The 107,211-nt window shown below is 45.0% G+C and overlaps 3 protein-coding genes across 12 annotated transcripts; 1 reads left to right on the top strand and 2 right to left on the bottom strand.

The window, feature by feature from the left end:
* The first annotated feature begins 26,927 nt into the window (after positions 1-26,927).
* h1m (linker histone H1M) lies at positions 26,928-29,175 on the top strand. The gene is made up of 5 exons (XM_014167508.3): positions 26,928-27,222; positions 27,322-27,587; positions 27,835-27,949; positions 28,625-28,668; positions 28,825-29,175. The coding sequence occupies exons 1-5, from the start codon at positions 27,129-27,131 to the stop codon at positions 29,158-29,160; spliced, it is 855 nt and encodes a 284-aa protein (XP_014022983.2). The 5' UTR covers positions 26,928-27,128; the 3' UTR covers positions 29,161-29,175.
* A 1,219-nt stretch (positions 29,176-30,394) lies between these two features.
* On the bottom strand, positions 30,395-60,246 carry LOC106583454 (transmembrane and coiled-coil domains protein 1). Of its 10 annotated transcripts, none has more exons than XM_014167641.3 (8): positions 60,145-60,246; positions 52,099-52,261; positions 39,981-40,063; positions 38,174-38,940; positions 33,895-34,320; positions 32,212-32,660; positions 31,777-31,912; positions 30,395-31,436 (listed from the first exon to the last, which is right to left on the bottom strand). In XM_014167641.3, the coding sequence occupies exons 4-8, from the start codon at positions 38,753-38,755 to the stop codon at positions 31,122-31,124; spliced, it is 1,908 nt and encodes a 635-aa protein (XP_014023116.1). In that variant the 5' UTR covers positions 38,756-38,940; positions 39,981-40,063; positions 52,099-52,261; positions 60,145-60,246; the 3' UTR covers positions 30,395-31,121. The 10 variants fall into 10 exon arrangements, with proteins under 10 accessions (XP_014023116.1, XP_014023118.1, XP_014023119.1 ...); XM_014167643.3 differs by having other exon boundaries at positions 39,981-40,027; XM_014167644.3 differs by having other exon boundaries at positions 39,981-40,024.
* Positions 60,247-80,207: 19,961 nt separating this feature from the next.
* On the bottom strand, positions 80,208-84,905 carry LOC106583456 (uncharacterized). Its single transcript, XM_014167654.3, has 7 exons — positions 84,537-84,905; positions 83,468-83,584; positions 83,259-83,380; positions 82,945-83,095; positions 82,643-82,761; positions 80,363-82,558; positions 80,208-80,266 (listed from the first exon to the last, which is right to left on the bottom strand). Exons 1-6 carry the CDS (start codon positions 84,850-84,852, stop codon positions 80,384-80,386), a joined length of 3,000 nt encoding a protein of 999 aa, XP_014023129.3. The 5' UTR covers positions 84,853-84,905; the 3' UTR covers positions 80,208-80,266; positions 80,363-80,383.
* Between the last annotated feature and the right edge of the window lie 22,306 nt (positions 84,906-107,211).

Raw genomic sequence — 107,211 nt, 5'->3', positions numbered from 1 at the left:
CATACTGTAAAATATACAAAACAAGGGGAATACTTACCTCTGAGAATTGTTTTTCTCTGAAAAACAAATCAGGCTTAATTCCTTATATTGAATATAGCCTGATCTATACAATATGACCAAAAGGAGTTGATAGATTACCTATGTCAAATGCACTTACGTTAATGTGAGGAAGGTAAATGTGTTAATTATTTGTTATTTAGAATCAGAAGTACTTACTGGTGCTCCTGCAGAGACAGAAAGCGGTCAATCCCACCAGGAACACGCCCACTCCAGAAACCACACCCACTGCTGCCTGCCAAACCTGCCCCACTGTTTGGGAACAGTAGGAGAGGTCATTAGCCAGGGTCAGTACATCAAGACTAGGTTTTAAAGACCACGTCATTATTTGTCTGATACATTTTTTGGTTTTCAAATGTATTTCAAAAGAAAGGTAGTCAGCTAGAGAAGGATACATATGCAGAATACTTTCTGTGGAGCCTTTTCCTGTGCACATGCAAGAGAGAGAGAGCATTCAAATACGTGATTTTCCTGGGTTGTATATACATATACAGTATTTCCACACTGAGGTTGGAATAATACTATGAAATTGTGAAAAATGTGGATAATGCACTTTTAGTGTAGGAGCTGTTTGAAAAGACTGCCTCAAATTTCAGCTTGTTTAGCTAGGTGGGTTTTTGTGTAAATTTAATAGATTAATAAAAAGGAGTTTGCCCTCTCCCTGCCAATAAGAGCTCCCCTCTCAGACCACTCCCAGACAGTCCTAGCAAAATTCTTACTTGGGAAATTTTGCTATGAAGCTATTTTGGTTTATTTTTGACAATTTTAATATAAAAAAATTCAGCAAGGTACATAATTGTTACCCAGAAATTATTTGAGATTGAGATAAAAAAACTAAAAAAAACTGCTGAATTGGACCTTAAATGCTTAACACTCAACACAATTCAGTATAGAGTCTTAATGTGACAAATTTTTGGAGAAAAGTTAAACCACTAAACAAAAATATAGTGGCCATACTCACATTCAGTTGGACTCAGTGGGGTATCAGTAGTCAAAGTTGAATGAACAGTCGAACCTGGCGCAATGCAAAGTCAATGGATCTGATTATACAAGAATAAAGGTAGCTAACAGGGATGATTTAATCAATCAAATCAATCTCTTTTTGTAATGAGGCAAATTTGTGATGGAAAAAAAGCTAGTCTATTTGTTTCAGTTCTATCTACTACCTGGATAAAGATGTCCAACACACCTGATGTAGGATTCACTGCTGTGCTGGGGGTCAAAGGAGAGGTCAAACCTGGGGAGAAGAGAGAAGTCATATTACACAAGCAGCTATTAATATATTTATTACTCTAGTAAACCAGATGGAGTTTTATTGAAATAATGTGTACAAAAGTATTGTAATTGAAAACTAAGCTAAACTTAGGGCCTCCTTACTGGTAGTTGGACTCACTGTGATGTCAGGGGTCAAAGTAGAAGCAACAGTTGAACATGCTGGGAAGCAATATGATTACACAATGATAAAGGTATTGTAACATCTTGTCTGTGGTGTGGCGGAAAGAAGCGCAGGAAGCAGCGAACACTGTGTGGTAATTTTAATTAAGAACCACCCGTACAAAATAAGAGGTCTCCCAACAACAGGGAAAAATACAATGGACAAGCACAGTCAACAAACGCAGTTGACATACAGAAAAACAATCCCGCACAATAGGGTGCGGGCCAGCTGAACTAAATAGCCCTCTTAATTACCTAACTCAGGGCAGGTGAGAAAACATAAAAAAAGGGAAAAAACAAAAAGGGAATCGGTGGTAGCTAATAGGCCGGTGACGACGACCGCCGAGCGCCACCCGAGCAGGAGGGGGCGCCACCGTCGGTAGGAATCGTGACAGTACCCCCCTCCTGACGCGCGGCCCCTGCAGCGCGCCGACACCGGCCTCGAGGCCGACCCGGAGGACGAGGCGCAGGGCGATCCGGACGGAGGCGGTGGAACTCCTTCAACATGGATGGGTCCAAGACGTCCTCCGCCGGCACCCAGCACCTCTCCTCCGGACCGTACCCCTCCCAGTCCACAAGGTACTGCAGGCCCCCCGCCCGGCGTCTCGAGTCCAGAATGGCCCTTACGCTGTACGCCGGGGACCCCCCGGGACCTCCGGCACCTCATCTTCTTGTAGGGGACCAGCCACCACCGGCCTGAGGAGAGACACATGAAACGAGGGGTTAATACGGTAATAGGAAGGGAGTTGCAACCGATAACACACCTCGTTTATCCTCCTCAGGACTTTGAAGGGCCCCACACACTGCGGCCCCAGCTTCCGGCAGGGCACGCGGAGAGACAGGTTCCGGGTCGAGAGCCAGACCCTGTCACCCGGTGCGAACACCGGCGCCTCACTGCGGTGGCGGTCAGCACTCCTTTTCTGCCTAGCACTGGCCTCCTTCAGTGAGTCCTGTACTGCTTTCCAGGTCTCCTTGGAGTGCTGAACCCAGTCCTCCACCGCAGGAGCCTCGGTCTGGCTCTGGTGCCATGGGGCCAGGACCGGCTGGTACCCTAGCACACACTGGAAGGGTGACATGTTAGTAGAGGAGTGGCGAAGTGAGTTCTGGGCTAACTCTGCCCAAGGAATATACCTCGCCCACTCCCCTGGCCGGCAATACGACCTCAGGAACCTGCCCACCTCCTGGTTCACCCTCTCCGCCTGCCCATTGCTCTCGGGGTGATAACCGGAGGTTAAACTGACCGAGACCCCCAGCCGCTCCATAAACGCCTTCCAGACCCTGGATGTGAACTGGGAACCCCGATCAGAGACAATATCCTCCGGCACCCCGTTGTGCCGGAAGACGTGGGTAAATAGGGCCTCCGCAGTCTGCAGGGCCGTAGGGAGACCGGGCAAGGGGAGGAGACGGCAGGACTTAGAAAACCGATCCACAACCACCAGAATCGCAGTGTTCCCCTGAGAGGGGGTAAGATCTGTCAGGAAGTCGATAGACAGGTGCGACCATGGCCGTTGCGGAACGGGGAACCCGGTCTATATGAGATGGTAAACCTAAACCGGGCGAAGAACATGGCCCACCTTGCCTGACGTGGATTCAGTCTCCTCGCTGCCCGGATGTACTCCAGGTTTCGGTGGTCGGTCCAGATGAGAAAGGGGTGCTTAGCCCCCTCAAGCCAGTGTCGCCACACCCTCAAGGCTTTGACTACCGCTAGCAACTCCCTGTCCCCCACATCGTAGTTACGCTCCGCCGAACTGAGCTTCCCTGAGAAGAAAGCGCAGGGGCGGAGTTTCGGTGGCGCACCCGAGCGCTGTGATAGCACGGCACCCACCCCAGCCTCGGATGCGTCCACCTCTACTACGAACGCTAAAGATGGGTCCGGGTGCGCCAACACGGGCGCGTCGGTGAACAGGGTCTTCAACTTCTTGAAGGCTCCGTCCGCCTCCGTCGACCATCTCAAACGCGCCGGCCCCCCCTTCAGCAGTGAGGTAATGGGAGCCGCTACCTGGCCAAACCCCCGGATAAACCTCCGGTAGTAGTTGGCAAAGCCCAAGAACCGCTGCACTTCCTTCACCGTGGTTGGAGTCGGCCAATTACGCACGGCCTTAACGCGGTCACACTCCATCACCACCCCCGTGGTGGAAATGCGATAACCCAGAAAGGAGATGGCTCGTTTGAAAAACTCACACTTCTCAGCCTTAACGTATAGGTCATGCTCCAGCAGTCTACCAAGCACCCTGCGCACCAGGGACACATGCGCGGAGCGGGTGGCGGAATATATCAGAATGTCATCGATATAGACAATCACGCCCTGCCCGTGCAGGTCCCTGAGAATCTCGTCAACAAAGGATTGAAAGACGGCTGGAGCATTTTTCAACCCATACGGCATGACGAGGTACTCATAATGGCCTGATGTGGTACTAAAGGCGGTTTTCCACTCGTCTCCCTTCTTGATACGCACCAGATTATACGCGCTCCTGAGATCCAATTTTGTGAAGAACTGTGCTCCGTGAAATGATTCCACCGCCGTAGCGATAAGAGGTAGTGGGTAACTAAACCCCACCGTGATCGCGTTTAGACCTCTATAATCAATGCACGGACGCAGACCTCCCTCCTTTTTCTTCACAAAAAAGAAACTCGAGGAAGCGGGTGAGATGGAGGGCCGAATGTACCCCTGTCCCAAGGATTCCGTGACGTATGTCTCCATAGCCGCCGTCTCCTCTTGTGACAAGGGGTACACGTGACTCCTGGGAAGCGCAGCGTTAACCTGGAGATCTATCGCACAATCCCCTTGTCGATGAGGTGGTAATTTAGTCACTCTCTTTTTACAAAAAGCGATCGCCAAATCGGCGTATTCAGGGGGAATTTGCACGGTGGACACCTGGTCTGGACTCTCCACCGACGTGGCACCTATGGAAACTCCTAGACATTTCCCTGAACACTCCTCCGACCACCCCTGGAGAACCCCCTGTTTCCATGAAATGAGGGGATTGTGACCAGCCAGCCAGGGGACCCCCAGCACCACTGGAAACGCAGGTGAATCAATAAGGAAAAAGTTAATGCTTTCCCTATGATTCCCCAGCGTTACCATGTCCAGCGGCACCGTAGACTCCCTGACTAGCCCTGACCCTAATGGTCGGCTATCTAAGGAGTGCACGGGGAAGGGGGAATCTATCGGCACCCGTGGAATGCCCAGCTTAATGGCAAGTCCACGGTCCATAAAGTTCCCAGCTGCGCCTGAATCGACTAGCGCCCTATGCTGGGAAGAGGGAAAAAATTTAGAAAATGAAACAGGCAAAAACACATGACCAACAGGGGGTTCTGGGCGAATCTGGTGCTGACTCACCTGAGGTGACCGAGAAGTGTTCTGCCTGCCTTCTCGACTCCCAGACTGGCTCCTCCAGCACCGGTCGGCCGTGTGTCCTCTCCGACCACAGCTGGTGCAGGAGGAGCCACCTCCTCCGGTGCCCCTTGGCACGGCCCCCCCTACCTCCATAGGGGTAGGGGCGGGGGTGCACGGGGGTGGAACGGGCAGGACCCTCTCCGAACGCCCGCGGGCAGCCAGCAAATTGTCCAACCGTATGGACATGTCAATGAGTTCGTCCAGGGATAGATTGGTGTCCCTACAGGCCAGCTCCCTGGCCGCACAATAGGGTGCGGGCCAGCACAATAGGGTGCGGGCCAGCTGAACTAAATAGCCCTCTTAATTACCTAACTCAGGGCAGGTGAGAAAACATAAAAAAAGGGAAAAAACAAAAAGGGAATCGGTGGTAGCTAATAGGCCGGTGACGACGACCGCCGAGCGCCACCCGAGCAGGAGGGGGCGCCACCGTCGGTAGGAATCGTGACAGGTATTCATGATTTATTTTAATAAACAACAAAACTCAGTCAGTAGAGAGAAACCGTGGATAGATGGCAGCATTCACGCAAAACTGAAAGCACGAACCACCGCATTTAACCATGGCAAGGTGACTGGGAATACGGCAGAATACAAACAGTGTGGTTATGCCCTCCGCAAGGCAATCAAACAGGCAAAACGTCAGTATAGAGACAAAGTGGAGTCGCAATTCAACAGCTCAGACACGGGGCGATGGGGCAGGGTCTACAGACAATCAAGGACTACAAAAGGAAAACCAGCCACGTCTTGCTTCCAGACAAGCTAAACATCTTCTTCGCCTGCTTTGAGGAGAACACAGTACCACCGATGTGGCCCGCTACCAAGGACTGTGGGTTCTCCTTCTCCGTGGCCGACGTGAGTAAGATGTTTAAGCGTGTTAACCCTCGCAAGGCTGCCGGCCCAGACGTCCTCAGAGCATGCGCAGACCAGCTGGCTGGTGTGTTTAAGGACATATTAAATCTCTCCCTATCCCAGTCTGCTGTCCCCACATGCTTCAAGATGGCCACCATTGTTCCTGTACCCAAGAAAGCAAAGGTAACTGAACTAAATGACTATCGCCCCATAGCACTCACTTCTGTTAAAATGACGTGCTTTGAGAGACTAGTCAAGGATCATATCACCTCTACCTTACCTAACACACTAGACCCACTACAATTTGCTTACCGCCCCAAGTAGGCTTGATTACCAACAATGATGAGAAAGCCTACAGGGAGGAGGTGAGGGCTCTGGGAGTGTGGTGACAGGAAAATAACCTTTCACTCAACGTCAAACAAACAAACAAGAACCCCCCTATCACATTCCCAGTGGGTCAGAAGTTTACATACAGTCAATTAGTATTTGGGAGCATTGCCTTTAAATTGTTTAACCTGGGTCAAACGTTTTGGGAAGCCTTCCACAAGCTTCCCACAATAAGTTGGGTGAATTTTGGCCCATTCCTGCTGACAGAGCTGGTGTAACTGAGTCAGGTTTGTAGGCCTCCTTGCTCGCACACGCTTTATAAATTCTGACCACAAATCTTCTATAGGATTGAGGTCAGGGCTTTGTGATGGCCACTCCAATACCTTGACTTTGTTGTCCTTAAGCCATTGTGCCACAACTTTGGAAGTATGCTTGAGGTCGTTGTCCATTTGGAAGACCCATTTGCAACCAAGCTTTAACTTCCTGACTGATGTCTTGAGATGTTGCTTCAAAATATCCACATCATTTTCCTCCCTCATGATGCCATCTATTTTGTGAAGTGCACCAGTCCCTCCTGCAGCAAAGTACCCCCACAACATGATGCTAACACCCCCGTGCTTCACGGTTTGGATGGTGTTGTTCGGCTTGCAAGCCTCCCCCTTTTTCCTCCAAACATAACGATTATGTTATTATGGCCAATAGTTCTATTTTTGTTTCATCAGACCAGAGGACATTTCACCAAAAAATACAATTATTGTCTCCATGTGCAGTTGAAAACCATAGTCTGGCTTTTTTATGGCGGTTTTGGAGCAGTGGCTTCTTCCTTGCTGAGCGGCCTTTCAGGTTATGTCGATATAAGACCCGTTTTACTGTGGACATAGATACTTTTGTACCTGTTTCCTCCAGCATCTTCACAAGGTCCTTTGCTGTTCTGGGATTGATTTGCACTTTTTCGCACCAAAGTACGTTCATCTCTAGGAGACAGAGCGCGTCTCCTTCCTGAGCGGTATGATGGCTGCGTGGTCCCATGGTGTTTATACTTGCGTACTATTGTTTGTACAGATGAATGTGGTACCTTCAGGCGTTTGGAAATTGCTCCCAAGGATGAACCAGATTTGTGGAGGTCTACAATTCTTTCTGAGGTCTTGGCTGATATCTTTTGATTTTCCCATGATGCCAAGCAAAGAGGCACTGAGTTTGAAGGTAGGCCTTGAAATAAATCCACAGGTACACCTCCAATTGACTCAAATGATGTCAATTAGCCTATCAGAAGCTTCTTAAGCCATGTCATAATTTTCTGGAATTTTCCAAGCTGGTTAAAGGCACAGCCAACTTAGTGTATGTAAACTTCTGACCCACTGGAATTGTGATACAGTGAATTAGAAGTGAAATAATCTATCAACAATAGTTGGAAAATTACTTGTGTCATGCACAAAGTAGATGTCCTAACCGACTTGCCAAAACTATAGTTTGTGAACAAGAAATTTGTGGAGTGGTTGAAAAACGAGTTTTAAACTTCAGACTTCAACTGTAAGTATTCAGACCCTTTACTTTGTTGAAACACATTTGGCAGTGATTACAGCATTGAGTCTTCTTGGGTATGACGCGAAAAGCTTGGCACACCTCTATTTGGGGAGTTTCTCCCCTTCTTTTCTGCAGATCATCTCAAGCTTTGTTAGGTTGGATGGGGAACATTGCTGCACATCTATTTTCAGGTCTCTCAAGAGATGTTCGATTGTGTTCAAGTCCGGGCTCTGGCTGTGCCACTCAAAGACATTCAGAGACTTGTCCCAAACCCCACTCCTGTGTTGTCTTGGCTGTGTGCTTAGGGTCGTTGTCCGGTTGGAAGGTGAACCATCGCCCCAGTCTGAGTGCTCTGGAGCAGGTTTTCATCAAGAATCTCTCTATACTTTGCTCCTTTTATCTTTGCCTCGATCCTGAATAGTATCCCAGTCCCTGTCGCTGATAAACATCCCCACAGCATGATGCTGCCATCACCATGCCTCACCTTATGGATGATGCCAGGTTTCCTTCAGACGTGAAGCATTCAGGCCAAAGAATTCAATCTTGGTTTCATCAGACCAGAGGGATCTTGTTTCTCATGGTCTGAGAGTGTTTAGGAGCCTTTTGGCAAACTCCAAGTGGGCTGTCATGTGCATTTTACTAAGGAGTGGCTTCCGTCTGGCCACTCTACCATAAAGGCCTGATTGGTGGAGTGTTGCAGAGATAGTTGTCCTTCTGAAAGGTTCTCCCATCGCTACAGAGGAACTCTGGAGCTCTGTCAGAGTGACCATCGGATTCTTGGTCACGTCCCTGACCAAGGCCCTTCTCCCCCGATTGCTCAATTTGGCCCGGCGGCCAGCTCTAGGAAGAGTCTTGGTGATTCCAAACTTCTTCCATTTAAGAATGATGGAGGTCACTGTGTTTTTGGGGACATTCAATGCTGCAGACATTTGTTGGTACCCTTCCCCAGATCTGTGCCGACACAATCCTGTCTCGGAGCTCTACGGACAATTCCTTCAACCTCAAGGCTTGGTTTTTGCTCTGACATGCACTGTCAACTGTTTTATTTCACCTTTATTTAGCCAGGTAGGCCAGTTGAGAACAAGTTCTCAGTTACAACTGCGACCTGGCCAAGATAAAGCAAAGCAGTGCGACAATAACAACAACACAGAGTTACACATAAACAAATGTACAGTCAATAACACAATAGAAAAATCTATGTACAATGTGTGAAAATGTAGAAAAGTAGGGAAGTAAGGCAATAAATAGGCCATAGAGGGAAAAATAATTACAATTTAGCATTAACACTGGAGTGACAGATGTGCAGAAGATGATGTGCAAGTACAGATACTGGGGTGCAAAAGAGCAAGAGGATAAGTAACAACATGGGGATGAGGTAGTGGGTGTGCTATTTACAGATTGGCTGTGTACAGGTGCTATGGGTGTGTGTTGCTATGGTGACCAGTGAGCTGAGATAAGGCAGGGCTTTACCTAGCATAGACTTATAGATGATCTGGAGCCAGTGGGTTTGGCAACGAATATGTAGTGAGGGCCAGCCAACGAGAGCATACAGGTCGCAGTGGTGGGTAGTATATGGGGCTTTGGTGACAAAACGGATGGCACTGTGATAGACTACATCCAATTTGCTGAGTAGAGTGTTGGAGGCTATTTTGTAAATGACATCGCCGAAGTCAAGGATCGGTAAGATGGTCAGTTTTACGAGGGTATGTTTGGCAGCATGAGTGAAGGAGGCTTTGTTGCGAAATAGGAAGCCGATTCTAGATTTAATTTTGGATTGGAGATGCTTAATGTGAGTCTGGAAGGAGAGTTTACAGTCTAACCAGACACCTAGGTATTTGTAATTGTCCACATATTCTAAGTCAGAACGATCCAGAGTAGTGATGCTAGTCGGGCGGGAGGGTGCGAGGCAGTCATTTGAGAAGCCAAGGCTATTGAGTCTGCCGATAAGAATACGCTGATTGACAGAGTCGAAAGCCTTGGCCAGGTTGATGAAGACGGCTGCACAGTACTGTCTTTTATCGATGGCACTTATGATATCATTTAGGACCTTGAGCGTGGCTGAGGTGCACCCATGACCAGCTCGGAAACCAGATTGCATAGTGGAGAAGTTATGGTGGGATTTGAAATGGTCAGTGATCTGTTTGTTAACTTGGCTTTCGAAGATTTTAGAAAGGCAGGGCAGGATGGATATAGGTCTATAATAGTTTGAGTCTAGAGTGTCTCCCCCTTTGAAGAGGGGATGACCGCGGCAGCTTTCCAATATTTGGGGATCTCAGACGATACGAAAGAGAGGTTGAATAGGCTAGTAATAGGGGTTGCAACAATTTCAGCAGATCATTTTATAAAGAGAGGGTCCAGATTGTCTAGCCCAGCTAATTTGTAGGGATCCAGATTTTGCAGCTCTTTCAAAACATCAGCTGTCTGGATTTGGGTGAAGGAGAAGCATGGGGGGCTTGGGCAAGTTGCTGCAGTGGGTGCTGAGATGTTAGCCGGGGTAGGGGTAGCCAGGTGGAAAGCATGGCCAGCCGTAGAAAAAAGCTTATTGAAATGATTGATTATCGTAGATTTATTGGTGGTGATAATGTTTCCTATCCTCAGTGCAGTGGGCAGCTGGGAGGAGGTGCTCTTATTCTCCATGGACTTTACAGTGGCCCAAACATTTTTGGAGTTAGTGCTACAGGATGCAAATTTCTGTTTGAAAAAGCTAGCCTTAGTGCCACGTCCTGACCAGTAAAGGGGTCATTTGTCATTGTAGTATGGTCAGGGCGTGGCAGGGGGTGTTGTTTTTGTGTGTTTTGGGGTTGGTTTATTTAGAGGGGATTTGTTCTAGTTTTCATTTTCCATATTCGTTTTCTATGTGTGGCCGAGTATGGTTTCCAATCAGAGGCAGGTGTCTTTTGTTGTCTCTGATTGGAAACCATACTTAGGCAGCCCTTTTTTCCTTTGGGTTTGTGGGTGGTTGTTTTCTGTATAGCCTGTGTACCTTACGGAACTGTTTCGTCGTTTGTTTATTTTGTTTGAGTGTTCTCTCTAAATAAAGAAGGAAGTTGAGCACTATACCCTCTGCGCCTTGGTCTGTCCCTTACGACGCCTATGACAGAACCACCCACCAAAGAAGGACCAAGCAGCGGAAGAAGGAGCAGCAGGAGGAATGGACATGGGAGCAGATATTGGACGGCAAGGGATCCTGGACATGGGAGGAGATCCAGAAGGGATGGAATTGCCGTCCATGGGAAGAAGTGGAGGCAGCAAGAGCAGAGCGGCGACGAGAGGAGGCTCTAAATGCACCTAAAGGCAAGACGGAGAGGCAGCTCCCCCCCAAAAAATTGGGGGGGGCACAAGTGGAGTTGGGCAGGGTCAGGATGGAGTCCTGAGACAACTTCCCGGGCTTACTATGAGGAGCAAGTAATGGAGCAGACACCGTATTTTGCGGTGACGCGCACTGTGTCGTCAGGGCGCATACAAAGGCCGGTGCGAACTGTGCCCGCACCCCGCAGTGATCGAGCGGAGTTGAGTATCCAGCCAGGGCGGGTTGTGCAGGCCGTGCGCTCCAGACCTCCAGTGTACCTCCAAGACCCAGTGGACCCTGTGCCTGCTCTGCACACTCTACCTCCAGTGCGCCACCAGAGCCCAGTACGCCCTGTTCCTGCTCCCCGCACTGGCCCGAAGGTATGTGGTACTAGCCTGGCGCCTCCTATGCCAGTCCCACGTAGCAGACCTCCAGTGCATCACCAGAGCCCAGTTCGTCCTGTTCCTGCTCCCTGCACTAGCCTGAAGGTGTGTGTGACTAGCGTGGCGCCTCCTATGCCAGCCCGGAGCCTCCAGCGACGCTCCTCAGCCCGGAGCCTCCAGTGACGCTCCCCAGCCCGGAGCCTCCAGCAACGCTCCTCAGCCCGGAGCCTCCAGCGACGCTCCTCAGCCCGGAGTCTCCAGCGACGCTCCCCAGTCAGGAGCCTCCAGCAACGCTCCTCAGCCTGGAGCCTCCAGTGACGCTCCTCAGCCCGTAGAGCCTCCAGCAACGCTCCTCAGCCCAGAGCCTTCAGCGACGCTCCCCAGTCAGGAGCCTCCCGCGATGCTTCTCAGCCCGGAGCCTCCAGCGACGCTCCTCAGCCCGGAGCCTCCCGCGACGCTCCTCAGCACGGAGCCTCCAGCAACGCCTCTCAGCCCGGGCCTCCAGCGACACCCCTCAGCCCGGGGCCTCCAGCGACACCTCTCAGTCCGGGGCCTCCAGCGACGGTCTGCAGCCAAGAGCCTTCAGCAGGGGTCTGCAGCCAAGAGCCTTCAGCGGTGGTCTGCAGCCAAGGGCCTTCAGCGGTGGTCTGCAGCCAAGAGCCTTCAGTGGTGGTCTGCAGCCCAGAGTCTTCAGAACGGGAGCTACGCCCAGAACCAGAGCCACCTCCGTAGTGGGAGGATTGGCGAAGGGGGGGTGTAGCACAGGAACCGTTGTTGATGGTGGCCACCCTCCCTTCCCTCCCTTTAGGTTTTGGGGTTGTTTTGTGAGGTTTTTTGTTTTGAGGTGCAGTCGAGGTCTACACCTTTAGGGGGGGGGGGGGGTACTGTCACGTCCTGACCAGTAAAGGGGTCATTTGTCATTGTAGTATGGTCAGGGCGTGGCAGGGGGTGTTGTTTTTGTGTGTTTTGGGGTTGGTTTATTTAGAGGGGATTTGTTCTAGTGTTCATTTTCTATGTTCGTTTTCTATGTGTGGCCGAGTATGGTTTCCAATGAGAGGCAGGTGTCTTTTGTTGTCTCTGATTGGAAGCCATACTTAGGCAGCCCTTTTTTCCTTTGGGTTTGTGGGTGGTTGTTTTCTGTATAGCCTGTGTACCTTACGGAACTGTTTCGTCGTTTGTTTATTTTGTTTGAGTGTTCTCTCTAAATAAAGAAGGAAGATGAGCACTATACCCTCTGCGCCTTGGTCTGTCCCTTACGACGCCTATGACACTTAGATTTCCTAACTGACTGAGTATATTGGTTCCTGACTTCCCTGAAAAGTTGGATATCGCGGGGGCTATTTGATGCTAATGCAGAACGCCATAGGATGTTTTTTGTGCTGGTCAAGGGCAGTCAAGTCTGGGGTGAACCAAGGGCTATATCTGTTCTTAGTTCTACATTTTTTGAATGGGGAATGCTTATTAAAGATGGTGAGGAAAGCACTTTTAAAGAGCAACTAGGCATCCTTCACTGACGGGATAAGGTCAATATCCTTCCAGGATACCTGGGCCAGGTCGATTAGAAAGGCCTGCTCGCTGAAGTGTTTTAGGCAGCGTGTGACAGTGATGAGGGGTGGTCGTTTGACCGCGAACCCATTACGCACGCAATGAGGCAGTGATCGCTGAGATCCTGGTTGAAGACAGCAGAGGTGTATTTAGAGGGCAAGTTGGCCAGGATGATATCTAAGAGGTTGCCCATGGTTACGGATTTAGGGTTGTACCTGGTAGGTTTCTTGATAATTTGTGTGAGATTGAGGGCATCTAGCTTAGATTGTAGGACGGCCGGGGTGTTAAGCATGTCCCAGTTTAGGTCACCTAACAGCACGAACTCTGAAGATAGATGGGGGGCAATCAATTAACATATGTGTACAGGGCACAGCTGGGGGCTGAAGGGGGTCTATAACAAGCGGCAACGGTGAGAGACTTGTTTCTGGAAAGGTGGATTTTTAAAAGTAGAATCTCGAATTGTTTGGGCACAGACCTGGATAGTATGACAGAACTCTGCAGGCTATCTCTGCAGTAGATTGCAACTCCGCCACTTTTGGCAGTTCTATCTTGTCAGAAAATGTTATAGTTAGGGATGGAAATGTCAGGATTTTTGGTGGCCTTCCTAAGCCAGGATTCAGACACGGCTAGGACATCCGGGTTGGCGGAGTGTGCTAAAGCAGTGAATAAAACAAACTTAGGGAGGAGAGTTCTAATGTTAACATGCATTGAACCAAGGCTTTTACGCTTACAGAAGTCAACAAATGTGAGCGCCTGGGGAATGGGAGTGGAGCTAGGGGCTGCAGGGCCTGGGTTAACTTCTACATCACCAGAGGAACAGAGGAGGAGTAGGATAAGGGTACGGCTAAAGGCTATAAGAACTGGTCGTCTAGTGCGTTCGGAACAGAGAGTAAAAGGAGCAGATTTCTGGGCACGGAAGAATAGATTCAAGGTATAATGGGTATGGGTATGGGTATGGTAGGATGTGAATACAGTGGAGGTTAACTGGCGCTTGCTTCAGGACAGAGACGTTAGCCAGGAGTAGCCACTCGGATAGCAGCTAGCTAGCTGTGATGATCCGGTGTAAAGGTTAAGAGCTTGTGGTAGGAATCCGGAGATGTGGTAGAGAAAAAGCAGTCCGATATGCTCTGGGTTGATATCGCGCTGTGCAGACTGGCAGGAATTGACCGGGCTGAGGCTGACTGATGTCCGAGTTAACGGTGATGACTGCTAGCAGTGGCTAACTGACTACTAGCTAGTAGCTTGTTAGCTGGCATGCTTCTGATGGGGGTTCCGGTTCTAATGTGTAAAAAATAGCAGATCCGTACCACATTGGGTGAGGCGGGTTGCAGGAGAGTATGTTCAGTCCGTAGATGGAAATTGAGATTAAAAATATTTTAAAAACTGTCACGCCCTGACCATAGAGAGCCCTCGGGGTTCTCTATGGTGTAATAGGTCAGAGCATGACTAGGGGGGTTTCTAGATAGTATATTTCTATGTTGGTGTATGTGTATGGTTCCCAATTGGAGGCAGCTGATAATCGTTGCCTCTAATTGGGGATCATACTTAGTGTGTTCCTTTTCCCACCTGAGATGTGGGATATTGTTTTATTTTGTATGTGTGCTTATGTGCGCTACGTATTTCACATCGTTATATCTTTGTTGTTTTGAGAAGTTTCACTATTATTAAAATGTGGAACTCTACTCATGCTGTGCCTTGGTCCAATTATTTATATGACGATCGTGACAAAAACGGTGGGATCTTATCATCAAATCATTTCCAATCAATTGAATTTACCACATGTGGACTCCAATCAAGTTGTAGAAACATCTCAAGGATGATCAATGGAAACAGGATGCACCTGAGCTCAATTTTGAGTCTCATAGCAAAGGGTCTGAATACTTACGTAAATACTATATTTAAATGTTTTATTTATTATAAATTTACAAAAAAATCCAAAAATCTGTTTGCTTTATAATTATGGGGTATTGTGTGTAGATCACTGAGGATTTAAAAAAAAATGTAATCCATTTTAGAATACGGTTGTAACGTAAGAAAATGTGGAAAAAGTCAAGGGGACTGAATACTTACCGAAGGCACTAATGTGGCTAGCTAGCTAGCCAACCTTATCAATGGTGTGTGTGTGTGTGTGTGTGTGTGTGTGTGAGTGTGTGAGTGTGTGTGAGAGAGAGAGAGAGAAATATAATAGAAATGATGCTAGTTACTAGCCTTGATCATTTGGCCAAATATCTGTGTTTGTGTGAGAGAGTGTGTGTGTGTGTGTGTGTGTGTGTGTGTGTGTGTGTGATAAATATAAATAATGGTAGATACAGTACTACCCGTAATCATTTGGTCAGATAACTGTGTGTGTGTGTCTTACAGTAGGTGACAAGTCCATGATAGCTATCTAATAACTATAGTTATGCTAGGTGATGGTTTGGCTTATCATGTTCTTGTCTATGTAGAAGAAGACTGTAGGAGGAAGTGGAGAGGACTCAGGGACAGGTATTAGAGAGAGAAGGTTAGAGAAGTAGAGGTCTGGGTCAGCAACTTCAGGCCAGCGGCCTTGGAGCTTCTACCACATTCTTTCTTTTCTGGAACCATTCATTGTGCCTAGGGCAACGAGTGGCAATTTTACAGCCAGACCCTGTACTTCATTCACAAGTGCGGGCGCCACTGGTGCATCAAGACCCTCTACGTCATCCACAAGTGTGACCATCGCCTCCACCAGTGCATCAAGACCCTCTACGTCATCCACAAGTGTGACCATCGCCTCCACCAGTGCAGTGAGACCCTCTACGTCATCCACAAGTGTGACCATCGCCTCCACCAGTGCATCAAGACCCTCTACGTCATCCACAAGTGTGACCATCGCCTCCACCAGTGCATCAAGACCCTCTACGTCATCCACAAGTGCGACCACCACCAGCACCGGTGCAGTGAGACCCTCTGAGACGTCTATGTCATCCACAAGTATGACCACCACCGGTGCAGCCATGGAAGATGCTGAAATTGAGGAAGGTCCCCTGGATCTAGGACCCGGTGAGATTATTATGAACCTCACGGAAGTGACCACTGAGGACCTCTTTGAACAGGATGTGGCCGTGGAGACGGAGAGAAACGAAAAGGAAGAACATCCCACAAGGCGTCAGCGGAGGTACCAGCCCCCAGATCCACTCAACTCATTTCAGCAGAGGCTCCTCCAAGCCATCGAGAGGGATGCAGCCCAACCTGATGCTCACAGGAAGGAGGATGCAGAGACCATCTTTGCCATGAGCCTAGTGCCAACCCTGAAGAGGCTGCATCAGCAAAAAAAAGCAGCAGTCAAGGTTAACATTCATCATCTGCTTTTCGAAGCTGAGTTCAATGGTACGTTTTTTTTTAATCAACAACACAGGTAGTGTCATAAGTATTTCGACAGTGAAGTAAAGTGGGTCATTTTTACAGTATACTCATGTAGGCTAATTGGTATTACAGATCAAAGGATTAATATGAGGCAAATATATAGCTGTTGTTTCTGGGTTACAAAATACCCTGAAACAACAGTTTGCTGTCTAAATATTTGCCTGTCATATTCATAATTTGATCTGAAATACAAATTCCATGAGTAACTATAACTATACATTCATGTACATACTACCTCAATTGGGCCGACCAACCAGTGCTCCCGCACATTGGCTAACCGGGCTATCTGCATTGTCCCGCCACCTGCCAACCCCTCTTTTACTCTACTGCTTCTCTCTGTTCATCATATATGCATAGTCACTTTAACCATATCTACATGTACATACTACCTCAATCAGCCTGACTAACCGGTGTCTGTATGTAGCCTCACTACTTGTATAGCCTCGCTACTGTATAGCCTGTCTTTTTACTGTTGTTTTATTTCTTACCTATTGTTCACCTAATACCTTTTTTGCACTATTGGTTAGAGCCTGTAAGTAAGCGTTTCACTGTAAGGTCTACACCTGTTGTATTCAGCGCACGTGACAAATAAACGTTGATTTGATTTGAAACAGCAAGAATTAGCAACTTTACCACACTGTTCCAATATTTATGGCACTATCTACACTATATAAGTAGTATTTACAGTTGTTAACATAAATCTCACCTTCTATGGTGTTATATTATGTAATGCGTGTTGTTTTTCTCTTCCCTTCCAGAGATGGAGTCAAATTAGCCGACCAGCTCACAGGAAGGACAGGAAGAGGAGAGGAGTTGTCTGGTTGTTGTTTTGTCCTCCCTCATTGTACCTTTCCTTTCACACACGTGTCAATTTTGTTTAAATTCAGTCAATTCATAAAGTAAATTGTTACTAAGTTCTTAGGATAGCATTCATTACTAGTGTTACAAAGACTTCTGAATTGACTGAATTGAAACTCACACACTGGAGAATTCACAGATGCTCTTGTTGGTCTCTTACAAGACTAAAGGTGAATATATTTATTTCATTTAAAACCACCTGAAAACCAGGGTGTTGAAACTTTTTGTGAAGCTATGTTCCATCGACTGGTCCATGACGTCCAGGGGCCATTTACTTGTTTAGCTGTGTTATGGCTACAAATTATTTATTTTTTTCAGAGACAGAGACACAAACACACTCTGTTCTTCTCCTCGAGGCAACTCACATGTCCAGTGCCCCGCCCTTGTATCTCCCTCTGCCTGAGGAGGCTGTCGAGATGAATGGTGGTGGCTAACCATAGGGATGGAGCAGAGGCAGATAGAGGGGAGAAGGCAGGCTGGTCAGGGGGTGGTTTAATTGTCTGTATTACTCTCTCTCTCTCCATGGAAGGATCTAAACTGTATTTCCTTGACTCCTCACGTCCCCTCTCCTCGCCTCCTTCTCAAAACCCATTGAAGGAGAAGGTCAGAGAGAGAGAATATCAGGTTCCCTCACATTGACCTTCTCCAATGGGTTTTTATCGGGAGGTGAGGAGAGAGGACTCGAGGAATCAAGGAAATGCAATTGAGATTTTCCAACTGTCCTTATTCCGGTTACTATGGCCTTGTTAGTAGGCTTTTTGAGTATAAAATTCATGAAATTCATAAAGTAAAAAGTTACTCAATACTTAGGATAGCATTCATTATTAGTTGTACATAAACTCAGCAAAAAAAGAAACTTCCCTTTTTCAGGACCCTGTCTTCCACGATAATTTGTAAAAATCCAAATAACTTCACAGATCTTCATTGTAAAGGGTTTAAACACTGTTTCCCATGCTTGTTCAATGACCCATAAACAATTAATGAACATGCACCTGTGGAACTGTCGTTATGACACAGTTATGAAAACTTAGGACACTAAAAAGAGGCCTTTCTACTGAAAAACACCAAAAGAAAGATGCCCATGGTCCCTGCTCATCTGCGTGAACGTGCCTTAGGCATGCTGCAAGGAGGCTTGAGGACTGCAGATGTGGCCAGGGCAATAAATTGCAATGTCCGTACTGTGAGACGCCTAAGACAGCGCTACAGGGAGACAGGACGGACAGCTGATCGTCCTCGCAGTGGCAGACCACGTGTAACAACACCTGTACAGGATCGGTACATCCAAACATCACTCCTGCGGGACAGGTACAGGATGGCAACAACAACTGCCCGAGTTACACCAGGAACGCACAATCCCTCCATCAGTGCTCAGACTGTCCGCAATAGGCTGAGAGAGGCTGGACTGAGGGCTTGTAGGCCTGTTGTAAGGTAGGTCCTCACCAGACATCACCGGCAACAACGTAGCCTATGGGCACAAACCCACCATCGCTGGACCAGACAGGACTGGCAAAAAGTGCTCTTCTCTGGCGAGTTGCGGTTTTGTCTCACCAGGGGTGATGGTCGGATTCGTGTTTATCGTCGAAGGAATGAGCGTTACACCGATGCCTGTACTCTGGAGCGGGATCGATTTGGAGGTGGAGGGTCCATCACGGTCTGGGGCGGTGTGTCACAGCATCATTGGACTGAGCTTGTTGTCATTGCAGGCAATCTCAACGCTGTGCGTTACAGGGAATGACCCTACAGCATGACAATGCCACCAGCCATAATGCTCGTTCTGTGCGTTATTTCCTGCAAGACAGGAATGTCAGTGTTCTGCCATGGTCAGCGAAGAGCCCGGATCTCAATTCCATTGAGGACGTCTGGGACCTGTTGGATCGGAGGGTGAGGGCTAGGGCCATTCCCCCCAGAAATGTCTGGGAACTTGGTGGAAGAGTGGGGTAACATCTCACAGCAAGAACTGGCAAATCTGGTGCAGTCCATGAGGAGGAGATGCACTGCAGTACTTAATGCAGCTGGTGGCCACACCAGATACTGATTGTTACTTTTGACCCCCCCACCCCCCTTTGTTCAGGGACACATTATTCAATTTCTGTGGAACTTGTTCAGTTTATGTCTCAATTGTTGAATCTTATGTTCATACAAATATTTCCACATGTTAAGTTTGCTGTAAATAAACGCAGTTGACAGTGAGAGGACGTTTTTTATTTTGCTGAGTTTAGATTGCATGAAAAGTGATTGAATTACATTTACATTACATTTACATTACATTTAAGTCATTTAGCAGACGCTCTTATCCAGAGCGACTTACAAATTGGTGCATTCACCTTATGATATCCAGTGGAACAACCACTTTACAATAGTGCATCTAAATCTTTTAAGGGGGGGGGGGGGTTAGAAGGATTACTTTATCCTATCCTAGGTATTCCTTAAAGAGGTGGGGTTTCAGGTGTCTCCGGAAGGTGGTGATTGACTCCGCTGTCCTGGCGTCGTGAGGGAGCATGTTCCACCATTGGGGTGCCAGAGCAGCGAACAGTTTTGACTGGGCTGAGCGGGAACTGTGCTTCCTCAGAGGTAAGGGGGCCAGCAGGCCAGAGGTGGATGAACGCAGTGCCCTTGTTTGGGTGTAGGGCCTGATCAGAGCCTGAAGGTATGGAGGTGCCGTTCCCTTCACAGCTCCGTAGGCAATCACCATGGTCTTGTAGCGGATGCGAGCTTCAACTGGAAGCCAGTGGAGAGAGCGGAGGAGCGGGGTGACGTGAGAGAACTTGGGAAGGTTGAACACCAGACGGGCTGCGGCGTTCTGGATGAGTTGTAGGGGTTTAATGGCACAGGCAGGGAGCCCAGCCAACAGCGAGTTGCAGTAATCCAGACGGGAGATGACAAGTGCCTGGATTAGGACCTGCGCCGCTTCCTGTGTGAGGCAGGGTCGTACTCTGCGAATGTTGTAGAGCATGAACCTACAGGATCGGGTCACCGCCTTGATGTTAGTGGAGAACGACAGGGTGTTGTCCAGGATCACGCCAAGGTTCTTAGCACTCTGGGAGGAGGACACAAGGGAGTTGTCAACCGTGATGGCGAGATCATGAAACGGGCAGTCCTTCCCCGGGAGGAAGAGCAGCTCCGTCTTGCCGAGGTTCAGCTTGAGCTGGTGATCCGTCATCCACACTGATATGTCTGACAGACATGCAGAGATGCGATTCGCCGCCTGGTTATCAGAAAGGGGAAAGGAGAAGATTAATTGTGTGTCGTCTGCATAGCAATGATAGGAGAGACCATGTGAGGATATGACAGAGCCAAGTGACTTGGTGTATAGCGAGAATAGAAGAGGGCCTAGAACAGAGCCCTGGGGGACACCAGTGGTGAGAGCGCATGGTGCGGAGACAGATTCTCGCCACGCCACCTGGTAGGAGCGACCTGTCAGGTAGGACGCGTGGGCCGCGCCGGAGATGCCCAACTCGGAGAGGGTGGAGAGGAGGATCTGATGGTTCACAGTATCAAAGGCAGCAGATAGGTCTAGAAGGATGAGAGCAGAGGAGAGAGAGTTAGCTTTAGCAGTGCGGGAGAGCCTCCGTGACACAGAGAAGAGCAGTCTCAGTTGAAGGACCAGTCTTGAAACCTGACTGATTAGGATCAAGAAGGTCATTCTGAGAGAGATAGCAGGAGAGCTGGCCAAGGACGGCACGTTCAAGAGTTTTGGAGAGAAAAGAAAGAAGGGATACTGGTCTGTAGTTGTTGACATCGGAGGGATCGAGTGTAGGTTTTTTCAGAAGGGGTGCAACTCTCGCTCTCTTGAAGACGGAAGGGACGTAGCCAGCGGTCAAGGATGAGTTGATGAGCGAGGTGAGGAAGGGGAGAAGGTCTCCGGAAATGGTCTGGAGAAGAGAGGAGGGGATAGGGTCAAGTGGGCAGGTTGTTGGGCGGCCGGCCGTCACAAGACGCGAGATTTCATCTGGAGAGAGAGGGGAGAAAGAGGTCAAAGCACAGGGTAGGGCAGTGTGAGCAGGACCAGCGGTGTCGTTTGACTTAGCAAACGAGGATCGGATATCGTCAACCTTCTTTTCAAAATGGTTGACGAAGTCATCCGCAGAGAGGGAGGAGGGGGGGGAGGGGGAGGATTCAGGAGGGAGGAGAAGGTAGCAAAGAGCTTCCTAGGGTTAGAGGCAGATGCTTGGAATTTAGAGTGGTAGAAAGTGGCTTTAGCAGCAGAGACAGAAGAGGAGAATGTAGAGAGGAGGGAGTGAAAGGATGCCAGGTCCGCAGGGAGGCGAGTTTTCCTCCATTTCCGCTCGGCTGCCCGGAGCCCTGTTCTGTGAGCTCGTAGTGAGTCGTCGAGCCACGGAGCAGGAGGGGAGGACCGAGCCGGCCTGGAGGATAGGGGACAGAGAAAATCAAAGGATGCAGAAAGGGAGGAGAGGAGGGTTGAGGAGGCAGAATCAGGAGATAGGTTGGAGAAGGTTTGAGCAGAGGGAAGAGATGATAGGATGGAAGAGGAGAGAGTAGCGGGAGAGAGAGAGCGAAGGTTGGGACGGCGCAATACCATCCGAGTAGGGGCAGAGTGAGAAGTGTTGGATGAGAGCAAGAGGGAAAAGGATACAAGGTAGTGGTCGGAGATTTGGAGGGGAGTTGCAATGAGATTAGTGGAAGAACAGCATCTAGTAAAGATGAGGTCAAGCGTATTGCCTGCCTTGTGAGTAGGGGGGGAAGGTGAGAGGGTGAGGTCAAAAGAGGAGAGGAGTGGAAAGAAGGAGGCAGAGAGGAATGAGTCAAAGGTAGATGTGGGGAGGTTAAAGTCACCCAGAACTGTGAGAGGTGAGCCATCCTCAGGAAAGGAACTTATCAATGTGTCAAGCTCATTGATGAACTCTCCAAGGGAACCTGGAGGGCGATAAATGATAAGGATGTTAAGCTTGAAAGGGCTGGTAACTGTGACAGCATGGAATTCAAATGAGGAGATAGACAGATGGGTCAGGGGAGAAAGAGAGAATGTCCACTTGGGAGAGATGAGGATTCCAGTGCCACCACCCCGCTGGCTCGATGCTCTAGGGGTATGCGAGAACACGTGGGCAGACGAAGAGAGAGCAGTAGGAGTAGCAGTGTTATCTGTGGTAATCCATGTTTCCGTCAGCGCCAGGAAGTCTAGGGACTGGAGGGTAGCATAGGCTGAGATGAACTCAGCCTTGTTGGCTGCAGACCGGCAGTTCCAGAGGCTGCCGGAGACCTGGAACTCCACATGGGTCGTGCGCGCTGGGACCACCAGGTTAGAGTGGCAGCGGCCACGCGGTGTGAAGCGTTTGTATGGCCTGTGCAGAGAGGAGAGAACAGGGATAGACAGACACATAGTTGACAAGCTACAGAAGTGTTGTTTCTTGTATTATTGTCTCTTGTGTCTTTAGAGAACTGTTTCACTTTGATATCCTTTTTCTTCTGTCCTGATTTTCTCTTTCTTTTCTTCTGTTAACTAGATATTCTTTGTTGTTCTTCGTTAGCTAGCTAGCTTCTTCCAAGAGTCCCTAGCAACATTGAATTGAATTGAAACTCAGAATTCAGATGCTCTTGTTGTTCTTTTACAAGACTAAATGTGAAATGTGTGTGTACCTGTAATGTTGCTACACATTCACTTTTCGTTTTTTCAGACACACACACACCTCTTCACCACTCCTCTCTGTAGCTCAGATCTCCAGTGCCCTGCCCTCTTTCTCTTTATGGCCATGTCTGAAATCCCCCTACTACGTCTTTATGAGTAGACCCTGTATCTGTCTGCAGTTGTGTCAAAAAGACATGCTCTTGCTGCCCTCTTACAGATTACAGGTGATTTACACGCACATACATGCACACACACACACACACACACACACACACCTCTTTCAATTTTTTGGTAAAAATATTTATAACACTAATACTTGTCATGTTGTTTCCTGTATAATACTGATGTTAATGGGAGAGGTGTGGTCTTTACTCCTAAATTTCACTTAATTTAACTTCCAAACTAAGAGAAACAATGAGACATAAAATATACTGAGGAAAAAATGCTATTTTATGGACAACGGTGGAAGGTTCTTAAAATAACCTTTGTGTTAGGGGCCTCCTAAAAGAGCCGTTTCACTCCACGGCATGCTGCCATGGGACTTCACCTGCTAGCGATGTGAAGTAGGTGGTCAGCTTCTCCCTTACCTGGAGTGCCTATCTATGGGCATTGTTGACACCTGCCCTGGTAACATCAGGTAGGTGACCATTTGGCGTGCCCATCTCCAGCCGGAGCGGCTCCTGGGATTCCCTCCGCAGGTGGTTGTGGAGAGCACGCAGGCATCAACATTTGAAGGGCTGAGACCAAGAACTCTCTGGAACATTCTCCACCTGGCTGCCAGAATCCCAAAGACACATTCAACAACTTACCTTGCCCTGGACAGTAATTTGTTGAACATCCTTACAGGCCTTGGCAATGGCAGCTGGCATCCAGGATAGGGCCTCATGAGATTGGGCCTCAAAGGGAAGGCCTCGTCACCGACGAAGACGTGGGGAACAGGTCCCAGGTCTTCAGCCCCAGGGAGTGATGCAGGTTGTGGAATCTCCAGGGTGCCATCCTGAAGTGACTGGCCGAAGGCAGAGTCCCAGAGGGTCCTGCCATCACTTCCCTTGCCGTAAGCACCAACATCAACGACACGGAAACAGTAGTTGGCATTTACAACAGCCAAGAGTACAACTGAATATGAACCCTTGTAGTTGTAGAATTGCAAACCCGAGCACGGTGGAGCCTGGATTACTACATGTTTCCCGTCAATGGAGCCAAGACAGTTGGGGAAATCCCACCTCTCCAGGAACTCAGCAGTGATGTACCTCCAGTCTTCCTCCTTGGGGACAGGCATGTAACCCAAAAGAGTTCTACCTGGAACCAAAAAGGGTTATCCTACAGGAACAGCCGAAGAACCCTTTTGGAACCCTTTTTTCTAAGAGTGTACATGATTCCAATAAGAATGCAATGAATGACTGTAACTGTCTTGAAACACAAGTGGTCCTGGAGAAGACTAGCCTACCTTCATCAGGGCAGAAGGCACCGCAACATTCTTTTCATTTGGTAACATTTAATCATTAAAAAAATGATTTTAAACAAACTTTGGGAAAAGTAATAGGCCTAATGAACATTGTGTAAAAGTACATCTGATATCACATAGGGGCTATTAACTAGAGAGCCCTTTAGCTAGCGAGGTTGCACATAAAATACAGTGCATTCGGAAAGTATTCAGACCCCTTGACTTTTTCCACATTTTGTTACATTACAGCCTTATTCTACAATTGAGTAAATATTTTTTTCCCCTCATCAATCTACACACAATACCCCATAATACCAGCAAAAACAGATTTTTAGAAATGTTTGCGCATGAATAAAATAAACCTTATTTGCATAAGTATTTGGAGTCTTGCTATGAGACCTGAAATTGAGCTCAGGAGCATCCTGTTTCCATTGATCATCCTTGAGATGTTTCTACAACTTGATTGGAGTCCACCTGTGGTAAATTCAATTGATTGGACATGATTTGGAAAGGCACACGCCTGTCTATATAAGGCCCCACAGTTGACAGTACATGTCAGAGCAAAAACCAAGCCATAATGTCGAAAGGAATTATCGGTAGCGCTCCGGGACAGGATTGTGTCGAGGCACAGATCTGGGGATGGGTAAAAAAACAAACATTTCTGCAGCATTGAAGGTCCAAGAACACAGTGGCCTCCATCATTCTTAAATGGAATAAGTTTGGAACCACCAAGACTCTTCCTAGAGCTGGCCACTTGGCCAAACTGAGCAATCAGGTGAGAATGGACTTGGGCAGGGAGGTGACCAAGAACCCGGTGGTCGCTCTGACAGAGCTCTAGAGTTCATCTGTGGAAATGGGAGAACCTTCCAGAAGGACAACCATCTCTGCAGCACTCCACCAATCAGGCCTTTATGGTAGAGTGGCCAGACGGAAGCCACTCCTCAGTAAAAGGCACATGACAGCCCGCTTGGAGTTTGCCAAAAGGCATCTAAAGGACTCTCAGACCATGAGAAACAAGATTCTCTGAACCAAGATTGAACTCTTTGGCCTGAATGCCAAGCGTCACGTCTGGAGGAAACCTGGCATCATCCCTACGGTGAAGCATGGTGGTGACAGCATCATGCTGTGGGGATGTTTTTCAGCGGCAGGGTCTGGGAGACTAGTCAGAATTGAGGGAAAGATGAACGGGGCAAAGTACAGAGAGATCCTTGCTGAAAACCTGCTCCAGAGCGATCAGGACCTCAGACTGGGGCGACGGTTCACCTTTCAACAGGACAACGACCCTAAACACACAGCCAAGACAAAGCAGGAGTGGTTTCGGGACAAGTCTCTGAATGTCCTTGAGTGGCCCAGCCAGAGCCCGGACTTGAACCCGATTGAACATCTCTGGAGAGATCTGAAAATAGCTGAGCAGCGACGCTCCCCATCCAAACTGACAGAGCATGAGAGGATCTGCAGAGAAGAATGGGAGAAACTCCCAATATACAGGTGTGCCAAGCTTGTAGCGTCATACCCAAGAAAACTCGAGGCTGTAATCGCTGCCAAAGGTGCTTCAACAAAGTAAAGGGTCTGAATACTTATGTAAATGTGATATTGCCATTTTTTATTTTGTATAAATTTGCCAAAAATTCGAAACCTGTTTTTGTCTTTAATACATTTTAGAATAAGGCTGTAATGTAACAAAATGTGCAAAAAGTGAAGGGGTCTGAATACTTCCTGAATGCACTGTATATCTAATATCAATCAATTACGGTATCAAAGGCTTTAAAAGTCATTTTAATTTTCCTTACCGGAGACAAATTGCCAGGCGTTCAATTGGGCTGATGTACTCCCGGTAGTTGGTATCCATCCGGGCGATCCTGTCTCCAACCATCTGGAGCAGGTGATCGAACTGGCTTCGGTCCAGACAAAAGTAGCTTTGGAATTCCTCTCCAAACAGTCAAAGCTCTTGAATGAGATGGTGGAACTCCCCTGCCTGCTTTTGGGACTTCAACCATCCCTGGACCCACACAGACCAGTGCATTCGGCGGGGCTGGTCCCAGTCCAACAGCACGATCAAGATCACCTTGCACAACATTGGTCTCATTGTTGAAAGAGCCTACTCTCTACTATCTTGACTATTTATTATTGTCATTTCCTCCAACTATGCATTTTTAAGGTAAATTATATTATAGGCTGTCACAAATGTGTAGATATCATCGAATAAATAATGTTTTTTTCTTTGTAAATCATTTTTATAAAAAATTCAAAGAAATTCTGGAGTCACACTTTTTTTAAATTATGTAATCCCACAATATTTTTTACTAGATATGTGTGAAGTTCAACATTCCCAGTATGCTACTTTCTGTCAAGTCTAGGCATACAATTTGATGCATACATTCGATAAATCCAACATATGGACCACACAGAATGCATTGCAACTGCAAGGCAAACGCAGCGTTCGATTGGAAATTAATGTACTTCTGGTGTAACCAAAACGCAATGACTCAGTTCCTGTGATCTAGGTGTAGCACCTTCATCACACCTACTGCGTTATTATGCAAAATGATACGCAACATCCTCTGGAAACGTGTGCAACAAAAGTTCAACATTCACCTCCTGCTACCATTTCCTTCAAGCCATCTAAGCATACAGTTTGATGCATAGTTCGATAAATCCAACATATGCACCACACAGAACACACTGCAACTGCCTCTGCAACACAATGCTGCAAGGCAAACGCAGTATTCCATTGGAAATGAATCTACTTCTGGTGTACCAAAATGCAATAACACTGTCGGCGTGATTGAAGCCAGAGCAGTAAATGTAAGCAGCTGATCAGCGCTATAAAGGAAAGGATGCAAAGAAGGAACAGAGGCGAGGAAAGGAATCGACTTCACACTAGTGGGATGTGTCCTGAGTGGTAGCCAACCTAATAACTATGAGCACCTGTTTGATGAACCGCGTGGTTTGCGGCGGAGTTGTTTGGAGTGCATAAAATTGGAATCCAATACAGTTTTAAACGCAAGAAAATAGGCGTTCTGTTTTTAAGTTAATTTAAGATTTATCGTTAGAAAATGGCACCTAAAAAAACGGTAGCTTCCGAAGAAGGAATCGCATCTTCTGACTCACCCAACAAAGATGAGAAAGTGTCGGGAAAAGCTAAATCCGGTTTGTAACGCATGTGTTGTTTAGGCCAGTAAGGGTATCCAAATATTACTGATATTTCGTTAGTTTACGGTTATAAGTTGTTCATTTTAATTTTGTTAGAGTCCAGCAAAGCACCCGATGTGGCACAGAAAACCCCCCTTCATCCACCAACGATGATGATGGTCAAAGAAGCGCTTAAGGAATTGGATTCTCGAAAGGGGGTTTCCTCGCAGGCCATTCGTAGCTACATAAGAGAGAAATATCCATCTTTGGACCAGGTGAGGTTGAAGTACATGATGCGCAAGGCCCTGAACAAAGGAATCGAGAGCGGGGTATTAGTGAGGCCACCTAACTCCACTGCAAGCGGCGCACAGGGGAGGTTTCGGGTACGTGACCCTTACTATCTTTTTTTGGTTAGGATAACTAACTAGGACTACAGATGTAAACCAATTAAATACTTTCCTGTGTGTGGTAGCGTACCTGCCAAATGTGCCTATTGGATTTGGTACCAACTTTTGAATGCACACTTGAGGATCGGTGTTTATTATACAAGTTAACGTTACATCAAAACATTGCGTTGAACAGGGGTTTGCTGTTTATAAAATGTAGTCCGTCTTCACCCTCCCTTTCCAGCTTGCAGGCAGGGGTAATGTGAAGGAGCCCAAGCCTAAAGCCACTGAGAACACTAATCCCAATGTGGCGAAGGCTTCCAAGGCTGGAGCCAAGAAGACCAAGGAGAAGGAAGCAGGTAAACTGAATCTATTGCTCTCATCACGCCTTAGGGTTACGTCTAAACCCATCTGCCCAATTGGTTGGGATAATTGTTGTTTATTGAACAACACATTGCAATGGAGGGCATTGAACAATGTAGGGCTGGGAATAGCCAGGGACCTTGTGATGCATTATCACGATACTTAGGTGCTGATGTTCCAAACCCAGATAACAAGCACACCTTTGGCAGACTTATGAAATTGCATGGGGAATGTGTCGTTTGGAGCACGTTTGCACATTGGGACGATGTCGGTGAGACATCCGAATAGAATGTTTGACTGATGTATAAGCAATGTAGAGTTAAGAATTTAGGCATTCTAAATTAATCTGCAGGACTTTGGGCAGATGTATTTGTGCTATCTGGGAGCATATTGCTCACTAATGTCTGCTGTAGAACATGAGAAATTAGTTTTAATCAGTCATGGAAATAAATGTGCTGAGAACATTGGTTCACTAATTAAAAAGATGGAGCACAAGCAATGCACTATCTAGAGAAATCAGTTTTTTACAAGTTGCTACTTCGAGTCTAGGTATTGGTATAATATCACTAACTTTTCTTTGTCAGAACAATGCTCATTCATGACTTGTATTAGTATCTCACTTCTCCTTTTTGTGGTGTCATGATTGCATGTCGCTCCATTTACATCACTAGTTTCTGAGACAAGAACTACAGCCAAAAAGCAGAAGACTTCAGAGGCAAGTTTTTTTTCTTCTATTGGTATAGTTCAAGTGGGTAAGCAGTTTATGTACCTAGGTCATAATGGGGCTGTTCCGTTTGGGCTTTATCATGGCAAAATGTTAGCTCATCAATGTGTGATTGTATGGCAAATCTAAGTCATTTTTATGTTTAAGGATGCAAAACCCAAGAAGGCTCCTGGTGGCTCCAAGGTGGCCCCTACGAAGAAGCCCAAGGCGAAGAGGCCTGCAGTGGAAGGAGGGGCTGAGGTGGCTGCTGAGGACCAGCCCAAAGCACTGAAGACCACCAAAGCAGCCAAGAAGGGCGAGGGGGCAGCCAAGAAGGGCGAGGGGGCAGCCAAGAAGGGCGAGGGGGCAGCCAAGAAGGGCGAGGGGGCAGCCAAGAAGGGCGAGGGGGCAGCCAAGAAGGGCGAGGGGGCAGCCAAGAAGGGCGAGGGGGCTCCTGCCGCTAGAACCACAGGGAAACGAGGCAAGAAGGGAGCAGCTGAGTAACTGTTCTCCTTTCATCCAAATGTGGGTTTTAAAGATTAACTTTCTATATTTTTGAATAAAGCTTATTTCTTTGAAGTTGTTGTGGTATCCTTTAGTCTAGACCTGCATACTAAACTCAGCAAAAAAGAAACATCCTCTCACTGTCAACAGGCTTTATTTTCAGGAAACTTAACATGTGTATGAACATAAGATTCAACAACTGAACAAGTTCCACAGAAATGGAATAATGTGTCCCTGAACAAAGGGGGGGGGTCAAAAGTAACAATGCAGCTGGTGGCCAAACCAGATACATCTCCTGATGGACTGCACCAGATTTGCCAGTTCTTTCTGTGAGATGTTACCCCACTATTCCACCAAGGTACCTGCAAGTTCCTGGGGGGAATGGCCCTACCCTCCGATCCAACAGGTCCCAGATGTGCGCAATTAGATTGAGCCGGGCTCTTCGCTGGCCATGGCAGCACACTGACATTCCTGTCTTGCAGGAAATCACAAGGCGACGGTGTGCTTTAGGACCATATGACCACCTCCGAGCGGCAGGGTAGGCTGGAGTGTTTGTTGCACCCACCTGGTGTCCCAGGTCTAAATCTGTCCTTAGAGGGCATGGAACTAGCTTTGAGGCCCCTTTCCTTTTTGTAAAAACAATGCAAGTTTGACTCTTTAAATGCTTGTGGCAGTTGAAACAACTCTTGGGGGGCTGGAGAAATTAACTATGGTAAAGCAAGCTTTCGGGTAGGCCATTGTAAATAGTCTTACCGGACTTAAATTGGTGTACAGGCAATTTCATGAGTCAAATTGGTATAGCCATTTAGACCTCTTCTGCCAGGTGAATTGCATTACTAGTACACCTGGGTTCACCACTGCACTATGTATAGTTATACAAGGTTGGTGTTCACTCTAGTCAGGACTAACCATCTACTGGATACATTTGCCATTAGATGTATGGGTCAAACATGAAAACGCACCTCAGCTTGTCCACAAGGACACATTGATCATACCAAATGTTCTGTAGTGTACTCCAACCAGAGCCTTACCCATTGAGCACACCAGCTCAATCATTTCCAATAGAATGCTGTGTTTGCATTGCAATAAATGGTAGGTGAATGTTGCTGTGTACCATTTTGGGCAGTGACACTGGTTCTTCCCTGGAAGTTTGATCAAATTCTCAAGTCAGCCAGGAGATCTATAAAACAGTGCTGTGGACCTGGATGTGAGAAAGGAAACAAACATCACCCAGTCATGGTTGTTTGGCTCAAGGACCAGTCCATCTTTATTAATAAAAAGTACTATTTTTATTCTCACTAATAGTACGGAAGCACAGTCTGAGCATTTTTACAGCTCTTCAAGTATGTTCATTGTCTCTGCAGGGGGCAGGACCAATGGGCAGGGCTTCTCAAGCTGAGCATATTCCCGACTCAGCGTCCTTATCCAATCAGGCTCATCATTGCGTTCAGCTTGTCCATATAAAACACACTGCTCGAGAACCCATCAATTGCTTGATCCAGTTAGATTTTGTCCACAGCAGTGTACTGTAGTTAGTCTATCAATCCTCCCAGAAAGACAAGCAGACTGGAGTGATTGAGAAGAGAGACAGAGGAATAGAAAAAGGGAGAGATTTTAGGGTTAGAAAGAGAAAAGGAATAGCGAAAGGGGAGGACACTAGCCATGTGGATCAGCAAAATGCCAGCTGTTCATTATCCATACCAGCCACGAGAGAGAGCCCTCAATCATCTGCATTAATGATAATGAATTCTAATGCAATAAACATCCACGTGTAAACAAATTCACTCCTCCTTTCCACTAAGCCCCACCCACTGGGCTGGCCTGGCGCCACTACAGTTGCATCAGAGGTCGTGCATGGGTTAGTTAGTCCCCTCTCGTCCCGCCAGGCCCTGCGTCGCCATCCCTGATTGTTACGAGAGCCCCGGCACCTCTGTTGTCGTTCATTGAGGCCCCCCTGCAGGTCAACTCGGGGACAACAGGAAGCGGTCCAAGTACTGGGAGATGACCTCCCAGTTCCTCCAGAGGAAGGCGAGGAGGACAACAAGGAGCAGCGTTGAGAAGGTGCGGCTACGCGTCTTCATTAAGGGCACCACGCAGTTGGCCACAGTGGAGACGAACACCAGGAGCACGGCCATGACGGCTAGCAGCACGTTGATGAGCTTGCCCAGCAGGGTTCGGGCCGTGGCGTTCTCCAGGCCCTCTAGCTGGACCACCTGCTGCTGCTGCTGCTGCAGCTCCATCTTGGAGATCCGCGTCTGGCACGCCTCCAACGCCTCCTACAGGAGGAGGGGAGAGAGACAGGGTTATCAAGACGGCCATGGTTCACACAGCGTGGAATGTCAACAACACACTTCAGCACAAACATGGCTAGACATAACTACCGTACCACATACCGGGGGGGGGTCATTGAGAAGACCATGGATCACCGTGTGAAACACTTTCACAATTCAGCACAAACAACTAGGACACAACTACTGTACCATGTAGCATGATAATAGTACAAAAAATGGCCCAGACTAAGAATACGCCTTGGGTTCACTGGAGATGCACTGGAGCTAAAAGTAAAGTATAATCAATTCCATAATCTTTCTTTCAAGTAGTGGAGAAACAACCTACCTGAATGTCTCTGGCTCTCTCATAGGACTGATAGGTGATCTTCTCCTCCATGCTGGCCAGCTCCTGCTTCAGGTTGAGGATCTCATTCTGGTGGAGCTCTGTTAGGTCGTTGAGCTGCTCCTCCAGACGCTCACACCTGGAGACACACAGAGGTCAGGTACCGATCACACACACTTCCTTTCATAAAGGTGGAGGAGATGTTTTCTGTTGCTGAGTGAGAATAATACATTCTTTTGAACAGAAAGTGTTTAATAACAAGACAGGTTTGTATTTATGAGCGATTTGTGCAAGTGCTGAGTTCAGGGAGGAGTGGTAAATACATGCAGACTTCAGGTTATCACATAAGTATTAGTGACAGTCCGTGTCCTTTGTAAACGAGGACTCGGTAAAGTGTATGTAATACCTGCGAGGTTGTGTGTGGCAGTGACTGGTTACCTGTATCTCTCCTCCTGCAGGGCCTGTATGATCATCGTGTAGTCTCTCTGGTAGTGACTTTTCAGGCTGTTGAAGGACTCATCCAGCCGTCCCTGGTTGTCCCGGAGCTCCTGCACCTCGTGGAGCAGCGTGTCCAAGCCCAATGACTGGCCGGGGTCCAGGGTGTTAAGACCCTTAGAGCTGGGCGGGCCCCCGGGGACGCTGTTAGCCCCCGCCGAGCCCGAGCTGGCACTAGAGCAGTCGTCCTCACTGCCGTACTTTGGGCTGGAAGCCCCCCCCAGACCGTGACCATCCTCCTGGGGTTCGTCGAGGGAGTCCTTCAGGGACGAAATGTTGTCAGCGCTGCCAAACTTGTTGCGGATGAGGGAGGCGATCTCTCGGGGCTTGGACACCACGGCCCCAGCTGCAGAGTGAGTGGCGTGGGAGAAGCTGGAGAGGCCACCAGTCACCTGTAGGGAAAGACAGGTCAGTTACTAAGTGGGGTGGGACTAAGGTGTGAATTAAAGGAGATTTTGACAACAGCATTGTTGAATACTCGTTCGTGATTGGCTAGAAGGGCTCTAGAATGGACATTAAAACCAGATAACAGGACAGTTTGAAAATATAAAAATCAGGACACCTTGCAATCATGAATTTCTCTGGTCTTTAGTGTTGCAGTCATGATGCAAGTGGCGCTATGCTGTCAAATCCCCCCATGTTTCTAGTTTTACCATCTGTTTTCAGCATCAGGTGTTTTTGAATTTGGTTGTCATATTGGAAGGTTTGCTAACAACAAACTATTTAGATATCTTCTAGCCTAGTGTTTGATATGCAATGCAATCTCCTCGTAATTAACATTTCTAGCTATGCCAGGCAAAATCTAGCACCATCAGCTCATTGTTGTATCTTAATGAATGTCAATGGAAAACAGCTTAAATAAATGCAAATGCAGCTACTTTATTGTTATTCTGGCTGCAGAGGTCATGCCTGTGTTAGCCAGCGAGCATGGCAACAGAACATATAGAACCAACAACTGGGTTGCGTCCCTAGCATCTCAAAGATAAGTAAATAAACAAAACAATTGTATTTCAACCGGTAATTGTGTGCTTTAGTATTGTTTTCTTTGGAAACTGTGGTATAAGCGGGATAAACGCCTCTGTTATATACATTACCTTGGAAAAATTTACTCTGCAAAGTCATCCATTATTTCCAAGATAATCTACAGAATGTCTGTGTTAATCCCTTACTTAATGGACAGGGACATAGATATACTAGATCTGGGTTCAAACACAATTTGAAATCTTTCAAATATTTTTAGTGTTTTCTTTAGTCTGCCTGGAGTGCCAGATAGGCCAGGTATGATGTTTTGCAACTATTCTATTGGTTCCATTGCGCCAATCAAGCCCAGCTAAAGTATTATAAATTATTTCAAATAGTAATTTTGAACACAGGTCTGAGAGATAGGTATTCTACATGTGTTCTATAGGACTCTGTTAGAAGCTGTGTACTGCTAACCACTCTGCAAAGAAGTCAAGGACAGGTGGCTAAGACCAGACAAATTGTACATTTGCGGTGGTACTACTCGCAGTGGCACACTACAGTGGTAGGAATTAGTATGACAGTGGTGAAAAATAAGTGGGATGACTAACAAAACAGCTCACAGGGAAAGTAAATGTGATTAAAAATGTTCATAACAGCCCTGACCTTGGCACCCACGTCCTTGAGGCCTTGGTGCATGTCTCGGAGCACATCTTTGGGCTGACGGGGGATCCCGTTGTGCTCCACCTCTTTCAGCTTGCGCTGATAGCGCTCCAACTTCCTCTGCAGCTGCTGGATGGTCTGGGCTGATTTCTGGTTCTTCTTCTCAAACACCTGTTTAATGCGGGCACTCTGCTGCTTGTCTGCGTTGTTAGCCAGCTTCAGGTACTCTGCCACATTGTCGTCTCTGGCCCTCTGCTCAATCTTGATCTGTTCGGTGAGCTTGAGGATCTTCTGCTGCAGCTGGGCGATGGCCTGTTTTGTGCGCTGGGGGTCGGGGGTGCTGTCCACTGAGTCCAGCCCATAGCTGTCGGCGCCATAGGAAATAGCGTTGGGCGATATGGCCGGGCCGGAGCCATCCAGACGATCCAGCTGACCAAGGAAAGGGAGAGAAGATAAAAGGAAGACGGAAATAAGAGATCAGAGACTGACGTGTGAGATTGAAGGAGAGTGTAAAAATAACTAAATTGAACTGGAAGAGGAAGGCCTATTATATCAACAGGGGAAATATTGAGTTTCATCATTTCATAAACTATCATGATCATTCGGCTGCAAAACAGTCAACCACAAGCTTCCTCCAGTTGCTATGGTCACTATTTGATGTGGTTGAAGAAACTTGTCTTCATCCTACATCAGACCTTGTATGTATATGAAACTAGAGCACTAACATAATAAACCAGCCAATACCAACACCCTATAATCATAAGGTTACCTACCATTATACTCAGACTGGTTTCCCATAATGTGTAAAACAGCTGGGAAAACCTTTCATATATTAACGCAGAGGAATCCATGTGTGTAATCTGAGCAGTAATCCATCAGACAGGGATGCCATAAAAACTGTGTGCCACCTCATACATAACTCTGAAGAAGCTTAAGGCTCAACCAGGAAAATAAAATATTAGTGCCTTAAAGTATTCACACCCGGACGACTTATTCCACATTTTGTTGTGTTACAGCCTACATTCAAAATAGATTAAATAAAAACAAAATGTCTCACCTGTCAACACACAATACCCCATTATTACAATGTGAAAACATAATCAATGTTTTGTAGAAGCACCTTTGGCGGCGATTACAGCTGAGAGTCTTTAAGAGCTGGGTAAGTCTAAGAGCTTTACACACCTGGATTGTACAATATTTGCCAATTATGCTTTTTAAAATTCTTTAAGCTCTCAAATTGATTGTTGCTAGACAGCCATTTTAAAGTCTTGTTATAGATTTTCAAGATAATTTATGTCAAAACTGTAACTAGGCCACTCAGGAACATTCAATGTCGTCTTAGTAAGCAACTCCAGTGTAGATTTGGTTATTGTCCTGCTGAAAGGTGAATTGTGTCTGTTGGAAAGCAGACTGAACAAGGTTTTACTCTAGGATTGTGCCTGTGCTTATAGCTGTATTACGTTTATTTGTATCCGAAATAACTTCCTAGTTCTTACCGATGACAAGTATACCAATAACATGATGCAGCCACCACAAGGCTTGAAAATATGAAGAGTGGTACTCAGTGATGTGTTTGCCCCAGACATAACGCTTTGTACTCATGACAAAAAGTGTATTTCTTTGCCACATCTTTTGCAGTATTACTTAAGTGCCTCATTGCAAACAGGATGCTTGTTTTGTCTTCCTTCTTTTCACTCTGTCATTTAGGTTAGTATTGTGGAGTAACTACAATGTTGTTGATCCATCCTCAGTTCTCACATCACAACCATTAAAAACTGTTTTAAAATCACAATTGGCCTCATGGTGAAATCCCTGAGCAGTTCCCTTCCTCTCCGGCAACTGAGTTAGGAAGGACGCCTGTATCTTTGTAGTAACACCACCCAAAGCCTAATTAATAACTTCACCACGCTCAAAGGGATAGTCAGCATCTTTTTTTTTTTTTAACACATCTTCAGTGCCATTTTTAGTGAGGCATTGAAAAACCTGGTGTTTGTGGTTGAATCTGTGCTTGAAATTCACTAATCGATAAAGGGACCTTACAGATAATTGTATGTCTAGGGTACACCGATGCGGTTGTTATTTAAAAAAATCATGTTAACCACTTTTATTGAACATGGAATGAGTCCATGCAACTTATGTGACTTGTTAAGCACATTTTTATTCCTAAACTTATTTAGGCTTGGCATAACAAAGGGGTTGAATACTTGTTGACAAGACATTTCAACTTTACATTTTTTATTAATTTCTAAAATGTTCTACAAACAAAATTCCACTTTGCCATTATAGGTTATTGTGTGTAGATCAGTGACACATCTAAATGTAATCCTTTTTAAATTCAGGCTGTAACAACATGTGGAAAAAGTAAAGGGGTGTGAATACTTTCTGAAGGCACTATGTTCTCAAATCAATTTGCTATAAACAGATTCTGGAATGGCAGTGTTCGAGGTCAGAAGAGAATTCACTTTGTGCAGAGAGGGGTTCTGTGCTGTTCTTGGGGGTTGGGAAAGACGTAGGCCACCACAGTGGGGTTGTGAGTACATCCCCCTTTCCATCACTGTCAGCTCAGACTGCTTGTGTAAAAGACAGGACTGTTGTTGCTCTTTCTAAGAATGACAGACTGTCGACTGAGTCCCTCAACCACAGCCATGTCTCGATGCTAGTTAGACCCTAGTCCGATAGCTGCTCGTAAGGACAGTTCATTGCAGTATGCACAGACAGCTTAGCCTTATCCACCCAACAGTCAGATTCATACCCGTACTTCTCAAAAGGCTTGGGGGTGTCATCAAGCATTGTGAGATGACTGCCAGGGATATGCACTGTGCTTGATGGGTATACCTCAGACACAATGGGGCGCTAGCTTTACTAGTTGTCTAGGAGTTCAACACTCAATTTTAACAATGAAAATTATTTGATCATTTACCTGCTACAAGTCAGTATTCAGTCAGTGTACTACACATTTCAATGGATGTGAGAAATTCCAGTGAGGACCATTTTAGAGCTTGGGGGCTATAGAACAGTGTCAATGATGTAAGGCAACGATATGTTCTTCAAACTTTGAGCTTGTTTTGGCCTGCAAGGCAACCCTTCGCTGGCTGACCTGAAGTACACTTTGAGGCAATCACAGGCCACAGCTAAATATAGAAAAGCTTAGAGCACAGAGTCACACACACACTATTGCTCTCTCTGACCCGCCAGCACTGACAGCTCCTTTCACTCCTTCATCGAAGAACATCCAGAGGACGGCAAACCAGTTAGCCGAAATATGACCAATTTAATCTAACGGCACAAGAAGTCATGAATTCTGACCTTCCAATACTGTGTTTCCATTTCTTCTGTTTCTCTAGTAGCCGCTTGTTTTTTATTCACACTACCGTTCAAAAGTTTGGGGTCACTTAGAAATGTGCTTTTTTTTTTGTCCATTTAAAATATCAAATTGAGCAGAAATACAGTGTAGACATTGTTAATGTTGTAAATGACTATTGTACCTGGAAACGGCAGATTTTTTTATGGAATATCAACATAGGTGTACAGAGGCCCATTATCAGCAACCATCCCACCTGTGTTCCAACGGCACGTTGTCTTAGCTAATCCAAGTTTATCATTTTAAAAGGCTAATTGATCATTAGAAAACCCTTTTGCAATGATGTTAGCACAGCTGAAACTGTTATCATGATTAAAGAAGCTATAAAACTGACCTTCTTTAGACTAGTTGAGTATCTGAGGTATCAGCATTTGTGGGGTTTGATTACAAGCTCAAAATGGCCAGAAACAAATAACTTTCTTCTGAAACTCATCAGTCTATTCTTGTTCTGAGAAATGAAGGCTATTCCATGTGATAAATTGTCAAGAAACTGAAGATCTCGTACAATGCTGTGTGCAGCGCCAGCTGTCTCTAACCAGAATAGAAAGAGGAGTGGGAGGCCCCGGTGTACAACTGAGCAAGAGGACAAGTACTTTAGAGTGTCTAGTTTGAGAAACAGACGCCTCACAAGTCCTCAACTGGCAGCTTTATTAAATAGTACCCACAAAACAGCAATGCTGGCCTTCTAGTGATCCCAAACCTTTGAACTAGTGTAGGACAAAAAGCTTTGCAGTGGCTTGTCTGTCCCAGTGAGTAGGTCCCCTAGTTTAATCTCACACGGTCAGGCTCCTCAGTGGAGTGGTACCCGGAAGTGAGAAGCATCTCTGCCAGGGTTAGGGTTAAACTCACCCGGTCAGTCTACTCAGTGGAGTGGTACCCGGAAGTGAGAAGCATCTCTGCCGGGGTTAGGGTTAAACTCACCCGGTCAGGCTCCTCAGTGGAGTGGTACCCGGATGTGAGCAGCATGTCGGCCAGGGCGGGGCTGGTGAGCGTGTCCGTGGTGGAGGAGGAGCGCGGGCGGCCAGCCTGCAGCAGCATCACCTCCTGGGTACTCCTCCGGTGGATCTGGGGGCTGCCTTTCTGGGGGGGGTCCCCAGTCCCCCCAGTCTTGCTGCGGCGGCTCTGCAGGCTGGTCCCTCGCTTCATCATTGGGGGTGCGCTTCTGATCTGCTGCAGAACGCGGCTCAGAGCTGCAGGGGGAGCGGAGGAAGTAGCGTGGGGGTCAGAGTCCGGACCGGGGGCGGGAGAGTCCCCAACCTCTGGCCCCCCACCGTCCGAGGGCTCAGGGGTGGGCCCACCCGTAGAGAAGGAGGCGGCGGTGTCGTGCGGGGAGACGGACGAGCGGCGGCGCTGCGGCTGGAAGAGCTGCTTCAGGCCGTGGCCCAGCGCGCCCATGTTTTCCAGTGCATTGTGGGTTATTTTGGACAGGCCGTGCTCGGACTCAGACGCCCTCCGGCCCACCTCCGGCTCCTCAGGACTCTGCTCACTGCTAGCCTGATCCATCAGGGGGCGCCAGGCTGACACTCAGCCACAGGGTCACAGGGCCAACACTGGGGGTGCGAGGGTCTAGCTACGTCCCGACGCCACACCCCCTCTCAGAGGCAGCTTCAAAGCCAGGAAGCAGGGGGGATGGCACTGGGCCCTGTGCGCATGCATGCATCTGCGGATTGGCTCAAAGTCATGCTCGTCTAGCACAAGAAGGAAAATAAAATGGATTATGACATGCAGCAGTGAGGGGACGGGACAAAAAAAGTAGCAGAATTAAAACTATGATTACACAAAGGAGCAGACAGTCGAACTAGGGTCGGCTTTGAGACTTGAGTTATTAGTTGACTAAATTTTTTTTTTTTATGTCCAAATATTCTTAATGGCAATATTAGTAAATGTTCTCAGAGAAATCCATATGAGCCAAACCACAATGTCTGATATGTCTAAACCCACTTACAAAATAAATCTACTGTACAAGCCTAATCTATAGCAATGATGGGTGTCATGCTAAACATTTTGTATTTTTTTTAACTATTTCTGAAATGCTGGGGTTCATTGTACAGTTTCCATAGATACACTAAAGTGCCACAGTGACCGTATCAAATTGCAAATTCACTTTTAGAGGACGGAAGCGTGTCACAGGACCTGGGTTAACTAGCCTAATTTTTGTGGTTCCCTGGTCAGGCAGAGGCAAACAAACATTACCTTAATTATTCACTCAGACAGTAGGGCTAAGTGACACTCAGACCGTCCTTTTACATTGTCGTCTAATATAAGACACCCAGCATTTCAGAAACAATTTCTTTACCAAATGGGTGAAAGAAACCTTATATCCTTTTAGGATTTCAAATGAGTTTAAAATTATTGTAGCTAAATAACATGAAAAGGATGGTGAGTGAGCACTAAAATATTCATTAATATAGTTTTATCAGGTGGTGTTATCTGCCAGATGCACCCAGAATGGCACCATGTTCTCCCTGTAGAGAGCTTTGGTCTCAGAATCAAACATGGAGCTGTTAGCGGGGCTGTCTATGGCTAATCTACAGCGTCTGAGAGCTGAGTTCATGGAGAGCACGTTATATAAAGACTATCTTTCACTTATCAACAGCATAGAAAGATCGAAAGAGAGAGGGACAAAGGGAGGGGAGGGAGAGAGATATGGAGGATGAAAGCGAGAGGGAAAAGGAGAAACAGTTGGCAAGAAAGAGAGGAGAAATGGAGCGAGAGAAAAAGAGCTTACCATCCGTCCAGCTTCTCTTCTGACTCACAGCTCAGGGTTGGCTGCTGCTGCGGAGGAGGAGGTGGTCAACATGAGGAAAATCACTATCAAATTGGAACAAACGAAGAGATACAAATAAATTACGCTGGCATGGCGGCACACTGACTCACGCTCAATCAGCCATGTATAAACTGCACAGAATCAAAGAGACTTGTATGTGCACAAACACACACTGAGGCTCTTCAGTGACTTCTAAAATGTATTCTAGAAGGAGGAGCAGTCCTTATCTTCACTGCCCAGTGCACACTCAAAATGTGAAACTATGACATGAAGATGTGTGGAACACCTAAAAGTGATGACCCCATCCAGATTACTCAGAGAGCAGAGCAGTAGAGGTCTGATACATTGATGCATCATGAGTGGTACAGTAAATAACGTAAGTAAATGAGGGACACAAAGCTTGAGAGACACTGACTAGCAGACGATGTCAACAACCTAATGGAGTGTCTTTCATGTAGTGAGCTGAGAGCCTATTGCTTAGAGTCACTGGTAGCATCCCAAATGGCACCCTATTCCTTACAATAGTGCACTACCTTTTCCAGCATTTGGGCTCTGGTCAAAAGTGGTGCACTATATAGGAAATTAGGCTGCTGTTTGGCATGCACACACACAGTGCCCGTCAGTGACCCTCAACCCCACCAATTACAGGCCTGTGTGGCAGCATTTACCTAATCAGCACAAAACTAAGGAAGAGGAAAGGTGAAAGATTCAGTCACCACCAGTTTACTGGCACCACTGACAACCCCCTACCCACACAAGCCCCCCCTACCCACACAAGTCCCCCCTACCCCCCCAAGTCCCTCCTACCCCCCCAAGTCCCTCCTACCCCCCCAAGTCCCTCCTACCCACTCTGAAATGATGATACATCACCTGTATTTCCCTCACATTAGGAGGTTGTGCTATGCAGGAGGTTTTTCTCTGCACCCTGCAACACCCCAAACTGCATAGAGAAAACACTACTAGCATGGAGGGAAAGTATCCCAAATGGATAGGAGAGATTGCTTAATTTGAGAAAGTCCCGACCTCATAACTATAACCCTGTAACATTAACCCAACACTGGTGTACCACTAGGCTAATCTCACACAGAGAGAAACTACCCTTGCTCTAACTAACACCTGACCTAAACAAAGTGTCAACAGTCATATCAGCATCCTCCTCGCCTATCACTGAAAGTCCCCTAATGTGTTTGCCCATTCCCCTCCTCCTCATTTCACCCCATGTTCAACTTATTACAATCCAGACTGAAAGGTATGGCCATCTATAGGCTATGTGGTATGGTCATCTATAGGCTATGTGGTATGTCCATCTATAGGCTATGTGGTATGGTCATCTATAGGCTATGTGGTATGGCCATCTATAGGCTATGTGGTATGGCCATCTATAGGCTATGTGGTATGGCCATCTATAGGCTATGTGGTATGGCCATCTATAGGCTATGTGGTATGGCCATCTATAGGCTATGTGGTATGGCCATCTATAGGCTATGTGGTATGGCCATCTATAGGCTATGTGGTATGGCCATCTATAGGCTATGTGGTATGGCCATCTATAGGCTATGTGGTATGGTCATCTATAGGCTATGTGGTATGGCCATCTATAGGCTATGTGGTATGGCCATCTATAGGCTATGTGGTATGGTCATCTATAGGCTATGTGGTATGGTCATCTATAGGCTATGTGGTATGGTCATCTATAGGCTATGTGGTATGGTCATCTATAGGCTATGTGGTATGGCCATCTATAGGCTATGTGGTATGGCCATCTATAGGCTATGTGGTATGGCCATCTATAGGCTATGTGGTATGGCCATCTATAGGCTATGTGGTATGGCCATCTATAGGCTATGTGGTATGGCCATCTATAGGCTATGTGGTATGGCCATCTATAGGCTATGTGGTATGGCCATCTATAGGCTATGTGGTATGGCCATCTATAGGCTATGTGGTATGGTCATCTATAGGCTATGTGGTATGGCCATCTATAGGCTATGTGGTATGGCCATCTATAGGCTATGTGGTATGGCCATCTATAGGCTATGTGGTATGGCCATCTATAGGCTATGTGGTATGGCCATCTATAGGCTATGTGGTATGGCCATCTATAGGCTATGTGGTATGGCCATCTATAGGCTATGTGGTATGGCCATCTATAGGCTATGTGGTATGGCCATCTATAGGCTATGTGGTATGGCCATCTATAGGCTATGTGGTATGGCCATCTATAGGCTATGTGGTATGGCCATCTATAGGCTATGTGGTATGGTCATCTATAGGCTATGTGGTATGGTCATCTATAGGCTATGTGGTATGGTCATCTATAGGCTATGTGGTATGGCCATCTATAGGCTATGTGGTATGGCCATCTATAGGCTATGTGGTATGGCCATCTATAGGCTATGTGGTATGGCCATCTATAGGCTATGTGGTATGGCCATCTATAGGCTATGTGGTATGGTCATCTATAGGCTATGTGGTATGGTCATCTATAGGCTATGTGGTATGGCCATCTATAGGCTATGTGGTATGGCCATCTATAGGCTATGTGGTATGGCCATCTATAGGCTATGTGGTATGGCCATCTATAGGCTATGTGGTATGGCCATCTATAGGCTATGTGGTATGGCCATCTATAGGCTATGTGGTATGGTCATCTATAGGCTATGTGGTATGGTCATCTATAGGCTATGTGGTATGGCCATCTATAGGCTATGTGGTATGTCCATCTATAGGCTATGTGGAGGCCATCTATAGGCATTGGGTATGTCCATCTATAGGCTATGTGGTATGGCCATCTATAGGCTATGTGGTATGGTCATCTATAGGCTATGTGGTATGTCCATCTATAGGCTATGTGGTATGGTCATCTATAGGCTATGTGGTATGGTCATCTATAGGCTATGTGGTATGGTCATCTATAGGCTATGTGGTATGGCCATCTATAGGCTATGTGGTATGGCCATCTATAGGCTATGTGGAGGCCATCTATAGGCATTGGGTATGTCCATCTATAGGCTATGTGGTATGGCCATCTATAGGCTATGTGGTATGGTCATCTATAGGCTATGTGGTATGTCCATCTATAGGCTATGTGGTATGGTCATCTATAGGCTATGTGGTATGTCCATCTATAGGCTATGTGGTATGGTCATCTATAGGCTATGTGGTATGGCCATCTATAGGCTATGTGGTATGGCCATCTATAGGCTATGTGGTATGGTCATCTATAGGCTATGTGGTATGGTCATCTATAGGCTATGTGGTATGGTCATCTATAGGCTATGTGGTATGGTCATCTATAGGCTATGTGGAGGTCATCTATAGGCTATGTGGTATGGTCATCTATAGGCTATGTGGAGGTCATCTATAGGCTATGTGGTATGGTCATCTATAGGCTATGTGGTATGGCCATCTATAGGCTATGTGGTATGGTCATCTATAGGCTATGTGGTATGGCCATCTATAGGCTATGTGGTATGGCCATCTATAGGCTATGTGGTATGGCCATCTATAGGCTATGTGGTATGGTCATCTATAGGCTATGTGGTATGGTCATCTATAGGCTATGTGGTATGGCCATCTATAGGCTATGTGGTATGGTCATCTATAGGCTATGTGGTATGGTCATCTATAGGCTATGTGGTATGGCCATCTATAGGCTATGTGGTATGGCCATCTATAGGCTATGTGGTATGGCCATCTATAGGCTATGTGGTATGGCCATCTATAGGCTATGTGGTATGGTCATCTATAGGCTATGTGGTATGGTCATCTATAGGCTATGTGGTATGGCCATCTATAGGCTATGTGGTATGGCCATCTATAGGCTATGTGGTATGGTCATCTATAGGCTATGTGGTATGGTCATCTATAGGCTATGTGGTATGGCCATCTATAGGCTATGTGGTATGGCCATCTATAGGCTATGTGGTATGGCCATCTATAGGCTATGTGGTATGGCCATCTATAGGCTATGTGGTATGGCCATCTATAGGCTATGTGGTATGGTCATCTATAGGCTATGTGGTATGCTCATCTATAGGCTATGTGGTATGGCCATCTATAGGCTATGTGGTATGGTCATCTATAGGCTATGTGGTATGGTCATCTATAGGCTATGTGGTATGGCCATCTATAGGCTATGTGGTATGGCCATCTATAGGCTATGTGGTATGGCCATCTATAGGCTATGTGGTATGGTCATCTATAGGCTATGTGGTATGGTCATCTATAGGCTATGTGGTATGGTCATCTATAGGCTATGTGGTATGGCCATCTATAGGCTATGTGGTATGGCCATCTATAGGCTATGTGGTATGGCCATCTATAGGCTATGTGGTATGGCCATCTATAGGCTATGTGGTATGGCCATCTATAGGCTATGTGGTATGGCCATCTATAGGCTATGTGGTATGGTCATCTATAGGCTATGTGGTATGGTCATCTATAGGCTATGTGGTATGGTCATCTATAGGCTATGTGGAGGCCATCTATAGGCTATGTGGTATGGTCATCTATAGGCTATGTGGTATGGCCATCTATAGGCTATGTGGTATGGTCATCTATAGGCTATGTGGTATGGCCATCTATAGGCTATGTGGTATGGTCATCTATAGGCTATGTGGTATGGTCATCTATAGGCTATGTGGTATGGTCATCTATAGGCTATGTGGTATGGCCATCTATAGGCTATGTGGTATGGTCATCTATAGGCTATGTGGTATGGCCATCTATAGGCTATGTGGTATGGCCATCTATAGGCTATGTGGTATGGCCATCTATAGGCTATGTGGTATGGCCATCTATAGGCTATGTGGTATGGTCATCTATAGGCTATGTGGTATGGTCATCTATAGGCTATGTGGTATGGTCATCTATAGGCTATGTGGAGGCCATCTATAGGCTATGTGGTATGGTCATCTATAGGCTATGTGGTATGGCCATCTATAGGCTATGTGGTATGGTCATCTATAGGCTATGTGGTATGGCCATCTATAGGCTATGTGGTATGGTCATCTATAGGCTATGTGGTATGGCCATCTATAGGCTATGTGGTATGGTCATCTATAGGCTATGTGGTATGGTCCATCTATAGGCTATGTGGTATGGTCATCTATAGGCTATGTGGTATGGTCATCTATAGGCTATGTGGTATGGTCATCTATAGGCTATGTGGTATGGTCATCTATAGGCTATGTGGTATGGTCATCTATAGGCTATGTGGTATGGCCATCTATAGGCTATGTGGTATGGCCATCTATAGGCTATGTGGTATGGCCATCTATAGGCTATGTGGTATGGTCATCTATAGGCTATGTGGTATGGTCATCTATAGGCTATGTGGTATGGCCATCTATAGGCTATGTGGTATGGCCATCTATAGGCTATGTGGTATGGTCATCTATAGGCTATGTGGTATGGTCATCTATAGGCTATGTGGTATGGTCATCTATAGGCTATGTGGTATGGTCATCTATAGGCTATGTGGAGGCCATCTATAGGCTATGTGGTATGGTCATCTATAGGCTATGTGGTATGGTCATCTATAGGCTATGTGGTATGGTCATCTATAGGCTATGTGGTATGGTCATCTATAGGCTATGTGGTATGGCCATCTATAGGCTATGTGGTATGGCCATCTATAGGCTATGTGGTATGGCCATCTATAGGCTATGTGGTATGGCCATCTATAGGCTATGTGGTATGGCCATCTATAGGCTATGTGGTATGGTCATCTATAGGCTATGTGGTATGGCCATCTATAGGCTATGTGGTATGGCCATCTATAGGCTATGTGGTATGGCCATCTATAGGCTATGTGGTATGGCCATCTATAGGCTATGTGGTATGGCCATCTATAGGCTATGTGGTATGGCCATCTATAGGCTATGTGGTATGGCCATCTATAGGCTATGTGGTATGGCCATCTATAGGCTATGTGGTATGGCCATCTATAGGCTATGTGGTATGGCCATCTATAGGCTATGTGGTATGGTCATCTATAGGCTATGTGGTATGGTCATCTATAGGCTATGTGGTATGGTCATCTATAGGCTATGTGGTATGGTCATCTATAGGCTATGTGGTATGGCCATCTATAGGCTATGTGGTATGGCCATCTATAGGCTATGTGGTATGGCCATCTATAGGCTATGTGGTATGGCCATCTATAGGCTATGTGGTATGGCCATCTATAGGCTATGTGGTATGGCCATCTATAGGCTATGTGGTATGGCCATCTATAGGCTATGTGGTATGGCCATCTATAGGCTATGTGGTATGGTCCATCTATAGGCTATGTGGTATGTCCATCTATAGGCTATGTGGTATGTCCATCTATAGGCTATGTGGTATGTCCATCTATAGGCTATGTGGTATGGCCATCTATAGGCTATGTGGTATGGCCATCTATAGGCTATGTGGTATGGCCATCTATAGGCTATGTGGTATGGCCATCTATAGGCTATGTGGTATGGCCATCTATAGGCTATGTGGTATGGCCATCTATAGGCTATGTGGTATGGCCATCTATAGGCTATGTGGTATGGCCATCTATAGGCTATGTGGTATGGCCATCTATAGGCTATGTGGTATGGCCATCTATAGGCTATGTGGTATGTCCATCTATAGGCTATGTGGTATGGTCATCTATAGGCTATGTGGTATGGTCATCTATAGGCTATGTGGTATGGTCATCTATAGGCTATGTGGTATGGTCATCTATAGGCTATGTGGTATGGCCATCTATAGGCTATGTGGTATGGTCATCTATAGGCTATGTGGTATGGCCATCTATAGGCTATGTGGTATGGCCATCTATAGGCTATGTGGAGGCCCGATTCCAATGAGGCGACGCTGTGGCATCCATGTTCCACACACACAGAGACGTGGACACTTACACACACAGAGACGTCCATGTTCCACACACACAGAGACGTGAACACTTACACACACAGAGACGTGGACACTTACACACACAGAGACGTGGACACTTACACACACAGAGACGTGGACACTTACACACACAGAGACGTGGACACTTACACACACAGAGACGTGGACACTTACACACACAGAGACGTGGACACTTACACACACAGAGACGTGGACACTTACACACACAGAGACGTGGACACTTACACACACAGAGACGTGGACACTTACACACACAGTGACATCCATGTTCCACACACACAGAGACATGGACACTTACACACACAGTGACATCCATGTTCCACACACACAGAGACATGGACACTTACACACACAGTGACGTACGTGTATGTTCCATTGTGTCCTGAAGGTAATACACAGAGTGAGTCTAACGGTGTTGTTCATACATTATTAAGCAGACAAACATAGGAGTGACTCCCAAGACTCAGCACAGATATCATGTCACTGTCAACAAGCAGGCACATCTAACCCATCCAAAAACACTATAGATAAAACACCCGTGCCACAAGCAGAATGGAACACAAGGCCTAATGCTATAATATCAGACTACCTACCACCACAGATGTAGTCCAACATGCACAGCCACAGCTATGAGTACATAGATGAGCATAGTAGCAAACATTCACACAGTGACATACACACACCATGACACCATTACACACCATGACACACCATGACACCATGACACAATTACACACCATGACACACCATGACACAATTACACACCATGACACACCATGACACACCATGACACACCATGACACTATTACACACCATGACACAATTACACACCATGACACAATGACACACCATGACACCATGACACACCATGACACAATTACACACCATGACACAATTACACACCATGACACACCATGACACACCATGACACTATTACACACCATGACACAATTACACACCATGACACAATTACACACCATGACACAATGACACACCATGACACCATGACACACCATGACACAATTACACACCATGACACAATTACACACCATGACACACCATGACACACCATGACACTATTACACACCATGACACAATTACACACCATGACACAATTACACACCATGACACCATGACACACCATGACACAATTACACACCATGACACAATTACACACCATGACACCATGACACAATTACACACCATGACACCATGACACACCATGACACTATTACACACCATGACACTATGACACACCATGACACTATGACACACCATGACACTATGACACTATTACACCATGACACTATGACACTATTACACCATGACACTATGACACACCATGACACACCATGACACCATGACACTATTACACTATGACACTATTACACTATTACACTATGACACTATTACACACCATGACACAATTACACACCATGACACAATTACACACATGACACAATTACACACATGACACAATTACACACGACACAATTACACACCATGACACCATGACACACCATGACACCATGACACACCATGACACCATGACACACCATGACACAATTACACACCATGACACAATTACACACCATGACACCATGACACAATTACACACCATGACACAATTACACACCATGACACAATTACACACCATGACACAATTACACACCATGACACAATTACACACCATGACACCATGACACAATTACACACCATGACACAATTACACACCATGACACCATGACACAATTACACACCATGACACAATTACACACCATGACACACCATGACACAATTACACACCATGACACAATTACACACCATGACACCATGACACAATTACACACCATGACACCATGACACACCATGACACTATTACACACCATGACACTATTACACACCATGACACTATGACACACCATGACACTATGACACACCATGACACTATGACACTATGACACTATGACACTATTACACCATGACACTATGACACCATGACACACCATGACACCATGACACCATGACACACCATGACACACCATGACACCATGACACTATTACACACCATGACACTATTACACACCATGACACTATTACACACCATGACACTATTACACTATTACACTATGACACTATTACACTATGACACACCATGACACTATTACACACCATGACACAATGACACACCATGACACACCATGACACAATTACACACCATGACACAATTACACACCATGACACAATTACACACCATGACACCATGACACAATTACACACCATGACACAATTACACACCATGACACCATGACACAATTACACACCATGACACAATTACACACCATGACACAATTACACACCATGACAATGACACACTATGACACACCATGACACACCATGACACTATGACACTATGACACAACATGACACTATGACACACCATGACACTATGACACACCATGACACTATGACACACCATGACACACCATGACACCATTACACACCATGACACTATTACACACCATGACACCATGACACACCATGACACTATTACACACCATGACACTATGACACTATGACACTATTACACACCATGACACTATGACACACCATGACACTATGACACTATTACACACCATTACACACCATGACACCATGACACTATGACACACCATGACACTATGACACACCATGACACTATGACACACCATGACACTATGACACACCATGACACACCATGACACCATTACACACCATGACACACCATGACACTATTACACACCATGACACCATTACACACCATGACACACCATGACACACCATGACACTATTACACACCATGACACTATTACACACTATGACACTATGACACACTATGACACACCATGACACTATTACACACCATTACACACCATGACACACCATTACACACCATGACACACCATGACACTATTACACACCATGACACTATTACACACCATGACACTATTACACACCATGACACTATTACACACCATGACACTATTACACACCATGACACTATGACACACCATGACACACCATGACACCATTACACACCATGACACACCATGACACTATTACACACCATGACACCATTACACACCATGACACACCATGACACACCATGACACTATTACACACCATGACACTATTACACACTATGACACTATTACACACTATGACACTATGACACACTATGACACACCATGACACTATTACACACCATGACACTATTACACACTATGACACTATGACACACTATGACACACCATGACACTATTACACACCATTACACACCATGACACACCATTACACACCATGACACACCATGACACTATTACACACCATGACACTATTACACACCATGACACCATGACACACCATGACACTATTACACACCATGACACCATGACACACCATGACACACCATGACACTATGACACACCATGACACACCATGACACTATGACACACCATGACACTATGACACACCATGACACCATGACACACCATGACACCATGACACACCATGACACACCATGACACTATTACACACCATGACACCATTACACACCATGACACCATTACACACCATGACACCATTACACACCATGACACAATTACACACCATGACACTATTACACACCATGACACTATTACACACCATGACACTATTACACACCATGACACCATTACACACCATGACACCATTACACACCATGACACCATTACACACCATGACACACCATGACACTATTACACACCATGACACTATGACACACCATGACACTATGACACACCATGACACTATTACACACCATGACACTATGACACACCATGACACTATTACACACCATGACACACCATGACACTATGACACACCATGACACTGACACACCATGACACTGACACACCATGACACTATGACACACCATGACACTATGACACACCATGACACTATGACACACCATGACACACCATGACACTATTACACACCATGACACTATGACACACCATGACACTATTACACACCATGACACACCATGACACTATGACACACCATGACACTGACACACCATGACACTGACACACCATGACACTGACACACCATGACACTATGACACACCATGACACTATGACACACCATGACACTATGACACACCATGACACACCATGACACTATTACACACCATGACACACCATGACACTATGACACACCATGACACTATTACACACCATTACACACCATGACACTATTACACACCATGACACTATGACACACCCAGCCTCTCTTCCTCCACTAGTGCGCTACATTTTCTGACTTAAGAGGGTTGGTCAACACTCGCTTATCACTCTCCCCCACCGCCTCGAGCATTCAGCCTTCCAAGGTCACATCAGTGTGCGTATATCTACAGTCTATACTGCCTGTGCCTACATAGATAAAATGCTGCATGCAAATGTATCTACCACATCTGTACTTGTGTCCATTCACTGTAACAGGCCCAGCAAGATGAGAACGTCTTAAAGATTGAATCCGCAATAGGGGGAAAGGCGTCCCTGTCCGCCCCAGCACCTCTTATTGTTTTGTGGACCTATTGGAGGCGAGATGCTTCGAGCAACACAGTACATATTCTGCTGTTCTATCGCGTGTGCAATGACGTCAGAGAGTAAAAAACAGAGTTGGTTGTTTGCAGTAACTTCTTTGCTGTTGTAATATCCCAAAAGGACGTGGCAGTTTCACCATTAATGATTCCAGCTTTAAAGGGGAGGGGAAACACTAGGCTATACACCTGTTTAGTGTTAGTGGATTGAATACAACTTGTTGCATTGCTATATGTCCTAAAGTGTTTCCATTCCCCTTTAATGTGCTGTGTCAGCCTGCTGATCATTGATCTTCTGATCTATTTTTTTCCACTGTTCATCTACCAAAAGCTATTCTTCATTCTGATGAAAGTCAACATGGCTGAACCATTAATGCCACTTTCAACAATGTTAAGATCAACAACAACAAATCTTCTTTCCTCATCTACCATAAGGCAAAGAAATTCCCTATTTTTTGACAAAAGTTAGGCAAATTTATATGCAGTGCAATAGCCAGTTGACTCTTTCCTAAAGCAAATTGTTTGGCTAGCAACTGGGACACATACCTTACGTTCCAGTCATCAGCAGGCCTATTAGGATTTCTCTGCATAAGAAAAGGCTAAATATTCCAAGGAAGTTTTCCAAAACCACTCTTTCCAAAATAAAAGACCTGGGATGTCCTTTCCTCTTCAGTCAACGGTATCCAGTCATGTTTAGGAATATCACATGCTGCAATGGAAAGAGTGGAGAAATGTCAGGGCAGATTTTCAAAATCACCAGGGGTATAAAGATAAACATTTACCATTAAGACCATGGTTTGTCCATTGACTTTAGATGATCTGACTGGTAAATGTGAACTTTATGCTTTTGACAAACTCACCGTAGTTCAATACTGTACTTTCAGAGTCAACTCAAACACATGTGACTCGCTCATTTAAGTGTGGTTTATCAAAAGACTCAATACAGTATGCACTCCAGATTCAATAAGCTATTGCACTGCATATCATTCTGGCTAATCTAGTGAGCTGTCATGAAAACTAGGACCAAACAGGTGCACAGACTCTGCCCTGGGATAGGCAAACCATTGCCAACTGTCTCCTCTGAGTAGCTTACAGAGCCTTCAGAAGGTATTCATACTCAATACTTATTGATTCAAGACATTTCAGCTTTTGATTTGTAATTAAAGTGTAAACACTTTGAAAAACAATTCCAACACAAAATCAGGCTGTAACACAACAAAAATGTGGAAAAGGTAAAGGCGTGTGAATACTTTCTGAAGGCACTGTATGTCTGGGAGCTTGATATTTCTTAGCTAATTAAGATCAAGATCACTTTATTGGTCAATTGCGCATAAGGTACAAACGAAATGTGACTTCTGCTTTTAACCCAACCCGTGAAAGACACACATACACTGGTTTTGGAGAGGTGCAGGGAGCTGCCACACCGGTCACCCAGGAAGGAGTTGTTGTGTAACTAGCTAACGTTAGAGTGATGTGACTGATAGATTTTCCAAATCAATGGAATGTGTGGGGTGTGTTTGTTCTTACAATAGGAGACAGTTGACTTCCGAGCTAAACAGAGTTGTTAGCTCAATTAATCTGATAAAAGTTAATCAGACATTGATCAAATTTGCTTGCAGCCAGAAATGTGAAGTTGTTTACGCCAAAAGCCAGCCAGTGAGTAATTAGCTAGCTATAAAACACCTAGCCCCTATGTTCTTATGCTGTCCCTTGGACAACAGAGGTTGACCGATTATGATTTTTCAACGCCGATAACGATTATTGGAGGACCACAAAAAAAAACGGTGCCGATTAATCGGCCGTTCCCCGTATATGTAAAATGCCGATTACCGATTGTTATGAAAACTTGGAATCGGCCCTAATGAACACTTTAATTACATTATATATAATAATGACAATTACAACAATACTGAATAGACACTTATTTTAACTTAATACATCAATAAAATCTATTTAGTCTCAAATAAATAATGAAACATGTTCAATTTGGTTTATTTAATGCAAAAACAAAGTGTTGGAGAAGTAAAAGTGCAATATGTGCCATGTAAAAAAGCTAACGTTTAAGTTCCTTGCTCAGAACATGAGAACATATGAAAGCTGGTGGTTCCTTTTAACATGAGTCTTCAATATTCCCAGGTAAGATGTTTTAGGTTGTAGTTATTATAGGACTCTCTCTCTATACCATTTGTATTTCATATACCTTTGACTATTGGATGTTCTAATAGGTACTTTAGTATTGCCAGCCTAATCTCGGGAGTTGATAGGCTTGAAGTCATAAACAGCGCAATGCTTGAAGCACAGCAAAGAGCTGCTGGCAAATGCAGGAAAGTGCAGTTTGAATGAATGCTTACGAGCCTGCTGCTGCCTACCACCGCTGTCAGACTGCTCTATCAAATATCAAGTCAGAGACTTAATTATAATATAACACAAAGAAATGCGAGCTTTAGGTCATTAATATGGTAAAATCCGGAAACTATCATTTCGAAAACAAAATGTTTATTCTTTCAGTGAAATACGGAACCGTTCCGTATTTTATCTAACGGGTGGCATCCCTAAGTCTAAATGGCATCCCTGTCTAAATATTGCTGTTATACATTGCACAACCTTCAACGTTATGTCATAATTATGTACAATTCCGGAAAATTAATTACGGTTTTTGTTAGGAAGAAATGGTCTTCACACAGTTCACTAGGAGCCAGGCAGCCCAAACTGCTGCATATACCCTGACTCTGCTTGCACAGCACGGAAGAGAATTCACACAATTTCCCTAGTTAAAAGAAATTCATGTTAGCAGGCAATATTAAGTAAATATGTAGGTTTAAAAATATACATGTGTATTGATTTTAAGAAAGGCGTTGATGTTTATGGTTAGGTACATTGGTGCAACGACAGTGCTTTTTTCGTGAATGCGCTTGTTAAATCAACACCCGTTTGCGAAGTAGGCTGTGATTCAATGATAAATTAACAGGTAAAGCATCGATTGTATGCAACGCAGGACAAGCTAGATAAACTAGTAATTTCCTCAACCATGTGTAGTTAGTGATTATGTTAAGATTGATCGTTTTTTATAAGATAGGTTTAATGCTAGCTAGCAACTTACCTTGGCTCTTGCTGCACTCGCGTAAAAGGTAGTCAGCCTGCCACGCAGTCTCCTCGTGGAGTGCAATGTAATCGGCTATAAATCAGTGTCGAAAAATGCCGATTACCGATTGTTATGAAAACTTGGAATCGGCCCTAATTAAATCGGCCATTCCGATTAATCGGTCGACCTCTAGACAACATAGTCACATACATTTGTATTGACGAAAACCTATACATTCAGTATGTTGCAAATTTTGAATATAATTATATTTGAGCTTACTCATTTGTAATGTGTATCAATTAATCCCGTAAGGGAAGGGTTGCCAATTAGCGATTTGACACAAAAATATAATTTCATTCATTCACACTACCCGATTGTCCCTATGGTTTGAAATTTGAGACAAAATATCCACAGGAAATATTATTAAACTGACTTCAAAACGGGTTCTCTATGTTACTATTTACCTGAAGCATGCGCAGTGCATTTACTTATATCTTGTGCGCAATACAAGACGGAAGTACATGCACGCAATGCATGCATACCAGGTGTTTACATGGTTTTGCGCATGTGCCAAGTGATAGAAATCTCAGTAGTACCGGTGTTTGGGAAAGTTGGTTTAATAATACTGCACAGACAACGGGTACAGTAAGTTCAAATGGAATTTGATTCAACATTCTGGCTTGTGAGGACATTTTCCAAACAAACGTATGGCATTAAAGGGATTATCCGGTACTTTTGTAGCCTATACTTTTTAGCCAGTACTTTTGAAAGTAGCGCTCACGAGCCAAAAGTGGTTCCCTGGAAATTGCGTGCTACATCACATATGTGCAAATGTGTGCACCACGTCATTGCCCTCTCTTGCTCTGCTGTGTGTGCATGATGTGCCTCTTATTAGATGTTACTCAAATGGCAAGGGGCTGAACCTCATTGATTGAACTCAAATTGCTAGGGGACTGGCCCATGTGGGGGAAAATGTAGGGGATATGGAGCTGCACAGCTTCCAGGAAACAGTCGCTTTCAAACTAGGGATTTCTTGGTTAAGACAGCAATTTTGCTCATAGATTATGCGTGCATAAACTACACATAGACATATCCAGCCCAAAAGTAAAGGTTTAAAAAACATTTAGTCACCAAAGTTCCAGAGCATGTCTTTAACCTCAGACTGTGTAACCAGAAGCATCAGTCTGATTTATTACTTGCCAAAAAGACACCTAAGCTAATAGTTATTCTATAGTGTGATTACAATCTTCAAAGTAATGACTCGTGACGTCGCAAGGCATTCTGGAACTTGCAGTCAAAAGCGTAATTCAATACTAACCAATACAACGAAGTATGTATGTAGTTCTCTCAATCTCCAACACCCAAATTCTAATACAATTACATATGTAAATAACTGTAAAGAAAATATCTTTAGATACAGCTCAATGAATTAACTTAAACATTAACTCTGTACCCCATTAAAGTTACAACACACACTTCAATCTAATGTTAAGCTACTCGCTAAGAAATTGACTACATAATTACCGAGATAAAAATGAACGTAATTATCCTATCCCATTTCTGTTTCAGCCAGAAGATACGGACCCTACCGTTACTCGTGTACACTGAGTTGCACTGGGGTCGGAACGCAATCATGCTTACATGAAGACAGAAGAGCCGACGCAAGATATGGGTCGGAAAACGTACCTCAATGCAGGAATGGGATATGCCACTGTGCCTTTATCCACACTGCTCCATAGAGAAGATCTAAATACTGCTCGTTATCCCAGAAAACGGCCCTTTTTGTTAGCTAGCAGTAGCCACAGCAGCAGAAAACTAGAAGTAGCTACTGGCCTTTCTAGGGAGTTCTAGGGAGTTTTTCCTAGCCACCGTGCTTCTTTCACATGCTTTGCTTGCTGTTTGGGGTTTTAGGCTGGGTTTCTGTACAGCACTTTGAGAATATCAGCTGATGTACGAAGGGCTATATAAAAATAAATTTGATTTGATTTGATTTGCAGCCATTTTGGAATGGCAGTGTCAGCCAATCATCATCATCATGAAGTGCTTTGAGAGGCTAGTTAAAGGACCATATCACCTACATCTAACAAACACCCTAGACCCCGCTACAATTCACATATCTACAGATGACGCAATTACTATTGCACTGCACACTGACTTATCCTATCTGGAAAAGAGAAATGTCAATGAAAGAATGCTGTTCATCGACTACAGCTCAGCCTTCAATACCCTAGTGTCCTCCAAGCTCAGGGCCTTGGGTATGAACCCCTCCCTATGCAACTGGATCCTGAACTTCCTGATAGGTCAACCCCAAATGGTGAAGGTAGGCAACAAGACCTCCCCCACGCTGACCCTCAACACGGGGGCCCCACAGGGGTGTGCTCAGCCCCCTCCTGTACTCCCTGTTCACCCATGACTGCATGGCCATGCATGTCTCCAACTCAAATTATCAAGTTTGCTGACAACAACAGTGGTAGGCCTGATTACCAACGATGATGAGACTAGAAGGCAGAGACAATACAGGTGCATCCAAGCTGGGACCGAGAGACTGAGAAACAGCTTCTATCTCCAGGCCATCAGACTGTTAAACAGCCATCACTAGCCGGCCTCCACCCAGTACCTTAGAGTCTGCTGCTCTATGTACATAGTCATTGAACACTGGACACTAAATGTTTAGATACTGTTTTACCCACTTTAAATGTACAGTGCCTTCAGAAAGTATCAGGCCCCTTGACTTTTTCCACATTTTGTTAGGTTACTGTCTTATTCTAGAATGGATTAAATAAATCAATTCTCAATCTACACACAATACCCCATAATGACAATGCGAAAACAGGTTTAGAAATTTTACCAAATTAATACTAAATAAAAAACAGAAATACCTTATTTACATTTAGACCCTTTGTTATGAGACCTGAAATTGAGCTCAGGTTGTTTCCATCGATCATCCATGAGTTGTTTCTACAACTTGATTGGAGTCCACCTGTGGTAAATTCAATTGATTGGACATGATTTGGAAAGGCACACACCTGTCTATATAAGGCCCCACAGTTGACAGTGCATATCAGAGCAAAAACCAAGCCATGAGGTCGAAGGAATTGTCCGTAGAGCTCCGAGACAGGATTGTGTCGGGCACAGATCTTGTGAAGGGTAACAAAACATTTGAGCAGCACTGAAGGTCCAAGAACACAGTGGCCTCCATCATTCTTAAATGGAAGAAGTTTGGAACCACCAAACTTCTTTGGTGGTTCCAAAAGAAGGTGTGCTAAGCTTGTAGCGTCATACCCAATAAGACTCGAGGCTGTAATCACTGCCCAAGGTGCTTCAACAAAGAAGTAAAGTGTCTGAATATTTATGTAAATGTTTTTTTATTTTGAATACATTTGCAAAAATGTCCAAACCGTTTTTGCTTAGTCATTATGGGCTATTGTGTGAAGATTGATGAGGGAAAAACTAAGGCATTTTAGAATAAGGCTGTAACGTAACAAAATGTGGAAAAAGTCAAGCGGTCTGAATACTTTCCGAATGCACTGTATTATAAAATATAACCGCAACATGCAACAATTTACGGTTTTACTGAGTTATATATAAGGAAATCAGTCAATTGAATTTCACATGACTGGGGAGGGGCGCTGCCATGGCTGCACCTGGGGAGCCAGGCCCAGCCAATCAGAATGAGTTTTTACCCACAAAAGGGCTTTATTAACAATACTCCTCAGTTTCATCAGCTGTCCGGGTGGCTGGTCTGAGACAATCCTGCAGGTGAATAAGCCGGGTGTGGAGGTCCTCGGCTGGCGTGGTTACATGTGGTCTGTGGTTGTGAGGCCGCTTGGACATACGGCCAAATTTTCAAAAAATGTTGGAGGCGGCTTATGGTAGAGAAATTAACATTACATTCTCTGGCAACAGCTCTGATGGACATTCCTTCAGTCTGTATGCCAATTGCACTCTCCCTCAAAACTTGAGACATCTATGGCGTTGTGTGACAAAACTGCACATTTCAGAGTGGCCTTTTATTGTCCCCAGCACAAGGTGCACCTGTGAAATGACCACACCTGTCAGGTGGATGGATTATCTTGGCAAAGGAGAAATGCTCACAAACAGGGATAAAAACAAATGTGCACAACATTTTAGAGAAATAAGCTTTGTGTGCATATCATGAAACATGGGACCGTGTTGCAATTATATTTTTGTTCAGCATATTTTCCGGGATCTGACATTGCTCCTTCTGATATTTCTGGATTATATGTGTATAGTTTATTTTATTATTGCTAGGTATTACTGCACTGTTGGAACTAGAAACAAGTACTTTGCTGCACCTGCAATAACATCAACAAATCTGTGTATGACCAATAAAACTTTCATTTGATTTTAGCTCCTTTATTGTTCAATGCAGACATGCCATTCCATAATGGCTGCTGTGGCTACTGATAGCTAGCATGATGACAAAAATACCAGTTTTCTGGGAAAACAAGCAGTACTTCAATCTTTTTGATGGAGCAGGGTGGATAAAGGTAATATTTGGAGTACAGAGGCATATCCCATCCATGCATTGAGGTATGTTTTCAGACCCATATCTCGCGCCGGCTCCATGGTGTCTTAAAGTAACCATGATTGCGTTCTGAACCCAGTGTAATTCAGCGTAAAGGTAGGTTCGGTATCTTTTGGCAAGCATTGAAAATAAGTTGTGCAGCTATCAGTAGTCAGTGGCCAAACAGAACCACCATCAATATCAGAATGAGCCCGCTAGCTGGCTGGTTAGTTAGCATATGTGTGGATTTGAATCGCTAATGTTACATCCACTAGCACTATTGCGTACAGGCAAAATTAAAATTAAAACCCGGCAACAGACACATACCAGGGAAAAAAATGCACAACTCCCTTTTGTCTGTTGCATGTTGTGTATGGCTAATGATCTCACAGACATGCTGAAAACATTGACCCACCTGGTGTGTAGGCTGTAATTTTTGAGAGTGGATTTACACCGCAGCACATCCCGACGATGCGCCACCGGCTGAGTGGCTTTCGTGTTACTCCCTACCTGGCAGACCCTCACACCACACTGAATAACTTCAACATTAGTTAGCTAGCTAATTACTTAGCCAAGATGAATAGATAACTCGTTAGTTTAATGACAATATAGCTAACATTTGCTCTCTGGAAATGTGATAATGGAGGGGTTGATCATATTTGAATGCTGTCTGACACACCCAAGCAAGCCGTAGTAAAGTAATCGTAAATTGCTTGCACCCAGACAGCAACACTAAGAAGCTACAGGCTATCTGGCTTAGCTAATGCTAGCGAGATAGAACAGGTTGGTTGGGAGTAACGTTAGCCAGCTAACGTTAGCTAGCTACCACATCGAGCTAGCATCAGGTTGAACACAAGTTCATAAACAATACACCTCTTTAGGAAAAAATACTACAAAAATAGACGTTCCTCACACCACAATGACACTATAGTTCGTCAATCAAACTATATGATATATTGTGCATTTACAGGCTACAACTTACATAGGCGCTGAGAGGATTGTGCTGATGATGCCCGTTCATTTCTCCGGATGGAACAGCATTCCCACGATGACGTCAAAGAGCGTGTTCGACGGGGGAGGGGGTGGGGCAAAAATCTTCTTCGGACTACAACCCCAAAAAGTGGATTGCCGCCACAAACTGGATGGGGTTGAAAAAACAAGGTAAAATGAAAATCCTAACTAACTTAATCCACCCCCAAAAAATAGTACCTTGACAAAAACAAAAAAAACACTTCTTCCTTAAAATGGTTTGGCTTGTGACACTACTCCATGGAACTCCTCCGCCAAGAAGTACAAACATCTAAACAATGAAATGTATTTTTTTTTAGGCAAATCCATTAAGAACAAATTATTATTTACAATGACTGCCAAACTCGACCAACAATGGGCCAATTGTGCACCGCCCTATGGGACTACCAATCACGGCCGGTCATAATACAGCCTGGAATCAAACCAGGGTGTCTGTAGTGACACCTCGCGCACTGAGATGCAATGTTAGACCCCTGCGCCACTCGAGAGCCTGTCAACAAGTCTGTCTCTTGTGATCTTCACAGCCTTCACTTGACACAGCACTCTCTCCATTAGTTTGGATATTTCAAATGGGTTGGTGGTCCCGTGTGGCTCAGTTGGTAGAGCATGGTGTTTGCAACGCCAGGGTTGTGGGTTCGATTCCCACGGGGGACCAGTACGGGAAGGAAAAAAATGTATGAAATGTATGCATTCACTACTGTAAGTTGCTCTGGATAAGAGTGTCTGCTAAATGATGTAAATGGATTCTTCAAGATTGGTAATGTGATCAACTGCTCCTCATTAATAAACCGTACTCCCACAAAGTAAAAAGGGACATTGTCAGCACTGAACACTACTTTGCTCCTGTTAAAATAATGGGCATAATGCCAACCCAGAGATGGCGATAGTGGGGCACTTATCTACAGTAGGAAATATAAACAGGTGCATTATAAGTGTCTAATTAGGATGTCGTGAATTATTATGCTTGCATTTTTACCAAACTCTCCGATGTGAGTTATTCACATATACTTAATTACATGTTGTCACAGAAATGAACCCACTTAGGACAAGGTATGTGGACAATGTAATCACTGCCGGATAAATGCAAACAAGTGGAACAAATGAGCGAGGATGAAGAGCCTGCAATGTCTCTCAGTCAAATTTAGGTGGCTATCTTCTCGGGGGACTGTGGTCTAAATACCCAGCATCACTTTCTGCTCCACCCATTTCATTGGTCTCAAGAAATACGCTGAAAGCCTATAAATGACTTATTATTATTATAATAGAGGGAACTATTCTAGGCCAGCATCCCAGAGTTGCCGCTTCACTGTTGACGTTGAGACTGGTGTTTTGCGGATACTATTTAATGAAGCTGCCAGTTGAGGACTTGTGAGGTCTAGTCTGAGAAACAGACACACTCTAATGTACTTGTTCTCTTGCTCAGTTCTGCACCAGGGCCTCCCAATCTTTCTTTTCTGGTTAGAGCCAGTTTGCGCTGTAATGTGAAGGGAGTACACAGCATTGTACCAGATGGCAATTTCTCGCATGGAATAGCCTTCATTTCTCAGAACAAGAATAGACTGACGAGTTTCAGAATAAAGTTTTTAATTTATTATATATATTGGAACTAGTGGATATATGGAGGCTTAAATATCCTGACCAAGTGAGATATACATGGCGGAGGCTCAATCAAGCTAGTCGTCTTGACTACTCTCTTATGTCATTCTCTGTGGCACCAAAAGCAAAAAAAAAGTGTTGATAGGGGACAGAATGTGGTCGGACCATGAGATAATTGGCATATACAACTTACTGAATTTCCATGTGGGCGAGGGTTTTGTTATTTTAATCAAAGCTAATTGTATGGATTTTTTTCTAACAGCTATACAGAAAGACTCATGTTTTTATTTTGTTTATTTTACTAGGCAAGTCAGTTAAGAACAAATTCTTATTTTCAATGACGGCCTAGGAACAGCGGGTTAACTGCCTTGTTCAGGGGCAGAACGGCAGATTTTTATCCTGTCAGCTCAAGGATTCAATCTTGCAACCTTTCGGTTACTATTCCAACGCTCTAACCACTAGGCTACCTGCCGCCCCCAGAAGGCCAAATTACAGAGAAGGAGTGGCACATCGGTCTAAAATACTGCATCACAGTGCAAGAGGCGTCACTGCAGTACCTGGTTCGAATCCAGGCTGCATCACATCCAGCCGTGATTGGGAGTCCCATAGGGCGGCGCACAATTGGCCCAGCATCGTCCGGGTTTGGCCAGTGCAGGCCGTCTTTGTAAATAAAAATTTGTTCTTAACTGACTTGATTAGTTAAATATAAAATTGATTCAATTAAAGCTGTTAAGTCCGGGGAAACTCCAGGGCTGGATGGCATACCAGTTGAGGTAGACAACTTTTTTTTTTACACATACTCAGAGGACAATTATTAGCTTTAACCACTCCTATGTAAATGGTAGACAAGGCCTTACACTCAACAAGGCCTTACACTTCAGTGTTGTGAAACAAAATGTATAGCACATTGAATTAAAAAGGTATTGTCGGATATTATTCATTCTAATCAGACAGTTTTTTTTACATGGACAATACATTGGAGTTAATATAAGACAAGTACTGGAAACAATAGAACACTTTGAAAAGTCTGGGAAACCAGGCTTGCGATTCATTGCTGATTTTGAAAAGGCTTTTGATTAAGTAGGATTGGAGTTTATATATAAATGCCTGGAACATTTCAATTTTGGAGAATCTCTTATAAAATGGGTTGAAGTCATGTATAGTAAACCTAGGTGTAAAATAGTAAATAATGGCTTCTTCTCAAAGTTTTAAACTGTCAAGAGGAGTAAAACAAGGTTGTCCACTATCGGCATATCTATTTATTATGGCCATTTGAAATGTTAGCAATTAAAATCAAATCCAAATAAAATAAAATGTATTTGTCACATACACATGGTTAGCAGGTGTTAATGCAAGTGTAGCAAAATGTTTGTGCTTCTAGTTCCGACCATGCAGTAATATCTAACAAGTAATCTACCAATTCCACAACAACTACCTTGTACACACAAGTGTAAAGGAATGAATACGAATATGTACATAAAAATATATAATTGAGTGATGGCCGAACGGCATAGGCAAGATGTAATAGATGGTATGGAGTAGAGTATATACATATGAGATGAGTATTGTAGGGTATGAAAACATATAAAGCAGCATTGTTTAAGGTGGCTAGTGGTACATTACATCAGGATGGCAAGATGCAGTAGATGGTGTAGAGTACAGTATATACATATGAGATGAGTAATGTAGGTTATGAAAACATTATATAAAGTGGCATTGTTTAAAGTGGCTAGTGATACATCTAATTACATCAAGATGGCAAGATGCAGTAGATGGTATGGTGTACAGTATATACACATATGAGATGAATAATCTAGGTTATGTAAACATTATCTAATACAAATAATATAAAGTGGCAAGTGATAAATTGATTACATCAATTTTCCCATTATTAAAGTAGCTTGAGTTGAGTCAGTATGTTGGCAGCAGCCACTCAATGTTAGTGATGGCTGTTTAACAGTCTGATGGCCTTGAGATAGAAGCTGTTTTTCAGTCTCTCAGTCCCCGCTTTGATGCACCTGTACTGACCTCGCCTTCTGGATGTTAGCGGGGTGAACAGGCAGTGGCTCGGGTGGTTGCTTTCCTTGATGATCTTTTTGGCCTTCCTGTGACATCGGGTGGTGTAGGTGTCCTGGAGGGCAGGTAGTTTGCACCCGGTGATGCGTTGTGCAGACCTCACAATCGACAGGGGATGCTCTCGATTGTGCATCTGTAAAAGTTTGTGAGTGTTTTTGGTGACAAGCTGAATTTCTTCAGCCTCTTGAGGTTGAAGAGGGCTGCTGCGCCATTCTACACCACGGTGTCTGTGTGGGTGGACCATTTCAGTTTGTCCGTGATTTGTACGCCGAGGAACTTAAAACTCTCCACCCTCTCCCCTACTGTCCCGTCAATGTAGATAGGGGGCTGCTCCCTCTGCTGTTTCCTGAAGTCCACGATCATCTCTTTCGTTTTGTTGACATTGAGTGCGAGGTTATTTTCCTGACACCACACTCCGAGGGCCCTCACCTCCTCCCTGTAGGCCGTCTCGTCGTTGTTGGTAATCAAGCCTACCACTGTAGTGTCATCTGCAAACTTGATGATTGAGTTGGATGCGTGCATGGCCACGCAGTCGTGTGTGAACAGGGAGTACAGAAGAGGGCTGAGAACACACCCTTGTGGGGACCCAGTGTTGAGGATCAGCGGGGTGGAGATGTTGTTACCTACCCTCACCACCTGGGGGCGGCCCGTCGGGAAGTCCAGGACCCAGTTGCACAGGGCGGGGTCGAGACCCAGGGTCTCGAGCTTAATGACGAGTTTGGAGGGTACTATGATGTTAAACGCTGAGCTGTAATCGATGAACAGCATTCTTACATAAGTATTCCTCTTGTCCAGATGGGTTAGGGCAGTGTGGAGTGTGATGGCGATTGTGTCGTCTGTGGACCTATTGGGTCGGTAAGCAAATTGGAGTGGGTCTAGGGTGTCAGGTAGGGTGGAGGTGATATGGTCCTTGACTAGTCTCTCAAAGCACTTCATGTTGACGGAAGTGAGTGCTACAGGGCGGTAGTCATTTAGCTCAGTTACCTTAGCTTTCTTGGGAACAGGAACAATGGTGGCCCTCTTGAAGCATGTGGGGACAGCAGACTGGGATAAGGATTGATTGAATATGTCTGTAAACACACCAGCCAGCTGGTCTGTGCATGCTCTGAGGACGCGGCCGGGGATGCCGTCTGGGCCTGCAGCCTTGCGAGGGTTAACACGTTTAAATGTTTTACTCACGTTGGCTGCAGTGAAGGAGAGCCCGCAGGTTTTGGTAGCGGGCTGTGTTAGTGGCACAGTATTGTCCTCAAAGCGAGCAAAAAACTTGTTTAGTCTGTCTGGGAGCAAGGCATCGTGATCCGCGACGGGGCTGATTTTTCTTTTGTAGTCCGTGATTGACAGTAGACCCTGCCACATACCTCTCGTTTTTGAGCCGTTGAATTGCGACTCCACTTTGTCTCTGTACTGACGCTTAGCTTGTTTGATTATCCAACAATAATATCAAGGGGTTAGAAATCCAGGGCTTAAAAACAAAGATGTCATTGTACGCTGATGATTCATGTTTTCTTTTAAATCCACAATTTGGATCCCTCCACAGCCTCAGAGGATCTAGATACTTTTTCTATCCTCTCTGGATTACAACCAAATGATGATAAGTGTACTAAATTACGTATTGGATCACAACAACAAAAAAATACACCCTTTACATTACTGTGCAGTATATCAATAAAAGGGTCTGATGGTGATGTGGACATACTCGGTATACATATCCTGAAATAAATAAATGATCTCACTCCAATACATTTTAATAGAAAGTTAGCAAAAATAGATCAAATCTTGCTACCATGGAAAGGAAAATACCTGTCTATTTGTGGAAAAATCATCCTGATTAACTTAGTCATATCCCAGTTTACCTATTATCTTATGGTCTTGCCTACACCTAGTGAACAGTTATTTAAATTATATGAGGGAAAAAAACATTTTATTTGGAACGGCAAGCCCGACAAAATTCAACGGGCCTATTTATATAATGAATATGAATTGAGGGACTTAAATTATTAAATATTAAAGCTTTAGACCTCTCACTAAACCCACTGCTAGCTAGCCAACCTTTACTGACTAGCAGCACTGTAAAAACTAATACATTACAACAGAACGATTTGACTAGTGCAGTGTTAGTTGTCTTTGTCATAGTTTGATAATTGTGTAGTTTAGAGTAATTATCGAGGTTAGCTAGCCAGCTATAGCCATTTTTCCAAACCTAGCCAACTATTACCGACAAGCAGAATTGTAGAAACTAAATACATTACAAAGGAACGTCTTGATTAGTGCTATGTTAGCTAGCTACATAGTTGCTTTTGTATCATGATAAGGTGTAGTACTGAAACTATCGAGGTTACCTAGCCAGCTACACGTTCAAACAAAGTCAACAACGCAGCCACTGCTAGCTAGCCTACTTCACCAGCCAGCAGTACTGTATCATCTTCGTCATTTTAGTCAATAAAATTTTTGCAACGTAAGCTTAACTTTCTGAACATTCGAGAAGTGTAGTCCACTTGTCATTCCAATCTCCTTTGCATTAGCGTAGCCTCTTCTGTAGCCTGTCAACTATGTGTCTGTCTATCCCTGTTCTCTCCCCTCTGCACAGTCCACACAAACGCTTCACACCGCGTGGCCGCTGCCACTCTAACCTGGTGATCCCAGGGCGCACGACCCACGTGGAGTTCCAGGTCTCCGGCAGCCTCTGGAACTGCCGGTCTGCGGCCAACAAGGCAGAGTTCATCTCAGCCTATGCTACCCTCCAGCATCTCGACTTCTTGGCACTGACGGAAACATGGATTACCACAGATAACACTGCTACTCCTACTGCTCTCTCCTCGTCTGCCCACGTGTTCTCGCATACCCCGAGAGCATCTGGCCAGCGGGGTGGTGGCACTGGAATCCTCATCTCTCCCAAGTGGACATTCTCTCTTTCTCCCCTGACCCATCTGTCTATCTCCTCATTTGAATTCCATGCTGTCACAGTTACCAGCCCTTTCAAGCTTAACATCCTTATCATTTATCGCCCTCCAGGTTCCCTTGGAGAGTTCATCAATGAGCTTGACGTCTTGATAAGTTCCTTTCCTGAGGATGGCTCACCTCTCACAGTTCTGGGTGACTTTAACCTCCCCACGTCTACCTTTGACTCATTCCTCTCTGCCTCCTTCTTTCCACTCCTCTCCTCTTTTGACCTCACCCTCTCACCTTCCCCCCCTACTCACAAGGCAGGCAATACGCTTGACCTCATCTTTACTAGATGCTGTTCGTCCACTAATCTCATTGCAACTCCCCTCCAAGTCTCCGACCACTACCTTGTATCCTTTTCCCTCTCGCTCTCATCCAACACTTCTCACTCTGCCCCTACTCGGATGGTATTGCGCCGTCCCAACCTTCGCTCTCTCTCTCCCGCTACTCTCTCCTCTTCCATCCTATCATCTCTTCCCTCTGCTCAAACCTTCTCCAACCTATCCCCTGATTCTGCCTCCTCAACCCTCCTCTCCTCCCTTTCTGGATCCTTTGATTCTCTATGTCCCCTATCCTCCAGGCCGAGTCGGTCCTCCCCTCCTGCTCCGCGGCTCAACGACTCATTGCGATCTCACAGAACAGGGCTCCGGGCAGCCGAGCGGAAATGGAGGAAAACTCGCCTCCCTGCGGACCTGGCGTCCTTTCACTCCCTCCTCTCTACATTTTCCTCTTCTGTCTCTGCTGCTAAAGCCACTTTCTACCACTCTAAATTCCAAGCATCTGCCTCTAACCCTAGGAAGCTCTTTGCCACCTTCTCCTCCCTCCTGAATCCTCCTCCCCCCCCCCTCCCTCTCTGCGGATGACTTCGTCAACCATTTTGAAAAGAAGGTTGACGACATCCGATCCTCGTTTGCTAAGTCAAACGACACCGCTGGTCCTACTCACACTGCCCTACCCTGTGCTTTGACCTCTTTCTCCCCTCTCTCTCCAGATGAAATCTCGCGTCTTGTGACGGCCGGCCGCCCAACATCCTGCCCGCTTGACCCTATCCCCTCCTCTCTTCTCCAGACCATTTCCGGAGACCTTCTCCCTTACCTCACCTCGCTCATCAACTCATCCTTGACCGCTGGCTACGTCCCTTCCGTCTTCAAGAGAGTGAGAGTTGCACCCCTTCTGAAAAAACCTACACTCGATCCCTCCGAAGTCAACAACTACAGACCAGTATCCCTTCTTTCTTTTCTCTCCAAAACTCTTGAACGTGCCGTCCTTGGCCAGCTCTCCTGCTATCTCTCTCAGAATGACCTTATTGATCCAAATCAGTCAGGTTTCAAGACTGGTCATTCAACTGAGACTGCTCTTCTCTGTGTCACGGAGGCTCTCCGGAGGCTCTCCTCCTAGACCTATCTGCTGCCTTTGATACGGTGAACCATCAGATCCTCCTCTCCACCCTCTCCGAGTTGGGCATCTCCGGCGCGGCCCACGCTTGGATTGCATCCTACCTGACAGGTCGCTCCTACCAGGTGGCGTGGTGAGAATCTGTCTCCGCACCACGTGCTCTCACCACTGGTGTCCCCCAGGGCTCTGTTCTAGGCCCTCTCCTATTCTCGCTATACACCAAGTCACTTGGCTCTGTCATATCCTCACATGGTCTCTCCTATCATTGCTATGCAGACGACACACAATTAATCTTCTCCTTTCCCCCTTCTGATAACCAGGTGGCAAATCGCATCTCTGCATGTCTGGCAGACATATCAGTGTGGATGACGGATCACCACCTCAAGCTGAACCTCGGCAAGACGGAGCTGCTCTTCCTCCCGGGGAAGGACTGCCCGTTCCATGATCTCGCCATCACGGTTGACAACTCCATTGTGTCCTCCTCCCAGAGTGCTAAGAACCTTTGCGTGACCCTGGACAACACCCTGTCGTTCTCTACTAACATCAAGGCGGTGACCCGATCCTGTAGGTTCATGCTCTACAACATTCGCAGAGTACGACCCTGCCTCACACAGGAAGCGGCGCAGGTCCTAATCCAGGCACTTGTCATCTCCCGTCTGGATTACTGCAACTCGCTGTTGGCTGGGCTCCCTGCCTGTGCCATTAAACCCCTACAACTCATCCAGAACGCCGCAGCCCGTCTGGTGTTCAACCTTCCCAAGTTCTCTCACGTTACCCCGCTCCTCCGCTCTCTCCACTGGCTTCCTGTTGAAGCTCGCATCCGCTACAAGACCATGGTGCTTGCCTACGGAGCTGTGAGGGGAACGGCACCTCCGTACCTTCAGGCTCTGATCAGGCCCTACACCCAAACAAGGGCACTGCGTTCATCCACCTCTGGCCTGCTCGCCTCCCTACCTCTGAGGAAGCACAGTTCCCGCTCAGCCCAGTCAAAACTGTTCGCTGCTCTGGCACCCCAATGGTGGAACAAGCTCCCTCACGACGCCAGGACAGCGGAGTCAATCACCACCTTCCGGAGACACCTGAAACCCCACCTCTTTAAGGAATACCTGGGATAGGATAAAGTAATCCTTCTAACCCCCCCCCCCCCCCCCTTAAAAGATGTAGATGCACTATTGTAAAGTGGTTGTTCCACTGGATATCATAAGGTGAATCCACCAATTTGTAAGTCACTCTGGATAAGAGCGTCTGCTAAATGACGTAAATGTAAAATGTAAATGTAAATACATCAGTCATACAAAATTTATACTTACAGTTTTTCTCAGTCGCTTTGGTGCATTTTTCACATCATCCCTAACATGTGCAAAATAATAAGGGCATTTCTCAGAACAATTTGTACAAACTGCAATATACAATAGATGTGTTTCTAAAGCTAGTCAGTCACTAAAAATCCTTAGTACATCTCTCAAAAGTAAATATTCATGCCAATGATCATGTCAGTGTCATCAGAATGATAAGTCATTGTTCACGAACAAGGTCGTCAAAATGTTTAGGCATGTTGTCAATGGAACTGTGTACTTTGACAGTATTACCTGATGTAAACTTAGGCTACAGTTTGGATGACAGTTACTGTATTGAAAATGCACAAGGCTGCACTTCTATGGCATATATCAATTTCAACAGTACTATTTACATATTACTGTATGTGGGTTATTGATTGAAAGAGACTGGACAACCCAAGGGGCACAAAGGAAAAAAAACGAAATTAGAAAGAAACACAGGAAACCACCCCTAAGGCACAACTTTGCCCGCAGCGCTGTTCTAGTGCTGTCTCTACACATCCAGACGTTCCTGTCTGTCGGCCCACATATTCTCATCCACATCACACCGGATATTTTCCCTTCCAATGCAACGTGGAAAGAATCTTTTGGAATGCCTTATCCATCCTCTGCAGGCGTCTACTGTGATGTCCTCACATGCTGCATCCATTGCAGCCAGCAGGGTCATCTGTGTGTGTGGCTGACGATCGTACACCTTCCACCTCCATGCTGAAAATAACTCCTCAATTGAGTTAAGGAATGGTGAATAAGGTGGGAGGAATTCTATGAGCATCCTCAGGTGGGTCACAAACCATTGCCTTATGATGTTTGATCGATGGAAACTCACATTATCACAAATGACCACATACTTTGGCAAATCCTCTCTAAACAGACCCCTCTCATCATCAGGGATGAGAGCCCTGTAGAGAGTCTCTAAAAAGTTGAGTAGATGCTGGGTGTTGGATGGCCCTATAAGGGGGATATGGGTTAGGACACCATGCTCCGAAATAGCAGCACACATGGTGATATTTCCTCCCCGTTGGCCTGGCAAATCCACAGTAGCTCTGTGACTGATGATATTCCGACCCCGCCTTCTGCATTTGGTCAGGTTGAAGCCAGCCTCATCCACGTATACAAAGTTGTGAGAGGGTTCACTTGATTCCAACTCCATTATACGCTATATCCCAGAACACACAGTTGAATTTGTTTTGGTAAGGAAGAGTGACATAAAATGTACATATATTGCATGTTCCTTCCACAGCAAGGGAAATGTGTGCAGTTTATGCTTACTGTACTATGTATCACTATAAAATGTTGCTGTAAAGTAGTTACATAGATATATGTTTTACCTGTACATACTGGTACCGTAGCTCCTTAACTCTGTCCTCATTCCTTTGGAATGGTACACGGTACAGCTGTTTCATACTCATCTGGTTTCTATGCAGCACCCTGTCGATGGTTGAGATGCTAACCGTATGGATGTTTTCAAAGACATCGTTGTCTTCTATAATGGTCCTTTGTATTTCCCTGAGTCTCATTGCATTGTTTGCTCGGACCATGGTGCAAATAGCCTCCTCCTGTTGAGGTGTGAAAAGGCGTCCTCTGCCACCGGTTTGAGGTAATCTTGCAGTCCTATGTGGGGAAAAATGCAGTGATGCATCGCACACTTTCACATAGTTTTTGTCTATGCGAACACACATTTTACTGTAAAACATACAGGTGGGTGCATGTAAGGTGCAGTATGTATCTGTATAGAGTACATTTCTGTATGCTGTGAAATACAAGTGGACTACTGTAATATGAAGCATTGTAGGAAGTATACAGTATACTGCTTATATACAGTAACTTGGCACTGTACATTGGTGTACATACCTGTTCTCTCTTCGAAACTTTTGAACTATTGAGGACACGGTTGATCTCCCAATATTCGGCTGCACCCTTCGACCCGCCTCAGCCATTGTAAGGCCATGATTGACAACATGGTCTACAATAGTGGCCCTTATGTCATCAGATATGCGCCTATGTCCTCTTCTGCCTCTTCCTCTGTTTTGCCTTCCACCACGCATCCTTGCTCCTTTTCTTCCTCCTCTTGGCTGTTGACCCTGTTCGTTTCCTGGTCCATCCATTATTGGAAAATTGCAACTCTGTGTTGTGGTCTGTCTATATATGCTTGCCAATTGATTCTTCATGAGATGCACCTTTGAGCAATTTAGACAACTGGTTGATTGTTGGTTGAACTAACACTTTACATTCCTTCATGAGTGAGGGTCCATTTCACCTGCACCATTCATCAATTCACGTTTTTGTACAAAAGGTCTAATAGAATTGTGTAAAACTATGCTTGACAGTTTATGACAAATAGTTCAACAATTTGGCATGTAATGGCTTCTGCAAGGATCTAATGCCTAGATGTTTTGAGGGGTAAGACTATTCATCAGAGAACCATCTACTATATTTTGATCAACATGACATGAGCAATTGAAAATGTGGAAAAAAGCTGACACTTGTACATTATCAATTGCAATATGTACAAAAGCAATTGCAATTTGTTCAAAGGAATAAGAAATTGCTTTAATGATGTACACAAGTGACTAAATGATTTGGAATTTGTACAAGTAGTATCAAGAATGGCACTTTTGATCTAAGAAATGCGACTGAGAAAAACTAAATCCAAACTGGTTCTCTAGCAAATTAGTAAGAATTTTATATACAGTGAGAGACAGAATAACACACAAAAAATCCAGAAAAACGCATGTCAAAAATGTTATAAAATGATTAGCATTTTGCAAATTTATAACATCTATAACAATTTCTAACATTTTTGACATGTGTTTTTTCTGGATTTTTTTGTTGTTATTCTGTCTCACTGTTCAAATAAACCTACCATTAAAATTATAGACTGAATTTCTTTGTCAGTGGGCAAACATACAAAATCAGCAGGGGATCAAATACTTTTTTCCCCCTCACTGTAACTCTCCAGATCCCACTACTGGGTGATCTGAAAAGTCATGGATCGATCAATAATACTTTAAAACCTCTTAAGGATTGGATGCTTTTTTCCCCAATTTTCACCTAATATGACATACCCAAATCGAACTGCCTGTAGCTCAGGACCTGAAGCAAGGATATGCATATTCTTAATACCATTTGAAAGGAAACACTTTGAAGTTTGTGGAAATGTGAACTGTATGTAGGAGAATAACAGATTAGATCTGGTAAAAGATAATACAAAAGAAAAAAACATGCGTTTTTTTGTACCATCTTTGAAATGGAAGAGAAAATCCATAATGTATTATTCTAGCCACGGCGCAGATTTTGGCCACTAGATGGCAGCAGTGTATGTGCAAGTTTTAGACTGATCCAATGAACCATAATAATTACAGTGGTTTTAGAGGGTGCAACAGGTCAGCACCTCAGGAGTAAATGTCAGTTGGATTTTCATAGCCAAGCATTCAGGAGTCGAAAACAGCAGGTCCAGGACAAGTTAGCACATCCGATGAACAGGTCAGGATTCCATAGCCTGGACCAAGTGGACTGGGAATAGCCAGGAGTCATCAGGCCAGGTAGTGCTGAGGCATGGTTCCAGGGCTCAGGTCCTCCGGGGGGGGTACTTAAGTTCACCAGATAAGAGTATAGCGCAAAAAAGCCTGGCACAACGTGACGCACCCCTCCTAGGAACGGCATGGAAGAGCACTAGTAAGCCAGTGAGCTCTATAGGAGAAAGCCCTACCTCCAGCTGTTTGCTTAGAAGTTCCAGGGACAATAAGGAGGCCTGTGTCTTGTGACCGAAGCATAGGTTTATGTATGGCAGAACCAAATCATATGAAATAGGTAGGAGCAAGTCCATGTAATGCTTTGTAGGTTAGCAGTAAAACCATGAGGTCAGCCCTAGTCTTAACAGGAAGCCAGTGCAGAGGCTAGTACAGGAGTCATATGATAAAAATGTTGGTTTTGGTTCTAGTCAAGATTCTAGCAGCCGTATTTAGCACCAACTGAAGTTTTATTTAGTGCTTTGTCCATGTAGCTGGAGAGTAGAGCATTGCAGTAATCTAATTGTTACGAATCCCTTTGGCCCAGCAGTCTAGGGGGGGGATGGAAACGAAACCCGTAACATAACTCATGCAAATTATAATAGTGATAAAGAACAGTGAGAACAAAAACCACAGACAACTTAAATTTACCGTCAAACACTAAAGGTTTATTTTAAAACACACGGTAAAGGGGGGCAGGAAAAGGGGCTGAGCTGGACCCAAGGAAAGAAACAATAATCCAAAACACCCCTAAACTAGACTAGCCTACTTCAAGAACAGCTAGCTAACTAACCAAAAATACAGTGGGTGGTCCGCCCAGTTCTAACTAGGGTATTTAGACAAGGGTTACCTACGGGTAGTGTATGCCCATGGGCGACTTGTCTTGGTACCCCCTTTTCCCACCATCAAACAAACAGTCAACACTTTAACAAAAACAATACTCACATACAAAGTGACATGTAGTTGCCAAAAACAAGAGAGAGAGAGAGAGAGAGAGAGAGAGAGAGAGAGAGAGAGAGAGAGAGAGAGAGAGAGAGAGAGAGAGAGAGAGAGAGAGAGAGAGAGAGAGAGAGAGAGAGAGAGAGAGATTGGGTTTACAGAGAGGGAGATTGAACTCAAGAGAAAACTGGCTGGGTTTTTAAACCAAGGGAAAGGGATGTGATTGGTTGAGGGAAAAGGAGCAGGTGTCTTGGTTGGTGACTGATTGGGGAATGATGATTGTCACCTGTGAGGGGAGAAGTAGAGAAAAGAAACACACACACAGGATACATACACTGGATACCTGTATCCGTAACACTCCCACCCTTAAAAGAGCAACCCTAGGGGGGATTGAGAACAAAGTTTTTACAATGACTACTCACAAGATCAAACAAAGTCAACCTCACGAAACATACAAAAATCATTTTTACACACGAGACAAAGCATCTGCAAACACATTATCAGAACCCTTTTTGTGGCAGATCTCCAAATTATAATTCTGCACAATAAGAGCCCAACGCATAAGGCGCTGGTTCTGGTTGTACATCCGGTGGAGAAACACTAAGGGGTTGTGGTCAGTATATACTATCACTGGTAGGGCACTAGACCCAATATACACTTCAAAGTATTGCAGAGCTAACAACAAAGCTAGAGCTTCTTGCTCAATGGTTGCATAGTTTGTCTGACATTTGTTAAATTTCCGTGAAAAATAACACACAGGATGATCCACTCCACTCTTGTCCTGCTGCAGTAGAACAGCACCAGCACCTCTGGCACTAGCATCTACCTCAAGTTGAAACGGTCGTTCAAAATCCGGAGCAGCAAGTACAGGGGTATTACATAAGAGTGCTTTAGCAGTTTCAAAAGCTACCTTACAATCAGGGGACCACACAAACGATCTAGCCGGACTGAGTAAATCGGTCAAGGGAACAACTACCGCAGAGAAGTTTTTACAGAAACTACGGTAGTAGCCAACCATTCCTAAAAAGCGGCGTAGCTCTCGTCTGGTGGTAGGTGCAGGGAATGCAGTGATAGCCAAGACCTTATCATCAACAGGGCGCACCTGTCCATGGCCGACCTCTTTGCCAAGATAGGTAACAGTAGCCTTCCCAAACTCGCACTTTGCCAAGTTCAGGGTTAGAGAAGCAGCTGCCAAACGTTCACATACTACCCTTAGAGAGGTAACATGATCTGTCCACTCAGATGAATATATCACTAGATCATCAAAATAGGCACTACAATTGGGAACGCCAGCTAATACAGCGTTAACCAGTCGTTGGAAAGTGGCTGGTGCATTCCGCATTCCAAAAGCCATGACAGAGTATTGTAGGAAGTTGTCTGGGGTCACAAAAGCAGAATTCTCAGAAGCACGTGAGGTTAACGGAACCTGCCAGTAACCTTTTAAGAGGTCCAACTTTGTTACATAAGTAGCAGCACCAACAGTGTCGATACAGTCGTCCAGTCTGGGTAACGGGAACGAATCTGGCATTGTGACAGAATTTACCTTTCGATAATCCGTACATAACCTGGACGTACCATCAGGTTTAGGAACCAGAATGCAAGGAGAACTCCAAGGGCTTGAACTTGGCGTAGCCAGGTCATTCTCCAACAAATATCTCACTTCATCCCTCATTATCTTCCTCTTAGAAGCGTTGACACGATATGGCTGTTGCTTGATAGGGGCAGCATTTCCAACATTAATGTCATGTTCCAACACATTTGTGCGAGTTGGAACGTCATTAAAGAGACATGGAAAACTGTGTAATAGCCTCACAATATCGTCGGCCTGTCCGTCCGTTAAATGAACTAGATCTGACTGGAGAGACAGCAGCATTTGAGTTGGGCAATCTCACACACTGCTGCTGAGTATTGCGCAACTCTAATCCATCTCCATCATTAATATGACAGTCCACTACCATAGCAGTAGAAGCAGAAGAGACAGCAGTACCTTCCGCTGTTTTTGAACTATCTACCTGGGTGATGGGTCAGGTGTGGTATGCTTTCAACATGTTAATGTGATACACACGAGATTGGCGTTTTCTATCAGGAGTTTGAAGCACATCAGTTTCACTTAATTTCTTTTCAATTAAATAAGGACCAGAGAAACGAGCTGACAGTGAAGATCCTGGAACAGGCAATAACACCAGTACTTGGTGACCTGGCTGTAGTGGACGAGAAACAGCCTGTTTATCATAGTGTCTTTCATACTCCTCTGTAAGGAAGACAGAGAGCACAGGCATGTTGTAGGCGCTCACGAAAGCGACTAACGTAGACCAACACATTCTCATCTCTCACACACAACTCTTGGGACAAAAGCTGTTCTTTAAGGACTTTCATTGGTCCTCTCACTGTGACCAAACACTTGTTCTTCCAACAAAACATTTAACACCAGTTGCTTAACCGCTGCCTTAACTAAACTGTGCGAAACAGACAACGAATAATGGTCAGCCAAGGTCAGTAAATCAACTCTACGACATTTGTCAAAAGCCTCCCACGTAGGGTTATCCAAAGTAGCCATCTTGAACTACTACACAAGAGCCCCAAAAAAATAGCAAACACTAATGCTATGACGCTCAACACTGAACTAACCACTACACTAATTTGCACGAGCGGCATGGGTGTCAGTAAAGACATATCCCGGATGAGCCCCCACTCTGTATCCGTAACACTAATCTAGAAGTGACAAAAGCATGAATTAGATTTTTTTGCATTTTGGGGCAAAACATTTCAGATTTTTTGCAATGTTACCAAGATGGAAAGAAACTGCCCTTGAAATTTTCTTGATATGTTCGTCAAAAGAGAGATTAGGGTCCAGAATAAAAGGTCCTTCACAGTTTCATTTGAGACGACTGTACAACCATCAAGATCAATTGTCAGATCAAACAGCAGATCTCTTTGTTTCTTGGGACCTAGAACTAGCCTCTCTGTTTTGTCGTAGTTTAAAAGTAAATCATTTGCCGCCATCCACTTCCTTTTGTCTGAAACACAGGCTTCCAGGGTAGGCAATTTTGGGGCTTCACCATGTTTCCTCAATGTACAGCTGTGTGTTGTCCGCATAGCAGTGAAAGTTGACATTGTATTTCCGAATGACATCACCAAGTGGTAGGATATATAGTGAAAATAGTAGTCCTAAAACAGAACCTTGAGAAACACCTAAATGTACAATTGATTTGTCAGAGGACAAACCATCCACAGAGACAAACATATCTTCCTGACAGATAAACCAGGCAAGAACTTGTCTGTGTAGACCAATTAGTGTTTCAAATCTCTCCAAAAGAATGTGGTGATTGATGGTGTCAAAAGCAAGACTAAGGTCTAGGAGCACAAGGACTGATGCAGAGCCTTGGTCTGATGCCATTAAAAGGTAATTTACCACCTTCAGAGTGTAGTCTCAGTACTATGGGTTCTAAAACCAGACTGAAGTGTTTCAAATACATTGTCTTCATGAAGGCAGTGAGTTGCTGCACATTAGCTTTTAATTATTATTTTTTGAGCGGAATGGGAGAATCGATAAAGGCTGATTGAAATGACTCAGTTTTTTAACAAGGTTTGGCTTTTTCAGGAGAAGCTATATTACTGACACTTTTAGTGAGTTTGGTACACATCTGGAAGATAGGGAGCCGTTTATTAAGTTCAACATAGGAGGGCCAAGCCCAGGATGTTGCCCTTTAAGTAGTTTAGTTGGAATAGGGTCCAGTAGGCAGGTGGCAGGTTTAGAGGCCATGACTATTTTCGTGAATGTGTCGAGAAATACAGGATCCATACATGAACTGTTACTCAGCAAAATCTTTTGAAATTGTTGAATGTAGTGTTATTTTTGTTCAGTATATAGAAATTCTCCCAGTTGCTTGCCCACAAGTTGATATGCAGATGTATGCAGACGATACAGTCCTGTATGTACACTGAAAACAGGCACATTAACTGAAGTTATGATCCACGTCTCTAAATGGTTGGCTGATTGTTGCCTGCATTTAAATATTGACAAGACTGTTTGAACTTCTCTATGAAAATCATTCTCTCCCAAAAAAGCTTTGTCAAGGGGGAAAAAACTAAGTATTTCAGTATCATTTGACTCCAACTTGACATTCAAGAACAAGGTGGTAAACAAGGTCAAGTTTGGACTGTCCAACTTTAGGTTTACAAGGCCTTACCTTCCTCCTGCATACATGCTATAATGTTCTCACATCTGAGTTAGTGCCTCATGCTGGTCACAAGCAGGATCCCCAATTTAAAAACTGTTTGTAGAGCAATAAAATTAAGATTTTTGATGACAAACCAAACAGTTATCACCATTGTCACACCATTCAAACAATTTATTCAGTCTGGACCATTTTAAGCAGTATGCAGATGCAAACCTTGTCTTAAAGACTCTACATGGTCTTGCTACTCTACGCCAACATATCATGCTCTAGGAAAGCACCTCCAGGATAAGAGAAGTAACCAGACCGCGTTGTCCATTTCTGACACAAACTCAGACAATGTGGTGGTAAATAGACAAATACAAAAAAAACCTTTGTAAATATTATGGTCTACAGCCCATCATGACGTATTCTAACTCAGGCGAGCAGAACCTAGACTTCCTTAGAGGTTTGCGCACCAGCTGTTAAGACATCCCACCCCTGATCTTACTGGACTCTGCCAGTCCATCCTGCCGATGCATAGAAAAACCAGCTAGATTTAAATTAGCCATGTCCTTGTTAAGCCATGACTCCAAGAAGCCACTTGGGAGTGGACAATATTACCTCTAGCAACATTCACTTAAATATGAATTATTGTTCATGTTAGAGCTTCCCTGAGCCAGTTTCTGCAGAAATTCAGTTGTGCAAACCCAGTTTTATCAGGTGGCCGGTCTCAGGTGAAGTTGGATTTGAATGTCCTGGGCTGGCGTGGTTACACTCGATCTGTGGTTGAGGCCGCTTGGACATACTGCCAAATTCTAAAACTACATTGGTGGCTTTTTGGTAGAGAAATTAACATTAATTCTCTGGCAACAGCTCTGGTGAGTATTCCTGTAGTCCACATGCCCCCTCAACATCTGTGGCATCTGCACATTTGTGGCCTTTTTGTACCCAGCACAAGGTGAACCGGTATAAATCAGCTTCTTGATATGCCACGTCAGGTGGATGGATCTTGGCAAAGGATGGAAAAAAATAAAGTGCACAATTTTAGAGAAATTTGCGCACACACACTTCTGGGATTTTTTAAATTTTTTTCCCCAGCTCATGAAACCAACATTTTACATTCATATTTTTGTTCCATGCAAGCATGTTCTCTGGAGTACACAACTGATATAAACATGTACTTTGATAGGGTCTCTGCTTACACAGCTAGATAGAAAGCTCTCAAAGCACATGAGAAACCATTTTAAATAATGCCTCAAATAGTTCAAAGCAGATTGTCAGTGTTTCCTACTGGTCCTAGACTATGGTGACAACTATACGAACGCAGCTTAAAGTAGCTCACTGCGCTTTATTACAGGCATCAGGTTTAGTTACTCAGCCTTATTGTCAACCAGAAAGTTGGCCCTCAGTCACAGGTTGATACATTTCTAGAATATATAAAAGCCCTTAACTCCCACTGTACCAAACATTACTTTAAAAGTGTGTTTCTAATTTTGCATACACTTCTCCAGAGTAACAGTGTACAAGTTACCACCTGGTCTCAGGGATGTTAACTCTGATCAAAGCAATTTCTGGAGTTAACCGAATAACCCTTTAAATTGGATTTTTGGTACCTCTAGGGCAATTTAGAAATCTGAGGACCTTAACTGAGGAATGTTTTGTATGACTTATTTCTGCTTGCATTTAATTTGAGGTCATCTAAGACTTCCTGATAATATAAAAGGTTACATTGTTACTAAACATGTTGCTAAGTCAAACACTTGAAAATTAGATCCATCAAGAGTTAAGCCTAAATAAATGCAATTAGAAAAATAACTTTTGAAAAGTGGCACATTTGCTGGACTTTATTTCAAGGCGAAACAGGCACCTCACAGCTGAAGCCTAAATACTATCATGTTACCGAGGTCATGTACAAGCATGAATGCAACTAAAGCACAGGCAGGAAGGGAGAGAATGCTAGCTAGCCACCCCGTAGAGCCTGTGGTTGGCTGGCCTGGTGCTAGTTCCCTGGCCAACAGTACCCCTGTTCCAACTGTCAAGTAAAACCATCAACTCAAGCTGTACATCAAGTGAATTTATTTTACACTTCACAAGTAATGGCTGGAAACTGTAGATTGCACCTGTTGAAAGTAGTGTGATTAAACTTCAATTGTTTATGATGTAAATAGTACATTAGATATTTAAACTTAGTTACATGTGTGATAATTATGCCTTACCATAAATTACTCCTTAGGCCCCTAATAATGATACAGTGCCGTTCCATAATGGGGTGAGAACAGAGCAGAGGCATACGGATTCCAGCTGCGAACCATCGGGTACTGGTCATATTGCATGAAGGACTGCTTGGGTTGGGCCTGGGGTGTGGTGCCAGGGGTAGTGCTAGCAGTTACTGGAGGAGTGGCTGACTTTTGACTGTAGGATAAATCCGAGTAATGATATTTCTGGGGGTTATTCTGGTTATCCAGTTGGCTGGCTATGATGGGGGGTGCTCTTGGGACAGAGCGTTGAGGGAAAAATCCAGGGAAATTGTACTGGGGGAACTGGTAGCTCAGTGGGACCTGGGGGTATCCTTTAGGTGGCATATGCAGGGCCTGATTTTTTTGTTTAGGTGTGGTTGTGGAGGCTGATGGGAAATAAGGTTGAGGGGGATGCGTAGTAAAATGGTATGGGTAAAACATCTTTAAGTCAGGAATTTGTGGGACCTGGGGGTCTCCTTTAGGTGGCATATGCAGGGCCTGGGTGGCAGGTTGAGGGGAATTTGTTTGTTTAGGTGAGGTAGTGGGAGCTGATGTTGGGAAATAGCGTTGAGGGGGATACGGAGGAAGATGGTATTGGTAAAACGGGTGGAATTCAGGAATTTGTGGGACCTGGGGGTCTCCTTTAGGTGGCATATGCAGGGCCTGGGTGGCAGGTTGAGGGGAATGCGTTTGTTTAGGTGATGTAGTGGGAGCTGATGTTGGGAAATAGCGTTGAGGGGGATATGGAGGAAGATGGTATGGGTAAAACGGGTGGAATTCAGGTGTTTGTGGGACCTGGGGGTCTCTTTTAGGTGGCATATGCAGGGCCTGGGTGGCAGGTTGAGGGGAATTTGTTTGTTTAGGTGAGGTAGTGGGAGCTGATGTTGGGAAATAGGGTTGTTGAGGGGGATACGGAGGAAAACGGTATGGGTAAAACGGGTGGAATTCAGGCATTTGTGGGACCTGGGGGTCTCCTTTACGTGGCATATGCGTGGCCTGGCTAGAAGGTTTAGGGGAATGCGTTTGTTTAGGTGAGGTAGTGGGAGCTGATGTTGGGAAATAGCGTTGAGGGGGATACGGAGGAAGATGGTATGGGTAAAACGGGTGGAATTCAGGAATTTGTGGGACCTGGGGGTCTCTTTTAGGTGGCATATGCAGGGCCTGGGTGGCAGGTTGAGGGGAATTTGTTTGTTTAGGTGAGGTAGTGGGAGCTGATGTTGGGAAATAGCGTTGAGGGGGATATGGAGGAAGATGGTATGGGTAAAACGGGTGGAATTCAGGTGTTTGTGGGACCTGGGGGTCTCTTTTAGGTGGCATATGCAGGGCCTGGGTGGCAGGTTGAGGGGAATTTGTTTGTTTAGGTGAGGTAGTAGGAGCTGATGTTGGGAAATAGGGTTGTTGAGGGGGATACGGAGGAAAACGGTATGGGTAAAACGGGTGGAATTCAGGCATTTGTGGGACCTGGGGGTCTCCTTTACGTGGCATATGCGTGGCCTGGCTAGAAGGTTTAGGGGAATGCGTTTGTTTAGGTGAGGTAGTGGGAGCTGATGTTGGGAAATAGCGTTGAGGGGGATACGGAGGAAGATGGTATGGGTAAAACGGGTGGAATTCAGGAATTTGTGGGATCTGGGGGTCTCTTTTAGGTGGCATATGCAGGGCCTGGGTGGCAGGTTGAGGGGAATTTGTTTGTTTAGGTGAGGTAGTGGGAGCTGATGTTGGGAAATAGCGTTGAGGGGGATATGGAGGAAGATGGTATGGGTAAAACGGGTGGAATTCAGGTGTTTGTGGGACCTGGGGGTCTCTTTTAGGTGGCATATGCAGGGCCTGGGTGGCAGGTTGAGGGGAATTTGTTTGTTTAGGTGAGGTAGTAGGAGCTGATGTTGGGAAATAGGGTTGAGGGGGATACGGAGGAAAACGGTATGGGTAAAACGGGTGGAATTCAGGCATTTGTGGGACCTGGGGGTCTCCTTTACGTGGCATATGCGTGGCCTGGCTAGAAGGTTTAGGGGAATGCGTTTGTTTAGACATGGTAGTGGCTGCTGTTGGGGAAGTGGGTGGTTGGGGGGGATACAGAGGGTATCCAGACGTAACAGGTTCAGTTTGATGGAGGCCTGCAGGGCAGGAGAACGTGAGCTCCCCAGCAACCGAGAGCATAAAAAGCAAACGCTCATCATCCTGAGTAGAAAAAACAAAAGTCAGGAAATCACCAAAGTGACCATTTGATCACTTTCATGACCACAAGATCACAGTGAGGACTACCTTCAACTCCACACAGGGTCCCGTGTATGGTGCAGTGATCACCATTACTCCAAAGAATGGCTCAATGGTTAAGCGACATTGCTGGGAGACTGAGAGAAGTGGCTCCCACACACCAGACACTGAAAAATATCAATTTCAGTGTGAGCAACAGAATAGACTGTAGGCATACACCAGTCTACTGGCAACCATTGATAGAAATGAGAAGTCTTTTGGATCAGCATTCATTCACCATAGGTTCAAATTAATACATTTAATATGCCCAAATATACCATGTGCACTGGAAATGTCAAAGAATTACCCACCTTTGACTTGAAGAGCATTTGCTGCCATGGGAAACTTCACGACCATGCCAGATAAATAGCAGGAAACAGAGGGAGGAGGGGGTGGTGCAACAGGACAAGACATGGTCATGGGTGCCCCCCACAGACGCAGTGGCAGAATATAGTTACCCCCCTGTATGAAGGAAAACATTTGTATCATGATGCAACCCCTGTAAATGTGCTTTAACAGCCAACATGTGAATAGAGGCTCAAAGCAACATTTAACAGTACAAGATTATTCAAGAGTTAATTTTAACATTTTTAGTAAGGTAAAGCCTCCATGGAGGTAATATCACCTCTTGAGTGACATGGCAGCCTTGGTATGGTGCGACAAACATTACATCTCTGATTGACCGCTTCACAGAGAAGCCACAGTGAGTTGGCATTCGGGACAGGGGAAAAACAGGAAACCCATCACCTGCACAAGACAGAAATACCTCAGGCTAAACCAACTAAGCAGCATCAGGGTTTAATATTTCTTACCTAGTGGGCACATTCTACTTACCGCCATCGACCAGAAAATGTGGAGCTCTCCCCCCTTTGACCCGAAGTGTCATTGTATCATTGCTACACTGTACTGATGGCCCCATGTGCTGGAGTTTAGCAGCCAACTTGTGCCATTCTGGGAGAGGGAATGAATAAACAGGATTTGTAAAGGCTCAAACATGTGCCATCTTTAAAGGGGCAATCTGGGATTCAAACAAAGGGCTATAACATTTTAGTCATCCATTCAGCAAAACAGCAGTCTGAAGTGTGTCCAGTTGCAAGGGGTCCATTTGAATTTAGAAAATGCAGCCTTTAAACTAAATGTTTTGGTCCATGATGTAGTCCAGTGAACACAGCAGTGGCGGTTCTAGACCATTCAACTGGGGGGGGCCAAGCTAGGGCCAGTTGTACGGTTAGAGGGGCCAGTTACATTAAACGTTATTGTTGTCATATCGTTTTCACTGCATTGCAGACAAAAATCATGTTCATAATGCAGATGCATGTGGTACGATACTGTTGTGTTCCGCCTAAAGCCATCCCTCTAGAAAATGTGGGTTAAATGAGTGTTCCAAGTGGCCACTGTATTAACAGATGTAAAAAAGAAAGCAAAAATTAGTTATGTAAAAATGTTCATACTCCACATTTAGGGGGGCCACAAGGGGGTCAAATTGTTGTCACAGGGGCACTGCCCCCCCAACCACTAGTGGAACACAGCCATTTTGCCCCTTTCAAATCTCTGATCGAGACACTTTGGGGTGGACCCACCTGCCACAACATACACCCATTTCAATCAAGGAGAAGACATGGTGTACACATTGGATTACTTAAAAAAATAATAAGAGGAACGTTTTGTATAGCCACATATGTAACTACCAATATAAAAATTGTCAAATGTGTTGGTTAAATCACATTAGCTGGTGTTACAATCTGTAGCTAGAATGGGGCTAAACCAATGTATCCACTAAATCAGAGTTCAGCTGTGGATGCAAAGACTGACCAACGATGTGTTGAAGCAATATAGCATTTTACTATTAGGCTACATGATTTACAGACAAATGGAGAAAAAAAAGGGAGGCCTGGTGGCTTACCTTGTGATGCAGGCTGTCCAGCCCGATTACCAGCCTCAAATGCAAGAGATCCGTTTTGAGTCTTGATGCGGTCAGAAGCGGCGGATTCATCATTGGTTACTTCGAAACCCACCCTTCTCCGTTGGACGTTATTCCCAACTACAAGCCTCCCGGATCGGACAGTCGTCGGATACATTTTGGCATTTTTTGGCATTGAAATGCTTGCGTCTGGAATCTGCCCAAAGCAAGGGGTTAACACAGCGCTAATCGTTGCCATCACCGTAAAATACAATATAGGATGTTTCCACGACATAACATCTCTAATCGTTTTTCGCATGGTGGTACAAACAAAAATCTGTGCAATTGCGCTTATACGCGAGTTCACTGAGGTCTCTGGTAGAAGTTGCTCCAAATTTAAACGGCTTGCCTAATTGAAAGACCAATCAGAATTTAGCTCGACTGGTGACAATTTTTTACACTAATTAGTAGCGTGCCCGGTTAAGTTGCAGATAGAAAGGCAGGCCAATTGAGGTGCCCGTGCCAAACATCACTACTGTACATGCCAGAAGCAGTGGCGACCCGTCATTCAGGGCAAGTGGGGCTGTTTTGAGCCCCACATATAATTTTTTGGGGGGGGCTTGCCTGTTTTGCATGTTATTTTGGCATTAATACATGTCACATAACAGTTTGCAAAAAATGTAAAAATAATATATATCAATGAGTTAATAAAGACGCATACAAACATGGTCTCTTTTTTGTTTTCTTGAGTAAGGCAGCTCCAAAATGCAGGTTTTCAGCCTAGCTCAGTGCTTTCTGTGGTGGTGGGGCAAGCCAGCAGAAAATACGGAGTGTTGCACCGTGATTGCCTCAGTGTTCTGTCACTCATGGGGACTTCACGTCACTGCGAAGTGTAAGAGGAGACATTGAAAATTCTAGCCCTTCGGCTGCTGCCATAGAATTGCCCATCCAAGACGGCTCAAGGTCATTGACCACAGATAAAATGAAGTCAAATCATGTTATATGTACATTAGCTTTGATTGGACTGATCATGTCATCATCATACTTTCAAAATCTTAGCTAGAAAGCATTATCATTAATCAAGTCGACAATCTACTGGCAAATCCTTTTTAATCCTTGTCATATGAAGAGAAATAATGAAGAGAAATTTTTGATGAAACTTATTGGTGCTCATCGGCCAATAAGTGTGTGGTCTCAGACCTGGGATTAAGGGGCTCTTTTCCAAGTTTAAAATGATAAACATTCAACATTGGTCATACTGTCAATGAAGCACGATTTGTGTCGCGGTCAAAACAACTGTTAACTTGGAGGCCCGCTAATATTTTAAGCGCTTTCATTGTCTGCTTTAATGCACCCTTTATTTATCCTACGGTGCTGACTTGATGTACAGGGAAAACACTGTGTGTTGAATGGCTCATGTTCTGAATTCTGTCGCTGTACATTTCAAAAGTGCTAAGCAAATAGTTATTGACTATAAAGTATATCTGTTCACAGTGCATTTCTCTATCGTTCTCAACTAATAGAACATCCTGAAGCAATGTTAGCTTGTCTAAATCAATCAGAGGCTAATCAATTAGTATGGCACATCAACTTTTGATTTTTATCTATGATTGTTATTATGTCGTGTTTATGTAGGCTATCTTTCCAGTTATAGACTGTACGAACTGTTAATCTCTGCTCTTATTAGAGCAGGGATATAAACTAGCCTATATAATAAACCACAATAATTGCAATAACACTCAGGAGTCAGGATTTAATGTTTTATTTATTTAGTCAGAAACATAACATATATGGTCAACTTAGTTTTATTCATCATTGTGTTATATTGTCCACTGAAATTAATAATACAATTGTAAAATCATCAAAATGAACATAACTTAATACCGGAAAAAAATTTTAAAATACATTTACGCTTGATCATGTATTTCTATTTCATGGAAATAATGAAGAGAGAATTGTTCAAGTAAAGTCAGTGTATATAACAAAAAGATCTAAAAAAAGAATACAGAATATTTTAGTATCTTTCAAATAACCTAGCCAATCGCCAATCAACTACTACTCTAGTTGTCCCATGGGGATTCTAACATAGCATAATATGACTTTATTCAAAGCAAACAAGTGGATAACTTGTGTGGAGCAGTTCCCTTGTCAACAGTGTGGATTGGAAGTACTGATGTGAAGTGACATGGGCATTGGCTGAGGTGATGGGGTGAAGATGTCAGCTCATAGGTCTGTAACGTTTATGAGGCGGCAGGTAGCCTAGTGGTTAGAGTGTTGGGCCAGTAACTGAAAGGCTGCCCCTGAACAAGGCAGTTAACCCACTTTTCCCTGGTAGGCCGTCATTGTAAATAAGAATTTGTTCTTAAAAGACTTGCCTAGTTAAATCAAATTTTAAAAATGTCACTGCTGCCCATACTGGACCCTGCTGAGTGACCCCTGGCTCATTCACCTTGTCTGGAACCATAGACATGTATACATCATTGGAACTTCCTCCTCTTGGTGCTCAGGGGTTGGAGATGGCTGAAGGATCTGATCAGAAGCCTGCAATAACTGAATGAGCCTCTGGCTTTGGCTGTGGGTGCTCCTTGGCTCTGAAATTGTCAGGAGTTGCAGCGTCCAGCCATAGCCACCAGAGGTGTGAGAGATGGTTGTGATCTCACTGTCCTTCAGTGAGAGGTCAGCTCCAGCTTGGTGTGTCCAGGAAGAAAGGGGTGGGGCTGTGAAGTGGCTGCCCACCCCTAGCAGGTGTCCATGGTCACGGTGGAGCACGTTGTCGATGCGGAGATTGATTGTGACAGAGGACACACAACTCTATGAAGGAGAGGATGCACTCGTGCTCACTGCCACAGTAGGGAAGAGATGCTGCTGGCAGTGGGTCCTCCTCCACCCTTATGATGACATGGTGTCTCAGACTATCTGTGGTGGTGGAGTGGGGGGTCATCATAGACACGGCATATGGAGCTGCTTTCGAGTGATGCTGCCGAACGCAATTGTTTGGCATGAGTTCCGCCCAGTTTTTCTCTGACTTTGTAAAAGGCTCCAGCCACAGTGTTTTCTGCACCCTGTCCCAAAACAACGCTCCCTCTGCCCTCCCTTGGCTGTCGTCACTCGTAGCATGGCTCCTCCAGGGAGTCCAGGAAACCCAGGAGCTTAGCACCAGCATAGAGAATCCCAAGAACAACTCTAGCACCCGAGCCCAGAACTGGCCCAGCCACCAGCCCCAGCCGAAGCACCTCCGGTCCCCCAGCAGCCCATAGAGCCAGAGCAGGCTATTGATCTGCAGGCCGGAGCTGTCACATGCCTTGCAAGCTCCTCAATCCTCTGAGGCGCCCCCACTGGGGTATGGGGTTCTTGGAAAAGGGGTGCAGGTGGGAAAGTGACTGGGTGAGAATGCCCAGGCAGAGGGTCAGGACCCAACAGAGAGAGAGGCTCTGTAGCGGCAGAGGGGGGGCAGGGGACAGCATTGGGGAGAGCAGGTCGGCTGTCAGCAGAAGAGTTCTTCCCAACACACAGGGGCGCTACAGTGCTGGGGAGAGCAGATTCAGGTTGGCCCCTCGCAGAGCGATCAAGGCCAGGGCAACCTGTGCCCACAGCCGCAGGTTGTAGATGGCAGTGAGGACGGGCCGTGACAGGATCTGACGTGTGCCGTACGGGTCAATGAGGAGGAGGACAGCACGCAGAGCTCCAGTCAGCAGCAGCAACCCATTGGCCAGGGCATCACAGAGGGGGTGGAGCATATACAAACCACCCACCATTTCCAACACAGCCACACAGGACAGCAGCAGGAAAAATCCAGCAGAGCCGTAGACAGGGCGCTCCCAGGCGAAGGCCAGCGTGCGGCTCAGGTCCTCCCACAGAAGAAGGGTTCCATTGGTATCGGTAAGGACCATGCAGGGGCCCAGGCCCAGCACACAGGGGCCTCCATTCAGGTTCTGATGTGTTATGGTGCCAAACACACCATAGCAGACAGGGAGCGCAGGCCAGAGCTTACCCTTGTCTGACAGACTCAGAGAGAGCGAGAGAGTGAAATTATTCTCTCAGCTAATGATACAGTAGGCCTATGCAACGTTACACTAAGATACATTACCATTTTTTACGTGTTGATCGATTGTTTTGTTCACGTCAGGGGATAACGCTGCCGACGACTCAGTTGTTTGTATGTCAGGAATGGATTGAGTTTATTCCCTGTCTGAAGAAAAAAGAGCAAGCACATGGAAGAGGAAATGCTTAGATGTTTGTGAACAATTATAATAAAACAAAATAAGATTGTGTTGTTAACTGCTTTACTCTTACCTGTTTGAAACTGTTCTGTCACAATGGCAGATGACAAGGAGGAGGAGTGGGACTGTTTTGCCCGTATGTTGCTTCATAAAGGAACCATTGAGTCAATCACAAAAATGTCTTCCTCATTCTCCTCCAGTGCTCTGAGCCCTTCTTCGGTAGTGGCCTCTGTAATTGTGGGTTTAGGAGATTGGTGGGAGCTGTGATAAGTGAATGAGTTTGGATAAATAAAAATATCTGGTGTCTGATAAGGGAATTTATATGCTTAAAGGTAATGACTAAATAATTCCACCCTGAAACGTAATTATGACATTATGTAACATGTATAATGAATTAAAGTGATAAACTTAAGTCCAATAAGGTTCAGTAGAGACATGTGAGGGAGAGAAATGTGTGTGTGTGTGTGTGTGTGTGACTAAGAAGATACCGAGAACAATTAAACTGTATGGCCTGACCTAGCTAGAACTCTGAGAAACTTACGATAGGACAGGGAGTCCTTTCAAGGTTCCTCTAATCTCGGGGGAATGGAACTGCTAGCTTGGTAGTGATAAACAGTGGTGAGAACCATGGGGAAGGATACATCCCACCTACTGTTCGTGTGTATGTATGTGCATAGGCTATCTACTGTTTGTGTGGAGGTATGTGCGTAAGTAGGGAGTGAGTTATAAAATGGTATTTCTTTGTATTATGGACTTTAGAAAGTTCTCGTGAATAAACTGTACGAACATTTTGCATAAGCTGAGTCTTTGCCTAATTATTATTAAACCCAGGGTCTTACAAACCTTGTGGATTGGTCAAAGCTTAATTGATTGTTAGTTATTATCATTGGGATTGAAAATTCTCTTGACAGTGTCGAGTTCACAGTTAGCTCCATTTGTTCAGAAATCTCTACAGTAGAATACTCAGGTTCAAGTTTGAGTCCACTGTCTTCGTTACCTATGGTAGACAAATCTATTCTAGATCTGTTACCTACGGGATACAAATCTATTCTAGATCTTGCTATAAGTGGGATCTTGGCTTGTGAACGTACATCCTCTGACGTTTGTGAGCCAACTGGTTCTGCTGTGCTGACACATTCTTGGGTCTGTTTTTGGGGCAAAGGAGGGAGTGGGGGAGAAGTTGGGGCGGAGGAGTGCACATCAAGTTCCCCTGCTTTATTTTCCTATTTTTCAGGTGCAGAAATTATAAGTGTGCTGGCAGGTGGCTTGGTCTCTTGTTTACCTTCTATTATAACCACGTCTCCAGGTCCACTGCCATCCATAGACTCATCACTGCCATATGATGTGCCAATCAATGCCCTAGCTAAGTCCTCCATACTGGTCATCTTGTTTCCTGCCGGTGGGCAGAAGGATGTCTGTCCCTGGCTGTTGTATTGTGGTGAGCTTAGGGGCTGTTGTGCCCATGTTGGAGCTGGTGCTGAGGGGGTTGGAGAATGCCAGGAATGGGACATAGTCAGAGTTGCTGGATGAGGGTGCGGTAGAGGTAGTCCTGACAATGTTACCAGGTGAGCAGTGAAGCAGTACAGTCAGCACCATGGAGAAATAAAAAAAACATGCCATTGCTCTTAGTAGCAATCACAGCCTGCCGAACAAAGGAAAAAATTAGTGAGATGGCAAGCTGTTATAGGGTGTAGCAGCAGGAAGGCAGAGCACTCCATTTTGGACAAAGTGGATGTGTCCAAATACACATATGTGCGTCCTAAATAGTACACTGTTTGAGTATGCAAACAAATGTAGTTTAATAGTATTCAACATTTTGAAATTCAGCTGATCAATTAGATTTTATTTTACTAGGCAAGTCAGTTAAGAAAAAGTACTTATTTACAATGACAGCCTAGGAACAGTGGGTTAACTGCCTTGTTTAGGGGCAGAAGGACAGATTTTTACCTTGTCAGCTCGGGGATTCGATCTAGCAACCTTTCAGTTACTGGCCCAACACTAACTACTAGGCTTCCTGCCGCCCCAGATATGGGAATGCACTACCGAAATCAACAAATAGCAGGAAACAACATAATCGCGCATGAATTTCAGTATGCGGAATTATGTTTTGTAGTATGTGAATTTTCAAAAATCAAGTATGATTTAAAATGCCAGGATGTTATACTCATTTCGGCTCTTCAATGAGTAGAATTCGATGCACACTTAACAGGAATCAAGGGAAGTCCCAGACGCATCGAATTGACAATGGTTTAATATTCCAACAGGGGCAGGCAATAGACAGGTCAAGGCAGGCAGGGGTCAGTAAACCAGAGGTGGGGCAACGGTACCGGACGGCAGGCTGGCTTAGGGTAGGCCGAAGGTCAACAATCCAGAGGTGGGGCAAACATACAGGCAGAGGTCAACAATCCAGAGGTGGGGCAAAGGTCGGCAGGCAGGGTCAGGCAGAGTGGTCGGGCAGGCGGGCTCAGAGTCAGGACAGGCAAGGGTCAAAACCAGGAGGGTAAGAAAAAGAGCACCTGGGAAAAGCAGGCGCTGAAAACAAAAAAGCTGGTTGACTAGACAAACAAGAAGAACTGGCAACGGACAAACAGAGAACACAGGTATAAATACACAGGGGATAATAGGGAAGATGAGCGACACCTGGAGTGGGGTGAAGGCAATCACAAGGACAGGTGAAACAGATCAGGGTGTGACAACTTTTCCACAATGCATTGGAAGATGTGCGCTGCGAGTGATAGGCCCCAGTTCTCTTCAAGTAGCCAAACAACAAAACAGGACCTGGTTTCCTGATAGCAGTGAAATGTAGGCTTATAAGTGTTTTAAAGCTACAATATGTATGTTTTTGGGTGACCTGACCAAATTCACACAGAAATGTATGTTATAGATCTGTCATTCTCATTGAAAGCAAGTCTATGAAGTGAGAGATCTGTGCTATGTAAGCTATTTCTATGCTTCCTGTTTTTGAGTCTTTTACATTCAGTTTTGTACACCAGCTTCAAACCGCTGAAAATACAATATTTTTGGTTATGGAAAATATATTTCACAATGGTTTAGATAGTACAATGATTCTCTACACAATGACTGCTTGTTTTCTGACATAAACTGAAATTAGGCGAACTATTAGAATTTCAGCAACCAGGAAATGGGGGAGCGATTTCCTCATAATGCATCTTTAATGATGCATCTTTCCTACAATGGCCGAAGATCTTTCCTTAACATTATAATTATTTCACAATACTGAGAGATATTAACAGCTACGGCTGTAAATATTTAGGCAGTTTATTCTAATGCTTACCCAATAAAAATGCACTAAATCTCTCATGTGGCACATCATTGTGCAAATGTTAGGCTTCACATCATGAAATATGTTGAGACAAATCATAAACAGTTGCCTATAAGTAGCAAAATAGAACAATTGATTGAACAGGAAATGTATTTCATATGATTGAAATAGGGCTATAGCTGACAGTTTATATTTTAAGTTTGGGATAGGGGGCAGTATTTGCACGGCCGGATAAAAAACGTACCCAATTTAATCTGGTTACTACTCCTGCCCAGAAACTAGAATATGCACATAATTAATTAAGATTTGGATAGAAAACACTCTAAAGTTTCTAAAACTGTTTGAATGGTGTCTGTGAGTATAACAGAACTCATATGGCAGGCCAAAACCTGAGAAGATTCTATACAGGAAGTGCCCTGTCTGACAATTTGTTCTCCTTCTAGGGCATCTCTATCAAAAATACAGCATCTCTGCTGTAACGTGACATTTTCTAAGGCTTTCATTGCCTCTCAGAAGGCGCCAGAAAGTGGAATGAGAGCTCTCCAGTCTCTGGGTGAAAAACAGCTGGAGTTTTTGTGAGTGGTCCTGCTGAGAACAATGACACTGGAGCGCGCATGCACGAGACGACTCCATTTTTTTCTTTCAGTGTTTGAACGAATACAACGTCACCCGGGTTGGAATATTATCGCTATTTTACGAGAAAAATAGCATAAACATTTATTTTAAACAGCGTTTGACATGCTTCGAAGTACGGTAATGGAATATTTAGAATTTTTTGTCACGAAATGCGCCGGCGCGTCACCCTTCGGATAGTGACTTGAACGCACAAACAAAACGGAGCTATTTGGATATAACTATGGATTATTTCGAACCAAAACAACATTTGTTGTTGAAGTAGAAGTCCTGGGAGTGCATTCTGATGAAGAACAGCAAAGTTAATCAATTTTTTTTTATAGTAAATCTGAGTTTGGTGAGGGCCAAACTTGGTGGGTGTCAAATTAGCTAGCCATGATGGCCGGGCTATGTACTCAGAATATTGCAAAATGTGCTTTCACCGAAAAGCTATTTTAAGATCTGACACCGCGATTGCATAAAGGAGTTCTGTATCTATAATTCTTAAAATAATTGTTATGTTTTTTGTCAACGTTTATCGTGAGTAATTTAGTAAATTCACCGGAAGTTTGCGGTGGGTGTGCTAGTTCTGAACAAAACATGCTAATGTAAAAAGCTGTTTTTTGATAGAAATATGAATTTGATTAAACAAAACATGCATGTATTGTATAACATAATGTCCTAGGAGTGTCATCTGATGAAGATCATCACAGCATTTAGCTGTGGTTTTGTTTTTTGTGACATATATGCTTGCTTTGAAAATGGCTGTGTGATTATTTTTGGGAGGGTACTCTCCTGACATAATCTAATGTTTTGCTTTCGTTATAAAGCCTTTTTGAAATCGGACAATGTGGTTAGATAAAGGAGAGTCTTGTCTTTAAAATGGTGTAAAATAGTCATATGTTTGAAAAATTGAAGTTTTTGCATTTTTTAGGTATTTGTAATTCGCGCCACTCTATACCATTGGATATTACTAGCGGAACGTCTGTCCCTAACAGGTTATTAATGTGGTCATCTCGGTTTTAATTTTAGCATCTTTTTATACGTCGCTTTTTTGTATAAATTGCAAAGACATCGGCAACTTTATATTTGTAGTCAGCTTTGTTCTGAAGTTATCACAGTCACAGAGAGATGGCTAAACCATGCGATTCTATGTTAGTCGAGATATTCTGTGTGTAAAGTGACTCGATAGGACAAACAAGCATGAATTTAGCTTTTGGGAAACCGGGCCCCTCGATACCTAATGGCGAAGGTGCAAAAGAATTCAGATATGACGTCATTTCTTTTTAGCACTACCCACAGATTAAACTACCGAGTGAGACATGGTTCAATGTGCCAGTAAATCAGCACAATCAAACTTGTTCTTTTTTTCAAATTGCTGCCATGGTTAGAGCGTTGGACTAGTAACCGAAAGGTTGCAAGACCGAATCCCCGAGCTGACAAGTTAAAAATCTGTCGTTCTGCCCCAGAACAAGGCAGTATGTTCCTAGGCCGTCATTGAAAATAAGAATTTGTTCTTAACTGACCTGCCTAGTTAAAAAGAGGTCAAATAAAATACAAATCTTGGAGCTAATATTGGGATCTTTGTTGGCACCTTTGACTCGGCATGTTGCTGTGTTACTGATTTCATCATGTTTATCGAGCCTTTTGATTTGAACATACAGTACTTTTGGTTTTGTAGGCCAGACTACCTATTTCATTATTGAATTTATGGATCAAGCCTTAGCAGTCATTCTGATCTCATTCCCAATGATCGGTGCTTTAGTTTATTATGTTGATGTCCAGCGGTTCTGAATTTGCAATGCACCCGATGGTCAACGTTTTTCTGTGCAGTACCCTTTTAATGTGAACATTTGAAAGGTTTTGGTGAGAACTAGGCAATTTGATTTAATGTAAATACAGTACCAGTCAAAAGTTTGGACACACCTACTCATTCCAGGGTTTTGCTTCATTTTTTACTATTTTCTACATTGTAGAATAATAGTGAGAACATCAGAACTATGAAATAACACATATGGAATCATGTAGTAACCAAAAATTGTTAAACAAATCAAAATATATGTTTAATTTGAGATTCTTCAAAGTAGCCACCCTTTGCCTTGATGACAGCTTTGCACACTCTTGGCATTCTCTCAACAACCTTCATGAGCGAGTCACCTGGAATGCATTTCAATTTACACGTGTGCCTTGTTAAAAGTTAATTTGTGGAATTTCTTTACTTCTTAATGCGTTTGAGCCAACCAGTTGTGTTGTGACAAGGTAGGGGTGGTATACAGAATATAGCCCTATTTGGTAAAAAAACAAATTCATATTATGACAAGAACAGCTCAAATAAGCAAAGAGGAACGACAGTCCTTCATTACTTTAAGACATGAAGGTCAGTCAATGCGGAAAATTTCAATTACTCTGAAAGTTTCAAGTGCAGTCACAAAAACCATAAATCGCTATGATGAAACTGGCTTTCATGAGGACTGCCACAGGAAAGGAAAACCCAGAGTTAACTCTGCTGCAGAGGATAAGTTCATTAGAGTTAACTGCACCTCAGATTGCAGCCCAAATAAATGCTTCACAAAGTTCAATAAACAGACACATATCAATATCAACTATTCGGAGGAGACTGCATGAATCAGGCCTTCATGGTCGAATTGCTGCAAAGAAACCACTAGTAAAGGACACCAATAAGAAGAAGAGATTTGCTTGGGTCAAGAAACACGAGACCGGTGGAAATCTGTCCTTTGGTCTGATGAGTCCAAATGTGCGATTTTTGGTTCCAACCACCATGTCTTTGTGAGACGCAGAGTAGGTAAACGGATGATCTCTGCATGTGTGGTTCCCACCGTGAAGCATGGAGGAGTGATGGTGTGGGGGTGCTTTGCTGGTGACACTGTCAGTGAATTAGAATTTAACGCACACTTAACCAGCATGGCTATCACAGCATTCTGTAGCGATACGCCATCCCATCTGGTTTGCGCTTAGTGGGACTATCTTTTGTTTTTCAACAGGATAGTGACCCAACACACCTCCAGGCTGTGTAAGGGCTATTTGACCAAGAAGAAGAGTGATTGAGTGCTGCATCAGATGAGCTGACCTCCACAATCACCGACCTCAACCCAATTGTATGGTTTGGGATGAGTTGGACCGCAGAGTGAAGGAAAAGCAGCCAACACGTGCTCAGCATATGGGAACTCCTTCAAGTCTGTTGGAAAAGAATGCCAAGCGTGTGCAAAGCTGTCATCAAGGCAAAGGGTGGCTACTTTGAAGAATCTCTAACGTAAAATATATTTTGATTTGTTTAACACAAAATAACAAAAATAAAGAAAAACCCTTGAACGAGTAGATGTCCAAACTTTTGACTGGTACTGTATGTTACAGCACTTTGGATTCACTTTTAAAAAATGATGTTGAAATGGAACCAAATTATCTGTTTCTGTTTTTAGATAGGATAGATGAGCTACATTGGTTATGGTATAGGTTGAATATGATAGTCTACCTATAACCAGCCTGAGGAGGCCTATAACTCAATTCCTATTCTATTCAGAGTATTATCAGGATGGTTAATGCGATGCATGTCTGTTGAATTTGGAAAAATCCACCCAGACTCGGCCCCGCCCAACTACTCAGCCAGTCAGGAGCCGATTCTGCGTAGTGGCCGTTACATACACATTGACTGTAGTACTCACTCTGGGAAAACATTGGACCACTGCTACTCAACTTTTCAAAATGCTTACAAGGCCCACCCCCGCCCTCCCTTCAGCAAATCTGATCGTGACTCCATTTTGCTCCTCCCTTCCTATAGGCAGAAATTCAAACAGGAAGTACCCGTGTTAAGGTATATTCAACGCTGGTCTGACCAATCAGAATCCATGCTTCAAGATTGTTTTGATCACGCGGACTGGGATATGTTCCAGGTAGCCTCTGAGAATAACATCAATGAATACACGGATATGGTGACTGAGTTTATAAGGAAGTGTATAGGAGATGTTGTACCCACTGTGACTATTAAAACCTACCCAAACCAGAAACCATGGATAGATGGCAGCATTTGCGCGAAAGTGAAAGTGTGAACCATCGCATTTAACCATGGCAAGGTGACTGGGAATATGGTCGAATACAAACATTGGTTATTACCCCCGTAAGGCAATCACGGACTACAAAGGGAAAACTAGACACATTGCGGACACCAACATCTTGCTTCCAGACAAGCTAAACACCTTCTTCGCCCGCTTTGAGGATAACACGGTGCCACCGACGCGGCCCGCTACCAAGGACAGTGGGCTCTCCTCCTCCGTGGCCGACATGAATAAGACATTTAAGCGTGTTAACCCTCGCAAGGCTGCCGGCCCAGACGTCATCCCTAGCCGCGTCCTCAGAGCATGCACAGACCAGTTGGCTGGTGTGTTTACGGACATATTTAATCTCTCCCAATCCCAGTCTGCTGTCCCCACTTGCTTCAAGATGTCCACCATTGTTCCTGTACTCAAGCCAAGCAAAGGTAACTGAACTAAATTACTATCGCCTCATCATGAAGTGCTTTGAGAGGCTAGTTAAGGATCATATCACCTCTACCTTACCTAACACCCTAGACCCACTCCGATTTGATTACCGCCCCAATAGATCTATAGACAATGCAATCGCCATCGCACTGCACACCGCCCTATCCCATCTGGACAAGAGGAATACCTATGTAAGAATGCTGTCCATTGGCTATAGCTCAGCATTCAACTCCATAGTACCCTCCAAGCTCATCATTAAGCATGGGTCCCTGGTCTGAACCCCCCTGTGCAACTGGGTCCTGGACTTCCTGACGGGCCGCCCCCCAGGTGGTGAAGGTAGGAAACATCACCTCTACTTTGCTGATCTTCAACACAGAGGCCCCACAAGGGAGCGTGCTCAGCCCCTTCCTGTACTTCCTGTTCACCCATGGCCACTCACGCCTCCAACTCAATCTTCAAGTTTGCAGACGACACAACAGTAGTAGGCCTGATTACCAACAATGACGAGACAGCCTACAGGAAGGAGGGGAGGACCCTGGGAGAGTGGTGCCAGGAAAAATAACCTCTCACTCAAAGTCAACAAACAAAGGAGCTGATCGTGGACTTCAGAAAACAGCAGAGGAGGTTGAAGAAATTTGTCTTGGCCCCTTAAACCCTCACAAAAACCCTCACACACTTTTAGAGGTGCATAATTGAGAGCATCCTGTTGGGCTGTATCACCACCTGGTACGGAAACTGCACCGCCCACAACCGCAGGGCTCTCCAGCCACAGCCATAACCACCCGAGCCATAGCCTATTCACCCCGCTATCATCGAGAAGGCGAGGTCGGTACAGGTGCATCAAAGCTGGGAGTGAGAGACTGAAAAACAGCTTCTATCTCAAGGCCATCAGACTGTTAAACAGCCATCACTAGCCGGCTTCCACCCGATTACGCAACGATAGTTACCGGAGTTGTAACTCCAATTTCATGAGTGGAGCGGAGCCCCATAGGGGAGCTCTGTTCCTAGTGGTTCACCCTGCTGCCTAAGCAGCAACTAACCTGAAAGAAAATGATGCACACACCTGTAGCCAATGGGAGCACAGGTGTCCCTATATAAGGGGACGCTTCCCCTCAATTAGCCTCCCCAAAAAATATCTTCAGCGAGGCTGGGGGTTGGCAGTGCCTTAAGTCCTATGGGGCTTCGCTCCGCTCATATAACTGGAGCTACAACTCCGGTAATTATCATTCTATATCGTGGAGCTCCACCCCATAGGGGAGCTCTGCTCCTAGTGGTTTAAGGCGGTGCGCAACTCTCCAAAATGTACTCCCTGCTGAGCATAACAATTCCCACCAAGTGAAAAGGTCAGCCCAGCCATGGCTGCTACCAAGTCCCACAGTACTTTGACACACTGTGTCACAATATACTGTGTCGTCAGTACAATCCGCCCCACTCAGTTCAGAGACATAGTCAATGGCTAGTGGGCAGATAAAGAGAATATGTGCCATACTAATCTGAACCAGCAGATGGTTCAATATCCTGTCAAAATTCAATGATTGGTCTCATAGCACTGTAATACTAGTTACAGAAACTATTTCCCTCATCCTTCCGCCCAAACATAGTCATAGACTTGTGGGCAGGTTAGAATACATGACCTCTACTGTATTTCCCTCAGTCAGGAGTCATGTCTAACAGTAAAAAGCGGACCTGAAGGAAACTAGTCCATAGGTCCTGCATTTTTTCCACTTAGTTCAAGTCCTTCCATCAGCTATGCTGAGTACAGACTGAACCATGGTCATACTGATTTCTCAGTAAATCCGCCACACTCAATCTAGAGGCCAAGCCAATGATTTGTGGGCAGATAGACAGAACATGGGCCAAGCAGATAGATGATACCTCAATAGTTAGAAAACATATCCAAAAGGTAGAAATGGATAAAAGGAGACGGTGACGACCATGACACCGCTGCACAGATATCCTCTACTCCTGTTCCTCTGAAAAGGGCAGTAGATGCCGCTACTCCATGAGTGGAGTGGGCTCTTACACCCTGAGGCAATGGCCGCCCTGCCACCTCATAAGCCATCTCAATGCCTTCACAAAGCCAGTGAGACAGCCTCTGTTTAAAAAGTGGTCTACCAAGTGTACTTGCACCGCGACACACAAACAGCCGAGGCGATGACCTAATCGCCGCTGGACACTCCACGTAGCGCGCCAAGGCGTGCACTGGGCACCAGCGATGAGCCTCTCCTCTTTCCGCTCCCACAGCTCAAAGGTCTGTGACCTATATAAGCTCTTAATAACCTTCGGCATAAATGCCGGGATAGGACGTAACACCGCCCTGATCAGATCGCCATTAATGGCCAGGCAGTTGGGTCTCGTCGAAAGAGAGCACAAATCACTGACACGCTTAGCTGTAGTCAAAGCGAGCAACAATGCCGTCTTCAGAGATAACATCTTGAGGCTGATTTGATTCAATGGTTCAAACGGCGTCTCACAGAGGGCCTTGAGTACCAAAGCCAAATCCCACTGAGGAAGCGTGGCTCTAGGCATCAGCCTAAGCCGCCGTGTTCCCAATAGGAACCGTTTCACTGTCTCTGCCAAACCCCTCATGACAAGCTGAAATCGCATCTGCAAACACCTTAATGGTGGTGGGTGAGCGCTGCTTGTCAAACATGAACTGTAGGAAAGAGAGCACACTCGACCTGACAGCACACGGGGTCCATATTTTCTGTGGCGCACCATTGTGAAAACGCGTTCCATTTGCTGGCACAAGTCCTGAATGTGGAACTGGCACGTGAGCCCTGTATGGTTCTGATTACTGAATCAGATAACCCACGGCACTCTAACCTGTCCCTCTCAGGAGCCAGACCATCAGTGTTTGGCCGATTATGGGCAATTGCCCTATCATGCCTTCTGCTTGAGACATCGCGTCCCATCGATGTAGAATGGGCTAAGGTGGTGAAACCAGCATCTGAATCATCTCTGCGAACCAAGGATGATTGACAGCCCACATGTTCTCACTCGGGCTAACAGTGGGAGAATGCAGGACATTCGGCCACGGCTGGTGCGCAAAAGCGTACGTCCCTAGTGGCGGTTCGTCCTGGGCTCGAAGAGAGAACCAGAGGGGGCAATGCGCGTCCACGCGTGATGTGAAAAAGGTCCACCTCGGCACTCCCGAACCGTTCCCATATTTGGAGAACAAAGTTGGGGTGCAGATGACATTCATCATCTCGGGGACCCCCTCGAGACATGAGGTCTGCTCCGACGTTCTGATAGCCTGGAATGTGTGCTGCTCTCAATGAACTAAGGTGCTTGGGAGCCCACAGCCACAATTCCTCTGCCAGTCGGTGGAGTGCAGGAGACCTGACTCCTCCTTGGCAATTTATGTAGGCTACTGTGGTTCGGTTGTCCGACCAGACCAGAACGTTGTGACCCCGCAGGGTAGGCGCGAAGTGGGTCAGAACCAGTAGAACTGTCTCCAACTCTAGTAGGTTGATGTGACCTCCCGAGGGAGGCCACACAACTCCGATCGCCCAAATCTGACATGTCCTTCCCCATCCAGTCAGACAAGCGTCTGTAAATACTGGAGTGTAGGAGGACACTCTGCCTATTGGGGCCCCTTGCGTCAGAACACACGGGTCTCGCCAATAGTTCAGGTCTGCTCTGAGTGAGAGGGGAATCACCAACAACTGACGACAATGCCGCACTGGGTGTAGTCGTAGTTGGGCGAACCATCGCTGTGTTTTGCGCATGTGCAGAAGTACCAGCGGAATCACGGAATGGGCAGACGACATGAGACCCAAGAGTGTCATGACCGAATGCGCCCGTCATCGTGTGATTCGGAAGAAACCTTTGGAAGAAATTTACATAAGTAATCACACACCTGAATCAATACTTTGTAGAAGCACCGTTGGCAGCAATTACAGCTGTGAGTCTTTCTGGATAAATCTCGAAGAGCTTTCCACGCCTGGATTGTGTAACATTTGCCCATTATTCTTTAAAAAATGCTTCAAGCTCTGTCAAATTGGTTGTTGGGTCACACACTGATCTGTTTCATCTGTCTTTGTGATTGTCTCCACCCCCCTCCAGGTGTTGCCCATCTTCCCCATTATGCCCAATGTATTTATACCTGTGTTCTCTGTTTGTCTGTTGCCAGTTTGTTTTGTGAAACCTAGTAGCATTTGTTCCCCTGCTGCTGTCTGGTCTTGCGCCTGTTTTCTAGTCCTTCTCTTTTTACCATTCTGCCTGCCGTTCTATACCTCTGCCCCACCTCACTGGATTATTGACCCCTGCCTGCCCTTGCCTGCTGTTCTGGACCTTTTGCACCCTCTCTGGAACATGATATGTTGACCATTGCTAGACAACCATTTTCAGGTCTTGCCATAAATCTGCTTGAAAATCTAAGTCAAAACTAACTCAGCCACTCCGGAACATTCACTGTCTTCTTGGTAAGCAACTCCAGTGTAGATTTGGCCTTGTTTTAGGTTATTGTCCTGCTGAAAGGTGAATTCATCTCCCAATGTCTGGTGGGAAGCAGACTGAACCAGGTTTTCCTCTAAGATTTTGCCTGTGCTTAGCTCTATTCTGTTTATTTTTATCCTTGAAAAACTCCAGTCCTTAACAATTGCAAGCATACCCATAACACGACGCATCCACCATTATGCTTGAAAATATGGAGAGTGGTACTCCATAATATGTTGCATTGGATTTGCCACAAACACAACACTTTGTATTCAGGACAAAAAGTGAATTGCTTTGACACATTTTTGTATAGTATTACTTTAATGCCATGCAAACAGAATGCATATTTTGTAATAATTTTATTCTATACAGGCATATCAAATATTCCTTTTCACTGTCAATTAGGTCAGTATTGTGGAGTAACTACAATGTTGATCGATCCTCAGTTGTCTCCTATCACATCCATTAAACTGTTTTAAAGTACTATTGGCCTCATGGTGAAATCCCTGAGCGGTTTCCTTCCTCTCCGGCATCTGGGTTAGGAATGACGCCTGTATCTTTGTAGTGACTGAGTGTATTGATACACCATCCAAAGTGTAATAACTTCACCATGCAAAGGGATAATCAATGTCTGTCTTTTTTTTTACTCATCTACCAACAGGTGCGTATGCGAGGCATTGGAAAACCTCCCTGGTCTTTGGTTGAATCTCTGTCTGAAATTCACTGCTCAACTGAGGGACCTTACAGATAATTGTATGTTTGGGGTACAGAGATGAGGTAGTCATTCAAAAATCATGTTAAACACTTATTTCACACAGTGAGTACATGCAACTTACTTTGACTTGTTAAGCATATCTTTACTCGTGAACTTATTTAGGCTTGCCATAACAAAGGGGATGAATACTTATTGGCTCAAAACATTAATTTGTAAACATTTTGAAAAACTTAATTCCACTTTGACATTGAGGTATTGTGTGTAGGTCAGTGACAAATTCAGGCTGTAACAGAACCAAATGTGGAAAAAGTAAGAGTGAATACTTTCTGAAGGCACTGTAGGTAATGTGGTTTCCAGAGTTTCCAGCTGCTGTTGATTAAGTATCAGCTTGTAAAGATGTGAGCTAGGGGTAATGTGTCAAACAGCTTCCCTCCTGATCATTAATCTGCATTTAAGTGTCTGTGTGTGAGAGACATGTGACATGCAAGCATGCTTACACCTGCGGGTGAACTAGGCAAAAATACAGCAGCCTACAGCTGCAAGCAGTCTGATCTGAGAGTTTGGTGTGCCCTTTTTGTCACATGCCTGTGTTCCCTTAACTTTGTCCCCTATAGCTATTGCACACAGCTTGCGTAGGAAGTGTCTGGTGCACAAGATTAGTGTTTCCTTGGTACAATCAGACACCATCATAGAATGATACCCAATTTCATTGTGATTGGTATCAGGCATATGCAGACTGTGTATACACACACTACAGCACATTATAATAATATTTACAAGCTAATATCCTCCTGTCTTATGCATCTTCACATAATTTACTATGGTCTCTGTTATCAAATTAAAAGTTGAAACCATTACCATTTAAAATTGACAAAGATTACACCGTTTTATTAAGATACTTCACACTTTTCCTCTCTTCACTTGCAGCATCTCTACCTCAATGCATGTTATGCCTGTTATGTTCTCTGAGAACATTTAGACATAATTCCTCTTTCAGTAACTTTGAGGCAAAGTAACAGACGCTTCAATAAACCAATTTAATTTCCATCAAAAGCAATAAAAAAGGCTGGTCTTTTAATATAAACCTCTGATCCTTTAGACTTCTGCTTCACATTTGTCGTGTTGTTGGGTAACACACTGGCTTTCCCTTTTCTCCCGTTGGTCTTATGGGTCAAGTGTAGACATTTTGTAGTTGTCCTGTTTGCACTGAGTGGATCTGTTATAGTGATGCTCAGTCTCTCCTCTACATACCTTATCACACTGTGTTCTTGTCATGGGCGTCGTAAGGATTGGACCAAGGCGCAGCGGGTAAAGTGCTCATCTTCTGAATGTATTTAAAGAAAACACTTAAACAAACAACGAAAACAGTTCCATAAGGCTCCCAGAAAATACAACCACCCACAAAACCCAAAGGAAAACAGGCTGCCTAAGTATGGCTTCCAATCAGAGACAACGAAAGACACCTGCCTCTGATTGGAAACCACACTCGGCCAAACCTGGAAAACGGAACATAGAAAATGAAAACTAGAACCAAAATCACCTAGACCAAAAACCCCGAAACACAAAACAAACACCCCCTGCCACGCCCTGACCATACGACAATGACAAAAGACCCCTTTACTGGTCACGACATGACAGTTCTGTAATCTCATCAGTCAAGGATTACTTTAAGATCATTAGAGTGGCGCAAAGATACCAGCAGTGCACGAGGACAGTAGAGAAAAAAAACAGACACACCTCACAGACACAGAGATTTATAAATGCATAGAGGAAATTAGTTAGAATAGGTAGATGTGTGTATTGTGTAAGTGTGTTGGTGTGTGCTAACATACCTATTGTTTTGACGCCAAGTTCATGGATTATTGCCAGTATGTGTAGCGTGGTTCGTTCTGCGTTGTGTACTTTTATTTAGGACACTGCCACAACTGGAATTCTGATGGTTGAATCATTTTTATTCGACCTGCACACGAAGAGACAACACACAATATGTTAGCCCTCGGTGCAGTCACAGCTCTCGAGCACCTTGCTAGTTGAAGGTCCGGCAAAAGAGAACAATAAAAGGGTACGTAAGTATTGGATAACCCGCGATGGACCAAACCAAAATATACAAACTTTTACAATTAGGTGTATTTACAATATAGATATAAAAAAATGTTTGTACACCGAAAAATAACATTAACTATGCTGCTGTAATTAAATAAAGAAAACACATTGAATTATTATTATTGTTATTAACTTATTAACATCCCCTCTTGACCTGGCCTACTTGAACTGTCCTTGTGCGCAACTTGGTGCATAATCTAGGGGAACAACATCACTCTACTACATATGCTTGGATTTACCTCAGGCAGACACTGAGCTAAGGAGGTACTGTCAACCGACAAACACAGACTAGCCTACTGTAATGATCGTTCAAAGGATTAGACCAAGGTGCAGCGTGGTGAGTGTTCATCTTTATTTTAAATCAGAACACTTAAACAAAATAATAAACAAATACAAACGACCGTCACGTCTTGCAGGCTAATAACGAGCAGTACAAAAATAAGATCCCACAAACACAGGTGGAAAAAAGGCTGCCTAAGTATGGTTCCTAATCAGAGACAACAATAGACAGCTGCCTCTGGTTAGGAACCATACTCGGCCCAACACAAAGAAATACAAAACATAGAATGCCCACCCCACACCCTGACCTAACCACAGAGAAACAAACCCTCTCTCTCAGGTCAGTACCCCCCCCCCCCCCCCAAAGGTGCGGACTCCCGGCCGCAAACCTGAACCTATAGGGGAGGGTCTGAATTGCTGACCGTCGCTGAAGACTCGGGGCTGCGGCCGTCGCTGAAGACTCGGGGCTGCGGGTCATCGCTGAAGACTCGGGGCTGCGGGCCGTCGCTGGAGGCTCCGGGCTGAGGAGCGTCGCTGGAGGCTCCGGGCTGAGGAGCGTCGCTGGAGGCTCCGGGCTGAGGAGCGTCGCTGGAGGCTCCGGGCTGAGGAGCGTCGCTGGAGGCTCCGGGCTGAGGAGCGTCGCTGGAGGCTCCGGGCTGAGGAGCGTCGCTGGAGGCTCTGGGCTGAGGAGCGTCGCTGGAGGCTCCGGACTGGAGAGCGTCGCTGGAGGTTCCGGACTGGGGACCATCGCTGCAGGCTCCGTGCCATTGATCATCACTACTGGTTCCGCGCCATGGATTATCACTGGAGGCTCTGGGCCCTGGATTATCACTACAGGCTCCGGACCATGGATCATCACTGGAGGCTTCATGCCATGGATTATCACTACAGGCTCCGGACCATGGATAATCACTGGAGGCTTCGTGCCATGGATTATCACTGGAGGCTTCGGACCATTGATCATCACTGGAGGCTTCCTACGTGGAGCTGGAACCGGTCTCACCGGACTGGGGAGATGCACAGGAGACTGGGTGCGCCGAGCAGGTACAGGGCACACTGGGCCGTGGAGGCGCACCGGAGGTCTGGAGCTCAGGGCTGGCACACCCCGTCCTGGCTGGATGGTCACTGTAGCCCAGCAAGGGCGGGGCGCTGGTACAGGACGAACTGTGCTGCGCTGGTGAACGGGGGGTACCGTGCGTAGAGCAGGCGCAGGATAACCTGGGCCGTAGAGACACACTGGAGACCAGATACGCTGAGCCGGCGCACTTCTTCCTGGCTGACGGCCAACGCTAGCACGGCAACGGTGAGGAGCTTGCACCGAGCGCACCGGGTTGTGAGTGCGCACTGGCGACACAGTGCGCATCACCGCATAACACGGTGCTTGCTCGATCACTCGCTCCCCACGGTAAGCATGGGGAGTTGGCTCAGGTCTTAAAACCGCCTTAGCCAATCTACCCGTGTGCGCCCCCCCCCCCAAGATTTTTTGGGGCGCTGCCTCTCGGCCTCCTGTTGCTTGCCTAGCCGTTCTTCCCTGTATCTCCGTTCTCTCTTTCAGGTCAGGGCGTGACACCTACAAAGAACTTAAGATACATTTTTATACAGTGACATACACAAAAGGCATTAATGTAACTAACATGATACAGTAAGTGCTGAAGAATACTTACTATAATATGTAAATAGGTTTAGGTCAATCGTAATATACACCAGACAAAGACTTCTGTGAAGTCGAAACGTAGTGTATTTGGGTGCAAGAATAAAGCACTTGGAGCAGCAATAGTCTATGTGAGGGCCTCTCATTCATTCCACAATTGTAACATTGTGCCATGTGTTGTGTATGCTGTCAACAAGTCATAACAGGTTGTCATGTATTGTACAGCTTGGGATCAGTCCCACCTCTCATCATACACACCTCATATGAATTGATCTTTGTATGAGGGGTTTTGTGTGTGTACCCTATTATTAGATGAGATGCGGTGTATAAGAAGCGTTCTGGGGAAGAGAGTCATATCCACTGGACAGCCTTCCATGAGATCACAAAGAGGCTTGAGGAGAGACCTTGGGAATTAACTCTTTCCCGTCCATTGTTACTGCAAGGTACTATACACATGCAACACATCTCTTCTGGTCCACCTTAAGAGAGCAGAGAGGCAGCCTGTTGTGGGGAGAGCCTCACCAGCACATGCCAGGCTCTTTAAGGCAGACTGGGGCAGTTGTATTCCTGTTTAAAGGCACATACACACACAAAAATGTATACATTCAGACAGACCTTGAATATTAACTTCTGAACAAAATGAACCTTTACATAGAAAACAGGGTGCAAGGGTCAAAATTAGGTTTTCTTAAACTTAACAGTCAGTTTAACACTAACTTTTACATTAAAACATTAGGATTTAATATATGGATGTTTTTTTTGCCCAACAATAGGCCAACTGAGAAAATGTTATTGTAGCCTGTGTTTGTTTTGTAATGATAACTTTTTTTTGTTTTGCCATTTCAAACAGTGCTTTAGGAACCAGGGTTGTATTCGATCCTT

The sequence above is a fragment of the Salmo salar genome, chromosome 22, assembly GCF_965601325.2.
Source record: "Salmo salar chromosome 22, fSalSal1, whole genome shotgun sequence".
In the NCBI taxonomy this organism is placed as follows: Eukaryota; Metazoa; Chordata; class Actinopteri; order Salmoniformes; family Salmonidae; genus Salmo; species Salmo salar.
The sequence above is the reverse complement of the archived record's forward strand: the minus strand, read 5'-3'. Positions and strand labels throughout refer to the sequence as shown.

Bases quoted from the DNA above. Each gene is read 5' to 3' on its own strand.
- h1m (XM_014167508.3), top strand. From the start codon at position 27,129: ATGGCACCTAAAAAAACGGTAGCTTCCGAAGAAGGAATCGCATCTTCT. The intron at 27,588-27,834 runs GTACGTGACCCT...CTCCCTTTCCAG, and splicing joins GCGCACAGGGGAGGTTTCGG to CTTGCAGGCAGGGGTAATGT. The intron at 28,669-28,824 runs GCAAGTTTTTTT...TTTATGTTTAAG, and splicing joins AAAAGCAGAAGACTTCAGAG to GATGCAAAACCCAAGAAGGC.
- LOC106583454 (XM_014167641.3), bottom strand. From the start codon at position 38,755: ATGGATCAGGCTAGCAGTGAGCAGAGTCCTGAGGAGCCGGAGGTGGGC. The intron at 31,913-32,211 runs GTAACCAGTCAC...GTGTGTCTCCAG, and splicing joins CTGCAGGAGGAGAGATACAG to GTGTGAGCGTCTGGAGGAGC. The intron at 31,437-31,776 runs GTAGGTTGTTTC...CTCCTCCTGTAG, and splicing joins AGAGAGCCAGAGACATTCAG to GAGGCGTTGGAGGCGTGCCA.
- LOC106583456 (XM_014167654.3), bottom strand. From the start codon at position 84,852: ATGCGAAAAACGATTAGAGATGTTATGTCGTGGAAACATCCTATATTG. The intron at 83,096-83,258 runs GTGATATTACCT...TCCTTCATACAG, and splicing joins GCTGCCATGTCACTCAAGAG to GGGGGTAACTATATTCTGCC. The intron at 82,762-82,944 runs GTGGGTAATTCT...GATATTTTTCAG, and splicing joins AAATGCTCTTCAAGTCAAAG to TGTCTGGTGTGTGGGAGCCA.